The 121,896-nt window shown below is 40.7% G+C and overlaps 1 protein-coding gene across 1 annotated transcript; it reads left to right on the top strand.

Annotated features, from left to right (window-relative positions):
* Nucleotides 1-24,139: 24,139 nt before the first annotated feature.
* On the top strand, nucleotides 24,140-50,122 carry LGSN (lengsin, lens protein with glutamine synthetase domain). The gene is made up of 4 exons (XM_074946841.1): nucleotides 24,140-24,360; nucleotides 32,331-33,336; nucleotides 45,855-46,033; nucleotides 48,923-50,122. The coding sequence occupies exons 1-4, from the start codon at nucleotides 24,157-24,159 to the stop codon at nucleotides 50,120-50,122; spliced, it is 2,589 nt and encodes an 862-aa protein (XP_074802942.1). The 5' UTR covers nucleotides 24,140-24,156.
* Nucleotides 50,123-121,896: the final 71,774 nt, after the last annotated feature.

Genomic DNA, 121,896 nt, shown 5'->3' with positions numbered 1-121,896 from the left:
TTGGCCTTTAGTTTCAGGGAACAGAAAGATGTTCAGGTACCGGGGTATAATGCAGGTTTAACTAGTCTGTAGGCCTCTGTTAGTTATTCCCAGCAGTATTCCTATATTAATGTAGATTTCTGTTAAACTGAAAGCAAATCCTTTTGTTTGTCTACAAAGTTTCTACTTGTGACTATTCATTACAAATAAGTAGGTTTGGGAGTGCTTATATTTCACACTGCATTTCAGGATGATCCCCTATATACTTCTTCTTGATCTGAAGCATTAGTCTGTGCGGATGATGCCATCTACTGTAAGTAAGGAACATGACAGCATCTTCCATACAGTTGCTGTCATTTTGTTGCCAACTATCAAGTTTTGAAGTGGAAACTGTCTGTGTTTGGGAGTCCTTTCAGACCTCCCATCTGCCTGATTATCTGAAAGGCCATCTTCCACAAGGGAATGCAGCAGGCTGATTGAAAGGGCCTCTTCCTTTCCGAATGCACCTATTCTATACAAGTCTCTTTTCATATTCAAATTCTGTGCTACTCTAGTAGAAAAAGGGATTTAAAATATAATGAACACTTTGAGCCAAAATTTCTGCTGGATTAATTATATGCAATCCCAGTGATGTCAATGGGATTCACCTGTGAACTTCAGTTAATACAGCTGTAGGAGAGGCAGAAGAATTTTGTAGGCACAGTGTCAACTCAGGCTTACAATGAACAAACTTGGGGAAAAACAACTCAGACAAAGACCTAAACAAGAGATGCTCTCTGACATGCTACTCACCTATTGTCTCAGGCTTTATCTACTTTGGGGATTTACCCCTATCTCAGACATCATCCATGACTTCTGTGACCTCTGTGACATACTTGTAGCCTTAGTGATAAGTAAGAGTCAGCATGGAATTGTCAAGAACAAATTGTTTCAAACCAATGGAATAGCTTTCTTTGACAGGGTAACAAACCTTGTGGATAGGAGGGAAGCAGTAGATGTGGTCTATCTTGACTTTAATAAGGCTTTTGACACTGTCGTGCATGAACTTCTCATTAACAAACTAGGGAAATAGAACCTAGATGGAGCTACTACAAGGTGGGTGAATAACTGGTTGGAAAACCATTCTCAGAGAGTAGTTATCAGTGGTTCATGGTCAAGCTGGAAGGGCATATCGAGTGGGGTCCCACAGGTATCAGTCCTAGGTCTGGTTCTTTTCAATATCTTCATCAGTGATTTAGATAATGGAATAGAGAGTACACTTATAACATTTGTGGACAATACCAAGCTGGGAGTGGTTGCAAGTGCTTGGGAGGATAGGATTAAAATTCAAAATGATCTAGACAAACTGGAGAAATGATCTGAAGTAAATAAGATGAAATTCGTTCAGGACAAATGCAAAGTACTCCACTTAGGAAGGAACAATCAGTTGCACACATACAAAATGGGAAATGACTGCCTAGGAAGGAGTACTCTGGAAAGGGATCTGGGGGTCATATTTGATCACAAGCTAAATATGAGTCAACAGCATAACACTATTACAACCCCCCCCCCCCGCGCAAAACAATCCCATCATTCTGGGATGTATTAGCAGGAGTACTGTAAGCAAGGTACAAGAAATATTTCTTCCGTTCTACTCTGAGCTGAGCAGGGCTCAAGTGGAGTATTGTGTTCAGTTCTGGGCGCCACATTTCAGGAAAGATGTGGACACATTGGAGAAAGTCCAGAGAAGAGCAACAAAAATGATTAAAGGTCTAGAAAACATGACCTATGAAGAAAGACTGAAAAAAATGGAGTACTTGTGGCACCTTAGAGACTAACCAATTTATTTGGTTAGTCTCTAAGGTGCCACAAGTACTCCTTTTCTTTTTGCAAATACAGACTAACACGGCTGTTACTCTGAAACCTGAAAAAAATGGGTTTGTTTAGTCTGGAGAGGAGAAGACTGATGGGGAACATGATAACAGTTTTCAAGTTCATAAAAGGTTGTTACAAGGAGGAAGGAGAAAAACTGTTCTCATTAACTTCTGATCCCAGATCCCATTTCAGAACCCAGATGGGTGGAGGGGGGAAATATGAAGGACAAAGGGATACAACTAATGACCACAGTTTAATATTTAAAGTGGCCAGTGAACTGCATCATCCTTTCACAGACTCTATCTCACTCTTGCTTCCCCAAGACTCAGGAATGATGTTTCATAGAGTTGCTTGTGATTTTAGTCACACAACTTCCAATAAAGCCACTGGAAAGACTGAAGCTAATTTCTTGAACTCAGCCTTGAAAACTTAAAGGCTACTGTTTATCCCCATATCTAAGAACAAGAGCAGTCATAAATATAAAGGGAAGGGTAGACCCCTTTAAAATCTCTCCTGGCCAGAGGAAAAATCCTCTCACCTGTAAAGGGTTAAGAAGCTAAAGGTAACCTCGCTGGCACCTGCCCAAAATGACCAATGAGGAGACAAGATACTCTCAAAAGCTGGGAGGAGGGAGAAAAACAAGTGTCTCTGTCTGTCTGTGTGATGCTTTTGCCGGGGACAGAACAGGAATGGAGTCTTAGAACTTAGTAAGTAATCTAGCTAGGTATGTGTTAGATTATGATTTCTTTAAATGGCTGAGAAAATAGCTGTGCTGAATAGAATGAATATTCCCGTTTGTGTGTCTTTTTTGTAGCTTAAGGTTTTGCCTAGAGGGATTCTCTATGTTTTGAATCTAATTAACCTGTAAGGTATTTACCATCCTGATTTTACAGAGGTGATTCTTTTTTACTTCTATTAAAAGTCTTCTTGTAAGGAAACTGAATGCTTTTTCATTGTTCTAAGATCCAAGGGTTTGGGTCTGTGGTCACCTATGCAAATTGGTGAGGATTTTTACCAAACCTTCCCCAGGAAGTGGGGTGCAAGGGTTGGGACGATTTTGGGGGGAAAGACGTTTCCAAACTACGTTTTTTCAGGAACCCAGATAAAGTTTGGTGGTGGCAGTGGAAGTCCAAGGGCAAAGTGTAAAATAATTTGTACCTTGGGGAAGTTTTAACCTAAGCTGGTAAAAGTAAGCTTAGGAGGTTTTCATGCAGGTCCCCACATCTGTACCCTAGAGTTCAGAGTGGGGAAGGAACCTTGACAAGAGCACTTTTAACAGTCCCAGGAACAAATACTGTCTCATATGATCAAAATGTACATTATATGAATGAAATTATATTAATTAATGTGCTGCATTAGTATAAGCCTAAAAGATTTATATTCCTTGGGTCAAGAACCCCTTTATAGACATGTGAAGAGGGATATATAGGAATATTATTCAGACCACTTATTACAGAAGCCAAAAAATCCAGTCATTGTGCAGCTGGCAGATAAAAGGGGTGCAGTAGCAGCTATAGCTATAAGACATTAGATAAAAGAGGTTTTGAGACAGCCATGACCCTTATATTTTATTATTCACTGAACCTGCTAATATTCATGGCAAGTAGACAGAAGCTATACTTTTAGATCACATAAAGGTATTAGCATTTTTATTGAAAGAAAAACAGCCAGCTTGACTAGAGGTTTATATATTGCTTAAAATACACAAATCACTCCCTAATTCAGCAGTCTTTGGTGGAAAAGAGACAGTTATGGGATCAGCCTATAGAATTGTGAAGAAGAATTTTACCACACACTTTGTTATGAGATATGCCCTATTACTGTTGACCTTCTAACCGATTCCTCAATTAGGGGGAGGTTGGGACAGAACACTGTACTGGCTGAGACCTTCCTGTTCATACAGCCTAACACCCAAGAGGTCCCCAATCCAGCAAGGTGCTGAGTGCCCTCATCTCTGTCTTATTAAAGCCAACGATTTGATGTCATAGAGAGTGAAAGTGCTGAAAATACTCTTAAGAATGGCTACTCCACCTTCCATTTTAACCCACCACAAAGCCAATCCTGCTTTTATCAGAGTCAAGAACATAACATCATTAATAACAATAGGAGCAAAGCTCACTCTAAACAGTAAAAATAAATGGCAAAATAATTTCACATACAGTTTATCTTTGTTGTAGTTGTATACAATTTTTACTCACTAATGAACAGTGTGGAATACTGGCATCTCTCACGACAGCTTTAAGAAACTACTTTAGATAGAAGAATCTGCAGTGTAAGCAGATTCTTTGTTGCACACTTAAGTAGTGCCAAACAAATGCATTTAAAAATCATGTGTCAGGTCCCAAAACACCATGAGGCTGAATTAAAAATCACATTTAAAAAATATAATCAATTTTGGGTTCTTTATATTTAACTTTTGGGTTATGAAGCCTTTAGGGTGTACTTGCTTCATGTTTTCTAATTTTTCTCACAACTATGTGGGCTAAAAACACAGTTTATTATTATTTTTACAATGGAAGTGGAGATTCTTGCTAGGGCTGTCAGAGGATTAAAAATATTAATTGTGATTAATCGTGAGATTAAAAAAATTTCTGTTAAAACAATGCATGGCTAAACAATATTATATCATTTATTTAAATATTTTTGGAGGTTTTCTATATTTTCAAATATAAGGTCAGAGCTGGGGGCTTTGTGCGCCAGCTGCTCTCGGGGCTTCAGCCACCTTGGGGATCAGGGAATGGGGCTCCAGCACCCCCCACCACCCGGGAAGCTGCAGGCTGAGGCTTCTCCAGCCCCTCCACCACATGAGAAGCTGTGGGCTGGGGCTGCTTCAGCCCCTCCACTGTGGGCTGGGGCTTCAGCCTTCCCCCCCCCCCAATGATGTCTCAAGCCCCACTCACAGGTATGCAATTAATGCATTAAAAATTAATGTGTTAATTTTGCTTTCAGCTAAGCATAGGCGTTAACTGTGATTAATTGACAGCCCCAATTCTCACATAATCACTTGCCTCGAGGAGACAGGCTTTTAAGAAAAAAATAGCTACCTGGAGACTCATAAGAATTTTGTGAGAATTGTCTACAATGTGTTACACTATATTGTTCCTCACAGGCAACTATGGCAAACCGCTCATGTACTTATTACTGAGTTTTTTGTAATATTCAAGATTTGGAGCATTTTACATTTTCAGATATGGAAAATACATTTCCACTATGTTAAGTGCCATATTCTGGTCTCAGTTACCTCAGTGAAAAGCTGAGAACAGACTTTGGCCCCAAGTCTTTAAGGTCATGTTGCCTCTCTTGCCTCAAATTAGGAAAGCATTCCCAGTTCAAATGGCCAAGTTAAACAAAACACAGTTAGGATGACATTCTTCCTCCCCGTACTCTTTTCAGATGTAGGTTTATAGACACTAGAAGAGACATCAGCTAGACCCTATTATTGTCATTTTACTTGACTATTAAAACGTCCAGCCTGTTGGATTTGGGATATGGTTATGTACATGCTCCCAGTTACACAGGTGCAAGCCTACTGGTTTCATTGAGTTCCATGAGCATGACTGAGATCAGCATATGTTCCACAGGCACTTAAATAATAGTGTTAGTTATTAAATAGTTAAATAATAGTTAGCTCTTCACCTACTTATGTTAGTGGAAATCAAAACCTACTTGTGACTATTTGCAAAGTAGTTCAATTCAATAATAAGTTGAAATACCAACTCCTCCTCCCTTCCAAACCACATTAAAATTACGCATGAACGATAGATAGTGTTAGACTATAGATATGCAGGCCTGCCTGTAAAGGCCTATATTTTAAGAACTTAGGTGTATTTTTATCACTTAGCTAGTTACAGAGGTATAAAACAAAGAATTAAAATCACAGTCCTCCTGTGTATGGGCCTTTTCTCACTAGGATAGTCTGAGGCCTTGGTCTTAGGCTAAGGCCTTTGGCTAAGCAGCAGGGGCAGCCATAAGCTGGGAAGTGAACTGTCACATCCTCACATTCCAAACCAGTCACATTGAAAGAAGGTGCTATTGGGCTGTTAGGAAGACAATCCTGTCCTGATAGTGCCTATCACCACCAGAGAAAGATGGTTAAAGAAAACTTTGTTTGATAGCAGCCTGTCTGGCAAGAAATCACTTATCATTGGTTGTGGCTGTGAAACCCTCATTTCTGAGTGTTTTATCTTTATGGCCCCCACTTTTCTATTGTTAATCTGTCTGGTTCTCTAATTGTTTCTGTCTGCTGTATAATTAATTTTGCTAGGTGTAAGTTAATTAGGGTAGTGGGATATGTTACAATATGTTAGGATTGGTTAGTTAAATTTCAGTAAAATGATTGGTTAAGGTATAGCTGAGAATATTACTATATAAACTGGGGTCAAACAGGAAGTTGGGGGAATGGGAAACTGGAATCATGCTTGCTAAGTGGGGGCAGGGGAGGTGGGAATGGGAACAGGGAATAGGGAACAGGGACACCAGCAAGGCTCTGCGGCGTCAGAGCTGGGAAGGGGGACACGGGGTAAATGCTGTGCGGCGTCAGAGCTGGGAATGGAACACTAGGGAACAGGCTCTATTGGAATATAGAGATAAGCCCGACTGGTGTTAAGGGCTTCCGAATATGCTTGCTTGGAAACTAACCCCAATAAACATTGCATTGTCTGCACTTTGGACTTCTGGTCTTCTGCTGCTTGCTGTCTGCGTGACAAGAACTAGGGAAGTGGAAGGGTTGAGGGAAAGCCCTCTAATAGATAGCTCATACACACATACAAACCACCCCCTTGGAGAAAAAAATTGGACCCAACAATAATATCCTGCAACAGTTCTAGAATCATTTCAGTTGGAACTTGGGACTTCTGCTGCTCTAATCATTTGGTCATTACAAACACCATCTTAATCTAGCATCCTAGGGTTTTATATACACAGAGATCACCTGATGGTGTTGTGACATTCCCCTCTGGTGTTATCTGGGCCAGTGATCTGCTAGGTCACCCCAGTCCTTGACTCTGGGAGCCAGCCTTACCCTCCTCTGCTGTGAGAACCCACACTCCTGGGCTGTTCACGCATGGTCTCTGGCAGTAAGCTGCTCCAGATACTTGCAACTGAATGACACTAGCCAATATCTCCAGTCCCAGACAAAACCTCAGGAACCTCCGTCTTGCAGTGTCCAGTTATACCCACTGGACGCTGCAAGTTTATATGAGTTCGTCAATTTAACAAAGAAATTGATATGTACCAGGCTTGTTATCCCAACGGGAGCCTCTGACAAACTGCAAACCAAATGCACTGCTTCTGGTAGAATAAACAAACAAATTTATTAACTATAAAGATAGATTTTAAGTGATTATAAGTCAAAGCATAACAAGTCAGAGTGGTTACCAAAAGAAAATAAAACATAAGCACGCAGCCTAAACTCTCAAACCTATTAGACTGGGCAGCAACTAGATTAAGCAGTTTTTCTCACCCCACTGGATACTGTAGTCCTTAATATACAGGATTTATTCCTTAAACCTGGGCCAATTGCCTGTGCTGGAGTCTTGTCTTCTTCTCAGTGTCTTGGTTGCTTGCAGCAGAGATGGGGGCAGGAGAAGGGCATGTGTCCACTCTATCTATTTTATACTCTCAGTCCACATGCTTGAGGAGCAAAAGTCCAGCCATGTCTGTGGGGCATTGCTGAGTCTCTACAAGCAAGGTTGAGCAATTCCCCTGGTGTGGCCTCATGCAGGTGAGTCATTGCATTGTAGCTCCCTTGCTGGACAATGGCTGTTGATGGACTGTTTCACACCCTGCCCGGGCATTGGTTACTTTCCTTGCTGTTGCCTCTGAGGAGCTAATATCTGGCTGATTCCCCAACTTACAGCATGCTTTAGTGATCACCATACAACACAATTCTCATAACTTCATATGCATTAATGATACACATATATGGATAGAGAAATGACTTTCAGCAGATCATAACCATTCCCCTGATAACTTACAAGGCGCGCTTTATATGTAAGATCACAATTATATGAAAATGAAGAATATGGGGATTACAATACGCTCCCCCAAAGTATGGAATGTCACAGGTGTGACAAAGAACCAAATCAATGATATGCTGGAGATTCTTTGTCCACTGGATGTTCACTTTCCAAAGCACAGGCTTTGGATCAGACCTGCTAGCCTCTAACATAAAATTAAAACTTAAATAGATAAGACATTCGACAGGTCCACTGCATCTGGACTTGTCCATAATCAATGAGAATTACATAACTTCTGTCTAGAATAGGTTTGTGGCACTGTCAGAGGTGAAAGAAGAGAACAACCTGAACTAACTTTGGAATAAGATGAAAACTATCATACTTGAAGTCACCAAAGCACACACTGTGAAAAGTCAGTAACAGACCACACCATGGTTAATGGAAAAGGTGCTTGAGCTGGCCAAAAATAAAATAAAATAAAATAAAAAGGCAGAGTGAAAGAATGTGGCTTGGAGACTGAAGAACATAGGAGAAAATACAGGGAATTGAGCAGACATTTTCAAAGAAAGAATATATAAGACAAGAATGAATAAATCAGGGCACTATGCAAGGAATCTGAGAATTGTAAAGAGTAATATTGCAAAAGGTATATTCACAGTGGTCAGACTTCTTACTAAAAAATTTTCCCTGTGACCACACATCATAAAAAATCATGATGGCAGAATTCTCACTAGAGGCGATATCAAACTCGGGTGGTAAAACTATTGTGCCAGTCTGCAGTCTTCATCTGAGCCACTTACAATATAGGAAGCCCGAAAGAAAAGTACAGAGCAGAGTCATCAATTCTGTAAGAAGATGTGGTGTGTGCTATTATGAAAATGAAGCCTGGGAAAGCATCAGGAGTAGATAACATACCAGCAGATTTGCTAAAAGCAAGTGGTGGCCATGGTATTGATCTCATGTGGAAAATTTGCAATGATATATGGATGACTAGAAATTAGCTGGAATCTTTTGCCCTTAGCAAAGAAAGGGGATATCACAGAGTGCAGTAATTATTGTACCACCTCTATGGTATCACATGAAAGTAAAGTGCTGCATTATAATTCAGAATTACATGAAGTGAATGCTGGAAGCAGAACTACTGCCACAACAAGCCTTCAGAGAGGAATGAGGCACACATGATCAAATAGAGAATATCTGTCCGACCATTGAAAAATGCAAGGACTGTAATCACCCATTGATTATGTGTTTCATTGACTGCTCCAAAGCATTTGATACCATCCAACACTACCATCTTTTGAGGATACTGGCAGACATGAGGATTCCAGAGCCTTTCATTGAACTCACCACAATTCTTTACTGTCAACAACAGACTACGGTGTAAAGAGCAGTGGGTGAGGGAGAGGTAGGGTGTGAGACAAGAATGCATTCTCTCCCCAAGTCTTGTCAACATGTTTGCAGAATTTATGATGGGACAAGTGCTAGAAGGTTTTGAAAAAAGTGAAAAGAGCTGGGATTTTCATTTTCACCTTATAACTGACCTCAGATATGCTGATGATTTGATGCTCTTTGCTGCAACCATCAAATGCAATACAATGAATGTTGGAGTCCGTAAAAGTGGTTAAGAATATGGAATATTTTTGAATGTGGCAAAAACAAAATGCATGTACATGGACACGATCAATAACAACAGGATGCAAGTGGACATCCCAATCAATGGTTAAACTGTAGAGGCAGTAGATGAATTTAATTATCTGGGATCATACATACCCAGCCAAGGAGGCTGCTCAAAAGAAACTGGAAGACTAGGGATGGCTTGCCCAGACATGGACTTCCTTATGAAAGTGTGGAAGAAACATGGTTCGACTGGTGAAAAACTTAATTTTTTCCATAGCGACTTCTGTATGTGAATCCTGAAAAACTAATGCTGTTGACAAGAGAAAAATTGAAGCCTTTGAGATGTGGTGCTGGTAAAGACTCTTCTGTATCTCTGGGATGGAAAAGAAGACAAGTGTTTATGTTAGAAATATTATTGGAAAGAAGCAGACTCTGTCAGAAATCAACAAGAGCAAATTTATGTACTTGAGTCACATTAGCAGTAGAGATGGAAATAACCTCAAGAAAGTTATAATGGAAGGAATGGTGGTGGGTCATTGAAGTAGGGGATGATTAGCAAGGAGATGGAGAGATGGTATGCAGCAGATCACTTGGAGGTCAACTACTGAGTGTGCAAAGTTAGTGATGGACTTAGAAGGTTTCTGAAAATTTTGCTATGATGTTACCAGTATTGACACATGAATAATTGGACTTTACATTACATCGTGAATCTTTTGACTCAATCTAGATCCAACTGTAGGGGAAGAAAAACTTTGTACTCTTTATCAATAATTTTTAACTAGATGTGAATGAATAATTCTCAGCAATTAATTTATCTGATGAATCTAGCCTCTTTCTCCATCTATCAGTAGTTGGGGAGGAATGGAGGCTGGGGATGGCACAACCATATGATAGATTTTTCCGTCTTCATTTTTTCTGCTTACAGATCATAATATACTCAAATTTACTGGACAACTATGAGAGTTTTTTAATGGTATTTATTTATTTATTCATTCATTCATTGTAAAGTAGGGTATGTTTTACAGGCTGTAGCTAGCACATCTACACAATATTAAAGCACCGGCAGCTACTGGTGCCTGATCTACTCAAGGACCGCTCTCAGAAGAGCTGCTGCACTGGTGTTAGTGGAACACCAACAGCCCCAGTCGTTGGGACTTCTGGAGCTAAATGCATGAGCTAAAAGCCACACGGCCATTAGCTAAGGCTATAGAGCAAACTCATTAATATCTCTCTTTCTAAGCGGTCTCAGTGCCACTAGATGGGACAGAACACCAGACCCAGGAGGTGTCTGGGTTACCTCAGCAATACAGCCCTGAATCTCAAATGTTAATGTAATATGAATGAAGTGGTATAAAATGGCCTCCTTATTTAATTTAGGAAATCGTGGTTTTCATGTTGAGTGAACTGGATCAGATGGGAAGCTGGCTCAACCAGGACTCTCAGATGGATAGGGGGTCTGCAAATAGGGTTCAGAGAAGAGTCATGAGAATGATTAAAGGATTAGAAAACATGCCTAAAGAGCTCAATCTATTTAATTTTAAAAAAGAAGTTAAGGGTGGTCTTGATTATAGTGTGTAAGTACCTACACAGGGAACAAATATTTAATAATGAGCTCTTCAGTCTAGCAGAGAAAGGTATAACAAGATCTAGTGGCTGGAAATTGAAGCTAGATGAATTCAGACTAGGAATAAGGTGTAAATTTTTAACTGTGAGAATAATTAACCTTTTGGAACAATTTTCCAAGGGTCATGGTAGATTTTCCATCACTGAGAATTTTAAAATAAAAAAGATCTGCTCTAGGAATTATTTCAGGGAGGTACTATGGCCTGTGTTGTAAAGGAGGTCAGACTAGAATCTATGAGATGTACAGAAAATGGTGAAATTTTCAGGAAAATGCCATATTATCCACTATTCCTTCTGCACACCTGTGTGAGGATTTTTGTTTGTTTGTTTGTTTGTTTGTTTTCCTTTATTTACTGTCTAGTCTCTTGGTCTTTTGTTTGTTTAAATTGTTTTGCTTTACAGAATAGACAAGAGGTATTATATGGTATATCACTTGCTACTTTAACTTGGCTCCCTGAGTAATTCTGTGCTGTGTAATCTCAATGGTTGTCTTTCTGTAATTTATGTAGACTCTGATAATATATAAAATGTAATAACAATGGTGTGAGTAATAAGCAATTTTCTTCCTTGAAGAACTAAAAAAAAAGTAAAATTAAGGTTCCAAATATGTATTTACAAGCAAATCCTGTCCCCACACGCCAAGGCTGAGTACATGACTTAAGCATGGGTACTCTGCAGAGACTGGATGGAAAGAATCCTCACCCCAGGACATGGAGTGACAGTGGGGTTATTCATTTGCCTTCTCCATTGGTAGAAGGTGGTGGCTTTGCATAGTCAAATCCATTGCATTGCATTGCCATTGCCCTTCTTAGAGCCTCTGTAGAGCACAAGCATGTGTAAGCAGAGTCAGGATGAGCTCTACCCTGACATCGGGTAGCGAGTCGTGGTGGGTTGTGGAAAAGAACTTCAGGGGCTGATCTCATTTGCATAGGTACACCCACCCCGCCTAGATGGTCACTTTGGCTGCTGTAGGAGCCCCAGTTTCTCTGTTATTGGGGCAGGAATAAACTGTTATTATCCTGATTATGTGAATCAAGGACAGTGGAACTGTACTTGGCCTTTTGTTCTGATGGAGGGACTCATCATCAACTAAGCAGCACTCGCTAGGCAAGGGTCATGGGTTCCAAAACCCAGGGAGAGGAGAGAAGCTGGGGACAGGTATTAATATCTGGTGGTATGGGACCCTTGGTAAGGGCCTTATATGCTAATTTCACTTCCTCCTCTTTCCACTGTTGAATATCAGAACTAATTTTGATTCTATTAGCAGTCTAGTTACAGGCTGCTGGGCTGAATTCACTTTGGGCCAATGGTGCACCAGCACTGAGGCTCCCCTACTACAAGCTAAAATCATAAAAGAGCTGAAATCACTGAGTGTTGTGTTAAGTAGTGGGGGAGCCTGAAGATATACTGTGGAGCACTAGGAGTGGCTCATGGGATGGTGAGCAGAGCAGCTCTTGGAGCAGAGCAGTTTGCGGGGATGGCTGGCAGAGCAGAGCGACTGGTGGAGCAGACCAGTTTGTGGGACGGCTGGAGCAGCTCATGGAGGCGGCTGGCAGAGCAGAGCGGAGCCCCATGGAGAGGTGGGGCAATTGGCTTTGGACCACATAAGGTGCCCCTTAACCCCCCCCCATCTCCACCCAGGTTGGGAGGTAAAACTCTGCAGATAAACTTTCGAACTCTGGTGCTGCACTGACCAGGGACAGAGACTTTTGGGTTGTTGGACTTTTGGGACTTGTGACTTTGCGGGACTCAAGAACCAAAGGGAAAGGACATGCCCCAATTTGCTTGGGGTGGATTTTTTGATCATGGGTTCTGTTATGAATCCTGTTGGTGGTGTTTCCCCAACATAATGCCACATTGTTTCTCTCTGTTATTAAAAGGCTTTTGCTATACTCAGACTCTGTGCTTGCGAGAGGGGAAGTATTGCCTCTTGGAGGCATCCAGCGGGGGTGGTATATATTTGTCCCAGCTCACTGGGTGAGGGCTCGAGCCAGTTTTGTATTGTGTTATTGGAATGGAACCCCTAGATACTAAACCCGGCCCTTGTTGCTGCCAACTCAACTTACACATGCAAGGGATGTGAATCCTCTTTGTGGCCTAAAAGCATCCTAATTTTCTTCCCAACTTCACACTTGTGCAATGGAACCATGCTGAGGGCCCTTTCTCTCCAGAAAGGGAATAGGTTTTGCTCCTTAAATCCAAATTAACAACAGGTATCATATGTGCCAGGCTAATAAAAATACAGTATGAACCTAGTTTTTCAAAGATCTTGGAGGACACGTGAAACCTTTGACTAAACCTATTTCAGATTAACTTGAGAACTCAGCCTTTTCAAAGTCTATTGACTGGCCCCACCACCTTTCAACAGTCAGCTTCAAGAACATTGTCCCAGAGTGCAAAGAAGATTCCTGATATTCACTCTACACACTCAGACTTGTCCTCTTTGGGGTGTACAACATGGTTGGCAGGGCTAATGGCTCTCCTACCACTTGGATTCATGGAGCACAAGAAGCTGCATTATGACTGCATGCAAATTAAGCAAGGTCAAGACTAGTCAGTATTTGGATGAGAGACCTATGAAGAACATGCAAGGTGCTACAGGAAATGATGTTGGTGTTTCAGTAGTGTGGCTTGTAAATAAAAGCTAGAGCACAAGGAACTACATCATATATGCTTAATACCTATGCTAACATCAAAACTTTGTAAAAAAACCCCAAACCCTTCAATGTTTGGCAAAGGGGAAAAAAAGCAAAAGATTACAAACAAACAAACAAACAAACAAAAAACCCAACAATTTACCTAATAGAATATTGGAAATAATGGAAAGTATAAAACAAAACAACAACAACAACAACCCCCCCCCAAATTAAAATTACTTGATTTTCTCCTATAAAGAATGATAAAAACCCCACAAAGTTTTGAATATTTGCTTATGATATAACTTTAACACAGGAGTGGCAGATATTCCCTATCTCCTAATCAGTAGTTCTTTATCATTTAAAAAGTATTTAATAGGTTGAAGAACAGAAAATAAATCACAAATGATTCAATAAGTAACATTAATAAGGGTTTATAAATTGTTTGCACACTGTGCAGATGAATGACTAAGAGGTGTGAAATGTATCACAGTATCTGGCATTTTGTTTTAATGTTTAAATTATAGGGAACTCACATTAAGCAATTATTTCAAAGATAAATGATGTTAGAGATTTTAATAACATGCACGTGACAGCTTTGGTTCTTATGAACATAAAATAATTGCTTATAGTTTTTGTTGATGAGTATTGGAATATAAGGCATCAATTTCAAAACAATAGCTTTACATCATTAACTTTCTTTGAGGTCAGTTTTTCAGTGGCTCAGCCCTCTTATTCGTGGGTGCCATTTGTGCCTGCAGTTCGTTCACTTGCAAAAAATAGAGTGCACTTACATATCTAACTACCTGATTGTGGTGCAAATCAAGGTATAGACACTAAGCAGAGGAAGCATGGAGACTGGATACCACCACCAGCAGCAGTGAATGGAGTCTTGTCTAAACAGCAACAGCAAGAGTGGGGGAAGTATGTGGAGGAAGCACAGCAACTGCTGTTGAAAAGCTTTAGTAGGGGTAGAGTGGCAACAGCACTAGAGGGAAGATTAGCAGAAGGATGGCTGCAGTAGCTGGATGTAGAAACCTGCAACTACCACACCCTGCTCATGTTTCTGATTTTATAGTTTTTTAGGCAGCAACATACCCATGGAAGTCTTGAGACTTGCCTGGTTGGAGTCCTTTGAAATCTCTGGTGGAGAATAAATGTCTGTTATAAAATATATGGAGAAGAAAAAGACACTTCCTGCAAGAAAAAAAGAGGAATGGTATATAAAACAGTAAGGCAGGGAGTTGTGAAAAAAGATGAAAATATATGCACTTAATGATGAATCTTTTGAGTGGGATTTTCCTATGGGAATTGGATGACCAAGTCTCTTAGGTGGTTTTGAAATCTCAGCCTTTAAGGATTAGCATGAATTTTTGTAGATTCAAGACTTAGGTTTCCTGAAGTAAGTCTTCATCTGACATGAACCTAAAAATAATGAAAAAAAAAAAAAAGGAATAAACATTTTCACTTAGACTCCCAAGCAGAATGCAGGATCTAGATCTTGTTCATCCCCTAAATTGGGAAACCAAGGCATCACAGGAAGCCATTCTCAAATATGATGTCAGCACTCTCATTTTTCTTCTTAGCAGAGCTTAGGAGTCTCTGGCGATCCATTTAAGTTAAGAAAAAACTGGCAGTAACCTGCCCAGTGGTGTCCTTCTCTGAAAAAAACTTCCCAAATGGAGATGTTGACCTGATTTTCCTCTCATTTACACTGGTCTAAATTAAGAGTAACTCCACTGATGTTTATGCAGCATCCCCCATGTAAAACCAGTTCAAGTAATAATAAAAAATAATAATAAAACTTCTATCTTATATAGTATTTTGCGTCCATAGATCTCAAAGCACTTAAGAGGAGATGGAGCGTTTTCACTGCTTTTGTAGCAACTAGATGTGTAGGACCAAAAAATACTATCTCTGAGACTGAAATCAGCAGTCAGGGCCTGACTACTAATACTGTTTGTAGGTCAACTTGATGGTGCAATTTATAGAAAAAGGATACAGGCACCCACTAGGGAAATTTCCTAACCGGGACATTTTTTTGTGTAGCAGCTGCCACTGGAGAGGCTGTACCATTGCTGGAGTTGCTGAAGAGCCACTAATGGGATAATGAACAGTCACAACACTAGCAACACCACATTCTTCACCTATTTTTGATATAAATATTATAATAAAAGTAATATTTGATCATTTGCATGCCATCTGGTCATTTCTTTATCTATTCTGTGAAGTGTCTAGGGATTTAGATTAGTGCTTGATGAACTGGAATACATTGAGAAAAATTAAATATACTCAAAGAATTATATAAAATTCACAATATAAGCAGTACCTCCCAAAGAGAAAGCGGTTATTTTATATCAGTTGTCTTTTGCTATCACAGAGAATCCCCTTTATGGCACATTGCATAGGTTTGTTGTGGCTATCCTTCTAGAGACATCACAAAGGGCATGTCTTCACTCAAATATTAGGTCATGTTAGAACACATGTTAGAACACATGTTAACCAATGCAATGCCAAATGTGACTTTGTAGTCAGTGCAGACCAGGGCAAGTCAATTTTAAAATCATGTCAGCTGGTCATGGTCCAGATCCAGATCCTGTGATTCTTAGTGACTAGTTAGTGTAGGGGCTAGTGGGGATACTGCAGTAACTTTTGGCTTCCAAATCGAGCTCTGCAAATGCTGAGATGAAGAAAACGTTGGAATGGCTCCACAGCAAATTCCATGGGAAGGATCATTTTTCTTACACAGAAATCATGCAACTAGCGACTGAACAGTTAAACGAGCACAGTGTACGACAGAATAAAGGATTATGGCTTTACTGGTGAACTATAAAGTTTCTATGAATATCAATTCCACCTTATAAATTGCTAATGAATAAAGGCTAGATCATGAATCTTAGCATTTTAAAATTTTAATGAATTTTGTAGAGCAGAAAGTTGTAGAGGTAAAGTTTTTTTTTATTTTAATATGTAGTTTTTGCAATACAGGCAATACAAATATTTAAATGCAATTTTAAACTTTAATAATAAAGCACATTCATTTTCCCCAAACTTAACAGGGATACTATTAAAAACGCAGTAACATTTCATGCTTCCTTCTGCATGAAGAGAAATCTCTGCAGGTCAGTAGGAGTCCAGAGGGCTCACACCCTCAGGTCCCAGACCGTGGCAACTGTTCTTCCACCTCCGGCAGACTGGATAAGATTTCATTCAGAACTTGCCCAAGCTGCTCCTTGGCCATCTGGAGGACTCTGTATGAAACGTTTACCTCCCCCTTATGAAAAAGAGTGTGAAATTTACCCCTGTGCAGACAGTCCTGTATTAGGCCTACATTCACCACTTAGATCCTATGTAAGCCCCCAAGCCATGGACTCTGTCAAAAAGGCTCAAATGGTGCACAGGCCTTGTGAAGGGTCTCAAATTCAAGTCAACTGCACCTGCATTCTCCCTCTGTGGCCCCTTAAAGGCATCACCTCTCTTGGGCAGAGACCCTTATCTCTCTGCTTCTTGACCAAGATTTTTCTAGGTTGCACAGTTCCCTGACTACGCTGTGATATGGCCCAGGAATACTCCTGGGAGAATTCTGCACCAAATTATTAAAAATTCTGCACACAATATTTTTAAATTCTGCAGATTTTATTTGACAAAATAACACAACATAATCACACCAGTTTTAATTATTTTGGCAATTTATTTCAAAATACCTGTCAGCAAGTAACAATACAGACACACACAAAATTTTCCCCAGGAGTAAAGAGTTAAAGAGAGTTATGAAAACCCAGTTCCTGAGTTATGACAACTCTGTCCCCTCCCCCCACCAGAGTGCAGCCGGGGTGGGGGGATGGGGCACACACTGGGGCAACCCCTCCCACCCAGAGCCCAGCCATGTCCCCCTCTCCAGCCCAGATACCTGCACCTTCCACAGAACCCAGCCGCAGGGCCCCCCTAGCCCAGACACTCTCCTTTTACCCCCCCCCCCCCACCGCCCCAGAGCCCAGCCATGCCACGCTCAGACTAGACATCTGCCCCCCTACCTCTCAGAGCCCAGGGATCCAGAGGGAGAAACAACCTGATGCTCGGTCCCAGGCTTGTGTGGGTGTGTTGGTAACTACAGCTGCCGGGAACCGTCTAGCTCCCTTCCCCACCTCCCAGCAGTGTCTTCTATGTGCAAGCTGGGCTCTGCTGGGTCCAGCAGTCCCTAGTGCTGGCCAGCAGCACTGCAGCCCATTTCTGTGGGGGAAAGGAAATTCTGCATGCACAACATTAATATCTGCAAAATTCTGCATTGTGCAACGATGCAGAATTCCCCCAGGAGTACTGCAAGTCAGACTGCATCTACACTTTCCTTTCTCCTGAAAGGCTGTAAACAATGTAACTGCCAACAGTTATCAGTTACCATACAGTTCTTTCTAAGCATGAAGCATTACAGAGAAAACATAAAAAGAATAATAAAAATTCCTATAAGCATGCTAAAAGATTACCACAGGTCATCCGTCAGTTTTATGGGGACTCACTAAGCTAAAGTCCTTCCAACCCTTCCCAGGAAGCATTATGGCCCCCCTTGGACAGAAGGTCCTGTCCCTTTGCTGGATCAGAAAGAAGGCCCTTAGTCAATTTAAGTTCAGGCTATTTACCCAAGTCTTTTCTTTGTTGGTTCGAACTGGATCCTTCAGAAACCCGTATATGCAGGCCTCTCCAGGTGGTGGTTTCTCTCTGGAGGTGTCATAACCTGAGTGAATTTGCCTAATCATCCCCCACTGTTCTTAATTCCTGGAGGAACTGTGGTTCCCTCCCACACAGAATTACATATAATTCCTGGCCCACAATGATACATAAACTTAATACAGTAAGATTTCTCAAATACATTGTAGAAAAATGCCATATCTGACACAAGAGGTTCTCTTTTATATAATTGCACAGGCCTGAATTTCACCAGCAATTTCACTGCCTGATAACCCAAGGAATAAAATCAGTCCCTGCCAACAAACAAAGAAAGAAAGTGGGATGTACATAAGGGCATTGTTAAAAAAGTGAATACATGTGGAAATCCAGACCTCACCTTTGCAGCTGCAGAAGTTCCCCTGGCAGCAGAGCAGGGGTTGTAAACCTGCTCAAAAGGAGAGGGATTTGGGGGCATGGGCAGGACAGGGCCAGTGCAGAACCTTGTTCCATGGGGCTCCCTGCAGGACAGTGCACTCAGGGGAGAGCTGAGCATAGGGCTAAACAGCCTGCCTCTGAACAGATCCTCTTGTCCTCCCACCCATGGTGAAACTACACTGGGATGCTTCATTTGCTTCAGTGAAGCTGCTTCATGACAAAAGGGAGTGAATTCCTTTTCCTTGGCACTTGTGCATATTTGCCTTGGGCAGGATTTGGCTGTCACTGCAGTACAATGTAACTATCTTGCTGATCTATACATTCTTAATATAGGAAACACTGGGAAAACAAGAATGGCCAAACTGGGTCCATCTAGCCCAGTATCCTCCTGTCTTCCAACAGTGGGCAATGCCAGAGAGAAGGGTCAGAACTGGCAATCACTGATTGATCCATCCCCTGTCATCCATGCCCAGCTTCTCGCAAACAGAGGCTAGGGACATTTAGAGCATGGTGTTGCATCTCTGTCCATTCTGGCTAATAGCCCTTGATGTACCTATCCTCCAGGAACTGATCTAGTTCTTTTTTGAATCAGTCATTTATTTTTAATAGTGCCCAATGTAATATGTGAGAACAGAAAGATCAGGTGAGCTTGATACTTCCCTATCTTTTCATTTCACTAATTTATACGGATGCCCTCGTAAAAGTGCTTTCTGGCAAGGCACATGTATGACTTTAAAGATGGGAAAGTTAAATAGCAAAAGCAGCATCTCTTCAGAGTGCCTATTCCCCTAAAATGATTATTCTTGAATAATAGCTATTTCACTGTATTTTATTTAAAGCTATTATTTTCTTGACAGTTGTCAGCTGGAGCACACAAACTAAAGCATTATATGATATTACAAAATGAAATTTAAGAACTGTATTCAACGGAAAGTGTTATTTTAAAGGATTGGATAGTCTACTAGAAGGAAAGTCAGAACACTATAAGTCAAAGTCCATTTCTTCATTAATTCTCTCAGTTCACCCTTTCTGTGGGAACAACTTGTTTCGAAATGGAGTCCAGTTAAGATCTTTTCCCCAGTACTGTTAGATATCAGCTTCAATTTTGTAATGATTACTTGGATTTAGTATGTCCATTGCTCTAATACCCAAATTCCACAATTAATGCAGCTGACAGCTTTTCAGTATGCATCATTTGAGCTGTTCAACTTCCATTTTGTTTAAATGAATTCTCTACAGGTCTCAAATGAACAGCTGAATCTGATCTTTTTACCAGTGATTCTCTATATAAGACTAATTCCTTCAGTGCATTCAATATCGTAATTTTGTTTCAAGAAAAGCAATCCAAGGATTTGATTCCCAGAACCAGAAATGAAATGGAAAAGACCATTAGGAGAGCTAATTTGTTCATTTCATAGAAGAACCACTGGCATTTCTGTTGAAACAGTAACAAATTTTAATAATTCCAACAAATGTTTAAAAAAAGTTGTAAAGGGGCACTAACCCTAAATTCATGTGAAAGCAGGTTTTGACAAAACCTAAGATCAACAGAAGTATTTCCATGAGTCAGTATATAAATTCCAGTGTTTATTTATAAGGAAACTTTCCAAATACTGTATTCCCCTGATTAGAAATGGTCAGACCTAGAAATGGACTACTTTCCTTTTTTTTTGTCAGAGCTGGGGGAGAGGGAATTTGAGGGGGGAGAGAAGAGAAGAACAAATGGTGAACAAACATAAAGAGGGAAAATATATTAGGAATTCTTTCAGTTTTTATTATCCATAATGTTGTGAGTAACATAGGCAAGGAAATTAATGAATACCGTATGCTATATTTGTCATGGTCCACGTCAGAGGCTTTTTCTTCAGTCTCTGAGCCAGATTCTCAGCTAATGTGATCAGCGTAGTTCCACTGAAATTAATTTACATCAGCTAAGAATCTTACCCTTCTCTTCTTTTCCCCTCCCCAGATACCTGAACAGGAGAACAAATAGTATTTGTGGGAGAGGCTGGAGGACGCTGACGTACATACGAGAATGGTTGACCCCTCACACCCCACTGAAATCGTGGCACTACTTGCAATAGAAAGCAGTGATCATGTTTCCAGGAATGGGCCTTTAGTAAACTCTATGGGGCAGACACAATCCCATCTGTTCCTTTATGGTTTTGAGCACAGTGTAAACACCTAAATAAACAACCAACCAACCACCAATAATTTCCTTTTCCTGTTAGGCAAGTATAAATGCCATGTCATCCATGTATATCAAAAATATGGTAAAAATGCTCACTACCTCCAAAAGTGCTGTCATGAACTAAAATGCGTGGATCTGGAATGGAAGGAATTCCTATGCTATTCTATGGCAAGGCTGCTTCTCTCCTGCTGCAGTCAGAAGACTGTTGGAATGCTGTCATGCAGTAAAATGTTACTTTACCAGTCAAGGGAAAGAATTCTGCAATTCTATAAACTAGAGAGGTATATCAGCTGGTAATAAAATAGATGCACTGCAGGAGACAACCTCTGAGAATCAGAATGTCTTCTGCATTTCTTCCACTCCACTCTGGGCACTTTCCATAAATCCAATCTGGAAAATAATACTTACACAGTAACAACAATTCTATGAGAAAATGAATGCTTCTCCTAAGGGAAGCATGGAAAAGAAGACTTGATGAATAATTATTTGGCTATAGAATTCATGTAGCAATAGGGATATGCAGAAAGAACAGATAAAGACTGTGGCTAAGTCTTCTGCCAAACCATTGTGGGGCAAATTTTGCTTTATGTTATACCAGAGCAGCTCTATCATTTGACTGCATATGGATTTCACCAGTTTACCTGAGAAAAGAATTAGGCCCTGTCATAAATAGAAAGGGAAGGGTAAACCCCTTTAAAATCCCTCCTGGCCAGAGGAAATCTCCTCTCACCTGTAAAGGGTTAAGAAGCTAAAGGTAACCTCGCTGGCACCTGACCAAAATGACCAATGAGGAGACAAGATACTTTCAAAAGCTGGTAGGAGGGAGAGAAATAAAGGGTTTGTGTGTCTGTCTACATTTTGTCTTTGCCGGGGATAGACCAGGAATGAAGCCTTAGAACTTTTAGTAAGTAATCTAGCTAGGTATGTGTTAGATTATGATTTCTTTAAATGGCTGAGAAAAGAATTGTGCTGAATAGAATAACTATTTCTGTCTGTGTATCTTTTTTGTAACTTAAGGTTTTTGCCTAGAGGGGTTCTCTATGTTTTGAATCTAATTACCCTGTAAGGTATTTACCATCCTGATTTTATAGGGGGGATTTCTTATTTCTAATTCTATTTTTATTAAAAGTCTTCTTGTAAGAAAACTGAATGCTTTTTCATTGTTCTTAAGATCCAAGGGTCTGGGTCTGTAGTCACCTAGGCAAATTGGTGAGGCTTTTTACCAAACCTTGTCCAGGAAGTAGGGTGCAAGGTTTTTGGGAAGTATTTTGGGGGGAAAGACGTGTCCAAACAGCTCTTCCCCAGTAACCAGTATTTGTTTGGTGGTGGTAGCGGCCAATCCAAGGACAAAAGGGTGGAATATTTTGTACCTTGGGGAAGTTTTGACCTAAGCTGGTAAAGATAAGCTTAGGAGGTTTTTCATGCAGGTCCCCACATCTGTACCCTAGAGTTCAGAGTGGGGGAGGAACCTTGACAGGCCCTGAGCTGTGGATCCCACCACATCTCACAAGCTAAGCAGGGCCAGGTAAGCACTTTACTGTAGCACTTGAAATTAAGGTGTAAATGGATGCACACAGGGTGGACCTCACGAGCCCCACAGACATGGGCTGTGGCACATTCAGAGGCTCACAGAGCCATTTCCTGTACCCCAGCAGTCATCTTCCCCTGACCCCAGTACACAGTGGGATGCACACTGCACTGGGGACACATATAAGAAATGGTGGTGGTGGGGGGGTGGAATCTTACTGTGCAGTGCTATTTAAATAAGTTGTTTAAATTACATTGGACAGACACAGATGTATCAAAACATGTGCTAACTTTAAGCAAATAAATAATCCCATTGGAGTCAATGTGCTCAAAGTTAGGTAGGTGCTTAAATTCTTTGCTTGATCAGGACCTTAGTTACTATTTTTATGGGTTCAGTCAGAGATGATGCATTCAGGGGGGCATGCACCCTCCACCCCCTCCCTTCCCCAAAGTTGCTGCTTGGCTTGTACTGAGCATGCTCCCATGGACTGAGCATGCTCAGTAAAATCTGCTGAAGCTGCTGCCCTTACTCTCGCCACCCCCCATTTTCCACAGGTATGGGTTGTCTCTGTGTTCAGTTTTACAAATACACTTTTAGTTCCACTTATAAAAACAGTTAAATTGAATTGTAACTCTGAATTAAGCATGATGGTTACACACTATGAAACCAGGTTACTGAGTGGCTGTCAGCAGGCATGTAGTCAGCAAAGTTTTGTATTGTACTGTCCACTTACAATATTCTCCTCTTCTGATGTTGAGTCAGCTAGAGGACCTTGCATAAATTCCAATTAAACATTAGCCTTTGAATTCCTTTTCACCCTAATAAACAATACAGAAAAATCTATGTACAAGTGTGACACGGGTGGGCGAGGCAATATCTGACATTGGACCAACTTTTGTTGGTGAGAGAGACAAGCTCAGAGCACTAGTAGCACCTTGGTCACGTAGGGAATTTAATACCAGAGAAGATTACAAGCTTCATTGGAATCAATTAACCTGTCATGGTGGGGATTGTTGACACTTGGGAGCAATGGCTGGACCTGATGAGTTAATTCACTCAGTCAGAGAAAGATATATGATTGGTTGGAACAGGAAGTAAGGGGGACACTTGGAGCATGAGCTGGGGGTAGTGGAGATAGTTAAGTGGAAGGTGCCTCCTGACAATGCCTGTGCTATGTTCTGCCATGCTGGAATCCAACGATTAAAGGTACACATGGGGAAAGAAAGAACTGTGTGTATGTTGTGAATAAGAGACCATGCAAACGGGTATCTGAGCGAGCACTGAATTCTGACAGATCTCTGAAGTCTTTTTATGGGGGGAAAGCAGAAATAATCAAATGCTTCAACATTAATGAGTGACACAAGCACTCAGAATTACAATCTGGTGCTACACTTTGTTCTTGCAATGTGCTTTTCCTTTCAAATTTCTGTCTATGTGCCTCAACAACATATTGTTGTTATAATGCCCAATAAAGGTTTTACCTCTAAGGAGTCTAACAATAGATTCTATTCCAGAATAAAAATGGTTCATTGCATAACAAAAACCTTTTGTGGGGAAAAAAAGTTGAGCAAAACAGTTTTATGCTCAGTTCTCTTTTGTTTTCAGGCAGTCAGCTAGAAATGTGCATTTGTCAGTTTACTACTTTAACACTATTCCAGAAAATTGCCATGACACATGAAGGTTTGCTTTTTATCTTTCATCATCTGCCCTGGATTTCTGGGAAAAGAACCTTATAGAAATTCTGTTCAAACTAACCTTTATTGTAGCTGCACCTATAAATACTGGGTGCAATTTTATTACAAGGCAATTACCGTTTCTCATGGTGACTTGAACCAGAATGTGCTGGAGATGGACAAGGAGGAAGAGCTCACTCATCAGGTAAGACATTGATTGTGAATGGTTTCCACGCAGACCTGTCGATACAAAATATTTTCTTTTTTCTGGTTTTCAAGAGCTGTGAGTGGAACAACATCTCATCCTACTTTTAGTGCAAAGCTTTTGATCTATACACAAGGGACATGTTGTGTTCTGAATTAACAATGGGTCAGAGAGACACAGGGAGAGGGAACAGAGTCTCTAGTACCAGGCAATAACCCCCCCCAAACTTGCTTTTTGAAATTCGGTCTGTTTATTCTAGCATCTGTGATCTTCCATTCTTTATCAGAAGCCCCTGAATCAGAGGGCCAAATTCTTATCCCATTTACACGTGTAAATCCAGAGTGACACCACTGATGTCATGGAGTTACTACATGTCCTGGGCCAAGAACTGACCTGAGTTACATCCATGATAATCTGGAGAACTTCTGTTGACATCAGTGGAGTCGCTCAGGATTTATACGGGTGTATTTGAAAGCAGAATCTGACCCAGGAACTGCAGTATGTGCTTTCAGGGGAGCAATATATATATATTACATGTTATTTTGAATAGATTATAGGAAATCTTATTATGAAAATGTGAAAAAAGTTGCGTTTCAGTAAGATATTGAGAAACAGTTAAAGTGGCTTGGATGTCATGGTGGATCCAGCCTTCCCATGGCTGCTGGACTCTTATCAGATACTCAATATTGTCAGAGATGCACCTTGTCTGAGTCACTGACCTTCTCTGTGCCCATATATTAAATGAGTCATAGAAGTTAGATAGAAAGAACTATTAGATCATTAAGTCCATCCCCCTGTCTTCCACACGGAGGATGAACCAGATATTGATGCTAGACTTGGAGACTGGTTTGGCTCTCACTTACACCAGAGTAAGTTGGAAGTAACTGTAGCACAACAACATTATACTGGTGTAAAAACCACTGGTAAGGCAGGATTGGGTCCTTCATTTGGAACTCATATCACCACAGAGCACTTTCCTCATGGTGTAGGTGGCAATATGCAAATGGAAGTGCTTGCAAGAAATCGTGCACTGCTACCAGCTTTACAAGGACAAGCCTGCTGCATGGGAGCAGTTTCAGAATTAAAAGCCTTCAAAAGCTAATCTGATAATTGCATGTTTAATGCGAAGCCTTAGTATGGGAGTAAGACTATGGCAATGAGGTATGTGAAAATAAACAGACTGAAGATGTGAATTACATTAATTGCCAGGCCTTTCCACATGAAGTAAAGTAACAGTCCTGGTGTACAAGGTGATACCGCTAGTGCATCCCCTTGGTATGAGGGTGGCCTCCCTCTCATCCCCAATGACCCTCTCTGGCTCTAGGTGTCACTGTGGCACTGAGTTGGAGTGCAGTCTTTCAGCTGCAAGTCTTAGGGATGTGTTTCCCCCCTCATGGGTGTGACTGCAGTCTGAAATAAAAGAAAAGGCAAACAAAATAATCCTGCAGCCCACAGTCTGGGTTCATCCCACTGTACCTTGGAGAGCAAAAAGGTAAATCGTCTCTGTGAAGGGGGCTGGTTTCTAACCCCCCGAGTGTCTGAGAGGCTCAGGCTGGGCGTCTTGGGCGCTAATGAAAAACAAAGCAAAGCAAAAGTGGTCTCTCCACCTCTCAAGAGGGTCCAGGTGGCAGCAGCTCTTCAGCAACTATATGGGTAATTAGCCCCTGCTCTGTGAGGCCAAGGAGTTCTAGCTCTGCTTCCCTCTGAATGCCACCCTCCACTGGGGTTGGATCCTCCCTTTTAAGGAGATGTTCCTCTCCACATTTGACAGGCCTTACAGCTGCACCAGGCTGGGGCTGATTATGCCCAGCAGAGCTATTTAACTCTTTCCTGACTGGGGTGGTCACGACAGAACTCTGGATCCCCCATCAGATCCCAATTTCATTATATGGAAAAAAAGAGGGACCAAGAGTGACTGAGACAAACTGGAGTTGGTCAAAAGTGCACTTGACCAAGTATATGCTAGTGGTGGGTTTGCAACTTTGTTGTTGTTGTGGATAGTCCAGTAGAAGGTGAATTAGATTACCCCTGTTAATTAGACATACGATGATGCCTGCTAGAGCTACACCATTGCCACTGTCCCCTTTCACCATGATACAGGACTGTCAGGGTTTCTTCCCCACTCTGAACTCTAGGGTACAGATGTGGGGACATGCATGAAAGACCCCCTAAGCTTATTTCTACCAGCTTAGGTTAAAACTTCCCCAAGGCACAAAGTCCTTGCCCTTGGATTATGTAAAACGCTGCCACCACCAAGTGTTTTAGGCAAAGAACAGGGAAAGGACCATTTGGAGTTCCTGTTTCCCCAAAATATCCCCCAAGCCCTTACACCCCTTTTCCTGGGGAGGCTTGAGATAAACAAGATGAGCACAAACCCATTGGATTTTTAAGACCCAAAAAACCCAATCAGATTTTTAAATATCAGAACTTTATTAGAACAACAACAACAAAAAAGATAAGAGAACAACTCTGTAAGATCAGAATGGAAGATAATCTTACAGGCAGTCAGATTCAAAACACAGAGAATCCCTCTGGGCAAAACCTTAAGTTACAAAAAGACATAAAAACAGGAATACACATTCCCTCCAGCACAGTGAATTGACAAGCCAAAACAAAGAAAAACGTAACGCATTTTCTAGCTAGATTTCTTACTAACTTTACAGGAGCTGAAGGGCTTGCATCCTTGATCTGTTCCCGGCAAAGGTATCACACAGACAGACAGACAAAAGCCTTCTCCCCTGCCCTCCAAATTTGAAAGTATCTTGTCCCCTACTTGGTCATTTTGGGTCAGGTGCCAGACAGGTTACCTGAGCTTCTTAACCCTTTACAGGTAAAAGGATTTTGCCTCTGGTCAGGAAGAATTTTATAGCACTGTATACAGAAAGGTGGTTACCCTTCCCTTTATATTTATGACAAGGACCCTTTTACAATTGTTCATCCATAACTGCTGGGGAATCTTCTTAAACTACTTTATTTTCCCTCCCCACCTTCTTCCTCTCAAATGCCACAGTATAAGCTTATATATATATATATATATATATATATATATATATATATATATATATATATATATATATATATATATATATATATAATTGCCAATGCATTTTGATGGAATTTTATATAAATCCTATGGTTGACTAAGAGACTTACATCAGGTCACAAAGTAAACGGAAAGCAGGAGAAAAATACAAGCTTCCTTCGTCCCAGCCATTAAATCCGTCTTGTATAAAATTGCAGACATATTATTAAACTGCTGTAGATGTTTCTTAGGGCAAAAGTTCAAGAATTTACTTGAATTTTCACCTGCCTAACACAATACAATTCTCAGCAGTTGGTGTCTCCCCCTCATTCCCACCCCAAAAGGCAATACTCTTCACTTTCAAATGTTTTCAGACTGATGGATGCAGTTTGTGGATTGCCTTTTTTGCAGTGCTGTATATTATAGTACAGTTAATCCCTATTTCAGAGCTTTTATAATGTTTAAAGAATAACTTACGTTGATTAAGAAAATTTTCTTCCGATTTAAGTGCCTTACCTTACTGCATAGCATAAAGTGTGTGTCAGTTGTTGGAGCTTGATGGTATGCTAGAACTGGCATGCAATTGGACTGCCCAGAGTAGAGGTGGCAATTTCACATGCTCTAATGTCAAAAATTGTATTTGATGACACTTTCTGCACTCATCACCACTTCCTATATGTTCCTGCAACAGGAGCAATGAAAGGCAGCACAGGAGAATGCTAGATATTCAGATGCTACCCTACAAGTATGCCGCAATGTACCTATTTGAGGGTAGCAATTGGGGATTTGCACTGAAGATTTAGCCTTGATTGCAGCCATTGATATCCAGACAATAGAATAACTGCACTGGAGGAAACCTATAGCGTAGATGGGCAAAGGTCCTGTTTACACTGATGAAGGTTATCCCTGCTTGAAACTGGAGTAAGTGCTACCAGTGTCAGTATCAACTATTCACTAGGGGTTGCAGAGGTGCAGCTATACCAAAAGCTGTAATTGGGGCCAATCTTTAGGGTAGACATGACCTGGTCTGGAATTTGGTCTCATGTAGATGGAGTATAGCTTTTCCCTGGGCAGCTAAACTCTCTCATAGCCCTAGAGTCATAAATACAAATGAACATTTCAATTTTTAATATGAGAGAATGCTGCATTAGGACATGGAAAGAAAAATAGGTCCATTTATTTCATTGCAGAAATCTAAAGTTTAAAAATCTTTCCAAATGAACTTCCATATTTTATGTATAGATAGATGGATATACATATATCTTTGAGTTTATTCATAGGGGGTGACATTCATCCCAGTGCAAAGGGACAAGAGAAGGTACCCCTGGAGCCTCATGTTAGAGACCTGAATAGTGCTAGGTCTTGTGTTCTCAGCATCATAGAAAATTTCACCCTGTGAGTGGGGTGTTTTTTTTTTAAAAAGGTGTGCCGCTTTGAGGGAACTGGGTACAGTTTCCCTTCAAAGACTGGTAAATATCTGTCCCAAGGTCCCAGTTTCTTTTATGGAATAAAAATCCTTGACACAGTCCCCAGATCTGTAAGATCTTAGATCTTGCATTGGGACCTTTCTGTTAGTAGAAATATATGTAGCCAGCAATTTCCCTCATATCTATTAATTGGAGGGGGTTATTCCTTGCAGTACGGATTATAACTTGTGTTTATGAAAATGTTTAGAATGCATTACTGTGGATGGATGGTTTTCTCATATTGTATATTTGATCTGAAGTGATCCTATTATGTCTAGCAAACACAAATGTGGTTGTCATACAGAACTGAAAGTACATGGTCAGATCTCCTGATTGCTGTCAGCATCACTACCATAGTTACATTCAATTTATATACTTTTCAGAGATCAGTACTGTGGACATCATGCTAGAATTGAATTCTGCTTCAGCTGACATATCCAAGAGTAGATTAAAGTTTTTTGAAATGGACAGCCTTGAACAGTATAGGACTGCATTAGGAAGCACAGAAGAGAAATACAGATGTTGTTATGAATAAGTTAACAGTTTCAAATTATTCAGAAAACAAAGGAATTTTAAAGGCTGATTTAAAAAAAGAAATCACTTAGAAAAGATTATATTTTTATGATGTCAGGCTCTGCCAGGGAAAGAGGGTCTAACGTTTCAGTAAATTCTTTAAAAATACAGTCATGTCAAGAACATTTCTTAGCTTGATCTCTTTTCTCTTTTTTGTTTCAAAGAAAATTTTTCTATTCGTAGAATCCCCTTAGAAAGTTGGAAAACATCTTTTTATTTCCTATTGATTTTGTGCCTTTTCCCATTTGGCAAACATTGCCCCTCATATTCCCCAGTCAATTTCCTCTATCGCTAATGGGGAAGTTTAAATGTATGTGGCTTTTTAGTTTGCTTCCTTATTCCAGCAGCTGCAATGTTGGCACAGCTCTAAGAACTGGGCCTGTTTATTATTGGGGGTCAAACGAGCAAAAAATATAGTAACTTTTTGACAGACAGATGCATTAAAGGAGAACAGTATATTTTAAATGAAAATTCAGGTAAGCAAAACTTCTGTGCTGAATGCTCCCACTAAAGACTTTTAATTGCACCTGGACATCATAAGGAAGCCAGTGTAGAGATCTGAGCACAGGTGTTATGTGCTTCTAGTGGCTTGTCCTACTTAGAAGGTTGACAGCCAGCTGTATACTATAGTAGCAGAAGCTTCAGGGTGGCATTTATAGGTCGTACTAAATAGAGCACACTATGGTAGTCTAAAGTGAGGAGGAGAGAGGTTTGAAAGACTATTAGGAGGTCTGTTTTAGGAGAGGACAAGTCACACCTCTTGGCCAGACAGTGCTGGACAAAGGTACAATGGGCCATCACTGCTAATCAAAGAGTAGTGAGGGATCCTAGATAAAAGCAAGCCATTAATCATGTTGGCAGAAGATGGGCAAATGTTACTGACAATATGAGCTACAGACACCACTGTCTATTGTTCTAAATGTTTCCATCTGCCAATAAACAACTTGTTTGTCTTATCTAGACTAGTATCCAATTTGCTTTCGTCCAGCCCCCTATTTCTTTCAGACACCACAGAAAACAATGAAAGTGCAGAATATAAATTTGGAGAGTTTGATGGCATAGATCTGAATGTCTTCAGTATATTGATAAAACTCAAACTCAGAACATTTAATGATTTCCCAGTAGCTTTTTATCTATACATTCAAGGCTGATTCAAGCAAACCAAGGGGACCTTGGCTAAGTCATTTAGTCCCATATATACATTTAAAGTAAAAGTTGCTATTGTGTCATATTTGTTGTTGTTTGTTATAATAGTGTAGTTTTATTTTGGGATGTTCCTAATTTCCAGCCGGCTTCCCCCCCACTGAATGCTATGTATTTCTGCAGACTTGAATGTCATGTGTGGTGCTGCATGTGTAAAATCCTCTATATATTGTTAATGCTATTTAAAAAAAGCAAGCTAGCTGTTTGAACTGTTGGCTTTAACTTTGTTATTACTGCTCGTTACGGCTTTACCCTCATTTTCTGCTAGGACATCCCTAAGTTTCTTGCTCCCCAGATGGCATCTTTAGAGAAGGGAAAATTATATGCCTGGTAATTCTGTTTCTTTGAAGTTATCATCTTGCAGGATTCTCACTCCTCCCGTTGATAAGGTTACTTTTCATGAGGCTTTTCTCTCACACCTTTTTTTGTCTTTCCCTGAGGCACATTTTTGATCATTTCAAATTTGTGTTTCATTCTGGGTGATTTGCCCGTGCTAAGTAGGAGAAACTGAACAGAACATAGATTTCATAGAATTTAAGGCCAGAAGGGACTATTATTTCATCTAGTCTGACCTCCTATATGTCATAGGTTATTAAATTGCACCTAATTACCTCTGTATTGAGCCCAGTATCATAACTTGTATTTGGCTAAGGCATATTCTCCAGAAGGGCACCCACTCCTGATTTGAAGACATCAAGAGATGGATCACTTCCCTTGGTAGTTTGTTCCAGTGGTTGGTCACCCTTAAAAATGTATGCCTTATTTCCAATTTGAATTTGTCTGGCTTTAGCTTCAAGCCACTGGTAATTGTTATGCTTTTCTCAGCCAGATTAAAGAGCCCTTTAAACGTGGTATTTTCTCCCTTTGCAGTTACTCACACACTAATCTAGTCACCTTTCAATCTTCTTTTCAATAAACTAAACAGGTTGAGTTTTTTAAGTCTGTCACTGCAAGTTATTTTCTCCAGCCCTCAAATAATTTGGGGGGCTCTTTTCTGAACCCACTCCAGTTTTTCCACATCTTTTTTAAAATGAGGACACCAGAATTGTACAGTATTCCCAAATTGATCTCACCAATGCCATATACAGAGGTAAAATCACCTCTCTACTCCCCTGAATATACATATCCAGGGATCACATTTGCCCATTTGCCACAGCATCACACCGGGAGCTCATGTTCAGTTACTTGTCCGGTTTGACTCCTAAATCCTTTTCAAAGTCAATTCTTTCCCAGATACAGTTCCCCATTCTGTAGTTATGGTCTGCATTCATTGTTCCTAGATGTATTAATTTAGCATTTGGCTGTATTAAAAACACATTTTGTTCACATTTAAAGGACATTTATGCTTGGCAAGGGGTGGCACATACTAGGCAGCAGGGAATCCAGCTTGCACTGTACCCTGTTAAACCTGCCCTCAATGGTCAAAATACCTGAAGAATAGGGATCTGAACCAGTCTTGCTCTAAAGGAGCTAAAACCCCCAAATGAGAATCCTTCTAGAGGATATCTTCAGAGAAGCTGAATTATATGAAAATTATACGGAAATTATAAGTAATTTCCCCCATAGAACTCCTTTTCAGCAAGAAATAACAGAAGTCCCATGTGATAATAAAATGCAGCTGTTGGTGTTACTTCCTGTCTTGTGTTACTCTACCCTTGTTTCATTCATGCATATTATTTGGCTGTATATTTTGTTGATGATTACAGAACACAGTTGGAAATGACTATGATGAAGCGGATGGCGGCAGTATATGTGGTTTAAAAAGGACAAGAGGAGTCAAAGTCACTGCAAAATACATTCTCCCATTAGAATGTGAGAAAATGGAGATCTCCCGCCCTACAAACACCCCAGATCATTCTTATCTGCAAAGAGCAACTGGTCATGTAGAACTACCTGCAAGTCCATCCCTTCAAAAACCATCTAATTTCCCTAACACACAAGATGAAAAGGGGGGCGGAAATGGGAGCTTCCCTATAGACGTCACTGTGAAAGACAACATATTGAGGAAAACAGAAGTCCACAAAGATGATGAAGGTGGGAGAAGAGTGGTACAAAGAGAGGTGGAGACACCTGAGGGAATACAGACATCAAGCAAAGGGAATCAGCCTTTGGGAACGGAGCCTGAAAGCAAAGAAGAAAAATGTGGGGGTTCAGATATAGCAAGCACAGAAGATAAATCTGGGGTGACAGAGACAGCAAGTAATGAGGACAAATGTGGGGGAACAGAAGATGAAGAGGAGGATGCAACAGAGAAAGAGAATAAAGGTAATAATTTAGCAACCCAGGAAAAAAGCACTGAAGCATCTTTCATGCTGGGGTCTCGAGTTTCCAAACAAACATTGCAAGAGCTGAAAAACCTACTCAGAAGCAATCCTCTGCTTGGTAACAGGGCCAAATACACTGGCAAGCAGAGCAGAACTTCTTCCCATATACGTCTGCAAAAACCCAATGAAAAAGCAGTTGACAAACAGGGTAGATCCTTTGAGTCTCTTTCTCTTAATTTTGGAGGGGAGAATCGAAAGCTCCACTGTATAGACAATTATGTAGCAGGGCTGCCAAACAAGCCCCTCTTGGTTCACAGCTCTGCTGGGTCTGATCAGCAACAATCAGAAGGCACCAACATGGAGCATCCCAGTAGGAGGCAACCACCAGCTTATAAAAACACAGGCAGCACGCCAGGAATTAAATTCGACCCTTCTCCTGACCAGACTGGTAAGACGTTAAACTATCACCTACTGTACCACTCAAGAACACAGTTAAATTGTTTAGAAAAACCCTAAATCTCTTGTCAGCATTCATGTTAGACAATTGGCAATAGCAGTTACTGTACATGTGACTGGACTTGATCAAAAGTTTTACAGTACTTCCAGCCTGCTTCTTCTATAGCAAGGTGCTTACAAAGCCTAACTGCCTGCCAGAAACTGCTATGCACAAGTGGTCATGTCTTGTTCACTAAAAATTGAAATATTTTCTCATTTACACTGGACATAGGCAACATTTTCCATAGGTCTGCTAGTCACTGGAAAGCCTTGAAATCTTCTGAGTTTCTTGAAATTTCCTTTTTGTTAATATTTCCAGCAGTGAAAATTGCTTCCATGTAGGGATGATGTTTTCAATTATTAGTCCTAAGAGGACTGGAATGCCAAAACATCTAATAGGAAGAATAGTGTAAGAAAAGCAAATTAAACAGAGAGCGTACACATATCTTCATGCTGTTCAATAAGACAATTTGGAAAGTGTGTTTGTAAAGCCAATTAATTGCTACTAACAGACTGTGGTTTCTTCGAAGTAATAAAAATTAAACTACTGGGCTAGCAGGATCAGTAAACGGAAAGTTATTATTAGCTATAATGAGTTTGAGCAGGTTAGTTGTTATGCTGGGAAGTGGTCAACAGCACAAACAATATTGTTAGTGGGCACTGTTAGGTCACAGGCTAATAAGAATGTAGGAGGATGATACTCAGATCGCTTTACTAGCTTATAAGACAGGGCAAATAATTTCCATCTATGATATACTTTTAACCATGTTAGAAAACATTATTACCCTTGCCAATAGTTGATATAACTAGATCCATGATTTAGTATCATGTGACTCATTGTAAACCTACCTAACATCTTAAAAAATCTGCTTTTTGAGGTGTAGAGGATTTGCTAAAGATGCTCTGACAAACAGGCAAGTTTGCAGATGCCAAACAATTCAAGCCACAGGAAGAATTTTTGTAATCACCCAACTTAAGTTTTGAGCAGGACATGTGGATGCATAAATACTTGTGTGCTGCTATTCTTAATTGAGTGAATTAAATCCTAAAAGGTAATCTTTTAAAGAGAGGATGCTTCAGAAGTATAGAACAATGAAAATACATACTGCGGCCAGCTTTCACTGTGATCATGTTTAATGTATGAGATCAGTAGACAGCCAAGCGGATTTTTTCTGCGTAGACTATTTCCTCTTTCCCTTCTAGATTATTTTACATATTTGCATTAATGAAAGGCCAGTGGAATTCATTACCAAATCCTTCAGATTGCCACTATTTTCCCCTTAGTTCATAAAGCCAATTCCTAAATTGCAAAATGAGAATAGGAATAATTTCTTCAGCATTCCATAGTCCTTTTTGCTTCATAAATATGTGCTGTTTTAAACTCCAACTGCATCATTGTATGCAATGTTGTTGTAGGTGCATTGGTCCCAGGATATTAGATAAACAAGGTGTGGGAGGTAATATCTTATCTTGGACCAACTTCTGTTGGTCAGAGAGAGACAAGCTTTTGAGCTTACGCAGATCAGGTCTGAAGAACAACTCTATGTAAGATTGCAAGCTTGTCCAATAAAACATATTACCTCACCCACCTTGTCTCAGCTGCATCATTGACCATTATGCGAATTATAGTTCAAAACCTAGGTAAGGAAGCTATAAGGAAAGGGAGAGCTTGTTTTGCCAAATGTAGAACTCACCTGGATTTAAAAACACAATTCAGAACTCTTGTGAACCCAGGTTTCATTTGCCTTTGGTGAAGCAGAAGTTCAAAGTTCCTGCATATTTTTTGTACATTTGCACTGATACTGCTGTCCCAGAGATAGGGTAAGACTTACTTAAAACATAAGCATAACAATGGTTTTCATTTAGTTAGAAATATGTAGTTTGAAATTTGATTTTCACTGAAAAACTGCAGCTTAAATTAAGGGAGAAAAGTTTTACAATACCAGAAAGAGTTAAACGAAATCCAAAATATTGCAAAAAGAAAAGGAGTATTTGTGGCACCTTAGAGACTAACCAATTTATTTGAGCATGAGCTTTCGTGAGCTACAGCTCACTTCATCGGATGCATACTGTGGAAACTGCAGAAGACGTTATATACACAGACATTATATATATAATGTCTTCTGCAGTTTCCACAGTATGCATCCGATGAAGTGAGCTGTAGCTCACGAAAGCTCATGCTCAAATAAATTGGTTAGTCTCTAAGGTGCCACAAGTACTCCTTTTCTTTTTGCGAATACAGACTAACACGGCTGTTACTCTGAAACCTGTCAAAATATTGCAGTTGACCTACTCTCACAACGTATTCATAACAGACTAAATCCTGCAGTCTTTACTCAGTTCCTAACCAATATTCTACTGGCACCAGCAGGAGCATTGTTAGTTTAAAGAGTATTAGATTTATCCCAAAATGTTTTATTTTATAATTAAATTATTCATTTTGATTTTATTTAGCTAACAGCCTGAGCCAAAACCTCAGAAATGAACACAAATTAGAGGGGGAGGAGGGTTGTCTTGAAATGCAAACCCTTATTCAAATCCATATTTTGCAAATGCTTCATATGCTTAAAGTGGGTCAAATCAAAAGCTTTCTTCCAAAACCTTCCCAAAGTTTGGGGTGCCAAAATCTAGATATGGAACCAAATTGTGTCTTCTATCCACCTCTAACTTTTTAATGTGGAGTCAAATATGTTAGATAATTTAAATACTATAACATATCCCTTGCCTTCTAGGAACTGATTTGTTACTATGCTGGACACAACACACTTCAGAACTTCATGAAAAGAGCAAGGATAGAACTCAGATCTTACTGTTCTAAAAGCAGAGGGTTCTATCACTTGAATAAAGGAGAACCTCCTTCGGCAATCAAAATTCTTATTCCATTCAGTAGAGAGGAATGAGATACATCCACACTAGTCACTTCACTAAGGGCTTGGCTACACTTGCACTTGTAGAGCGCTGGGAGTTAAACAAGCCTTCGGAGACCGCAGCAGGGAAAACGCTGCCATGTGTTTACACTGGCAGCTGCACGCGCACTGGCGTGGCCACATTAGCAGCTCTTGCAACACCACAAGGAGCAGTGCATTGTGGTAGCTACCCCAGTGTGCAAGTGGCTGCAACATGCTTTTCAAATGGCGGGGGGTGGAGTGTGACAGGGAGTGTGTTGTGTGTATGTGGGAGGAGAGACAGTGTGATTTGGGGGGCAGAGAGTGTGTCAGCATGCTGTCTTGTAAGTTCAGACAACAGCAGATCCCCTCTGCCCACACACACACTCACAACAGCAGCTTTCTACACTAATGGTTTGCTTTGTCCTGGAGCAGGTAAGCATGCCATCTGTCAGAAAAGGAGCTTTGAAAGGGGATATCCGCATGCCTGCAGACGATTTCAAAACAATGAGAAGAGTGGCCACTTGACTTCAGGGGATTATGGGATGTTTCTGGAGGCCAATCACAGTGCAGTAATGCAACACCTCGTCCACACTGACGCCAGGGCGTTTCAGCCGGGGTGTAGCAAGCTTTATGCTTCTCGTGGAGGTGGATTACCAGGAGTGCTCCAGCTACAGAGTCCAGGCGCTCTACGTGCCTTGCCAGTGTGGACACCTCAGGAGTTAGGGCGCCCGGGGCTGCTTTAATGCGCTCTAACTTGCAAGTGGTAGCCAAGCCCTAACAACCCTCTAAAAATAACTAGTCTACTCATCCTTCCCTTTAAGATTTTTGCAAATTGCATAATACAGCCAGCCACTGTATTTCTCCCCCTCACAGTTATTGTCCTGCACACATTCATCATCGACCCCCCTTCCCCCCACCGCACAGAAAAAAAATCAGAACTGAGACAACAGAAGAGTACTCAAATTCACAGTCAATTATATGGAAAAAATACTTTGACCTAGAAAATGAAGCAAGATGTTTCAGCCAGCTAGAGAAATTATTCCTTGGGTATTGTCAGTTAGACCAGATCTGAAACTACAGCTTCTTGAAAACAGTGCATCACCGTAGAAACATGGAAGGTGTCAAGTGCTTGTAATTATGCAAACATTTTCATTTACATAAGTTTATACATTTGCATAATCACTTATATATGATAATAGCATGCACTTATGCAAATAGAGTTCACTCCAAGCTAGACATTAGTAATCAAAAGCCTCCTAGGCTTTTCAGAGACGCTAGGGAGATAGGTAGAAAGAGAGGCCTCTGACACTGAAGAGATGAAATTTATTTAGTGTATACATTATAATATAAAACCAGTCAATAGGCAATAGCAGTCTGGAATGTAATATGACCACTTCCTTTCACTTGTCTCACTTTAAAATGTTTATTAATAAGGACAACTTATGGAAGTCCTTACTCACTTTTTCAATCCTTATCTGAGCAACACTCCCATTGATCTCAGATACACACATATCAACATTTCAAGTGGCTAAAGCAGGACACAACTGGCCACTGACCTGCTGCAGCCGATGGCCTCAGCACCTCACCCATCAAATCTGTGCCACACTAAGGCCCCACTTTGCAGCCTGGCCTTCCCAGATGCTGTGTCACTCACTATCCCTGAGCTCCCCTGTAGTCAGTAAGCATACCCAGGAGCTGCTGAAGCCTATGCCCTCCCTAGCTCTGCCCCTGCCAACAGTGTGCACAGTTTGTAATGTGTGTACAGCTGTTAGTGTCACTAAATGTTGGAAAAGTTCAACTTCAACCAGGACAGGTGGACCAAAGCAGGCCAGTCCCCTGAAAATGGCGCTGTTGAGAGGTATGACAGCTTGAGAGAGAATCCCATCCTTCTGGTCACCATGGACCTCTCCACCATGCAGCCTGTTTTAGGTGGATAGTGTGCTAGGAGCAGGCTTTAGCCCTATATACCAAACTTCCCACATAGTCCTCAGTCAGGCCAAAATCTCATTCAAGTCAGTGATATTTTGCATGATTGCAGACTGTGGGACTGGATCTGTAGAACTGGGCAGTTAGTGCACAGGTCCCAATTAACAGGACCAGGTTTCTTGACCATACTGTGCCTTTACAGACACGCCAATGAGAATGTGGTACTGTGTGTGTGACCAATACCCAATTGTTAGCAATTTGGGACATTCTTAAAGGAACAGAGTGCTATTCTTCAGATCAATTCCATGCATTCTTAAAAACCCACTTACTTCAGTGGGAATTTGGGGTGTACAAGGAAAGGAGGATTGAGCCCTTCAGACAATTATGTAAAATGCCTAAAAATAGTAGCCTAAGAAATTTAAAAATGCTTAAATTTACTAAAAGTTCCTCTGCTAAGTTCTCATTTCAATGAAAATTATGTAAAATGGATGACTGAATACATGAATTATTAAAGTATGGAGTCTGTCAGTTCTGCAAGTGTTTTTTCTCCCTTAGTAAATGACCTTATATTAAGTCATTTATTACTATGTATGAAACTCAGTAACAAATCACTCACAAACCCTATCTAGTATTTAAATTAAGGATTGAAGTATGAAAAGTATTCAGCATCTAGGACTTACTCCCGTTGATGTTAAGGAGTTATGCCATTGACTTCAATTAAAGCTGGAGCTTGCTGTTGGTTACAAAATTCCTGCCCAGCCCTGCGTTCATATACAGCTTGAAAAGCACTGATGATAATGGTTCTGCCATGCATGCTTGGGCAGCCACAGAGAGGTTGTTCCGGAGACTTTATATGACCTAGCTCTCTTGCCATTGCTTTAGCGTATCTCCTTCTTACTGTGGGGGTTCCTCAGGACTATGTTCTTGGCCAACTCTTCTTCTCTCTCCATCCTGTGTCATCTGATCTGTTCACATGGCTTCCCTGTGTTGATGATTTAGAAATCCTACTGTTGGATCGCTAACATGTCTCCCTTCAACCAATCTATATCTTAGCCCGTTTCTCTGACATCTCTTCCTCAATATCTTGTTGTCATCTTTAACTTACATGGTCAAAACTCAGCTCCTCTTTGTTGAGAAAACCATTATACTCCTTGTTACTTAGGCTCTTCTCCTTGTCCCTCCTGTTCAGGCCGCATACAAATTCTGACATTTCTTCCTTCACACTATCTGTAAGGTTTGAGCCTGTTTTTCAGTTTAGACAGCAAAAACTCTGATCAGGACCTTATCTTCCTTCTTGTTCGCTATATAGTACTATGCTATACTCTCTTGGTTCTCCATGATACTATCACCTTCCATGGGGTGGGGGGCTAGAGAGGGGCAGGGAATTTTTTGCTGATACATTCTAATAATGACTTAATATTTTCAATATGTTCGTTCTTTGTCGCCTAATATTTTGTTTTCATTTTTGACTGCTGCTGCACATGGAACAGAGATTTTCACTGCATTGTTCACAATGAGGTTCAGACTTTTTCCTGAATTTTGTTGTTAATTTAGAACCCATCAAGGTGTCAGAGCAGTGCAATTTATTTGTTTAAAAACTGAAAACCTCAAACCATTTTTGTTTTGCTTTCAACAATCAAAACCCTGAAAATTTTTGTACAAACTCCCATTTAATCAAAAAGCCATTCTCATAAAAAAAAAAACAGAAATTTAAACTGGGTGCAGTCATTATACAAATCAATAACACTACTTCAGTTACAATCTGGGTCCTGTTTGGTAACCCTATTTTAAAGGGCTATAGTAGAAAAGAGGGAGTTCGGAGAATGGAAATAAGAATAACTAATGGCAGGAAAAAAGTCTCATTTGAAGAGAGATTCAAAAGCCAGGGAAACTGTTTACTTCAGAGAGGGAACAAGGGGATAAAGGTGTACAAAATAATGACTGGTATAGAGACGTTTGAATAGAAGCACCCAATCTACCCTACCTACAATGAGAAAGGACATTTAATGAAAGTGAGGCAACAAATTTAAAACTAAAAAGAAAATACTTTTTTTCATAGAATGCACACTTACTTTTTTTGCCCCCGCACAAAGCACAATTCGTTTGTGGAATCCATTGTCACTGGATATAATTGTGGCCAAGAGTTTAGCAGGATTTAACTTTCATATGGATAATAAGAACATCCAGATTTAGATTACTAAGGTTTAAAAAGTAAAAGTAAAACAAAACCCCCAAAAGTTTGGAAGGGATATTAACCATCATGCTTCAGACCATAAGATAACCTCTAAACAACAGGTATTAGGAAGAAAATTTCCCTCCATGCAGATTTTTCACACCTTCCTTTGAAGGTACTGGCCACTGTCAGAGACAGGATACTGGACTAGACGAATCACTAATCTGAAGTGGTATGACAATTCCTGTGTGGTCTATGGTTTATTTTTATTTCCCCTAAAGCTATATTTCTACTTAAGGTCATGTAAAGAAAAAAGGTCCTTAATTTTATATCAGATTTTCATGATACCATATGACCCAACAGAGTTTTCAGTATCAGTACATTTGTTAGGTCAGCTTTTCTTTATCCTTGCTATATTCCTATGCAACAGGTAGTAAAGTGGTCCTTCTGTTCTGTTCATTTGTCCAGTACTTAACTACTTAAGAGCTAATAAATTGTTCACTTAGATGTTATGTGGTTTAATTAGCAATCATGGGATAGAAATTCCTTTGAACAACCAGAGAATGACTCACTGACACTGGATGTGGGAATTGTCTTCTGGTAAGGTGCTTCCTGATCACTGAAAAAACCAAATCCAACACCAACTCTAGGCACATGAGCAACTGATATGTTCAAATCCTTTCATCCTACTTGATGTCCAATACTAATGATTTGGATAAGATAGGCAAGTCTTTCTTGATGTTAACAGATTAGGCAGTAGATTTTTCTTAGAAATATTTTGTAGTGATTCAAAGCCAATAGCAGGGGGGCTGGGGTTGCATATTTAATAGGCCAAATTACAAAGTCCCTACTCTGTTTTCTCTTCAGTAGGAGATGGAGTTTTGCCTGAGCAAGGACTAGGGAAAAACTAAGTAGTGAATGCTTTTCTATATGCTACTGTTTTATTATAAACGTGAAAAAATGTGGTTTTGCTTCATAAAAATTGCCCAATATGACTCATTTGCTTTTTTAAGGAATCAAATCTACAAGGGAAATCCAAAGTTCCTTTAATTTAATTATTATATTTCTTGATAATTTGCCAAGAACATGGTAGGCATGAATAATTTGCATATATATTTACATAAATAGATTTTACAAAATGGATTTGAATTGGAAACTGAATTGGGAACTGAAAAACTCAGTTCGACTCCAGATTTTATCACTCAGGTTCCTTTATTTGGCATACAGCAAAGCTATACTGAGTTGATCAGGCTCAAGCATCGTGGGTGAGTATAGGACATACCACACATCCAAACTTACACAGAAAACCTCTTCCTTTATATATGTTTACACATTATATTGCATTTAATATACATTGCATCACATGTTTCAGGATTGGCTCTTTACATTCCAGGTTTATCTTGTCCATTATCCCTAGCATCAGTGTGTTCTCCTAGCATCCGGGTATTCCTGTTTATCTTAACTAGTACAGACATCCTGACTCCAGCATACTGCTTAGTAAGCCCCTATTTACAACTTAACCTTCCATTCACCTTCCCAGTCATGCCCACTAAGAAATGAGGCAAGTTACTGATGTCAAACTAGGCCTACTGAAATGATGCCTATTATTTCTTACATATAGCGAATAGTGAAAATTGTACATGTTCCTTTACAAAATACACAGAAAGATAATATGCTTTGGGAGAAGGAGGATTATTGTTATTCATTATTTATTAATTATTCAAAAACAAAAAAGTCCTTCAATTTAAAATCCAATTAAGATGGCTAAACAATAACAATGTTCTTACGTATCATATAATTTACAATATCCAAGCAATTCAAAAAAAGAAAATGAATAGTTAAAGGACATAATAAAAGTTAAACTGATCATATGAGGTTTGATCCAAACCCACTTAAGTCAATGGGAAACTTCAGTTACATATAATTATCAGTAAACAATATATATTGGTGGTGAAGAACTTTTAGGTCTTGTTTTTGAGCTCCATTATGTTATATTCAATTGGAAAAGTGTCTAAGTGTTGATTTATGGTAAAATTACATATGTATGAGGCTTTGCATTTAAAGCTGTTTTATATGTCAGTGTACGTACAGTATATCTGTTTCTTTTTCAGACTGGTTTTGTGTTGTGTTTATATTTTGGGATTACAGAAGGAAGAATAATATTTATTTTGGATCAAAGTTAAGTGTATTGCATTGTGATGAACTAAACACATAGTTATACTTGACAAGTGTTTATTATGTGTGACATACAAGATTTCAGACAGAAGCTATTTTAAAATCTGAATCTCAAAAAGTGTTTACAGAGTTTAAACCAAAAATTCAGAAAACATTCTAATTGTCAGTTAAAGTTTACCTGAAAAATATGAGAGAAAGAGGATTTTTTTTAGTTCATGAAAATGGGAAAAACAGCCTTTTAAGAGAACTATGATTTGAACCCTAACTAGTGAGAACCTACCATGTCTGAGGAATAAAAGCACAGCTATAGAGCCAGAGCTAGAGCCCTGTTCCTACAGCCACAAAAACAAAACAAAAAAAAACAACAAACTCCCACACACCAAAAAACAAACGGGTTTCTACCACTTGAGATAAAGGAGAATGTTTTAGCTGTCATATATAGAAGGACTCTTATGTTCTTTTTAAGTTACAACCACCCAATATGAAGTAACGATAATAAACACATGGTGTGTGCTGATGCTCACACAGAAGTCAAACCTAGTAATTTTCAGTAAAAATCTAGGTTCCAAGGCAAAATTATAGGATGATAAAATAGGGTTTATAATGGAAACTGGTTATGACCTTAACTATGGAGAGAGTACTGCCTCTCCATAATTATTTTATTATTTATCAAGAATCCAAAAATGTTCTAGGTACCTGTTTGTGGCTTTTGCTCTTTACACAACAAACATTGTACAAAGGAACCAGAAATGTGGTGTCAGGGTTCCCTCCCCACTCTGAACTCTAAGGTACAGATGTGGGGACCCGCATGAAAGACCCCCTAAGCTTATTCTTACCAGCTTAGGTTAAAAACTTTCCCAAGGCACAAATTTTGCCTTGTCCTTGAACAGTATGCTGCCACTACCAAGTGATTTAGACAAAGAACAGGAAAAGGACCACTTGGAGTTCCTATTTCCCCAAAATATCCCCCCAAGCCCTTACACCCCTTTTCCTGGGGAGGCTTGAGAATAAACAAGATGAGCACAAACCCCTTGGATTTTTAAGACCCAAAAAACCCAATCAGATTCTTAAAAATCAGAACTTTATTAGAAGAACAACAACAACAAAAAAGATAAGAGAACAACTCTGTAAGATCAGAATGGAAGATAATCTTACAGGCAGTCAGATTCAAACATAGAGAATCCCTCTAGGTAAAACCTTAAGTTAGAAAAAGACACAAAAACAGGAATACACATTTTCTCCAGCACAGCGAATTTCACAAGCCAAAACAAAGAAAACGCAATGCATTTTCTAGCTAGATTACTTACTAACTTTACAGGAGTTGGAGGGCTTGCATCCTTGATCTGTTCCCGGCAAAGGTATCACACAAGACAGACAAAAGCCTTTCCTCCCCCTCCAGATCTGAAAGTATCTTGTCCCCTCCTTGGTCATTTTGGGTCAGGTGCCAGACAGGTTACCTGAGCTTCTTAACCCTTTACAGGTGAAAGGACTTTGCCTCTGGCCAGGAGGGATTTTATAGCACTGTATACAAAAAGGTGGTTACCCTTCCCTTTATGTTTATGACATGTGGGGTCCGATTAACTCTTTATTGAAGATACACAACATGCAAGCCTTCCTACATATACACACTTCTGTTCAAGTGAGGTTCTGGCAGCTCCTAAATAGTCGAACATGCTGACTGACGTTAGAGAAGTCACAAATTAATTAAAGAGATACTACAATATTCTTATTCCCTACAATTCCTAAAAGTCAGAGTAAAGATAAGTCACCTCCTTGAAGAGCTTACAGTTGAAATACACAAAAAACACAAAGACAGCATGAGGGGAAAAAGATGGAACATATTTATTACTATTTTTCCTTCCCTTCATTCTTATTATTTTATTTTTTTCTACCATTTTTATTTTGGTTTAACCACCTGCCTATGTTTTTGGTTGCCTTTCTCCCACAATACCCCAATAAAACATATCACTTCGCTCTTAATTTTACTCACCACATGCCCCCAGTACTTATGTCTGGTAATATAGCACCTAGCACAGTGGGGTCCTAGTTCCTCGTGAGGGCTCCTGGCCCTGTGGTAATACAAATAATAATGATACTTGCTGCTTTCCAATCAGAAACTGACTGAAGGTTGATCCACTGATATCTGAGGGCTCGGAGCAGCCTGTGGTCATGATGGCTGCTGCCATCTCTATCTCCCTGTGGTGATGTTGGACTTTCAAAAAATCTCTCCTATGGACAAGGAACACTATTTTCTAACACTACTGAAGTCTTAGCATCAAATTCTGTTCTCAGTTACACTTTAATTCCAAATGAAGTTCACAGTTTATAGAGTCTAATTAAATACAGAACAATAATAATAGTAATAAATAAAACTTAGAGAGTGGAATTGGAAGCCAGTTGGCAGGGATCAGGACATCTGTCAGAGTAAGCTGCTAGCCTTGATTCTCTGCTCCACCAGTTATTCATGAGTATAACACCATGAATTTCGATAGGGTTACAAAGGCACAGAGCAAGTGTAACAGAGGAGAATGAGGCCCAGTACTATCTCCAGGGAGAGGTGGCAAATCTAGAGAGCATGCCTTCACAGTCCTTCTCTCTGTGGAGGGGGAGATTACAGGCCACCTCAGAATCCTGCTGTATTTGGAAGGGGTTAGAAGACAACTGGGGTCTTCTCTCTACAATTCCAGACCTATGCATGATTGTTGGGGTGGGGAGGGCAACAGGTAGGTGATTTTCAAGGTCACAAGTGGAAGTAAAGCACCTAACTTCCATTGACTTTCATTGGGAGTTAGGTATCTGGCTGTCCTTTGTGCCATTGAAAATCTCCCCCATTAGATTAATAGGCTCCTCACTCAGAAGTTCTCTACTGCAGCACATGCTCCCCCCATGACTATCGGACTATGCACAGAGACCGTGTAAGTGGATTAATAAAACACTTGCAGAAAATAACAGTCATTGTACTGGTTCTCCAGGACAAAAGTATACATCATTATCTAGACTGTCCTCTTCCAAAATGTTCGCAAGTGGCAAACCTTCTTCCCATTTGTTTTCCCACTAGGTAATTCATAGTTGAAAGAAAAAAAGTCAAGTTTCTATCAAGCGTTGTCAGTTTTGGTTGGACATATTTCTGGATATTTAATCACATGACATAATCTTTAATTAATTCCTGGAGACTCCAGGCCAATCCTGGAGGGTTGACCACCCTATTATTATATCACATTTTGTCCTTCTAATGCTTTTTAGTGAAACAGCTTGTAATGACAGCATTATTAAGTTTGTCTGACATGAACACTGCTTTTTATTTTAAAGATCACAGCAGAGAGCCTGACGTAAACAACCCTGGAAGTCAATCTTCCCTTCGCCTGGTCTCGCTTATTGAACACATTAAACAACAGATGGACAGAGACAATATTCAGTTTGTTAGATTTGAAGCAACTGACCTGCATGGAGTGTCAAGATCCAAGAGCATTCCTTCTCGTTTTTTTCATGTAAGTTTTTCTGCCTCTCATACTCTTATCAGGTCTCATGGCCCTGCCCTTATTGCTGTGATACATTTCCTCGTAATTTGTGCACCAATTTAAACTGGCAACAAATCAAACATTCCTCCCCTCCCCCCATCCTGATTAGTACTTCCCAAGGATTTGGGCTTTTCTCATTACCCTGAAGCATCATTTCTCTGCCCTGCAGAAATACAAATCTAATTAAGATGGTAATTTCAGTACTTTCCACATCCAATAATCTCCCTCCACGGAATTATCTTTTCACATTTACCACAGTTATAAAGATTCTGTTTTACTTGACACGAATAGATTGCAAGACAAGACCCAAGAGAAAATATCAAAACAAACAAAAATGATTAGATGAAAATCATTTCAGTTATGAAGTATTCTCTTTTCAACAATCACATCATATAAGAAAATATTATAGGGTTGCATGATTGCTTAGTAATATTTCCTATACTGATAGAGGAAATAAGAGTCAAATAAGAGTCAAATTATGAAGCTCTTGATAGCATGCATATATATCCTGATCTTTAAGCTTTTTTTCCTCTGATCCTTAATGTGGGTGATTAAGGCTGTATTTCCACTCTCATATTACTATGAATATTTCACATTCTACTGCACAATCACAAAAAAGATATCAACGTGACAGAAAATTTAATGCTTTTATTTCAAGCATCTTTTGATGCTAACACCATTTTCTCATTATTTTGCTTTTAGGTTTTGCTGCAACCTTTTAACTCTAGCACTTAGATGCAATTTGCTCTTGATGTCATTTGATGTTATTAGAAATAAACTTTTTTCAGTTAGTTTAATGCTTTTGAGAGGTGGTGGGTAGTAGCACCATCTTTTTCATCATTAACTCACAATACAGGTGCCCATCTCAGCTTATTCAAAGTTATCTGTTGCACTCACATTATTCACTGACCTCCATGTATATCCTCAAGCATTTTAAAAACAGAAAAAACTTTTAAATTTCAAGAGAAATCATGTAGCTTTTTATGAATGGGGCTGTAAAGTGGTCACCCTCAACAATTTTTTGATGTGTTGCCTTTGATAACTAGATAACCTTACCATGGTGATCACCATATTGCTTCGTACAGGTGATGGGATAACATAGGATCATAGAATATCAGGGTTGGAAGGGACCTCAGAGGTCATCTAGTCCAACCCCCTGCTCAAAGCAGGACCAATCCCCAATTTTTGCCCCGATCCCTAAATGGCCCCCTCAAGGATTGAGCTCACAACCCTGGGTTTAGCAGGCCAATGCTCAAGCCACTGAGCTATCCCTCCCCCCACATAGTATAGGGACTATATAGGGAATTTTGTGACTACTGTGGTAACATTATCTAGTTATCAAAAAGAAAGGAAAAATATGGTTCTCAATGTATATAGTTTGAAATAGAAGAGCTCTATGTAGTTTGAAGACTTGTACCTTCCAGTAACAGAGTCCCCAGGTCCAATAAAAGATATTACCTTACCTACCTTGAATCAGTAATTTTAGTAAGAATTATTTGCTTACAATCAAAGCTAATTTTAATATTTGGTAAAGGGAAAAGTTAAGAAACTTCTGTCCACTTCAGGGGAGAAAGTGTTGTATCATTCACTTTAGTCTTGAAATCTCAGCAGTTCCATTCCAGTCAGTCAATCCACCTAGATAGTGATCCTTTCTCAGGGCAGTGGGAGACGATTCACTAAAAATTTAGGGTTAGTTTCAGTCCAGAGTATCTGTGGCCTTCCCACAGGCAAACTGTATAAAAACTTTCTCTGGCTTCCACACTGCTAAAAAGGCTCACTTGTTCTTGTGCTTTCTCTCTCTCTATAGACATATACATATATAAATAAAAGAACAGGTTCACAAAAAGATATTTGTATTGGCCTTGCATGGGTTTCCACAACATAGAACTGTAGCACAGTATTAAGCTAGATTTTCAGATGATGTAACTTGGTATAATTCCAGTGGAACTATACCAATTTGCACCAGCTGAAGATCTGGCTCTAAGATACCTTCAGGGGGTTCTTCATCAAAGATACAGTTATTATAATTCCCATATCAGTCTTGTCTGCACTTGATTTATGCATTGTCCCCATGCATGTCAGTAGGAGCCACCTATGCAAATGAAGGAGCAATTCGTTGATCCAGCTGTCTGCATGATGTTTAAAGAAGGCACTGAGGTGTTAGAATTATTTAACATCTTGAGGCTGTTTCCTATTTTTTACCGAAACAAAGTCAGCCAAGTATAAATCTAAGCTTCAGGTGTGAAAAGTCCATATTCCCTGTAACAAGTTCACATCATGGCAGAGCTGGTGCAGTTGTTTGTCACTGAAGGCAGACAAAGTGAGTGTAATGGGGTTTCAAGGGAACCCAGCCCCAGATTCTCCACTGCCTTGTGTGGTCATTTACATCTGTGCAAAGTGGATGTAAAATGCCCGTATTATGTTCGGAAAATTCTCTTGAGCCAGCCTTTGACATCCAGTTTTGCACTTGCTTTGCCCAGGTGTAAATGACTAGATAAAGGGTAAAACAGTGGAGAATGGGGCCTGAAGTCCTGTCAGTTCTGCACAGACATTATTTATTATTATTATTATTATTTTTTAAACATAGCAGATATTTGCCTACAACCTTGCTCAACACTTTCCCTCCTTACACTTATGCACCAGCTGGTTGCCACCCTCCAGAGGTAGCTACATGATAATGGTGCTCAACACACAATCTATAGTTTCTGGAGCACTTTTTGATTCTTTGAGGAGAAAGGTCCTATGGGCCAAATGCTGAAATCTTTACTTAAGATTTGGGCATATTATATTATATATGTAAAATATTATTAAAGTTCAGCTGTCAAAGACTCAGTAATCCATTACTCTCCCCTTGTTTAGGAAAAGGCAATCTATGGTGTGTCCATGCCCAGAGGATACCTCGAACTGACCCTGAATCCTAAGGACAGTGAAGTGGACCACATAAGTGCAACCAATTTTAATTGTGACATACTCCTGAGCCCTGATTTATCAACATTTAGAGTTCTACCATGGACTGAACAAACTGCTAGAGTGATATGCGATTCCTTCACTATACTGGGAACCCCTCTATTGACCTCACCCAGGCACATTGCCAAACAACAGCTGAGACAACTTCAGGACAATGGCTTGTCATTGCGCTCTGCCTTCACCTATGAATTTTGCATTTATGGCATTGCTGAGATTGTAAATTCAAAGACAATATCTTTTCCTACAGCAAGCATACTCAATAGTTATGACCAGTCTTTCATTCAGGAACTCATTGAAGGAATGTATCACGCTGGTGCCAACATTGAGAGCTTCTCTTCTTCCACTTGGCCTGGACAGATGGAGATCTCTTTTCATCCAGAGTTTGGCATAGGTGCCGCTGACACTGCCTTCACCTTCAGAACAGGCACTAAAGAAGTGGCAAAAAAGTACAACTACATTGCAAGTTTTTTCACAGAGAACGGGTTCTACAATTCGGGGATTCTGTCACATAGTCTGTGGGATTTCAGTGGCCAAAAGAATTTGTTTTCTGTTGACTGGGGGGTTCAGGCACTTACCGATGTTGGAAAGAATTGGCTGGCAGGGCTCTTGGTACATTCCAAAGCTCTCAGCTGCCTGATGGCTCCTACGGTCAGCTGCCGTAAACGCTATTCCAAATACGGTAAGGAATCAAAAGAATTTGTGACTGCAAAATGGGCATTTAATGATAATAGCTGTGCCTTTAACATTAAATGTCATAGTGCAAAAGGCACTCAGATAGACAACAAGCTAGGTTCAGCTACAGCAAACCCCTACCTGGTGCTTGCTGCTACTATTGCGGCAGGCCTGGACGGAGTAAAGAGAAAACTTAACTTCCAGGATGTGTCAGAAGAGAACCAGAACACTGCTCAGTTGAAATTTGCAGCAATCCCTCTGAAACTAGAAGATGCTCTTGCTGCACTTGAGGAAGATTTGTGCCTTAGGGAAGCACTGGGTGATACCTTTATTCGATACTTTGTTGCCATGAAACATTATGAGTTGGAAACTGAACAAACGGATGCAGAACGGAATAAATTTTTAGAATATTTTATTTAGAATCAATTAAAAAAAACCCATCTTAATTGTTAGAAAAAATTAAATCTGAAATAATGCTGTGTAAATGCTTCAAGATTAATAGAAAAACATAATTGGAAATTAGAACTATTTATAAATGTTTACTAATGTTTTCTCTCCCACCATCTCATTTTTTTAATATAGTAGGTGGTGACTGCATGTTACTGTGTGGGTGGACTCAACAGACTGGAGAACTGGTGTTCATGAACTAGAGCTAAGAGGCTTTTAATTTTTATTCTAATTTCTAAGAACACCTTAACCAAGAATGATCCTGCTGGAGAAAAGATGAGAAGAGGAGGTGAAAGGACAATGGTCAAAATAAGGAAAAGTAATAGGAAGATGGAAGAAAACAGGAATAGCAGGGAGGGAAGATCTTGTTCTATTTTTCTATTTCCCTCCCCTTCTGCAGAGTTATGGGATTTTCCTCAGAAGTATGCAGTGTAGCCTGAAAGCTGGAGGTAAGGAATCAGATGCTGGGTGAATGCCAAAGTGGAGGACTAGAATCATAAACATTTTGGTGGAAAAGCAAAGCAAAGGCATTATGGGTGGAGGACAGTGTAGGGTAGAAGGAACCAACATCTGAATCAGAGAGGTGGAAAAGTTGAGAGCAAGGAGAAGGGGGCTGAGAGTCATGTATAAATTAGGGGTATTGATTGGTTGGAGATTACAGAAGGGGCAGGTGTATTGATGGGGAGTGGGCAGGGGTAAGCAGACTGAGTTAAAGGAGATGAAATGGTAGGTAGAAAGAACAAGAGCAGCAGGATCAAGAACAAGGCAGCAGGTTTAAAACAGTACTCAATAAGGATGAGATTGGAGGAATGCATGGGTGGTGGGTATCGCAGGCCAAGGGAGCCTGAGCTTCCCCAAACAGCACAGGGTGGTCTCACCCATACTTCACCCCCAGGCCACCTCCTGCCTGCTTCCCCACTGTTCTGCTGAGGCTCTGGCTGGGGCGGGCTGGCCTGCAGCTGGGACAAGGGGCGGGCCCAGTGCTGGGGGTGGCTGGGGCCACATGACCCACCTGGCGCTCCGGTGCTGGGGGTGTCTGTGCCTGGGGGCCGTGGGGCAGCCTGGGACTGGTGGGGGGCACGATGGCTCCAGTGAGGGTACTCTAGGCTCCAGCAGGGTGGGGAGGAGTGAGGCCCTGGGTAGAAGGGGAGGGGCTGGGGGGCTAGCCTCCCCCAACAGGCAATTCACACGCCACCCATGAAGGAATGGCAATTTTCCTGAGAGAGGGAGCTAATCCAGGACTGAAGATCAAATGAGGAAATGATGGTAATGAGGCAAGAGGATAAAGAGTGGGACTGGACATCAAGGTGAAAGTTGAAGTCACCAAGGATGAAGAAAAGGAAATTGTGAGAAGAGAGAGGGAGAGGCATTGTCAAAACCAGAGAGGATAGTCGAAGGAGAGGAGACAGTGGGTAGTAGATAGTGATAACATAGAGGAATAGAGTCTGATTGAGGACAAGGAGTGGGAGATGATGTGAGGGAGAAGCAAAGTGCTGGAAATGGCAGTGGTTGGAGTTACTTTTGTTCTTTGTATTATCTCTCCTGTGCATACCTCTCATGTGTCTCTCGATATCATGGCTGTCCTCTATTTTAAACCCCAAATTGAACTTAGCAAGCTCTTATACGGCACTAATCACCACTTTCTGATGTGCTCTAGTTCAACCACATTTTTCTGCCACAATTGTGGCAGAAATTCCCGAGTGAAATTTTATGGGGAAGAGCCAAGATTCTGTCAGTGTCTCTCCTGACAGTTTGATTTGAAGGTCGACACATGCATGCCTTTATTTACTACTGGTGGGTTACCCACTCTCCCTTTCCTTCAATAATATTGTACTAGAAGGTTGCAACTGTGTAGTGCTAATGACTTTATCAACAAATGTATTAATTATATTGGTTCAAATTTTAAATTACATGTATAATGTGATACAACATTTATATTAAAGTAAATGCATTAGGCCAATGGTGATCACTAGGAATGATTTTGCTTCATTTATTTAAGCTCTAAAATGAGAAGTGATCCTAAAAAGTTTAAATGGGAGATAGCTGTGAAGTGAAAACCACAAATTTTGGAAGTCTTCAAAATCTGAAGTCAGATCTGGATCTACATCTTGCAAATGATCCTTATCTTTGTAACAGGCTAAACTATTCAGATTAAAAGGCCCATAGATGAACACAACTTTCTGTTAGCCCATCTAATGAAACCCTTATAAAATTTGGACCTAGTTGCTCTCTCCATTCCTCTGGTACATAGGTAGCTGTCTGGCCACAACACTGGCCACATTTTTCACTTCAAAGCTGTGCAGAGACTCTTTTGGTTTCATTCTCTTTCTTGTCCCTAGCACAACAGTGCTACTCATCACTGGGCCAGCCTCCTAATGTGAGAACTTGGGAAAGTTCAGAACAGAAGTATGGATTTTTCATTCTGGTGGTTCCACATTCGGTATGATATCACGCCACTACACCACATTACCTTATTATTACCCTGTAATAACTACAAAAAGAAAATTAGTTATGATGCACTTGGTGGGTTAAAATGGATTTTGCAATAACATAACATTGCATTGAGTATGCGGGCCAAAAACAGAATTCCCAAGAGACAGGCTATAATGAATTTAACTTTATTTTGCTTCCTTGCCACAATGTTAAAGAGAGAACAGATTCCTGTGACCACAGACACATTGCTTTTATACTTAATTCTCACCATGTAGTAGAATTCAGTTAATAGAAAATATTATTTACATACCCAAAGGAGTTATTACAGTGTATCTTATCTAAAATCTGCATACTAAGGAGTTTCCAAGTTGTTCTCAATGGCATAGTCTATAAAAGAAAAGTCCCTACATATGAATTTACGTCAAGCTTTTTAGCTGATGATCCTTTTTTCCCTTTTGAAACAGAAAGTCCAGAAATGCAGGCTGAAGCAAAAGGGTAACAGCAATATAAACCACTGAATACTTCATAAATTTTGTACATTATGTACAATGTATGAAAAATAATGTGATGGTTGCTTGTTCTAAACTATTTTAAAAATCTGATACGTTTCTCCCAAATGGAGTCTTATTTTGCATTTTAAATTCTTCACCTCTCATGACCAAGTTTTCATGCACATACTTCAGAAAGACAACAAAAATGGCCACACCTGCTTTACCTGAAACGAGTTCTTTATGCAGTGTAGTTGTAGCCAAGTTGGTCCCAGGTTATGAGAGAGACAAGGTGAGTGAGGTAATATCTTTTATTGGACCAACTTCTGTTGATGAGAGAGAGAAGCTTTCGAGACACACAGAACTCTTCTTCAGGTCTGGGAAAGGTACTCAGAGTGTCACAGCTAAAAATACAAGGTGGAACAGATTGTTTAACATAAGTAGTTAGCACATATTGTAAGGGACCATTACTCTACCTTGAACCCAGAAAGAGATAGGAAAACCTGATGATGGCAGTTCCTCTAGGCAGATCTAACTTTCTTTAAACGAACCATACTTGAAAGTCTACCTTTTTTAAAGGACCTTTTAAAATACTTCTGACTGGAAGCATGAGTGCCCAAAGACATGTTGAAATGTTTAAAAGCATCTAAAATAAATACAAAGAATACAGACATTGACCTACTAGAATACATCAGTGAACTGAGGCTTGATTCTGCATCAATAGCAGCTTTACCATTCACTTTAATGGGGACAGATTCCTTTCTTTGACAGTGACAAATGCTGGATGAAACAAGCTTTTGTAATCTGTCCCTGATTGTACAATACTGCAACAAAAGAGCAATAGTCCTGCCTCACCCTGTCATAGGATCATCTTATGCTCTTGCTGCAGCAAGGGCGATGGAGTAATTTGTATTTTTGGTTACATATCTATACATGCTAGGTCCCTAATATTTCTCCTGTTGTGATCAGCAGCAAAGCTCCCACTGCCTTCAATGGCAGTAGAATTTATATCTATATAAACATCAAAACCATTTTGAACCTTTTTTAGCTGTTTGTCTCACCATCCCATGGCAGTAGGTCTTTTTTAAAGTGTATTTGAACCCAGGAAGGCAGTGTATATTACTGGTTTTTATTACAGTCGGGGAAGGCAAACTTCGACCTGAAGCTGTATGTACAAGCCATCGACTTAGTGGGAGATCTGATTTAGTAGAGAGAGATTTCAGAGTAACAGCCGTGTGAGTCTGTATTCGCAAAAAGAAAAGGAGTACTTGTGGCACCTTAGAGACTAACCAATTTATTTGAGCATAAGCTTTCGTGAGCTACAGCTCACTTCATCGGATGCATACTGACAGCTCACTTCATCGGATGCATACAGTATGCATCCGATGAAGTGAGCTGTAGCTCACGAAAGCTTATGCTCAAATAAATTGGTTAGTCTCTAAGGTGCCACAAGTAGAGAGAGTGACCCACTGGCAGATCTTTGGCAGTTAATGGGAACAGATCTCTCTGTTTGTTGGAGAACACAAAATACTATTTCACTGGCCAGGAATCATATCCATGCACTTTCCCTATGTCAGTTTTAAACTGGAGGCTACTTTTTCAAGCCAAAGGGAATGTTTTTCCTATTAGTCAACTCTCCCTCAAGCTGTATTTTACTGCTATTGCCCTCATAGCTAGTTCATATGTATATCCTATACACTTGCTGTGCATTATACAATGCAAAATATTATAACATTTGAGGGGGCAAATTCTACCTTCAGTTATACCGGAATCTGAGGAAACTCCAAATTTGTGTCAATGACTGGTTTTCACCAGCGTAATATAAAGCATATTTTGGCCCCTAGCTGTCCAACGATGGACAAAGATTTTGCACAGTAATTTTGATTGGTAACTCACATTGGTGCTAATGAGAATTCTGTGCAGTATATATCACAAATTGCGAGCAACTGCTGTGAAACACATACTCCATACTGAAATATATATACAGTATATATTGAAACTCATGTGCACCATAATTATCTGCAGTGTATGAAAAATGTGCACAAGTTATAATCTGAAATAATATACTGAAGTGCAAATACATAGTATATAGACGTTCAGACATTTTGTAGTGCTCTTTGATGAGGCCATTTTAAAGCTAAAATTAGAAATAGGCCCAAACCACACAGTTTGGATACACGTTCAAACTTCTCTTATATTTGAGCGTGTTCAAGTCTTGGATTTCAGTTTTTCCCACTATACAGAGGGCTCAGTTCTTAGTTGCTGCTCTAATTTACAGTCATTTGTGACAAACCCCTCAGGGTCACCACACTGGCAGGAATAGCTGCAGCACAAGATACCTTGGCCAATCTCCTTCCACCCCAGCAAGCAGTCTACACCAGCTTCACGGCAATTGAGCATTGCCCCGTCTCTGGAAAAAACTCAACTGCTGCTCACTTAGAGCAGCTTTAAGTCTTTGTGCTAACAGGTTGCTCTTGAAAGATGGCAAGCTGACAGCTGCAGAGACTTCAGGTTTCTCTTTATAAAAAAAGCTCAACACCCACCAACAGCACAAGTAGTGTGCAATCTTCCTCGCACTGCCATGCCAACACAGTTCATCCTAATCAGAAAACCAGCAATAGGAATGATAGGTTAGAATCTTTGGCCTTTCTTCTGGATCTGACAATAATAGTATCTATTGTGACCTAGATGTCTCTGATAGTGGAATGAGACCACAAGCCCATTTCACAGAGGCCTTTGATGAGCCACTAGATGGTAACAACTTTTATGCAGTACCAGCCTTGACTGGATTTGAACTGGTAACCGACAGTAAAGGTGATAATGTACTAACAAAGTTTTTAATTGCTTAGGAAGATGCAGAGCTCTGACTCTGATTTCTTAGATTTTATAATTACCAAAGTAATAGTCCTTCATCTATCTCTTTGAAGAGAAGAAAACTGGCATTCAGCCGGGGACAACAAGCAATCTGGGCTTCCCTCAGTACATCCCAGAGAATGGGGTTTGGTTTTGTTTACAAAATATTCCAGTAGGAAGCCAAAGTTTAATAGACAATTTATAGGCTGATGTTCACCACATATAAGCCTTCTGAAGTCAGTAGGATGAGAAGGGCTGAAGGTCAGGGCAGACTTTGGCATTGTGTAGATTTTTTCATCATCAGATTTTTTATTTGATATCTGGAATATTGTCTTAAAAGATAAAAAAATTGCAGAATTTTTTAAATTTTTAAATGGTAAAAATATTAAAGAGAAGGGGAAGAAGACATGCTAATGGGAAAAAAATGCCAGCAAAACTGAACAACTGGCACACAGTTATGAATAGAGACATCCAGTAATGAAATACAAGGCTGCATTGAAATCATATTGTGTGACTGTGTTATGACTGCACAAGTAAGTTTGCTGATGTGCAGTGAACAATAATGGTATCTTATACGTGCTTATTACATCTATTTTGTGATATAAAATGGCAGGAAAAAAAGAAAATTTACAATGATCTGCACACAGTAACTCATTTTGAATTTGACAATACTATACATCTAACCACAGTTTTTGATTTATGAGTAATGAAAATTGGATTTGATTTATAAATAATATTTCTCAAATATGTCAGTTACTGATACCATGTGCTATAGTAAACATAAAGTCTTGTTTTATACTCAAGCCAGGGGGCAGCAGTGTACTGTAAAACTGATCATTCCTGTGGTAACTCAACATTCATTGAAGGCTTTGATGATGTACTGGAAAATGACACTTTTTATAAAATAAAATCATTTTTGAAAATGAGTAACCTGAAATCCCAAAGCTAATATATATCTGTGTTTTATGACATTTGATTAGTTTGGCTTAGTTTACTGCTGAGATTGCATAACCTTTTCACTGTATGATACAAAGTAGTACTTGAAGGCTTCTCAAAGTATTACTGTAATTATTATATTAAAATTCATACACCCCTGTATATTGAGGTAAGATGATAACCCTACATCCTGTAAATGAAATATGTATACATGTTTGTGTATGTGTGTATATATATATACACACACACACACACACACACACATACATATCAATTGATATACATATATATATATATATATATATATATATATATATATATATATAAAATTTATATCAACTGTGCCTTCATTTATTCTGTAATGGCTTGCAACAACACATGTCCTTATGACTAAAAAGCTCAGTTTTTGTAATTTCCATATTATAGCACCCTCAGTAGATCTGCTCTGTTGCTTGTAGCCTGTTAAAGATGCAGTGGTAGGCATTCTCACTTGTTTGAATTAGATCATATAAGGCAGGGGTTTTCAAACTGGGTCCGTGGATCCTTGGGGATCCGCAAGAGTACTCCAGGGGGTCTGCAAGTCATTTCTGGGGCTGCCGGCCCTGCTGATCAACTCTTCCCACTTCCTCCCAGTGCCTTCTGCACGCTGTGGAACCGTTGTTCAGCGGCATGCAGGAGGCACTGGGAGGAAGGGGAAGAAGCAGGGATGGGTTGTGCTTTGGTGAGGGGGTTGAAAGAGGCAGGGGAAGAGGAGGAGTAAGGGTGGAGCAGAGGCGGGAAGAGGTGGGGCAGGAGTGGTGTCTTGGGGGTCCGTGAAAAATTGTAAATCAAAATAGGGGTCCTTGGGTTTCTAAAGTTTGAGAACCACTGATATAAGGCCTGCCCTGCATGCTGTACATTGGCTACCTCAAAGATGGCACACTAACTTCAGATTAGCACTAGTGTTTTTTAAAGCACTCAGTTGTGTTGGTCCTGGCTATGTTCCAAACCTGTTCCCTAACTTCTGTATACACACAGCCCTCTTGATCTTTAGGATTATTTCCATTATGTACTTGCTGATGTCATAATCACACTTTTGCTGTGAAGGATCCTAAGGTTTGGAACTTCTCTTCCCTGAAATCCCTCCACATGTTTTATATACACCTTAAACTCTTTCCCCCCTCATAATAGTGTTTTGTTTTTGTTTTAAACATGACCTACTGTTGAGCCTATATTTATTACATTCTGTTCTGACCCATACCCATTCAGGCTAATGAAAAAGTCATGAACAACTGATGCCTCTCATGACCTGTGATTGAAGGTCCATCCCCACTACTGGTCAATTCAGTCCATAGTTTACTAAATTCTCGCCATAGCGGCATCCACTACTAAAGCTTTCTGAAATATCTGGTTGGCTAGGGAGACTTCATCCTATCCTGGTACATGATGACTGACCTCAGCTATTCATGTCTTTGTCACCTCTTGGCCAGACTACATCAATGCAGTATGCTTGGGCACAAAGCCTTCACCACTTAGGAAACTCCATCTACTATAAAACACTACATCTTGTCTCCTCAACAACTCTGGCCACGTCAAGCACATCAGACAGGTCCTCCGCTCTCTTCACACACTTCCCATAGAATAATGAGTCAAGCTCAAAGTCTTGGTCCTTATCTTCAAGGTACTCAATAGTCTGGGGCCCAGCAAATCTAAGAAATTGTATAAAGCTCTGGGATGAAGACCGGGGTCAACAAATCCACTCCTTGGGCACTATAGAACTTTCCACCATAAGGGTAAAACTTGTTTGTGCAGGAGACAAAGATTCCTTGGGAGTTGAACCAAGACTGTGGAACAAACTCTTACAGGACCATCAGAAACCTCACCACCTTCCATTTTAAGGGCAAGGTGCATTTCTTTGACCTTGCTTCTCTAACACATAGCACCCTAAACATTTAAAACTACAAGCATCCCAAAACCCTGCCAAAACAAAACACTTCACAGAACACACAATTCTACCCCTGGGGAGACAGAGAGAGAATGAGCAACACAGGGCAGATGTTATTCACATTGCTTAATGCACTACTGGAAGGTGCACTACGGTGATAAGGGCAGTATAAGAACCTGTATAGAATATAATTCCAATCCATCTCTTTCCTTTTATTAAAAAAATGACCTCTCCGTGAGCTTTAAAGTGTATTTTAAAAGGACAGAATGTTATATTTTTTATTATATTGTATTTTTAAAATTGTGTTGTACAGCACCACAAGCACTTCGTTGGGCAGGTTTTGTACGCAAGAGGGGAGGTTACATAAATAGATAATTCCATCTACACTGGGTGCTATTAATTACCCATTCTAAGTGTTGGAAATATTGCGGCAAAGGTAAATGTCAAGATTTTAATGGCACCTTCTAATAGTTTCACATCTGCATAAGCTATAAATAAGTGTATATCCCCCCTGTTGCCACATGCTTATAATTATCTTGCAGAATAATATTTTTTGCAGTGAAACTTTTCCCATGTGGTTTCAGTACAGAGGTACATTTTTTTCCTCTGGAAACATTGAGGAAAATCTACTCAGCCAGTTTATAAACTTTTCCAGCATGTTAAGACTGCAGCTGAATATCCTCTAGTGGAATTTAGAGGCTCAATGAAGCCTCCTTATGACTTCACAATGCACCTTGACCCAACCTCACCTCACTGGTGCAAGGCCTGCTACTGGGGCTATCTGCAAGAGGGATATAAAACTTGCATTGAAACATACAGAGACCACAATCCTTCAAACTCACCTGCAGGGTTAGAATTACCTCCTGCAGAAGTGAGGAGCTGAAGGAAAAAGAGGAGAATTGTTTGCCATATAGCTATGTCTCCCAGTGTGACAGCTACTTTTTTACCTCTTTGCTTCCTGAACTTTTGATTTGATGTAGGATGGGCGCCAAACTGATGCTTACTAACTTATTTATAAATCAGAATTTTGGATATAATTTAGATATAATTTTTGGATATAATTTTGGATATGCACATCTTTCCTCAGCATGTCAGCCATGCCCTGAGGTAACAAGACATCCCCAAAACAAGAGTCCATTCAGTTGAAATGATGTGGTATCTGTTTACGAGTCAGTTCAAACTATAACATGCTTTTAAAATATTGGATGTGTCTAAGGCTTTAGAAAGCTTAGGGATTTTACAGGTCATGAACAATTGTGGGGCTATGATTTAGTAATATGGATCCTTTGAAGAAAGTGATCCTTTCCCGATGGTATCTAATTATTGAGAGAATTAGCGACTAATGTGGTTTAAGCTACATTAGTGGTCAAATTTTTTTTCCCATCACCCCCCCTTACCTGTAATGGAACCTGTCCATGCCCCTTGCCCCAGGAACTGCAGTCAGGAGTTGTGGCAGGAGTGGGGCTGGAGCCGCAGCTGGGATCCAGGCCGGGGCTGGGGTCAGGAGCCAGGCCAGGGCTCGGACAGGGCTGGGCTGCAACCAGAGCTGCAGCTGGGACTGGGGGCAAGGTTGGAGCAGAGCTGAGGGCAGAGTGGGGCTGAGTGGTGCTGTCTCCCCATCCCCTGTGGGGGCTGGCCAGGCCCACTGACCCCCCCAAACTTTTCTACACACCCCTGTAGGGGGGGACACACCACACAGTTTGGGGACCACTGAACTAGAAGATATGCTCCGGAGGCTTCTTTTTGTATTTAGATATTTCATTGGCTGCAGACAGTTCTTACCACTTGGCAGCCCTGATAGTTTGTTAAAGTCCAACCTTAATCTACAGCAGGGCCTGTTAGGGGGCTTATTCCTTCACCCGCTTCCTTTCCTGGTCCTTCTCGCATGAACAGAGAGCAACAATACCCGAAGTCCAAAGGTGCAAACAATTCGATGTTTATTGGGGTGAACTTCCAGCAAGCATGATTCCAGTTTCCTTCCTTAGTGTCCTCCTTCCCAGCTCTGACACCACAGAGCCTTACACCTGTGTCCTTGTTCCCATTCCTGCCCTTAGCAAAACATGATTCCAATTTCCTCACCTCCATTCCCTGTTCCCATCTCCCCCTTTAGCAAAACATTATTCCAATTTCCTTACCCACGTTCCCTGTTCCCATCTCCCCCTTTAGCAAAACATGATTCCAATTTCCTCACCCCCATTCCCTGTTCCCACCTCCCCCACCCACACCCACCCACTCACTTCCTGATTGACTGCAGGCTATATAGTAAAACTTGAGTTCTGCTTTGCTATACCTTAACCAATCATTTTCCTGAAATTTAACTAACCAATCCTAACATATTGTAACATGATTATGTAACCAATTATATCCCACCACCTTAATTAGTTTACACCCAGCAAAATTAATTATACAGCAGACAGGAACAATCACAGAACCAGACAGAGATTATACAGACAAACAATAGCAAAGTGGGAACTATAATGACAAAACAATACAGAAGTGAGGATTTCACATCCCAGTATTCATAAGTGAGTTCTTGCCAGACAGGATGCTATCAAACTAAGTTTCCTTTTACATCTTCTAGGCACTTCCCTTTCTCCGGAGGAGATAGGCACTATCAGCACAGGATTGTATTCCTAACAGCTCAATAGCACCTGGTTTCAATGTGACTAGTTTGGAATGTGAGGATGACTGTTCGCTTCCTAGCTTTTGGCTGCCTCTGCTGCTTAGCCAAAGGCCTTAGCCTAAGAACAGGGCCTCAGACTGTCACAGTAAGAGAAGGCCCTTACACCGGCAGACAGTGATTTTGATTCTTTCTTTTATACCTCTAGAACTAGCCAAGTGATAAGAATACACCTAAATTCTTCAAGTACAGGCCTTTGCAGACAGGCCTGAATATCTATATCCTAACAGGGCCCACTGAGCGCACCGCAGTAAATTAGAGTTTCACAACAGAGCCGCACAATGAAATCCACTATGCTCCCTAGTAAATCAGTGTTCCACTGCAAACTTACACAGTCAGCTTCATGGTATTGCAAGTGAATGAGAGTCTCACAATAAGGCTACACCGCAAGCTTCTGTATATTGTACAGTAAATCAATATAATTTTACAACAGATAAATATGCTAAGCTTCTCTGTACTATATGTTAAATCAATGGATATTCACACTAAGATTCACCTTTAAGCTTTCATGTATTACATGATAAATCACTGAGTTTCAGCAAGCTCCATCAAACGCATGATAGAAACAATAATAATAGTTCTAAATAGTACAGTACAGTAGAAGTACAGTAGAACCTCAGAGTTATGAACACATGGGGAATGGAGGTTGTTCAGAACTCTGAAATGTTCGTAACCTCTCACAAAACATTATGGTTGTTCTTTCAGAAGTTTACAACTGTACGTGGACTTCATACAGCTTTGAAACTTTACTGTGCAGAAGAAGAATGCTTCTTTCCCTTTATTTTTTTATTAGGTTAAGTTTAACACAGTACTGTACTGTATTTTGCCCCCCTCGCCCCCCCCATTTTTTTTTGTCTCTGCTGCTGCCTGATTGTGTACTTCCAGTTTCAAATTAGATCTATGGCGACTGGTCAGTTCGTAACTGTGGTGTTTGTAACTCTGAGGTTCTACTGTAAGGATATGAGGGAATCCTTTAGCAGCAGCAGATAAAGTTAAGGAAAATGGCACATTATGGGCAAGTACAAGAATATGTCCACCCAGTGTCTGTCTAGACCAGTGGTGGGCAACCTGCGGACAGTCAGGGTAATCTGCTGGCAGACCACCACACAATTTGTTTACATTTGCTAGTCGCCGCTTCCCTCAGCTCCCATTGGCTGGAAACGGTGAACCCTGGGCACTGGGGAGCTGCAGGTGGCTGTGCAAATGTAAACACACTGTCTGGTGGCCCACCAGCGGAGTACCCTTATGGGCTATGTGTGGTCCACGGGCCGCAGGTTGCCCTCCACTGGTCTAGACAAAATTGAACTTAAGTTTCATTATCTAAAATGCTGCTAACAATTAATTTTCCAGCTCACAATAAACTTTTAATTAAGAAAACTTTTGAAAGCCATGATATATGTGAAGCTAAAGAGGGTTATGTGGCCTATCTGAAATGTATATCTTGCCCTGCTCGTGTAACCTTTGGGTGGGCTAGGGTTTACTGCCTTGCCCTTCTCTAGTGGCTAAAAATAACCCAACTCACATCGAAAAGCACCTGGAGACCCAGAGTTCAGTCATTGAGTATTTTCAGCAAGGAGTGCATGTGGTCAACCTCCCTGCAATCAAGTCCAAAAGAACAAAGAAATGAACTTAATTCTTAAGTATCAACTTTATAAAAGCTTATGATAAAGAAACATAATAAATAATAACTTAATTTTTACAACATAACATGGCTACTTTATAATCCACCTGCCATTCTAAAAAGCCTCTGGGACTAAGCTCTGAAATGGAGACTGCATAAAACAGGGCCTGTGACACATCCCTGCCAATACAATAGAGGGCCTTTAAAGGCAGACACAGCAATGGTATGCTGCAGATACCAGTCATCATCTGCTCAGCCCTAGATTCAGCAGAATCCTCTTGAAGTTTGGGGCAATGCTAACAACTTCACAGTCCTCTACACTGTCTCACAGGCATCTGAATGCTCTGAAATGCTGCTTTCATCCTCTTGCCTCTGTGCATCGCTCCAAGAGTTACAATGCTACCTGATATTTGGATCAGGGCCCGGCCAAATGTACTCAGTCACAATAACAATTAGTCTTTGCTTCCAGTAGTTTATTTCTCTCTCTCATTCACAGGAGTAAAGATTTCATGGTATTTTGAAATCGAGAGTTACACAGATAACCACAATATAATGCTTTTGTCGGCCCTTTCCCCTGAGGTGATGGTTACAAGCGGCATGCCCAGCAATTCTTGTGCCAATGGCAGATCTCTCTTGTCATTTTTTCTTGTATCACTCAACCATAATACTCACTGTTCTTCTAATAGGCCGCTCAATGAATTCATCAAATACGAGGCCAGAAAGAACCACTTTGATAATCTAGTCTGACCTCCTGTATAACACAGGCCAGAGGGCAAATGCCAGTGAGATCTTCACTGATGAGACTTGTAGCATCACTAAAGAGCCTTGGGATGTGAAAATGAGTCAGTTAGTGCTGGGCCAGAGTAGAACCATGCAGGGGACCATTTGTAGAGCTAGTCTAATGTACGGAATGTGCAATTCTGCATCACCACCACCTACTTCATACAGTGTCAAGGAAGTTGATCCTTCACCTGAATCTCTCAGAAAATACGGTGTGCGGCATAAGACCATAAGTGATCGCAGAACTTTCAGGCTGTGTTAGAAACACAGTCCACTTATATATCACCTTAAGGTGCTGTGAAAAGCAAATTGTAGGGGGGAAAGGACCATCACACACTATCTGCCTCACACTTTGCCTGTTGTTGGAATCCACATATCCTGGAAGAAGAGACGAAGTCTAACATTACTCTTTTATGACACAGAGTGTATCCTATACATCACTGGAAGCTTCATGGTTCTCAAACTTGACATGCTAACATATAATCTTATTATGTCTATTGCTACAGCTGACAAAGTATGCACTCATAGACCTGTAATCAGTGGTTAGATAACCAGCCCATGATGGCTGCTCCCAAATATACCTTCCTGCCGTCACATCACTCAAAGAGATACTGTGCTGCTGGTTTCACTGATCAGCAAGGCTCTGGCATATTTGTTTTGGAAAAAAAATTGACCCACACTTTCAAACGGTGTAAGTCAATATACCTCTCTTGACTCCAGTGATCCATGTTGATTTATCCCAGTTGAGAATATGGCACTGAATATCTTGGCACTTAGCACATGGCTCTCAGCATCTGCCAGAAAGGAGAAAGGGGGAAGGTCAAACACCAGCATTCAGTAATAGGCTCTTGGGTTACATACAAAATATTTTTTTCTTCCTTCAATAGTCGCAGGAAGGGTCTGCTGGATCATGACAACACTGGGCTCCTGCAGTTAATTGTGGGCATGTTTATATCATTGCTGACTAGGGCTGGTTGAAAAATTTCAAATGAAACATCTTCTGCTTGGAAAAGAGGAATTCATTGAAATGTTCTGCATGTTAGCAATGTCACTGGAATTTTGTGTGTCTCCCCAGTTGCAAAACCATTAAACAGAACCCGGTGTCTCTGCAGCCTCACAGATATGCTTTTCACATGGGCAGCTGGGACACTTCTGCCAAGATTGTCCCTATATAGAATGTAATTATGGCCAAATATGGACAGCCAAGGTTCTAGCTCAGAAGAAGGGACCTGTCAAGCAAATGGGGCCCATATGAGTCAATGGGAAAAGGGTCAATGGCCTAATAGACTCCAGCTATGGGCAGATCCTGGTACAGGAACAATCAGTCAGACAATAAGGTGAAGCTGGGGAGATAGTCATGTTCCAGTGTATGCATGGAGATGTGAAATATACCCTACCCAAACATGAAATATACAACTAATGGTGGAGACCTTACAGCAAGTTTTCTCATCAGATTAGACCCTGTCTTGACATAACAGGTTATAATACGAAGAGACTGACAATATTTTCGAGAAACTCTAACCGAGACTGCCCATGAGAATGTCAGTCCCTCTTGTTAGTTGGAGACAAAGACCAGCCATGGTGAACTGGTTGGGTTCAGTGAGAAATCTGACCCAGGAGAAGGTCCCTCAGGCATGGGACCCCACTACCCACCTCCCCAGGTCTTGATGACCTTATAGGGACCGACAACCTGGGTGCTGACATTCTCACCTGGAACACTGACTTTGTATGGGAACAGCAGGCTGACCCCCCATTTATCTGTGCCTTTGATCAGCTCTCTGTGGATAATGGTGAAACTCTGGAACACCAGCTACTGAATCAGTGGCCTCATTTCAAACTCCAGGGTGAGCAGATCTACCACATCAAGAGAGACAAACAGATGTGCAAAGTCAGGTCCCAACTGCTCGTCCCTGCCATATACAGGCAGGAGATGATGAGACTAGCCCATGAAATACCATGCTCTGGACCCCTGGGAAGAGAGGAAACACTTGACTGAATTGAGGGCCATTTTTTTTTTTGGCCTGGCATCCATGAAGATATGAGCAACTACTGTGGATCCTGCTCAGTCTGTCAGTTGACAGGCCTCAGGGGCATCCCCAAGGCACCCTCAACCCTCTTCCTCTTTGAAAGGACAGGAATAGATTTGGTGGGCCTCTTGAAAAGAGTGTTCTTGGCTTTCAGCACATCTTGGTCATCCTAGGTTATGCCACTCAGTACCATGAGGCTATTTTGCTATGATGGACAAATGCAGCCACATAGCAACTGAGCTCATGAAACTGTTTCTAGCACAGGACTCCCTAAAGAAATTCTGATGGATCAAGGCTCTATCATGTCCCAGTAGATGAAAGAACTTTGCAACCTATTGAAAGTCAAGACATTGCAAACATCGGTCTACCATCTGCAAACAGACAACCTGGTAGAACATTCTAATACAACTTTAAAAGAAATGTTAAGAAAATTTGCAATCACGGATCCTGAACATTGGGACCAACTACTCCTGGTCCTATTATTTGCCATTTGTGAAGTCACTCAGTCTTCCATGGGCTTTTCACCTTTTGAGCTCTAATATGGGAGGCAACACCATAGCATCCTAAATCTGTTGCGAGAGTCCTTTAAAGAACAGGCCCCTCTAGGGTCCAATGTGATCCAATATGTCCTCCAGTTACAGAGACAACTCAAGGAGCAGGAGGTATTTGCCTGAGGAAACCTTCTGCAGGCCCAACACAAACAAACATTCCAGAATCATGGAGTTCACACACGTGACTTTAAGGCTGGTGACCAGACACTATTACTGCTACCAAACTGTTAGCCCACTGGCAAGGGCCCTTCGAAGTGGTTAGAAAGGCAAATCTTGTCAACTATGAAGTCTGGCTTCTAGAAAAAGGAAAAACCCAAATTTATCAGCTACAGCTTCTATAGGTCTGGAAGGCCAGGGAGGGTTTTTCCATCAATCCCTGCCCCGCCTCTGATCCCTCCCCTGAACCTGAATTAGGACTGGCAGCCAAGAAGGGAAAAACCCTCAAAGCCTGTAAATGGGGGGGGGGGGGAATCTTATGATTCAATCACAGAGTACAAAAACAACAACATTCCCATCAGTGGTCTTGTCTGCTCCAGGGAAGACCCACTTGATCTCTCATAATATTAAAATGGCTCCAGGACAGAGAGTAAGGGAGAAACCTCGTCCCCTTCCCCAGAAAATGTGGGACATTGTTCATCAAAACTTCAAGCAATATTAGACCTGGGGGCTAACTACCAAATTATGTGCACAAATAACTACAATCATAGTGACTGTACACACAAAAGAGTTGTGCAATTGCATGTGCACAACCATGCAGTCACCCCAGGCTTCAACTTTCTGTCCATCTTATGGCCTTATGAGTTACTAATCCATCAAAGAATTGATAGAAAAGCAAAAAGCCTATTTTGTAAAGGTTGCTGAGCTATGGAAAAATTAGTCCAAAGTTTAATGTGAAAAGCATCTTTTGCTGACTTGCAAAAGTATCTCTAATAACCATAGGCATATGAGTAGAAATGCAAAATTATTCATGTTAGTATGTTTAGGAGAGAACCATAAAATATATATATATATTTTTAACTACAGCAACGATAAGAGTGGAGATGAGAACATGAAGAAATGTATGATTAAGCAATGGAGTGCCAAGCCTAAAACAATCATAAAACCTAATCGCCACCTACTAAGGAAGAAAATAATGTTGAGTTTGTTTTTATAGTCACTCATTTCCCTTCAGTTGGATGGTTCCTTTTCTTGGAAAGAATAACAACATTTTTCTACTGTAGTCTTGACTATAATTCATTGTAATTAAGAATAACCATGAGGCCAAAGTGCCACTGAAAGTGAGATTTTGTGGTCTAGTTTTCACATGACCACAATACATGGTACCTTGGAGTTACCCTCAATTGTACCCTGAACTATTGTCAGCACCTTGACAACACCAAAAAGAATATAAAGACAAGGGTTAGCATCATGCAGAAGTTTTCTGGCCCATCCTGGAGATGTGATGCATTTACACTTCGAACATCAGTACAAGTCCTGATCTTCCCAACAGAAAATTATCACATGCCAATTTAGTGCAACAGCTCCCAGACCAATCTGTTGACAATGAAATTAATGCCATGCTCAGGATTGCTAGCAGCTCTCTCAGATATCTGGGGTTCATAGTGGACCACAAGCTAAATATGAGTTAACTGTATAACACTGTTGCAAAAAAAGCGAACATCATTCTGGAATGTATTAGAAGGAGTGTTGTAAGCAAAACACTAGAAGTAATTCTTCTGCTCTACTCGTCACTGAATAGGCCTCAACTGGAGTACTGTGTCCAGTTCTGGGTGCCACATTTCAGGAAAGATGTGGACAAATTGGAGAAAGTCCAGAGAAGAGCAACAAAAATGGTTAAATAGCTAGAAAACATGACCTATGAGGGAAGTCTGTTTAGTCTGGAAAAGAAAAGACTGAAAGGGGACATGACAACAGTTTTCAAGTACATAAAAGGTTGTTACAAAGAGGAGGGAGAAAAAATGTTCTTCTTAACCTTTGAGGATAGAACAAGAAGCAATGGGCTTAAATTGCAGCAAGGGAGGTTTAGGTTGGACATTAAGAAAAAATTCCTAACTGTCAGGGTGGTTAAGCATTGGAATAAATTGCTTAGGGAGGTTGTGGAATCTCCATCATTGGAGATTTTTAAGAGCAGGTTAGACAAACACCTGTCAGGGATGGTCTAGATAATACTTAGTCCTGCCATAAGAGCAGGGGACTGGACTAGATGACCTCTTGAGGTCTCTTCCCGTCCTATGAGTCTATGATTCTATAAAATCAACACCAATAATGTGGCTTCCAGTTTTGGTGGGCACTGTGTCAGCCACGTCAGGCGAGATGCTGCTGTGGTCTAGGAGTACCTGGTCACTCTGGATCCTGCCAATACACCAAGATCCTGGTCACTCTGGACCTGACAATACACGAAGACCTCAATTCACTGCCACTCTCCCAGGTCAGATCTAGGATATACACATCAGTGCTACATGCCAACGGAAAGGATGGCAGTGCTTGCTGGCTCGAATTGTGGGCAGCTGGAGATGTCCCCAATAAAAACCCGATTGAAGATCTAATGAAAGAAGTCCCAGGATTCTGCCTACCCCATAGGCAGTGGATTGCATTAACTGTGTTCAGACAACACATGGAAAATTAAAGACTCACCAAATTGTGACTGTGGTGAAATATAAACCATACAACACATCATGGACAACTGCCCCATTCACACTTACAGTGGTACAAGGGGGATTCATCTAGCTACCCCATCTAGAATGGCTTTCTAATCTCAAAATTCAATTATAGTCCCAACCTGTTGCTTTTTAAATGCCATATGAAAGAAGAAGACCTTAAGAATGCAATCTTTTTTTCAGGAATGTGACTTTTTTGGTATTTTTAGTGTCTGCTATGATACTAATCAAAAACTGTAGCTCTTAATTAATATCATCATGATCATCAATTATGCCTGTTACAATTTATTAATGTAAAAATAACTTTAAAATCCTCTTTAGATATCATGCTTTCTTGTCCTTCCTTTTTTTGAGTGTTGCTCTGCTAACTCTGCACATAACGAGTAAGTACACTTTTATCATGATTCAGGATTTTAGAAAAATTAATTTCTTGTCATTCTCACTCTAGTATACAGCAGTATATGTATTATGGATGGTGACTGAGACGGATACTGCTTTATTTTTTTAAAATCCTTGCATTCACTTGTTATTGTACAGATTCAGATCTTATGAATCTTATGCATCTCAGATCTTCTCTATATTCAGTGTAAGAAATCCCCTTGTGAATTGACATTATGGTTGAGAATTTATTCATAGATTCCAAGGCAAGAAGGGACCATTGTGCTCATACAGTCTGAAATCTTGTATAAAGCAGGCCAAAGAACTTCCCCATAATAACTCCTAGAATGTAGCTTTTAGAAGAACATCCAATCTTGATTAAAAAAATTGTCATTGATGGAAAAACCATTAAGAGTTCCTTGGTAAATTGTTCCAAAGGTTAATTACTCTCACCATTTAAAGTACTCCTTTTTTCCAGTCTGAATTTGTTTAGCTTCAACTTCCAGCCATTGATCCTGTTATACCTTTCTCTGTTAGGCTGAAGAGCCCATTATTAAATATTTGTTCCCTATGTAGATACTTGTAGACTGTAATCAAGTCACCCCTTAACCCTCTCTTTTGAAACGCTAATGTTACTTGCATAATTTAGGGCATCTACCTTTATTTGGCTGTGGGGTCGAGGTGTAACCCTCTACAAGTTCACATGACCTTTTCTCAGGGAAAGAGCCTTTACACAGTAATATCCTTAATCTATATTTATTAGCAATTGATCAGCAGAATACACATGCCAAGCATCCAATGCTCACCATTCCCAGTAAAGCAGACGGACTTCCCCCAATGGCCAATCAGGATCGTATCGTATTGGGCTCTGGCTGCTGCACGGTATGGTTGTGCAGGGCATAGGAGTTCTGGCAGCATTTATCTTGAGCTGTGTCCTGGAGAAAAGTTCCAACTAGCTTCTCTTCTGACCTTCATGATATAGTTAAAATGAGAATTTCCCTTATCTATGCCTTAACCAATTATTTCACGTAAAGCATAGCTATGCAAAAATAGTAAGCAATCATTCTACTTAATATATCACTATACAGGGGTTCACAAGCCTAGGATCTGCCTACTCACATCTTTTGTTTTTCAAAGTTTGTTAAAAACAACTCAAGGTCTGCTTATCTTTGTGACTTGTTGGTGGAATACACTCTCAGGGTAGGAATGCTTAATCAGTAGTAGATCGTGACTCCCTGCTCCTCCAAAATACACTCTCTAACTAATTTCTTAAAATAACCCTAAAGGGGTTAAACAATTTCTCTAGCAACAGCAAAATCTTATATTTTGTACTCAATGTTAGTTCTCCATACTTCCTTCCATTTCCATGAATCTAATTTTACTGTATCTACCCCTGTTAAAAATACTGCAGATGCAGCTGGATTTTCAAGCCAAGGCCAAATTTTCCTGACTCTATAGTTTTTGTTTCCAACTTAGGTTGGCCGAGCATACAAGATGGTTGTGGGTTATGCTAAGTCCATACACAAGATGGCCGTGGATCATGTTTGGTCCAAGCCTTTTGTTACACTAGAATTCAAGTTAGCTGGACCTGTTGATTTTAAAAATGTCTACCTGTAATAGCTGCTGTTTAACATCCTCCACAGACACTAGTGGAATGCAAAGAGTAGTTAACTGTATATGATGAGATATCTTCTTTTCCCCCAAATACAGAACAGAAATATTTTAATGATCACGTCTGCCTTTTTTGTATTATTATTGTTATTTCTACCCTTTCCATTTAGTGGAAATACCAATACCAATACCACTGTCAGGCTTCTTTTTATTCCTACTATAGTTTAAAAACTCCTTATTGTCCTTAACTCTGTTGGTCATAGAGTTCTTCTTGTGTCCCGTTGCTTCCCTTATCAATTTCTACAATACTTAACTTCTAAAGTATATTCAATATTACTATCAATATCAATTACTACTATTACTATATACAATATTACTATCAATTTCCACTTTCTACCAATTGTTATATATATATTTTTATAGCTGTCTTTACCTCCCCTCTAAATTAGGTTGGTTTTTAGCCAGTATGGCCTTCTTTCTCAATTGCAGCTTTTTGACCATCCAGTAAGGTGTTCTTAAATGAAACTCAATTATCATTCACATTTTTTCTGATTAAATTCTTCCTCCCAGATGATATAAATGTACATATAAGACTTAGAAAATGCAAAAGTAAGGTTCTCACAGCAACCATAACTCAGCCCCTTTGTGTATACATTGTAATATGTGTGTGCAATGAGGCTGAGTTACCACAACTTTAATTTCGTTGATTTTGTGCATTAAAATTCTGAGCCACAGCATTGCACTGTCAGGTTTTTAATGATGTTTTTTAAAGATGTAAGTGCAAGAAAAAACAATGAATCCTGTTCCATTAGACTAAACACACTGCTTTTAATTTGCTATGTGAATAATACAGTTATAGGAATTAGAGTTGGAAAGGCTTTAGATCATTTAATGGACTGATGACTAAAGAATAATTTCTAGTGCAGTGCACTCTTCTCTCAGCTTTCTGCCCTCTTTCATGCCACCTATTATGCCTGGAAAAACCTCTTTCATCTGTGCAAGGAGCACCGCCCATTTCAAACTCCCCCTACAATATCATAAGCGTTTGCAACACTTCCCCTCCATTGATTTCCTCAATAGCAGTACTTGACTATGGTCTCACCTGTGTCCAGTGCAAATCCACTTCAATTTAGTGGAGCTACACCACTGTGAATTGTGTTGGGCCCAACATCACAGCACTTAACTGCATCTGTCGTGTTATTTAGTGCATTAGATTTATCTAAGTTACGTGATTAGCATTTAGTGTCAGGTACTGTGGATCAAATGCTGTTATTAATTACTCTCATGTAATCCCATTGCAGTGCATGAGTATAATTAGAGGGCAGATTTTGGTACCTTTGTGTTTTATGGTATGGATTTTGGCTTTTAAGCCACTGCTGTGATGAGGGCCAGTGCAGAGCCACATCACCTCAGGATTAGCATTACATTTTTTTTTTTAAAAGTGCATTAGGCCAGGTCTTACACTACCTTTTCTGTCATAGATATGTCAGGGGTAAGGCATGATTTGTGACTGACATAGCTGTGCTAGCAAAAGCCTCTAGCGTAGACACAGTTATACCAGCCAAACTGCACTTTTGTCGCTATAGCTTATTTCATTCAGGGGGAGAAGAGGGGTTTAGAATAAGGTATGCTGGCAAAAATGAAGCGTTGGCAGGATAAGCTGCATCTGTAAGGAGACGGGGGTGAGAGTGGGGGTGGAGTTAGGGGTGGGGAAGGGCAGGGGATTCCCAAGCACTATTTTGTGTAACTATTACACTCCCCTTGCTGGTTGCACTTCAGCTTACCTCTTTGCTGAAGCACACACCAGACTTTTGTCTTTCCAGGACTTTTCGGAAGGCATTACACAGAATTAAAACCTTAGGCCTATTGTATGTTATACCCTGATAAATGGATGTTAATAGTTCTCAGTCAACTTCAAAAGAGAGAGTACCATATGTTTCTTATTAAAACAAACATTTAATGCATATATTTAACTAGTATAAAACATTGTAAATACTATGTAGCATTCTATGAATGACTTTTAAACAAGAACTATTTGACAGTAAGTCTACGGGTGTTCCTTATACAGATTCCCTCCCCTTTGTTTCTGTTATAAACATTCAAATGAAAGGTTTCAACATAACCTTTTCTATACTTTTGCACACACATCAAAACACTTTCTCCTCTGATCTTTTCTCAGAGATGATTTCTCAGACATTACAGTGCAAGCGTAATATGCAGTGTGTGTCACCTGGACTGTTCAGAGACAGAGAAATAGCAGCATCTCGGTCCTTTCAAACACTTTGGAACCCTATCAGCAAACAAACAGTCTGGGGATTTCCACAGCTAGCAGCTTTCCAGACCTTGAGTTACTAGCTAACTGGTCCTCTTAGCTGCTGGTGAAAGAGAAATCTGCAGCCTGTATCCAAAGTAATACAGGGATTGGGATCAGCATATAAAATATCCGTTTCCTGGATCTCCACAAGGCTCTCATTCAGTAGGGTGCCATCTTCTCCGCATGAGTCCAGCTAGGTGAGGAGAGAATTTACAAACCGTCCCCTCACTAAGTCCTCTCCCACTCTCTCTTTAACAGAGGCAGAATCCCAGTTTAGAGCAGTTAGCTGACCTCTAAATGTAAATTCCACAGGCTCTGCAGCCTCTAGGGGGTCACCAGTGTTTTCCTCCAGCTCTCCCTCTAGGTTGATAAACTACACCAAGGTGGACTAAACATGATCTTAATGGAGGGCCTCCCTAGTAAATAAAGATGGAAGAACACTGACCTGTATTCAACATCATACAGGGATTGGGACCCAGCCGTCATAGCAGACATCTCCTGGTTCTCATAAATTTACCACTGAGTCCAAACTTTGGACTCCAAAAGGCTGTTTTAACTCCCCTATCCATCCGCCTTGCTCTCTGATTCACTCAGCTGTCAGAATGTGACTAGGGATGACCTGCCAGATGGACTGCCCACAATGAAAATTTCCTGTATAGCTTCAAAAACAGCTACTGACGATGCCATGGAACTACCACATCCTGTTCTGGAAGTGTCTGAGTCTTACTGAGTTACCCAGCCCTGGTCTCTGCATGTGTGCAGAGAATCCAGTTAAGATCCAGGTCTCCCCTCCTGAAGAAAAATGTCAAATGCTACAGTATAAAGCTTGTGGGTTACACATCCACACTAGGAGCTATTTGCTGGTATAGCATACCAGTATAGCTACCCAGACAAAGAACTTATCATGTAGATCAGGGATTGGCAACCTTTGGCATGCGGCTTGCCAAGGTAAACCCCCTGGCGGGCCGGGACAGTTTGTTTACCTGCACCGTCCACAGGTTTGTCCGATCGCAGCTCCCACTGGTCGCAGTTCGCTGCTCCAGGCCAATGGGGGCTGCGGGAAGTGGCGTGGGCCGAAGGATGTGCTGGCCGCTGCTTCCCGTAGCCCCCATTGGCCTGGAATGGTGAACCACAACCAGTGGGAGCTGCGTTCGGCTGAACCTACGGATGCTGCAGGTAAACAAACAATCCTGGCCCTCCAGCGGATTTCCCTGATGGGCCGTGTGCCAAAGGTTGCTGATCGCTGATGTAGATTTTGCCTTAGAGATAGATATTCCAGTCCTTTTCCATGTTAATGGCAAAGCGTATTCTACTTCACCCGTTAGGATTGATTCCCACCGTGCATTGACCCTGCTGCATTAGCCAGTTTAGATAGATGAGGGGCCATAGTCCTGCCTCCTCTTTGCCCCCCTTTTTGACATTTTACTTCCCAGTGACTTGCAGGAGTGAACAGTCGCTTTGTTCCCCAAATTGCAAGCGCTGCTAATGGTGAGCTGCACATTCCTTAGCTAAGGCCTGCTTAGTGTTTCCCTCCAATTTCCTTTGGGATGGCCCTCAGCATGGAGCGCATCTCCTGCACATTGCAAGAGGGCTACAGGAAAAAGCAATACTCTTGCAAATTTTAGGAGCACATACCTGTCAAAGGTGCTTTGCAGCTTCCTCAGCTATTGAGCTCTTAAGATACATCAGATGTGGATCTCCCTTGGGCACATTATAAATACAGAGGAACCCTTAACTCCTTTGTACTTTTCAAGGTCAGCAGAAGCCCAGCCCTCTCCTTGCACCCACCTTAGCAAAGTACACAAGGACCCCCATTTGGCACTTGATATTGCTTTTCATTATTATGCATTATTTGTATTACAGTGGGCCCTCATTATGGTTCACAGCCCCATTGTGCTTGGCCATTTACAAACACTTAACCGTAAGATGCTCCCTGACCTGAAGCACTTATGATCTAGAAGTGCCGCTGCAGTGTGTCTGGTGAAGACGCTCTATGCTGATGGGAGAGAGCTCTGCTGTTGATATAATTGTCATAAATATAAAGGGAAGGGTAAACACCTTTAAAATCCCTCCTGGCCAGAGGAAAAACCCTTTCAGCTGTAAAGGGTTAAGAAGCTAGGATAACCTCACTGGCACCTGACCAAAATGACCAATGAAGAGACAAGATACTTTCAAAGCTGGAGGGGGGGAGAAACAAAGGCTCGCTCTGTCTGTGTGATGCTTTTTCCAGGAACAGAAAAAGGAATGGAGTCTTAGAACTCAGTGAGTAATCTAGCTAGATATGCATTAGATTCTGTTTTGTTTAAATGGCTGATAAAATAGCTGTGCTGAATGGAATGGATATTCCTGTTTTTGTGTCTTTTTGTAACTTAAGGTTTTGCCTAGAGGAATTCTCTATGTTTTGAATCTGATTACCCTGTAAGGTATTTACCATCCTGATTTTACAGAGGTGATTCTTTTACTTTTTCTTCTATTAAAATTCTTCTTTTAAGAACCCGATTGCTTTTTCATTGTTCTTAAGATCCAAGGGTTTGGGTCTGTGTTCACCTATGCAAATTGGTGAGGATTTTTATCAAGCTTTCCCCAGGAAAGAGGGTGTAGGGCTTGGGGGAATATTTTGGGGGGAAGACGTCTCCAAGCGGGCTCTTTCCTGGTTATGTATCTGTTTGACGCTTGGTGGTGGCAATAAATAAAGTACAAAGGCAAAAGGTAAAATAGTTTGTACCTTGGGGAAGTTTTAACCTAAGCTGGTAAAAATAAGCTTAGGGGGTTTTCATGCAGGTCCCTACATCTGTACCCCAGAGTTCAGAGTGGGGAAGGAACCTTGACAATAATAAAACCAACTCTGTGAGAGAAGATAGTTTTGTTGGTGGGAGAAGCTTTTCCACTGACATAGTGCTGTCCATGCTGGCACCTAGGTTGCTGTAACTTATGTCGCTCAGTGGAGAAGGTGGCTTATTCACATCCCTCAGTGACCTTAGTTATACTGACAAAACGTATAGTGCAGAAACGGCCTAAGTAAAATCTTTTTGTAAAGAAAAGTGGTGAAATTCAATCCCTTAGCCAAACTCATGAATATTCATAAATCTTCTCAAGGAATAACTTGCCACTTTCCTGGATAAATCTGTTTTGACTGCAACGTGTCTCCTCAGCAACACAGGTTAATGTGAACGCATCCTCTCCTCTGTTCGCTACACTGGCTCCCCATAGAATATCAAAGCAAGTTCATGGTTTTGGTTGTTGTCTCAGAGGAACCCTTCTTCCAGGTGTAATTGGCAGCAAGAAGGGCCAGGTTCAATAGGGGTTCCTCTTAACAGTACAACACAGATGCGGTTCGAGGGCCCCAGTAATCTGGGAAAACTTAACACCATCCCTGGGCTCTACTAAGAAGCAATAAGCAAGCACTGATTCTGTGTATAACAAAAGAGAACTTTTATTAAAAGGGAAAAGGAACCTAGCATTCATTTGGGAAAACATCACAATCACATTCAAAATCATGTGACCATAAGCAACCTCGATCTCTCAGCGCATTCAGCTGTGTCCTTTGCGTCAGTTTCCCAGCTGGCCGTGGGAAAGTCTGACAAACAAACGGCACTTTAACATACTTTTCAGAGTCACGTCCCCCCTTTAGCCCTGTCCACCCACCCCCAGAAGCAGGGGCTGGAGCAGAGCTGGGGAGGGAATGGGGCTGGTAGCAATCCCTCCCTGCCCCCTGTGTGGGCTGGCCCAAGCCCTGCCATGCCCCCCAAATGTTCCTGTGTGCTCCCCTAGTGGACAGTGCACTGTTTGGGGACCACTGCTTTAACATATCAGTCCCTTTTCCCTCTGTTGCGTCCTGCTCATAGTTGGCTGTCCTTAGTTAGCGAAAACCCAGAGTTCAGAGGTGTGTTCATGGGGTTTACCTCCCACACTGGTCAGGGGTGGTGGTGGGGAGAAGAGCTTTGAGCAATGCTCCTGCAGCCACCCCTGCAACTGGCTCACAGCTGCCACTTCCTCTGACCCCACTGCTGCAACATCACATTCTGAGGCTCCACCACTTAACCTAGCTCTCCGTGATTTCAGACAGTGCAGTTTCTATGTTGTCTTTCGGTGTTCCCACACATGGTCTATGGCTTAGCCCCTAGACTTGCTCAGCAGTGAGGACAGTTCTAGGACTCCCCGACTGGAAACAAGGACTCCGGAGAGGGGCAGGTCAAATAGTGTCTAGCACTCTTTAGGCACAGTCCACGCCACCAGGAAGGAACACCTGTCCCCACCCACTCTCATCTTCACTGGGATTTGGCATCCTTACCCCCTGCTTAGCAAGAGAGGTTCAGTTTAGGGTGACTCCCTCAATGAGCTTCTGCTAAGCACACTTCTGCATCACCTACTCCATCATGCTGCACACCTAGGCAGACCAGGCATCTCCAGGCAAACAATCTGCTCCTGAAGTCTTTTTCCCACTAGATGTCAGGGGAGAGCTAATTCAGACCCTGTTCACATAAGCACTCCATGGTATGGGCCTAGGATATATAAAAGACCATCTAAAGCTCCTGGAGCAAGACTGTGATTGCTCCACTCCTCTGGCACAATGGAATTCTCAACAATTAGTGCAAACCTGGCCTGTGTGGGAGATGGAACTTTCCCTGGGGGAGGTACAAGCTGTAGAATGAACTCCCATAGGAACTAAGAGGTATCCCAAACCTCACCACTTTCTGTGCTAAGTGCAAGGCACTGTTCTTTGACCTTGCCTGCTCTAACAAACAAATATATAGCAATATAGCGTATATATATTAAAAAACAACCCCTGTCAAACCCTACCAAAACAAGACTCTCCACTGCATGTCCTTCTCCCCTTTGGGAGAGGATGAGAGAACAAATGTGACAGATGTGTAGTCACACTGCTTAATGCACTATTGGAAGGGGTTCAGACAGTAATGAGCGTGGTAGAAGAATCTACATAGAACAGAACAGTGAAATTTATATTTCTTCTTCCTATGATTTATTTTGCAGTTTCATAAAAATATCTCAACTACAGACTGAAAGCATTTAACTTCTTTGTAAATTTGCAAACGTAATTTTTCATAATGAGGAAAATTTTTGTTTTCCATTAGACGTACATTGTAGCCCCTGCACGCCATTCAGGTAGCTGACACATTGCAAGGTGTTTAACTGCCATGTTTCAGCATATCTAATAAACTTCTAATCAGTGCCTATCCATTACACACAGATACTTGGTGCAGTCAGCAAAAGGATTCAGCATTTGAGAATTTGTAAAGAGCTCTCACCTTTTTCTTTCTAATCAAGAAGAAACAATCTGAAGCATTCTTTTCTCATTTCCAAAGGGTCCTGAGGGTGTAGTCGCAACAACTATGCTAGTTACAATTCAATTAAATGACAATCTATGCAGAATAAATTACTAACATGCACATGCATTTAAAGTTTTCAAATTATCCATAAAATCTCACCAAAGGACAAAAAGCCCTTATGAATTTTGCGAGTGTTCATCAAAGAAAGTTTCAAATGGTTCTGGCTTGATAACCTTTCCCCATGTTGTACATTTCTTGCAAGAACTGTAAAATCATTGAATTGCAAATCTCCGATATAACCTTGTTTTTTCATTCCAATGTTAAATATTAATTAACTTTCTTATATAATCTCCTCAAGTCTGCATGCACATATATTTATTTTTTATTTTAGGGTTTTCCTACACAAACATTTAGTTTACAACAAGCTGGAGTGTAAATCTACCCCACACTTACCTGCTGTGCACTAACTGCCCATGGGACCCTGCTGGCATGCACTCTCAGTTCCTTAGTGTGCTTTAATCTAGTCCTATGTCAAAAAGGGTAGATCAAAGCTTACTAAGGAACTGTTAGCATGGATCAGCAGGGTTCACACAGACAGTTAGTGTGCAGCAGGCTAGTGTGGGGTAGATTTACATTCCAACTTGCTGCAGACTAAATGTTCGTGTGGACAAACCCTTAGAAAATGAGTTGAGTCAATAATCTCTAAGTGCATTTGCAAAATTTAAATCACGCAACTCTCTAACATTAACTAAATAGCCTCTCTCTCCAATATGGAGTCAGTATGGGGAACAGGTAGAGCTAATACTCACTTCCTTTGCCCCCAGACAGAAGCATGAATGAATAGATGAGATTTATATGGTATGCAGCTAGGGCACTGGACTGCGGAGTTTATTTCCCACTCTGCCACTGAGCTGCTGTGTGACCTTCAACAAGTTCTGGGTTTGATGTAGGAACCACTGGGTGAAATTCTATGTCTGCATTAAATAGGTCAGACTAGATGAAGATCTTTTCTAGCCTTAAAACTGATGAACGTGTGGCCAATTTTATACTGGAGCTTCTGCTTGCATGGTAATGTTGGTTAGGGGTGCAATTTCCCACGACATTTCTACACCAGAAAAAGGCCTAGTGTAGATACAGTTACACCAGCAAAAAAGTGATTCTGTCAGTACAGCTTATTTTGTTTGGGGAACTGTATAAGCTACAGAGGCAAAAGCACTCTTTTGCTGGTATAAGCTGCGTCACAGATCTTAGCAAGTACTGCTTTCTAGCCAGTCACTAGGACTGGTATGAGGGGGACCCAAGTTTAGGCTGCTCTGAATTCCTGGGGTGTTTTAAGGGTTACAGCCACTGCTCCAACAGACCTGCTGTCTAGCACCCATCCTGAGAGCTGGCACCAACTGTCCAGCTGCCTAGTCCCTCTGCGTGACCGTTCAGACTCCTGTGTACTTAAACACAGCCTCTCCATGAACTCCACCCTAAAGGTGTGAAGCTTCTGGTTACAGTTTAACTCTCTCAGGTGCACACAGTAGTTGTGAAGCAGTTAACACATAGTTTGCACAAAATCTAAGGTGTGGTCTACACCATAAAAATTAGGTCAGCATAACTAAATCACGCAGGGGTGTGAAAAATCCACTCTGCAGGCAGTGTAGTTAAGATGACCTATGTCCCCATATAGACAGCTCTAGGAAGAAGAATTCTTCCACTGACCTAGCTACCATCTCTCGGGGAGGTGGACTACTTATGCCGATGGGAGAAGGCCTCCCATCAATATAGGTAATGTCTACCCTGAAGCGCTACAGCTGCGCCACCGTAGTATGTTAAGTGTAGAGAAGCCCTAACACATTAATGCTCTTTTATACTTAGACACATAAAGCACCACAACACTAAACACTAAATGTGTATCCCTGTCTCATTATCCTTACCACGCCAGAGTGTTCTTGGGGCTGGGATCAAAGTCCCTTGTGTTACCCCAAGTTCTTCTGCTTCATTGAATGACTCATGGGTTGCAACATGCTTTTCCCTCATGGACTGGAGGAAAATGGCCCCTGAGCAGATCAGCTTCTGTCCTTTTAAAACCTTCAGCCCCTGTGTCAGGTGACACTCCTGGCCAGTTTCCTCACATGAGCACAAACCCCTGCCAGGTGTTTCTGTTGCCAGTCTGATTAGAGACTAACCAATTTATTTGAGCATAAGCTTTCATGAGCTACAGCTCACTTCATCGGATGCAACTTATTGCTTATGCTCAAATAAATTGGTTAGTCTCTAAGGTGCCACAAGTACTCCTTTTCTCTTTGTGTTTATACAGTGCCTAAGACACAAAGGCACCCAAATCTCTAAGAGCAACCAACCATTACCAACCACAATAACAACAGGGAATTTGATGCACTGGCAGGGGAGTGACTTCCAGATTTGCAGGCTCACCTTTTGAATGTTAACTACTACAAGTCAGCTGATCAGGCAGTGCACAAGAAGAGAGGTATGTCTCAAACCACATAGTGATTTTCACAGGGCACTCCCTCAGCTACCTGGTGTGCTGCATTGCCTGGCCCATTTGGGTGGTCTCTTACTTACAGTATATACAGTTCATTTCTTTTTCCCATGTGTATCTTTAATCTTTAGATTCCCAGTATTGCAGAATATAGTACAGGCATGTGTTAGGAGACAGCTCCACCCAACTTTCTCTATACTACCCCCAGCTTATTCTCTAAGCTCTCTGCTTATTTCCTGGTCTTGGCAGCTATATATCTTGCCTTACTGAGTTAGTTACCTCATTAGTCCAATCATTGCCCTCCAGTGTCAACAATCTCCACCATAACAGGTTAATTGCCCTTAGTTAAATCTGTAATCCTCTCTGTTACACAGTTACTTCAGTGACCAGGGTGCTACAGCTAGCACTCTGTCACATGAATTTATAGATCAGAACGAACACCCAAAATATGCAGGAGAGAACAGGAGCCCTATGGAGAATGGGTTTTAAATTCCCTATGACTGACCTCACTAAGCAAATTGCCTGCTACATCTAGCACTAGCTGAAGCTTCTGCATAGTCCTCAAATGTAGCCCATGTGGCAAGCATTGCATTAATTCATTTTGAGAAGCCCCAAACCTGCAGATAACTGTAGCAAGATTAAATTAGGCAAAAGAACCGATGCAGTAAATCCAAAAATATTGAGAGCCTCCCATCCCCTATCCCCTTTTTTCAGTGTTGGGTTAGGTAAAAGGAAATGTATTTGGCTATGTCTGTGTAAAGTGATCTCAAATGTACTCTTTCAACAGTTTTTTAAAATGTGACCCAGCTGTTATGTCTTCTTGCTAATTTTCTTGCCAGACAGCTCAGAGATAGATGATACATATGTTTCTTCTGCAGGTTTGATTATATTTCCTGACAAAATTTTGCACACCCCCAGCTGATTGCTCAGCACATTAATGGTCATTGGCTACTTTTCTTCAAGAAACAACAAGAAGCTAAACACTCAGTGTGATTAAATAATGAGTCTATTCTGTTCACTCTCTGCTCTCTTCTGGCAATGTCATCCAATGCACACAAAAAATCTCAGTGCCTTGCTGGCTTACCAGAGAAATGAGCTCATCATATTTAACATGACTATGCTTAGGTAAGTCTGGTAAAAATATATTCCTATGGCAATTGAAGGCAGGGAATATGAATGCTAAAGTCACATGCAGAGAAAGCTGTTGGGAGAGCTTTTACCTGCTTTCCTGAGAGATAGTCCTGAGCTGCAAAGGGTTCAGATACAGATGTCAACACCCAATGTTCAGGGTGTTTGGGTTACTGTTCAGCTTTATGCCCATCTCTAGTGATTACCCCCCCAAAACCCAAGAATTCTGTGTTAGTCGTGCATGAGAAAGGAATATATTCCTCTATACTAACAGTATATACAAAAGGGGGGATGGAAGAGGAAAGACAGAAAACATGTTTTCACTATATATTGTTATAACCAATAGCTGTGCCTCAGCATATACATTATGTTATGTATTTTATATATATGAATACATTTGCTTCTTTATAATGTCACATTAAAAAGAATCTCAAGGGGGTTTTTTTGTGTGTGTGCAAGCTTGCTTCTCAAAAGGGGAATCAGGTTTGGTTATATTATCACAAATTTGCATTGGAGCGGTATGCGGAAAGAATGATGACCTAGACTTCACTGAGATATAATCTCTGCCAGAAAGACAGAGAGAAATATTTAGGCATCAACCCAACAAGCCCATCAGCTGAAAAGGACAAATACAAGCTCAGATAGGCAGTGATGTCAATGCTCATTCTTATATCAGGAGTCTCATGATCCTGAGTGTTTTTCCTTAAAGCCTGAGCTCTTGAAGTCATGTGATTATGGGACAATTTCAGCTTTCATTTAAAAAAATGGTTTTGGTCCTCATGGTTACAGAGAAAAAGGTTGAGAACATGAACCCTAAAGGCAAAAAAATCAAAAGGAAACAATAAGAAATATAAATGTATTATTTTTATAATATAATTATTTTTTTAAAGCTGGTCTCATTATTCTGGGGATCCTGACTCATGACTTTTGAATGTTTGGGGTTGGGCAATACTGTATTAATAACAGCATATAAGAATCGCAGTCTGTGACCTTTGCAACTTAAGTTATCCTGACCCATGAATGTGCAGTGCTGACCAACAGGTTGGTTTGTTTGTTTGACCTCTGTTTCTCAAACTATTGTTAAAACAGAACTGTCACTGGAATTTGTCTGATTTGGGCAGTGTAGCTGCTGCCTGGGTGTGAAGGCTCTTCTACCGTCCCAGCAGGAAGAGGAACCAATGGAGTGAACTGACATATAAGGTCAGTGGAAAAGGAAATTGGAGGGTCTGCTGTACCTACCCATAAAGGTGCCACAACCAGTGGATGGTGGTCTGGGCTGACATTTACAGACTCATTTTCAGTGACCAGTAATTTTGAGTGCCTCAAGTTTGGTTGTCCAGGTTAAGACACCTTGAGCCTGATTTTCACAGGCACTATGTACCTGCAGTTCTCATTGGCTTTAGCCAGAATTGTGGGTGCTCAGCACTTCTGGAAATCTCATCTACTGTGTGTTTCAGCCTGCACATCCAAAACGGGAGGTACCCCAAAATCAGTGGCCACCTGTGAAAATGTTGGTTTTGGGGCACAGTATGTAAGGGACAGTATATCAAAATCTAAAACCCTTCACCGACAAGTACTATTTGCTGAGACAGTTAATTGACTGATTATACTTTTAAAGTATGCAGCATTACTATCAGCATTTGTATATTTTAAAACATTTTTCCTCTACTGAATTATTTTATTTTTATATATGCTAACTCTGTGTACCAGTTAGGATTGCCAGCCTTCAACCAGCACACCCAGTCAAAAAGAGAACCTGGCAACTCCGGTCAGCATTGCTGACCGGGCTGTTAAAAGTCCGGTTAGCAGGGCTGGCAGGCTCCCTGCTCACATGCCTCCCGGGAAGCGGACAGCATGTCCCTCTGGCTTGGCGGTGGCCATGTGGGCTCCATGCGCTGTCCCCTCCCTGAGCACCAGCTCCACAGCTCCTATTGGTTGGTACCACCTAGGAGCTGGAGGGACATGACACTGCTTCCTGGAAGCTGCCTGAGGTCAGCACTGCCCCAAGACCCAAACCCCCTCCTGCATCCCAACCTCCTGCCTCAGCCCTGAGTCCCCTCCCACATCCAAACTCCCTCTCAGAGTCTGCACCCCCTCCCTCACCTGAACTCCCTGCTCCAGCCTGGAGCCACCTCCTGCACCCCAAATCCCTCATCCCCAGCCTCATCCTAGATCCTGCACCTGCCACCCACCACTGCCCCAGCCCAGAGCCCCCTCCCAGACCATGAACTCCTCATTTCTGGCCCCACCCCAGATCCTGTACCCCCAGCCTAGAGCCCATACCCTCTCCCACCCCAACGTCCTATCCCAGCCCGGAGTCCCCTCCTGCATCCCAAATCCCTCATCCCCAGCCCCACCCCAGAGCCTGAAACTGCAGCCGGAGCCCTCACCCACTCCCGCACCCTAAGCCCTTTGCCCCAGCCCAATGAAAATGAACAAGTGAGCGAGGGTGGGGGAGAGTGAGCGTCGGAGAGAGGGGGCATGGAGTGAGTGGGGGCGGGGCCTTGGAGAAGGGGTAGGGCAGGGGCAAGGCAAGGGTGTTTGGTTTTCTGCAATTAGAAAGTTGGCAACCCTAATACCAATATCTAATACAGAGGAATACATAATATGATGCAGTGCCTGAGAAGACTGCTACATTTTTTTAGCACAAATCCATGCTTATGATCATATGGTATAAATATTAATTATGTATTGAGCAACTATAATTGCTGGCATTGTGCAACAGAATCAAAACCCAAGCATTACACTAAATGAAACAGTCAGTGTGGGTTCATTTGATTCCTTTACACATAGTCATAACTACATACACAATAGGAAGAGAGAAGAATTTAGCTCTGAATCATAATTATATCATAAACCAGCTATTCACTGGAAAACAATATATTCCTTTTCAGCCACTAGATAGAGCTAGGGGACTTTATGCATCATGGTGCAGCTTCTAGCATGACCTGTTTGCTTCTTTTATCACAGTTATAGCAAGAGACCTGATGCTCTTTTTGTGCTAACACGGGAATTTGAACATACAGGCTTTTATGGGGTCACATAGGTCCCCTGTGTTTAGAAATAACAGGTTGAAAATGTATGTACCTTATGTGTTTTATCTTATGTTAAAATGAAATAAAAGATATTACTTTGCCTTAAGTAATATGTTTTTTTTCCTGCCCCTGCCTTTTTCCTCCCCACTAGTTAGAATATAGTCATAGACCTTTTCATTACAAATATTTTCCTAAGCAACTTTCTTCAGTGTTAATATTTGCATTCAAAATGTTCTGTAGTCATAACATGTTTTTTATGCTTTATGTTGCAGAATGACTAGATAGAGAGACAAGAACCTAACATTATAAAAAAAAAGTATCATTTTTGTAAATTTTGTCATTTGAAAGTTAGGCTCAATTACTTCTGCAGTCATCTATTATTTTACAAAAAATGTGAAATTGACTCATTTCCCACTAAAATTAAGATTTTCATAGTAAAACATGAAATTCAAACATGAAGTTGTATTGTTTGTTTTTGTTTTAAGGCCGGTGATGCAGTTTTGTTTGCGTTTGGATTCCTTTATAGAAAATACCTATACAAGTAAATTGAGATTAAACTAATAGCATCCCATAGAAATTACTCAGAAAATTATAGCCTTTCCAACTGCTAGACAGGGCTAGGGAAACTGATTTTTTTAAGCCATGTCATTAAGTCTTGTGAAGGGCTATAATTATTGATTAAATTCTGTAGAATGGTTCAAAAATCCACATATTAAAAAGTTATCTGTTACATTCTATAGGCCTGTCCCATAAAGTTATGCACATGCACTGAAAAAAGCCTGAGAGATGTAGATGTGATTAAGCAATTCATCTCTCTGAGGCAGGAGGCAGATGGACCTGGGACTTTGTCTGGAGCCAGCTGGCTTCTTCTTTGACTCGCTCAGACTGAGCCTATAGAGCAAGTAGGGGGTAGATGGCACAAAAAAAAGAGCAGGCGGATGAAAAAAGAGACACCTTTTCCAAATAAAGAATGCTTGAGCAAGTGGGAGGGCTCCATTTCTCCTACATTTCCATGTGTGCTTCTCTTTTTTCTGATGCGTTCAGTGGTCTAGTCTGCAAAGTCAGCTATTTATTTCACATGCCTGTAGGGCTAAACCATTCAGAGACGTGTGTGTGGGGGGGAAGAGCCCCTACAGTCCCATCTCTCCGGTCCCCACTCCCCCCAAAGTACTGTTAATAAGTACAAGTACTGTTCACTCTGTGTATCCCCATCTAACATTTGAGATTTTTCCTTGCCCCGACTTCTGCATTGGTTAGCTCTAGCTACCCTGCTTTCCCTAGGGGAGATGGTTCTGTAAACAAGACTGACTGACTATAAAGCAAGAGTTACAGCTAATGGAATGTAAAGTGTTGAAGATGACAAAAGCAGATTCTAAATATTTCTACCTTGTTGCAATTTCTCTCCATGGAAGGGGAACATTCTGTGTTTCTGATGGTATGTTCTGCACTGTGTTTAATATTTTAGGTAATCATAAAAGAAAAGCTCTATGTGGTTGCCATCCAGAAGTCTAGTCACAGATTGACAAGAAGAGAAAGCAGGTGACTAACACTAGGTTCTGGCATATACTGTATGATAATCTGCACTCCTTGAATCTGACCAGCTAAGAGGCTGTAGTATAAAGATAGGACAAAATGTCTGTCTAACCATAAGTCATGATTAGTCAGGTCAATGTCACTTTGACTTAAATAACTGCAAGAATCAAGCTAATGATTTCTGCAGTAAAGTTATGTACCGGAATCCAATGCTCCCATTGAAATCAATGCCAATCTTGTCATTGACATCAAAGGACCAAGATCAAGACACATGTTTACATAATAAATAATAAATTGAATATATAACTATTGTTATTTTAAAACTATGAATTGTTTACTGTGTGCAACCTATATATCAATTTTAGGGCCCAGTCCTGCAGACCTTTAATCACATGAGTAATCATTATTCACAGGAGACATACCAACAGTGACTTCAGTGGACTACTTACCTGTAAAAATTCTAGGATCTGGTCCTTAGCAGTTTTAAAACTGAAATTGGCATTCAGATATCCCCACACTCCTTAAAGGTGTACCTTCTATCAATTAAACCTTCGTTAATTGATGAGATCATCGTGGGCTCTGAAAATGAATTGTAGAATGCTGTTATGTAGCTCCAGGCACACAACTTGTACCTGAAAAACTGTCTTGGAACATGACATGCTGTGTGAGCAAAAATGCCCAGTGATTTGTATCTCAATTGCTAACCTTTGTAGTGTGCATATAGAACGGTGAGTCAGTATTGCTTCCTAAAAGAGAGACACTCTGAAATAACTATCAGGGTAATTCATTTATCTCAAATGGGAAAAGTACTGATTTTTTAAAAACTTGATTTATAGATGGACCATAACATCCTTCATGTTGCTAAGAGCCAATTTATATTTATCCAGATCAGTTGGCCTCCAATAATATTTCATGAATGTCCTCACTCCAGACCAAGCTGTTGCTGCCAAGACTGTTGACAGATTCACTCTTCTGTTCATTGCTTGAGACAAAGATGCTCCGCTGAGTAAATGAGTCCCCTATTTATTCAAATCACATCCAGCCAGCCTCATCATGGACTTAATCCAGGACCTGATGTTACCAATCCTGGCAAGCTGAAGTGGTCCTACTGACCATACAAATCTGTGCTGATCCTTTTGTCTCTTTAGCTAGCCAGATATCTTTCCAGACATTTGGCAACACACAAAGAAATACTCAGATCAATCGTTGTTATTAAATATAATAAGAGTGGAGATGACTTTGGTCCAGTGAAGTTGTACAGACTTAGACCATCTGTAAATCTGGCCCTCATTTCTTCAGTGCAGTAAAAGCTCAAATTTTGTAGGATTGTCCTTCATACAAGGTTCAGATAGCAGATTAATATGAGCTTCGAGCCTGATTAGACATACTGTTTAGAAGCTAAATGATGCAGGGTGTATTCTCGTTATCGATCCAATTTTTTAAAAAATAGTAAAATATTAATTCAAAACTCAGCTTCAAAACTTGGCTTCAAAGGATTCACAAGGCTATTTGCAGAATTCAGGGCTGTTACTTTTAAGGGTATGTCTACACTATGAAATTAGGTCGATTTTATAGAAGTCGATTTTTAGAAATCGATTTTATACAGTCGATTGTGTATGTCCCCACTAAGGGCATTAAGTCAGCGGAGTGTGTCCTCAATACCATGGCTAGCATCGACTTAGGAGCGGTGCACTTCTGGGCCTGGAAAACAAGCACAGACTGGTGGGACTGCATAGTGTTGCAGGTATGGAATGATTCACAGTGGCTGCGAAACTTTCGCATCTGTAAGGCCACTTTCCTTGAACTTTGTGAGTTGCTTTCCCCCACCATGAAGTGCCGGAATACCAAGATGAGAGCTGCCCTGACAGTTGAGAAGCGAGTGGCGATAGCCCTATGGAAGCTTGCAACGCCTGACTGCTACCAGTCAGTCGGGAATCAATTTGGAGTAGGCAAGTCTACTGTGGGGATTGCTGTGATCCAAGTAGCCAATGCAATCTCTGAAGTTCTGCTATTAAGGGTAGTGACTCTGGGAAATGTGCAGGTCATACTGGATGGCTTTGCTGCAATGGGGTTCCCTAACTGTGATGGGGCAATAGACGGAACACATATCCCTATCTTGGCACCGGATCACCTTGCCAACCAGTACATAAACCACAATGGATACTTCTCAGTGGTCCTGCAAACATTGGTGGATCACAAGGGATGTTTCACCAACATCAACGTGGGATGGCTGGGAAAGGTGCATGACGCTCACATCTTTAGGAACTCAGGGCTGTTCGAGCAGTTGCAAGAAGGGACTTACTTCCCAGACCAGAAAATTACCGTTGGGGATGTTGAAATGCCCATAGTTATTCTTGGAGAGCCAGCCTACCCCTTTCTCCCATGGCTCATGAAGCCATACACATGCAGCCTGGACAGTAGTAAGGAGCAGTTCAACTATAGGCTGAGCAAGTGCAGAATGTGGTAGAATGTGCCTTTGGATGTTTAAAAGCTCACTTGCGCTGTTTGCTGACAAGGTTAGACCTCAGCACAACCAACATTCCCATTGTTATTGCTGCTTGCTGTGTGCTCCATAATATTTGTGAGAGTAAGGGGGAGATGTTTATGGTGGGGTGGGAGGTTGAGGCAAATCGCCTGGAAGCCGATTTTGAGCAGCCAGACACCAGGGCTATTAGAAGAGCACACCTAGGTGCACTGTACATCAGAGAGGCTTTGAAAACCAGTTTCATGACTGGCCATGATATGGTGTGACAGCTGTGTGTGTTTCTCCTTGCTGTAAACCTGCCCCCTTTGTTGATTTTAATTCCCCATAAGCCAACCACCCTTCCCCCCCTTCGATCACAGCTGGCAAAGGAAATAAAGTAACTATTGTTTTGAAACCATACATTCTTTCTTTCTTTCTTTCTTAATTAAAAAAAAAGTGAGATAACTGACAAGGTAGCCTGGGTGGGGTGGGGTGCAGGAGGAGGGAAGGAGAAGGCCACATTGCTTATTGTAGCCACACTACAAATCAAAACTGTTTGAATGACAGCCTTCTGTTGCTTGGGCCATCCTCTGGAGCGGAATGGCTGGGTGCCTGGAGCCTCACCCCCACCGTGTTCTTGGGCCTCTGGGTGAGGAGGATATGGAACTTGGGGAGGAGGGCAGGTGGTTATACAATGGATGCAGCAGGGGTCTGTGCTCTTGTTGGCTTTTCTGCAGCTCTAACAGATGCTTCATCATGTCCATTTGCTCCCCCATTAGCCTCAGCATCACCTCCTACGCCTGCTCTTCACGCTCACTTAATGCTTTCCTGGCCTCTGCCACTGAATGCCTCCATGCATTAAGCTGTGCCCTATCAGTGCGGGAGGACTGCATGAGCTCGGAAAACATGTCATCACAAGTGCATTTTTTTTGCCTTCTAATCTGCGATAACCTCAGGGACGGAGATCATGGGGGAGCATAGAAACATTTGCACCTGGGGGTAGATAAAAAGGGGGAGTAAAATTTAAGATGATACATTTCTGAGAACAAAAGGGAGACTCTTTCACAGTGAATCAAGCAATTCACAGCAGACAGCACATGTGCTTTAGGTACAAGGTTGCATTTTGCCTTTTATATTGAGTGCCTGCCGGTATGGTGACACATCACACACGGCTGGGCAACAGAATTCGGTTTCCAGGTAGCCATGGTAAGTCTTTCAGTATGTGGAGTTGGCTTCTTCCACCTTCATAACATGTGGAAATGATTTCAAACTGTAGCGCCATACTTTCCCATAGCAAGCAATACTGGTTGGGTTTCACATTTAAAAGGAGGGGCTGCGGTTTTCTGGTGAATGTGCAGCACACCCCCCCACCACTCCTCCGCATGGGTATTCTCTGGGATTATCCCTTCACCCCTTCCCCTGCCTCATGGCTATTCTCTGGGATGATCCCTTTTAGCCAAGTGCAAACAACCCATTATGAATGGGGTCCTTTTACTGTTCCCTTACAAAAATTCCCCTATTTCAATCAGGTGACCATGAATGATATCACTCTCCTGAGGCAAACACAGAAAGATAAAAACTGTATGTTGCTTGAATGCGACCAAAACCCAGGATCATTCGCTGCCATGCTTTGTGTTGCAGTGATTCCAGACTACTTGCTACTGGCTTGGCGTGGTAAAGTGCCCTACTGTGGAGGATGAAATAAGGCAACCCTCCCCAGAAACTTTCTGCAAAGGCTTTCAGCTTCATGGAGATGTCCCTGGAGGATTCCCGCTCCATCCCCAGACATATTAACAGACTTTTCCAGTAGCTGTATTGGCCGCGAATGCATCCAAATTCTTCAGGGCAAATCAAACATTAAACACTAGTGCTTTTAAACCCTGTACTGTAGTTACAAATGTGCACTCACCAGAGCTGCCTTCTCTGGCTTCAGGGTCGGGGATCCCGCCTTGGGAGGGTATTGGTTTCAGGGTGATGAAAAGGTCCTGGCTGCCGGGGAGAACGGATTCACTGCTTGCCTGTTGGGCAGTCTCCTCCTCCTCTTCCTCTTCCTCATCCACAAAATCCTCCTCCCTGTTGCGTGAGAGTCCCCCCTTGCAGGTGTCCACGGACAGTGGTGGGGTAGTGGTAGAATCCCCCCCTAGAATGGCATGCAGCTGATCATAGAAGTGGCATGTATGGGGCTGTGATCTGGAGCAACCATTAGCCTCCTTTGTCTTTTGGTAGAGCTCCTTAACTTTCACGCGGCACTGCTGTGTGTCCCTGTTGTAGCCTCTTTCCACCATGCCCCATGCAATTTTGGCATATATATTAGCATTTTTTCTTTTTGATTGGAGTTCAGACTGCACAGATTCTTCTCCCCATACAGCAATCAGATCCAGTGTCTCCCTTTTGGTCAATGCTGGGGCTCGTTTGCAATTCTGGGGGGACTGCATGGTCACCTGTGCTGCGGAGCTCACCACGCTGACCAAACAGGAAATGAAATTCAAAATTTCCCAGGGCTTTTACTGTGTCTCTGGCTAGTGCATCGGAGTTCAAAGTGCTGTCCAGAGCGGTCACATTGGAGTACTCTGGGATAGCTCCCGGAGGCCAATACAATCGAATTGCGTCTGCACTACCCCAAATTCAACCCCACAAGGTTGATTTTAGCACTCCTCCCCTCTCCGGGGAGGAGTACAGAAGTCGATTTTAAGAGTCCTTTAGGTCGACGGAATGGGGTTGGTTGTATAGATGCATTCATTTAAAAATCTACCTAACACGGCTAAATTCGACCTAACCCCGTAGTGTAGACCAGGGCTATGTCACCTGTTCCACCGCCTACTTGCTTCTTTTCCCCTAGTTTGCAACTTTCCATAGCGGTTCTTTTAGTTTTGGATGTTGGCATCCTTTTGTCTATGAGAGATGGTGGGAATTGCAGCCTATGATGTAGGTTTGCAATGTCTCATGTGACTGAATAGTCCAATCTGAGATTTTCATGTTCATGGGCAGTTATTGCAAATGTATGTATCTTGGTTGGGAACTGCTTGCTTCCTATGGACTCTTTCCTCTTCATGCTGTAGGAGCCAGCTCCTGTCATGGACTTTGATACCCTGATGGAGAGGATGGCGCCCCTTGTTACAATCACTTGCCAAGATTTCCCATTGGTCAGGATCAATTCCAAATTCCTTCATATCTCGGGTTATCCTTGGATACTGACTGAGACACAGGAGATTCCCCATTCTAGTCCTAACCAATTTAGCTGATAGCCTTGGGCAAATCACCTCACCTCTCTGTGGGATTGAACTTGAAACATATTGAGTGCTTCTTGCAAAGTGCTGAGGGCCATCAGCTTCACTGAAGCTAGTGGAAACTGAGGACACCTGGCAGGATTGGGCTGTGTCTCTAACCGTCTCCCCTCATATATAAAGAGGAGCTAAATAATATTTTCTTACCTACTTTACAGGTGCGTTGTGAGGATAATGCTTGTACAGTGAACTGATGATGTAAAGCACTATGTAAAAATTCCACCATTATTATTTCAATTCTAGCCAGCTCTCTCAAACACCTGTCCCCTCTGTTTCCAGGTCTGGAATCATAGAATCGTATGACTGGAAGGGACCTCAAGAAATCATCTAGTCCAGGCCTTTGCACTCATGGCAGGACTAAGTAGTATCTAGATCATCCCTTACAGGTGTTTTTCTAACCTGCTCTTAAAAATCTCCACAATCCCTCTGGGCAATTTTTCCTAATGTCCATACTTAGCTTATGATCCACCAATCTCTTTCTGCAATACTCCTTCCTTGGGAGTCATTTCCCATTTTGTGTGTGTACAATTGTTTGTTCCTTCCTAAGTGGAGTACTTTGGATTTGTCCTTATTGAATTTCATCCTATTTTCTTCAGACAGTTTTTCCAGTTTGTCCAGATTATTTTGAATTTTAATCTTAACCTCCAAAGCACTTGCAACCTCTCCCATCTTGGTATCATCTGCACACTTTATAAGTGAACTCTATGCCTCTTGAATTATCAAGGACATACATATTATGCTATAACTTTACTTAAAAATCCCAAAATATATTCAGACTGGACACCTGATATTTGGACCCAGAATAGTAATTCAAAGAAAATACTTGTTTTTAAACTGTACTTGTCTCATTGTATTACTTTATTTAACCCAATGTCAAACTATCAAAGAAGGCATTAACCAGACATGATAGCTAGAGGAAAATCTACTTATTTTCAAACTGAATGCCCAAGTTTTAATCTGGGTAAAGAATATCCAATGCACTCTTTTTTTCATAATAGTCAGAAAGGTCTTGACTAAGAAATTATCCTCACAGCATAGCTCACAACATCACACAATTAATTGATCACCAATATCCAGTAGTTTGGTTTGCTTGGCAATCTGCATGTACATCTTTCTGACTCTACTTCATAAGAGTTAAATGAGTTTGGGATGTTATGAAAAGTCATACTAACAATGCTAACAAGTACTAGGAACTGTGCTAGGAAAAGAAGTGTTTTTAACCTCTGTTATCTCTTCTTTCAATGTTTGAATACCCCACACACTAGGGAACCCCCATATCTGTAGTTGGGTTCACTAGAACATGAAATAAATTGATAAAACCTAATGAAAATCTAAATTCTTTTCTTTAAAGCAAAAGCTGACAAAGAGATCTAAAACTCATGTAACGTGCACGTTGTTGTTCCCTGATTAAAGTCAGGGTGCTCAGAACATCACTGGAATGTAGTTATTGAATTCTCTTTTAAAATTATCACATAATTCATGCTTGGCATGTTTCATCTCTGTTTTCTCATGCACTTGGGAAAAAAATCCCGTTACCTCTGCCATTCCAGAATGCTTGAGTATAGCCTGTGTCATTATAAATGTATGATATTTCACCCATGAAGGGTGACTATAATGTTTTTTTCACAAGTACGAAAGATACATTTCAAGTTTTGAAGGTCTTTTTCTAAGGTGACTATAATGTATGCTTCGCACAGGTGATCTGTTCTATTTGTTCTGTCAGGATGCATTACAACTTGTTAATTCAAACAAGTAAACTTTCAGAGCTTGGCATTAGGTTATGCTAAGGGAAATGGAAAGGAGCTAGGTGGATTATGCAAAGAGTGTTCTGAGGACAGTCTTTATTATGATGTATGTTTTCCAAGTGTTTAACCGTCATTATCATTAGGTGGACAGTGAAATTATTATTCAAATTTAGTAAGAGAAAATGGTGGTAGAGCTGTTCTAATAATAAATTTAAAGTTACTTTCTTGACATAGGAAAAACATACATCTCCACTTATTTCAGGGAATCCGAGACAAGGATTGATCTAAAGACTTTTCAAAATGAAATCTTACTGTACATATATAATATTTTGCTTTCAAATATTCCCATAAAGTATACCATGACGTGGTAAAATGTTACATGGCAATGTTACTGCACTTCATTCTCCTTATATCTTTTCCCTCTCTGCAGTTGCAGAATGAGACATAAACCATATTGCTTTATGGGCAAACCATCTATGCTGGACATCCTTCTCCTGACCCCAGGACTCTCCCCTGATTCCCATTCAACATTTACACCTTTCACAATTGTCTAATTTTAGTACACCTTAACCAGCTATCTCAGGGACTAACTCTCTGGGATCAGGCTAACTCAGTGACCAACTCCATATTTGCTATGCTCTATACATCAGGGACATGGGAACCAGAATGGTGCAGGGTGTAGATACTATGATGTATAAACAATGGAATAGAAAATAAAACAGACAATTTTTTACATTATAATAAATCAATGGTAGGCGCTCACCTTGAATAATAGCTTCAGTTTTGGCCACCTCATCTCAAATGTTATGGAATAGCAAAACTGAAAAGGGTCCAGAAAAAGGTTATGAGAGATTTCCGTATGAGGAGAGATTTGAACATTTTAGTTAAGGCAGAAGATATATAAGAGGGGACAAGATAGAAATGCATACAATAATGAATAGTATAGAGAATGCCCATTTACACTCTTATATAATACAAGAACAAGGGGACAACCAATTAAAGTGAAAGGCAATATATTAAAAACAGATAAGACTTTTCCCCCTAAACTCACACCCACATAGCATGTGGAACTCACCACCAAAAAATATTGAATCCAGAAATCTAGCAGGATTCAAAATAAGTGTTAGACATTTATGAGGATAATGAGAATATCTATAGTTACATTAAATACATATAAAAATAAGGGGTGCAACCCCCTCATAAGTCAAATACTCTTGGTTTTAGGAAGAAACCTTCCCTATGGTCCTTAGAAGGGTGCCTTGCTCCTTTCTCCAAAGAACTGGATACTGAAGAAGCACACTAGACTAGATGTGGTCTGGCAAGTCTCAAATCCCTGTAATCACAATTGCAATTTATATACTACGCTGTAATTAAGTGAAACAGTTTGGGAATTTCATTTGACTTTGCTATCAGAGGAGTTTCACTATACATAACTTCCATTTGTTGGAAATTTGCACTTTTTATTTATGGTGCAGGATACAATTTGGTATTTAGTATTCCACTCTCCTCTCTGCAGATCTGTTTCATGGGAACAAACTCTAAGCTACACAAAGCTATATGGGAAAATCCTTTTTTCTATATCTATGGGTTCTCAAAACAAAGACCAACCATTGAGGAATTCATTCTTTTTGCAGATTTGTTTCTCTCATCCCAGTCTAGAATTTTATTTGCACCTTCCTCTTGTTGTCTAGGTTCTAATAAGTTCCCTGTCACTTTAGTATCCAAACACACCAAAGTATCAATCTCTACACTCCTTTTATGCTCCCCAGGGGATGGAGACCAACATGCTAATGAAGACATTAGTTATGCAGAGCTTATTTAAAGGTATCTGTATACACACTTAAACATTTTTTTCACAGGCTACACTAAAAACATTACAATGCAGCCTGGTAAAGAAAAGGTTGATTTCCTTGTTTTACTTATTTTTCCTCCTAAAATTGAAGCAAATACCCAAATGAGACTGGAGATGGAAACCTTATTACTATCTTATGCTGACAAACCAACAGCCCAATTCAGCAACTCTTATTTTTGTTGCCTAGCACTTATTCTTGCAAGTAGTCCCATCAAAATAAGGTGCCAAAATACCACTAAGAAAGCTGTTCTCACGGTATTTCTAGCTTAACTAGAAGCTGGAAGTATTGGAAGTCTCATGAAGTGCCTGTTTACAGAAGATTTCCAATCCAACTGTGCAGATCCCAGACATCTGGATATTTAACTTAAAGTTCAACAACTAAACTCCAAACCTTTTATGTGCTATCTGAACCTCACTGTTCTTTCAAACTATTTGATCTTCCTCCATCACTAATTAATTATAATATCCCTAGATTGTAAGGATGGATGGAATAAATAACTGTGATGGTCAGGCTAAGTTTTTGGAATACATTAAGCAATGAATAGATCCTTTATCTATGGATGAACAGTGGTGTGCCTAAAATGACAGAAAAGAAAAATTTGGATTACAGAATATATTTTTTCTCTGCGATTGACTGTAGGAAATTGTGTACTAAATAAAAGCAAGCATTTTTGTTAATTACTTGGTACAAAGGGTTGACATTAATGTTTTTAAAAACCCTCACTTTTGAGCATTCTGTTGTATTTATTGAAGTCAAATTTTATGAAAGACACAAAGTGATTTCTAATATGCATTCTTTATGTCCCTGTCACAGGTCTCATAATATACTTCGTCACATGATTGGCAGCAGATAGCTTCACTCTTTATGACTATAAATCACATCTGATTCTGCTGCAGTTAGATTAAAAATGTTATTTTGGATGCAGAGACAGTCTCGCTTCAAGTTACAGCAACATGTGTGTGATAAGGTAATCACACAACACATTTCTGTCTCATTATATGAACCTCTGAACATTTCCCACTTCCTCAAAGCATCCTCCTGATGAATGGTGGTTATATTATGGAAGAAAGTGTTTTGTTAAGGACCAATTTTACAATCTTTACTCATATTGAGTATCTCCTTAATCACATGAATAGTCCTATGCTTCTCAATATAAGGGTTGCAGGATATGGGATATCATTGGCCCTGTGAAGTGGTGTTGGATCAATTGGAGATGTCACCTGTTTCCCTGAAATTTTGTTCTGTTTTCATTTGGAATGGCCATGGACAGAACTTTTTCCCATAACATCTAAGGTCTTCCATTTCTTCTCTGCCTTCTCCTCCTTGACTTTCAGCCTCACTCATCTTATAAAAACCAGTGAGCTTTACTCAGATTCTTGGTCCTTCTGCCTGACAATTCAGTAGTCCAGCCATTTATCTTGTAAATTCTTTTTCAGATTGAGAAGAGTCTGGGTTTAACTTCACATTAATATTTGTGCTGGGCTAGCTCCGTGGACTGCCATAGGAGTGGCTCTGCCTCAGAGCTAGCAGTAGATCTTCCTGCTGTAATAACTTATTTTCAAGTTAAACTGCTTGTTCCACTTGGCAGCTATCTTGGACTGGGTAATGAGGGCTCACAGTTACATGCTTGAAATCATACTCTGCAGCAAAACACTGAAATTCAAAACTAATACACCTAAGTCCATTATCTCTTCAGGGAAGCCACAATGGCTCAAATACCTTTCAGCTTCTCAGTAACCTGGTAACATATAAAAGATGGTATATGTATTTTCTCAGGAAAGCTAATAAGTAGGTAGATGGGTCCTTACTGTTTGCAAAGCTCCACTGCAATTTTCTGTGATTGGCCTGCCTAGCAATGGACTACAAGGAGTGGTGACATCTGCTGGAACCTTCGTAAGCCTCTGTCTTTAGTTTTTACCCATGCCTGACCACTGCTGAATTGCTGATGGTGCTTTGCCGTTCCTTCTTTATTGTTTGTGTTCAAACACAAATGCTCCTATATGCCTCTCCTGGGAGTCTAGGCCTGTGAATCTGTGCAATAGTGAATCCATTGGACGCTCCTCTGCTATTCTCCTCACTTTGTCCAACCCACTCCGTCCCCCTCTGCACATAGAGAGGAGGAAATCCCAGCAAGTTTTTCACATGGAGATTTATCCCAATCATTCCATCAGAGGCAAGGGGTTTCTCTATGCATGTGAACAGGCCATGGGACTCACCCACAACCCCCTGGAGCCTTCAGTGACCCTAGTTTTATTGGTGATTCAGGAAGCAAATGCTGCCTGGGACTGGATTAACTTTCCTGTGTTATCCTTGCAAGTCAAACCCCTGGCTTGTTCACTCCTCCCCACCATTCTCTTCTATGGATCACTGCCCCACAACACACCCTTTCCAGAGTCCAGGGCAAGCAAAGGGAGGCTACTCTGAAGGTGGCCAATTCCCTGTTTCTCCTCTGAAAGGGAGAGGGGCCATCCACATGCCAAGAGTCTCTTTGGTATTGGTGTGGGGACAAGGGGGAATCAAGGGGATGCCACTGGATCCTGAGTAAATAAAGGCACTTGTTTAAAATTCAGTAGCAGCACTAGATGCATTTTACCCTCTCACTCTGTGCATCTCTTTTTGTAATACAAATTCTATTTAAATTTAAAAAAAACGCAAGTGATTTTCAATCCCTGGCTTCTGTCTTTATCGCTGCAGCCTTCCTTTGAGCTCACAGAGCACAACCATCTGTGTGTGAGGTGGAATTTTGTTTCCCTCACCATGCTGTGGCATCTTTTCCCAACTTCTGGTAAAAGGCATATGGTATTCTCCCCTTCATATCAGGAAAGGCAAAAGCAATCCTAAAATCCTATCAATGAATATGTCATTGCTTTAGAAGTGGGATACCAACCACTATAAGCTCTTTTCTAGCCATTGGAAAATAATGTTCCACAACTAAAACGGTCAGGGATATTTTGGCTCTGAGGGTGCAGGAGCAGGCAGGGATGATAAAACTGACTGTTTAATTACACCATCTGTATTGCTAGGACGGGCTAAAAGCAAACGTAAGACAAAATATTGTACAGCTCTACTGGTTAGTAAACAGACATGTCGTTTACTTGATTGGGTTGCCACTTAGCATTTTGCAGTGACAGTGGTGGGCCTGATTCTGCAGTCTTAATCCCGGGTTAACTCACACTGAAATCCTCTGACTTTGTATAATCCGGACTGTGGGATCAGGTCAGCACTGAAGCTTTTAGAATCAGAAGAGTTGAGAAGTGAACAGGCATGGTGCTCTGGCACCATGTCTATGGTCACTATCTACTCCTAACACTCGCTTTGGGGCAAACTGAACAAGCTCCTGGCGTGCATTGTAACGGTGGTTTTACAGCATTAAGAGCTGGTTTCATACACGTGCAATAATTTCAGGTACCCCTTTTTTGCCCAGTTGTGTCTGTTTCCTTAGCCACAAGTCCACAGGAGAGGCGTTTCTCTCCTATGTGCGGGGCCTGTGTGAGGGCCAGCAAGACTAATGCAAGGACTACTTCCTTCCTACTGTACTCGGGTGTCTGGTGCCTGACATTGCACTGGACTGGCCCATGAGGTGATGCAGTAGTAAATACTTTGCCTCTTTGTGAAGAAATGGTTCCTGGTGCTCCTTCTGAGGTAGCACTGTTGGCTTTGGCGCTGCCTAATAGGGATGATCTAACCCCCAGGGCTGAGAACCTGTTTTTTAGTTATGAGTCCAAACTAAAACTCTGGCCCTGAATACCCCCGAGATTCTGGGAGATGTTCTAAATTTGAACATGGGTCCAGTTATGATAATCCCAAATGACCTCTCTCTTTATAGTGGCCAAAGCCAAAAAGTCAAGGTCTGATCATCTCCAAACTGGATCTGGACATCATGGGCCCAGTTCTAGTATTTATCAAAATCACATAGAGAACCCAAACAGTTGTATCAACAAGAGGATCATAAAACATCATCTGTTTGATCCACGAGACTATCCAGAAAGTTTAGCAGGGAAGGGAATAAAAAATATTCACTGAAGGAGCTTATAAAGTCCCATGACTATAACCAACATGAAGATAGTAGTACTATAAGTTAAAAAAACAAAGTATATTCCACACAGTATTTCCATATACGGACCAGGTTGTATATACCTGAAAAATTCATGAAAATCAAACAACAGGTCCAATCCTGCAGGCCTCCAATATTCAACCCCCCCCCCCCCAATAAAGTTAATGGGAATTTGGCCTGTGTAATGATTGCCAGATCAGACTGAGAATTTACCTCTCTATTTCTCTACTTCAACTAAAATAGTAAAATTATGAGATTTTCCCCCTTGACTATGTAGTTCTCCATAACTATAATGTAATTAAAGCATAACAATTAAAACATAAAACATAAAAAGGATATATGTTAAGATTCTGACTCATCCCTGGTGTAACTCCACTGGTTTCAATGGAGGTGAATTTAGCCCTGGGTTTTCAGAATTGTCATCACACAGGGTTTTAATATATTGAAGAGAGAGAGAGAGAGAGAGAAGCCCATGGGTCTGCTGGGATACACAAGTTCAATTTACTATTGGAGCTGAACAGAATTTTGATGAAAGTGGCTGCGAAATGGAGTGCTCAGATGAAAAGAGGGACCGGCTTTTTTTTTTTTTTTTAAATGATAGCGTTGGGGTTTTGAAATTGAGCAAAGCAGGTAGGAAGTTCTTGCACAGATTTAGAAAGAGGCATGCTTCTAAATCTTGTGTCATTAGCAAATCCCCTGCACTGAACAATACGTTTGACAGTACTAATAAATATTAATACCTAGCAGTTGTATAACACTTAAGATGCTCACAGGAATATACAAACATCAGTAATGATATTTCTGACTAAGAAAGTATCAGTACTAAGGGCTCTATCCTATTGGCATTGTAGTCAGTGGCAATATTCCAGATGACTTCAATAAGAGCAGGATCGGGTCCCAAGACTTTTAATGTAACAAGCTCTTATCACTGACTTGAATTTAACAGAAAATGGAAAATAATCAATAACAAACATTTGAATTAACCTAATATTACGTTTCTAAGTTCAAAGTATGAAAATTCAGACTTTCCAGAATTCATCTAACAGGGCCTTAGCATTACAGCACATCTGGTGTCATATTTATCACGCTGTTCTGAGCCCATTGCCACAGCTAGTAAAATAGGGTGATTGAAAGATGTCCATAACTTTGAATTTCCATATTACAGCCTTTTAAAATTGGCACAGAACTCATCTTTCTGCATTCCTAAATCCTTTCTTTTAATAATATGATCAATTGAATTCAATTTAGTTTTATATAGCACCTTTCGTACAAGCCACCACAAAGCACTTTACAGGAGGTAATAAAATAATGAGATAAAGCTTTTCTGAACTGAAGACAATGGCTCTCATACTGACAAGTAAGACAGAACAGTTAACTGAGATGGACAGGAATAAAAGAAAAGAAATTTGCTATAAATCACTCATATAAATCATCATTATTAGGAACCAAGAAGGATAGCTGGTGACCCTTGTAGAAAATCTACAGTTTCATAATAGGCTTTAGAAACACTATTTGAGGCTATGTTAGACCACTGTTTGATCCTTGCAGACACTTACTGTTTTATAGTAAAGGAATGTTTATGAAATTTTAAAAGTATGTGTATTAAATAGAATTACAGCTTAAACATTTATTTAATGAGTATTTTGGTTTTAACTATTTGTCATATGGCCAGAGGATGCAGCAACATGAGCTGACCTTCCGGTTTAATTTGAATAGTAATGAAGACAGCATGAGGATTCCAAGTGAAACCTGAATGGTGTTGTTTATAGTGCTTTTTGTAGAGTGAGAAAAACTAATATGGGGAGGAGAGAAATGATACCAGGAGTAGAGAAAGTGAGAAGAAAAACAGAAACATGAGCAGCAGAAATAAATGGAAGCGTGATATTATAATTAACCGAAGCCACAAAGCTCTTTACACCATGACTGACAGTACGGCGTCATAATTAGCTTCTTGTTCTATACACACAGTCTCAGGTCAATTTATGAGATTTCCCAGTAACCCTTTGAGGCTACCCATCCTGGTCTCCTCCATTGAAGGCTACCTCTCTCCAAAGATCCATCATACTGCAAAGGGAAAAGTTGAGGGAGGGGTCTTGTCATTTTTCTTTAAATAAACCAGACACTCCCTCTACCACCAAAATAAACATGCAATTACATTTTTACTCACCGCTGATTCAAACAGGAAACCCAAGTTTTGCTGTTAAAGGTGTTTCCAGAATCGGAGAGAGGCACATCTAGTCTCATTCTCTAGTCTTCCATAGAAACTGCAGTCTCACCACTTCAGCCTCACATAAGGGCTTCTGGGGAATGGTGAGCTTGAGTAGGCTGTTCAGCTCCTGTGTGTCATGAAACTGGTCACCACATCAGCTTGTGTTGATGTGAAAGGTCAGTTAGATTAGGGGCGAGCTATGGGAGGGGCTGCAGATGCAAAACTTGTTTTTGTCTACAAACCAATTGACAGAGGTTAGCAGCTGGTGTGCTGAGACTACGGCCTATCATGCTGACCAGTATTGTCCACTGTTTCCTTGTGCTCCTCTCTCTGCCTGTGTCTCTCCACCTGTTGCCTCTTATCTTATATTTTGACTTTAAGCTTCTTGAGGCAGGGACCATCTAAATTCGCATGGCACCTAACACAATGGCGGCCTGGTTCATGACTGGGGCTCCTCGTGCTTCAGCTTTACAAATAGTAACAAATTATAGTGCAACTTTGGTGCACTAACCCCAGCATGTTGTGCAGCTAGCATGGAGGGATCACAGATGCTGCTACAGTCCTGTTCTACTGGATCAGATGCTGCGGGGTGGGAGGTGGAGTAGCTCTGCACCCTGACCCTGAGTTGTGGGGGGTTCAATTTCAATTTTCCATCCTCCTTGTACTCCCCATGAATAAATCTGAAATACTCAGACTGACAAAGTTATTTTCAACCAAAGACAGTGTGGATCAACACGGTAAAAGAAATGAAAAATAAAGACCATTACAGAAATATAAATACTAATCTCCTGCTCCAAGTAATGGTTAAATAATAGAAGACAATTCACCAGTAAATCCTGGAGCATAACATAATATGCCTGACTTCACTGGTCAACCGCCTGTTATTGTTCATTCCCTTCCCCATATCTCATCCACATGTCAGCTCTTTAGAAAGTCAGATCTTTGGTGCAGAGGGCTGTGTCTTCTTTCTTATTTATAAAAAGCACCAAACACACATTTGATGCTATAAAAAAAGTAATGGCTAATCTCATCACACACAGCAAGGCCTTGAATTTGGAGGTGGGAAAGATTTGAACTCTGTTTAAGTACAATACTTGACAATAACTTACATTAGCCAACTGTAGCGAAATTAGTTTTATTATTGTTATTCATTAGTTGATTTTTGTAACAAAAGATTTGTGTGGAAAAATGTGTTTCCATTGAAAGTGAAATTTTTTGCAAAAACATTCATGTTGGCAAAGTTTTTCCTTTTTCAAAAGATATTAGAAATGGAATATTTTCTAATTTTTTTTAAAAAAAATTGTTTTGAAATAGTGGGAAAATTCCACCTCTTCTGATTTGTTCTAGGCCTAACACAATGGGGCCCAATCTCAGCTGGCGCCTTAGGTGCCACTGTAACACAAATAACAAAGCTTTTACAATTTGTTTCGTGAACCCTGCTCCCACCACATGCGCACATTGACAAGTTTGTTATTTATCATTTGTGTTACAGTAGCACCTGAACATGCCAACTGAGATGGGGGCCCCATTGTGTTAGGCCCAGTACAATCACTTAGGCTACATCTATAATGGTGACGATACATCCCTTCATGTATGTAGTTGTGCCATAACCCCCCTGTTTTCCACATGTGAACCCCTGAAGCACCTGAATGGAGGAGAGCACACAGTGAGAAAGCTAGCACACATGAGTGGGTGTGGGCATGTACATGACTTTGATGTGGCATGGTCTTGTACCCATGCGACAGCTTTGTGTGGATGGGGGCCAGGAGCGTGTAACGAGTCCTGAGTTTCAATAGTCCTCCAGGCCCATTCTCACACTGCTTTGAACCATTTTCTGCCTGACCCTAACCCAACATATAAATGTCTCTGCCGCCAACCCCCATTGTCAGTGGCAGAAACGAGCTGTGCTGAACATTTCAGAACAGTTTTCTTCTACACCCTTGATCTGTATAGCAGGTTAATGTGGAACATGTTCTGAGAATAGCCATGTGGTCTGTGGAGTAATCATCTGGGTGTGGTTGGACTACACTGTCCAACATGAATTTGCCTGGAGCCAGAAGTAAAAGTAAGCTGGCCCTGTTCGGTACGGCTGGACTGGACCGGCTTCCCCAGGCTGGTGCTTTAAAGGGCCCCAGGGTCCCCGCAGGGGCCGGAGCCCCAGGCCCTTTAAAGTGCCCCCCAAGCCCCGCTGCTGGAGTCCTGGGGTAGCAGCCGGCAGGGCTCCGGCGCTGATTTAAAGGGCCGGGGCTCCGGCCACTGCAGGGACCCCGCGCCCTTTAAAGCATTCCACCACCACCCCCCCCCCGAAACCCCGGGGCTCCCTGCAGTGGCCAGAGCCCCCGGGCCCTTTAAAGCGCCACCCGAGCCCTGCTGCTGCAGCCAGGGCTAGTGGTGGCAGGGCTCCAGCGGTGATTTGAAGGGCCCAGAGCTCCGCTGCGGTAGTGGCAGCCAGAGTCCGGGGCCCTTTAAATCATCCCTGAGCCCTGGGGCTCCCAGCTGCAGAGGCAGCTGGGAGCTCTGGGAGTGATTTAAAGGCCCCAGGGCTCCCAGATGCAGCCAGAGCCCTGGAGCCTTTAAATCTTGATTTAAAGGGCCTGGGAATTTAAAGGCCCCACCTCTTACAGTTGAGGCCATGCCTCTTCTGGTCGAGGCCACACCCCCTGCTCAGGACTCCGCAGTACCGGTAAATCCTTTAAGTTACTTTCACCCCTGCCCGGAGCAGCAGGAACATTCACCAGGTACTAGAGAATTTCGCAAGAAATAGCAGAATCATATCATCCTGGACTTGTTCCATGTCTTCCATCAAGTTGGGCAGAATGGAGAGCTGACCAGTAGCTGCCATCACCAAATGTATGAAGGTGGTGGGCAGCGCTGGAAACCTGCAGCAAGCCAGTTCCTAGAGTGTCTCCTGTAATGCACAGAACTCTGGGATACCACCCCTGAAATGATAGTGATAATATCACATATCAACAAGAGGCAGTGTGGATGTAATTATATGCATGTACATAGCATATACCTGTACCCAGCACAGCATATGTGGACAATTGGTGCAGTACAGGGTTCATGCACTACCAATGCATAGGCAACTACCTGAGAACTCATGCAAGTGTAGATGTTACCATAGAAAGAAACAGTCCCTAACCCAAAGAATTTACAGCCTAAACAGAGAAGGACAAATGGAAGGAAGGGAAACAGAGCAGAGAGGTTGTCAGTTGTTAGGGCACTAACCTAGGAGTTGAGAAACCTAGGCTGAAGTCCCTGTGCCTTCACAGACTTTCATTGTGATCATGGGCAAGTGACTTAGCCTCTCTGTGCCTGGGTTTCTCATCTGTAAAATGGGGCTAAGAAACACTTCCATACCTCACAATGGTGTTGTGAGGATAAATATGTTACAGATTGTGAGGTACTCAAATACCATGCTAATGGCAGTCATATAAATAGCTAAGATGGAGAGTTTGATAGGTCAGGAATAACTAGATATGTTGACTTCCTATCTGCTGCCTTACCTTTTTTCTTTATTTATGGCTCGAATATCTTTATCAGAGTCACCTGCTCATCAGAGGTTCGGTTTAAAGGAGACCACATACTCTGTTTGGGGAAGATAGTGAACCATTTACTCTTATTTTGTTCAGTTTGAGAGTGCTCTAAAAATACATGTAAAAATAAAAGAGACCCTTCCATTTTAAGGTTAATTTCTATTGCCTTTTTATTCTTACAAAGGGATGAGAGTAACAAGTGTACCAACCATGTTCTGCAGTGTATTCTGCACATCACCGTCCAGTTTTTCAAACAGTATTCAAATTAGTTTCAACCCTTGCAATTACATTTTCTTCTGAAGTAAGGTAATGGAATTTTTATCTTAATTTTATTTTCTCGTCTATAAATGTAATATTACTTTATGATATATCCTTCACATTAGACCTTGGGATGTGAGATCATTGTAAGTCCAGCTTTACCATTGAGGAAATATACTTTGCCGCATCACACAGTTCAATTTAGATCAGGAGAGTGAAAACACAGACAAAAAGGCAAACATGGCAAAAAGGCAGACTCTCATATTGAAAGTTACTAATCTAAATGAAAATACTGTGTAGATACAGATGGACAGTTTTAAAATATGTTCAGGTAGACCACAAACACAGGTTCCCATATGTTCTGCCTACCTGAGTACTGCTCCAATTTCAGTTCTGATTAGCAAAACTGGGTACCTACAGTTAGGGTTGAAAGACCAGATTTAGATTTCTAAATAAGTGGCATGATTTTCAAAAAAGTGCTAAGCACCCAGACACTCCTATTGATTTCAGTGGGAACTGATAAGTGTGTCATCATCACTTTTTGAAAAAACAGGCCTTTGTTTCCCCAGTCCTCCATCATGATCCACATGGGAAGACTATGGGAAATCTGCTTAGGCACCCATGTAGACCACAAAACAAGACTTGGCCTTTATTTAGGTTTCTATACATTTAGGAGCTGAACTTCAGTTACCCATTTTTAAAAATCTCAGCTTTTGATGAAATGAGGCAGATAAACTGCATTATACAATTCATATTGAGTTACATTCCATCATCTGATGTGACATCTGGGGATGCAATTTTATGACATCAGTATTTCCCTGGCTCCTCACTTGAGCTGGCCCGAGACCAAATAATGCCCCAAGCGAGGAGTGTCTTCGGTGTCCCAACTTCCATTTGTTAAACTTTTGAATACCTGCCCTAGCACCCCTAGCCCAGCGTCCCTCAAACTTGGTACCCAGGCAGTCACCTGGATCTCCTGCCCCTAAATCCAGCCCTGCTCCTCACCCCCAAGATTTCTCATGGAAGTTATTTTTCAGTGCTATTTGTCTTCTGCAGTGAGCTGTTTTTCCTTTGTATTCCAGGATGGCGTGTACAGTCTTCTTTCTGGAAAAAAAAAATCAGTATTTTGACCTTTTAAAAATGTATCAGCCAGGAAAAGCTTCTCTTCTCAGAATAAAATCTGAGCATCATGTGCAAAATGTCAGCTATTATCCTATTTCTTTAAAACAACAACAACAACAGCAGCGCTAAAAGTACTGATATCGGGATACCTGCAGTATATCATTTGAATTTCTATTTTCACAATGACACAAAAGCACTACTATAGCTAAGGTTTTGCCAGTATTTCTATGCTACGTTCTTATTTTCAACTTTTAGGCCTGACCCTATAAGTCCACATTCACATAAACACTCTCATCACCTGAGTCAGGACTAATTGCTAAAATAAAAATTTGCAAGAGTAAAGCTAAGGGAAGGATTGGGCATTTATTTTGGGTAACCGCTTTCAGACAAACTGCCTTTGGAATCAATGGACACAACACTAAATAGTGCACGTCCAAATTTAAATTAAAAGACAATAGCAAAGGTAGAAGAAATTAATTGTAATAAATAAAGGAGAAGTGACAGGGCAGGTCTAGGATGTAAAAAGACTGGGAAACGTTATAATTGGGAAGCTGAGGATTCCCCCAGCCAGGGGAAGTCCCTGGATGGTGTAGGATGGGCATAGCTTAGAACAGGCCATTAAAGGGTGGTGCAGCTGCACCCCCGTGCATTCTTGCAGAACCATTCAGGATGCTTGGCCACAATATAGTCCATTGTATATTACAGAATCCACAGTTGAGGAAGCTACCAGCATCCTATTTCAATTTAGAAAACAAGTCAGTGCTGCCTTCTGACCTCACAGAACCACCACCTGAAAACATAGGTCTCAATGACCAAGTGCAGCCAGAGCACTAAATGAGCAGGAAGGCACCCATCAGAGCCAGTGGCTGGATTGCAGATTCTCCAGAGGGGATCCTGAATTTGGATTCTTCTGATGATCTGGAAGCAGACAAGCTTAGCCACAAGTGAGGAGAGTGAATAGCAGCAATAGCGCACTGATGAGGAAAAGAGGTCCGTGGAAGTACTGGTTGAAGAGCCCATTCCATCTTGATATATTGGACATGGAGGTTAACTTCATTAATGACTATTAGCCAGGATGGGTAAGGAATGGTGTCCCTTGCCTCTGTTTGTCAGAGGGTGGAGATGGAGGGCAGGAGATAGATCACTTGATCATTACCTGTTCGGTTCACTTCCTTTGGGGCACCTGGCATTGGCCACGGTTGGTACACAGGATACTGGGCTGGATGGACCTTTGGTCTGACCCAGTATGGCCATTCTTATGTTCTTATGTTCCGGGGAGGAAAGTTGGAAGTGGAGCACAGGGGCTGTACTACCAGAATGCAGCATGACACTGTGATGAATTGGGGTGATATCTGTACTGCTTATGATTTCTGATTGACATCACAGAGTTTTGAAAAAATGTGTATTATGAATGCCTATATGTATGTGGCTCCACCATGGCTGACAGACCCTGTAGCATGTACACCCCAGACAGATACAGAGGAAAATACTTAAGGTTAATGATGATACTTAGACCTCACAAAGATTATGCTAAATAACCCAGCTGCATCCTTAGAAAACCAATTTAGCTGATTCCTCTGGAGGGAGTGGAGAAGGTCGGAGCAGTGGAAAGTTACCAGGATGATAACAAAAGAGGCCAGGTGATCAGGATGGGTTGAAAACAAACACACAGGAATAGGGGCCAGACAGGAAGAAGAAAAATGGGGCAGGAGAGAGCAAGGCCACAGAAGATGGTTAAGGGGCTCCACGAGGGAGAGGTCACCCAGCATGTAGCAGCCTCATGGGGCAGGGTGTCCTACCTGTTTTTCTGAGCCCAGAGGGCCCCAAAGAAATTAAAATGTACAAAGGAGCATAAAGGCACAACACGTATGTGTGTTGATGGCTTCACAACTACGGCATACCCCTAAAAGTTAAACTGCAAACCAGAAGTTTTGCACCTTTGGGGTGGAGTTCTGGGAAATGGGTGTGTTTAAGCAACTGGGGTATCCTGAATGTCAGTGCTGGTTCTTAGGCCTAGGGCAGGTGGCTGGGGAGCTCCATAACTGAGAAGGGGTTACAGGCTGAGAGTCACTGCCCAGGAAACGTGCTGGAAAGGCCCAGGGAGGAACCCGTGGTGCAGCCTGCTGAGTTCTGGTTACTTATATTCCCCTCAGAGCAGTTGTATTGGGAGGCCAAGAGGGGGTGCTCCCTAGGATCTGTGACACTACAAATTTCACTTCCATAAACACACACTACATGAAGTCATAGTTGCACAAGATGAAGGGAGTGGTAGATGAGTGGGTGACCAGTTCCCCTCTACTCCCGGGATCATGGCCTCAGCCAATGGGGCATATCCTGCATGGCACCCAGTTTTACACAGAGATGACAAATTAGGAGGAATTTCATAAAAAGAAAGAAAAAGAAAATGTATCGCTTTCACTTCAGCTTAAGATTCCACAGCAGCATGTCATTTTGGGTGAAACTGAATTTTCACTTCCTTCAATGGCAAAAATAATCAATTTTCCCCAAATTCACAGTACAATAAAATTTCAGACAGGCAAAAAAGTCACCAAAAATGGGTTCACAAATTGTTCATGTAAAGCTGGGGTGTTTTTTATTTTTATTTTTATTTTGCTACAGCTCTGGCTATTATTGATATATAAATACACATATATATATTTGGGTATTATATATTATTATCTCTTTAAGTATAATAAAATTATCATTATTTATTTTGTGCATAAACTAAAGTGAAATGAGACCTTGCAGTTATACCGTCTCTGTTTTATGCAGGTCATTAAAATAGTTTACACAAAAAATTTGTTATATTAAAGAGTACTGAAATAACATATCAAGAAACTATTTAAACGCCTACATTCAACATTTGTGCTATTACTTTAGGGGAGTATAAATAAAAAGATAACATAAAAAGTCCAATACTTGAAGCATTCTCCTTAATGTCTTGTTGGCTAGAACATCTGTCTCCTTTCACAAATGGAGTTTGTTTGCACAGCACATCATTTAATTGTGAATCAGAACAAGAACACCACTCGAAAACTTAAAACATAATTTTGTCACACGCTGTCCGAATATAGCAACTTCTTTGTTGTTCTCAGCTCAGTGAACAAGAGTTTATTGGCAAACCACCAGATCACTAGCATTTTTGTTTGTTTAGTGATTTTTATAATTTTAATTACTTACATGCACTATACTTCAACTGCCAGAGGTATTTAGACTTCTAAATGGGGCCCAGAAGGATCGTTTTGATAACAGTCAGACAATTAGCTGAACAAAGGTCTTTTTTCTCTTAATAGGTTGCAGGCACAGAGTGTGATAAAGTCCCTTTACAAGCTTGTCACTCAATTAGATACAATGATGTAATAATATTATCCAAATTAGCTGAAAAAATACTGTACAAGAGTTTTCTTTTTCTTTTCTTTTTGTTCTTATTACAGAGTGATAAATAGTGTATGATTAACATACTTTACCTAGGAATAAAATCAAAGGCAATGAAAAAATTACAACTGTTCTAGAAGCCACAGTTTATCTACTAAATGGACCCGGTTGGATGGAGCACATAATTCCAGTGCTTCAAATCCTGGGCTGTTTCCTTGTTTTGTTCCACTTCTTTTTAAAGATACAATCCCCCATCTTCTAAAATCCTCAGTGAGATTGACTACGTGCCTCAGAGACGACCTCTCCTGCAGCACTTCACTGTGGCAAACAGAACACTACAGCTGACATATCCTATGGTGACACTTATGGATGTCCAAGACTTTCTTGACAGAAGGCTGTAGGGGGAGTAACTGTCACCAGAGATCAGCCTGAGTCTTAGTGTTGCCACATTCAAAACATTCTGCAAGACCCATCTCTTTATGCAGGGTTTCTTCTGTAAAGGACTGGGAATAAGGTCCCAACAACATCCTCTTGGATTGAAAAAAACAAGAAGACTAAAAACAAAGTAAGACCTGAACTCATGCTTTCCTCCCTTTTATAGATTTTGTGTGATTTCAGTTTTGCAATAGGATTTCTAGGTTTTACAGTTGGTGTAATCACAATTATAGTAATGTGCCACTGCTAATTACCTACATCATAATTGTCTCATTGTTACTTGTGCTCATCCATCTGTTTATTGTATCCATTTGTTCTCTCATTTTATACTTATACAGATTGTAAGCAATTTCTGGGTGGGGACCATATTTTTGTTGTATGTTTGCACAATGGAGCTCTGATCCCCAGAGGGGGCTTTATGGCATTGCTCCAGTGCAAATAAATAATAATAATAAAATAATTACAGTGATGGGCACATTATATATGCTGCGTAGACAGACTAATTAGATAGATCCCTTTTGAGTTAGTAGGGAAGAACAGCCAACAGCCATTGTTTCTCTTTGGGAATACTTAAAGACTCAGATGAAAAGAAACATAAGGAGATGCATAGAAAAATCAACATAGTTTTCCCTTTATTCCAGAGTTCTCAGGATGGTGGTTAAGAGTATGTATCTGAGTATGTATTCATTCATGGGGGGAAATAATTATGCTTTACTTAAAATTGGTTGGGTGCATCACTGGTCAGCAGAGATTGGCAGAGAGGAAGTAAATAATTTAATGCAAGTATGAGCCCAGATTCTTTTGTGCTAAATTAATGGTAGTTATTAATGGCTTATTCACACCCCTGACCAACATAACTCACACCAACGTAAGCTGTAGCATGTACATAGCCTCAACACAAGATCTTCCAGCTGTAAGAGGGTCAAGGTACTATGGTAAAATCAGTGAGATGTTGCTGATAGATGCAAAGCCAGAGCTCTTGGGGAATTAAAGGGATTATTTAATTCTCTGTCACCACAGGACACAGTGATACTTATCTGATATGATCCATTTGATATGAACTATGAAAGGAGCATCAAATAATGTCTGGAGGTTTATACAGATACTTGGATCATCCCAGTATTCCTAACATTCTCATGCAATGAAAGGCGATTTGGTGCTATTTTTTCAGAATGTATCATCCAAATAACATTATTTTTCAGTTTTTTATGCTGTCCTCTTTTCAACACTGATTGACTGTAGTCTTTTCAAATTCAATATCAAAATCCTCTGTTGGATTTCTTTCCCACTTGTTCTTGTACATTAAAAATTTGGTTGATCTTGTGAAAGAATGAAAGAAAAAAAAACCACTTTCAGCCACAGACTCATGAATAATGCTCTGGGTTTGAACAACAGTAATTATTCTTCTCTTTGAAAAACTGAGTCTAATACTCCTGAGACCCTGGAGCATTTCCTGTATGTTAGTGGGCACTTTAACATAGCATAATAGTGTAGTATCAGTGAGCAGTAAGAAATCACAGCAGAGTTTAGGACAATAAGGAGGAGTTTTTAAAGTATATAAGGAACTAAAAGACTCCTAACAATGGTATTGGTCCATTAGTAGATGGAAGTAGTAGAATTGTCATTAATAATGCCAAAAAGGCATAAGTGTTCAATACAAATTTCTCTTCTTTATTTGGGAAATAGCAGATGATGAAGTCATATCATATGAAGATGATGAAACACTTTTCATTCCAGTAGTAACTTAGGAGGTTGGTAAACAGCAGCTACTAAAGTTAGACTTTTTAAAATCAACAGATCTGGATACGTGGCAACCAAGAGTTTTATAAGACTTGGCTAAGGAGTTTGCTGGAAAACTAATGTAAATTTTCAGTATCTCTTGGAACACTGGGGAAGTTCCAAAGAACTGAAAGAAAGCTAATATTGTGCCAACATTCCAAAAGGGTAAAGGGGATGACCTGGGTAATTATAGGTCTGTCAGCCTGACATCGATCCTTGGCAAAATAACTGAATGACTAATATGGGACTCAATAAATAAAAAAAATAAAGTAAGGTAATATAATTAATGCCAATCAACATTAATCCTGTTAATCCTGTCAAACTAACTTGATTTTTTAAAAGAAATCACAAGTTTGGTTGATTAAGGTAATAGCATTGATGTAATGTAATTAGACTTCTGTAAGGCAGTTGAATTGGTACCACATGACATTTTCATTACAAAACTAGAATGATGCAAACTTAAAACAGCACAGATTAAATGGAATAAAAGCTGGGTGGTGGGTTTCAAAATATAAATGTGGAATAGTCATTGAATGGATCTGTTTCTAGGGGGGTCTTGTAGGGAGTGGTTCTCGACCCAAAGTCAACATTAACATTAAAGTCAAATTAACATTTGACCTAGAAGAAAACATAACATAATCACTAACAAAGTTCACAGATGGCACAAAGATTGGAGGAGTGTTAAATAATGACAAGGACAGATCACTGATACAGAAATATCTGGATCACTTTGTAAGCAAGCAAACAATATGTGTTTCAATACAAACAAATGTAAAGCCATACATCTAGGAACAATGAATATGGGCCATACTTACAAGATGGGTGTATTCCATCTGAGGAAGCAGGGATTGTAAAAAAGGTAATGAGGGTAATGAGCTGAGCAGGAGCTTCCATTGCAAAGATATGGCCGAAAGGGCTAATAAAATCCTGGGATGTGTAAACAAGGGACTATCAAGTAGAAATAGAAAGGTTATATTAACCTGTGTGACCACTACTGGAATACTGTGTCCAGTTTTGGTACCCACAGTTGATAAATTGACATTGATAAATTGGAGAGGGTTCAGTGACAAGCCACAAGAACAATTAAGGGAATGGAAAACATGCCTTATGGTAATAGACTCAAATTGCTTAATTTATTCAGTTTAAGATTATGGGGGGTCTTGATCACAGTTTATAAATACATATGTGGGAAACAAAAAATTGATAAGCTCTTCAATCTACCAGATAAAGCTATAAAAAGATCCAATGGCTGGAAGTTGAAGCTACACAAATTCAGACTGGAAATAAAGTGCAAATTTTTAATAGTAAGGGCAATAAACCACTGAAAGAACCTACCAAGGTTTGTGGTGGATTCTCCCATCAGTGACAATTTTTTAAATCAAGATTAGATTTTTTTCTCTCTAAAATATATAGTCTAGTTTATTAACTACCTGGGAAAGAGGAGGATCTGAAATCCTAGACCAGTTTAATCACTTTCCAACATGTTTCTTCTCACAAAAAAAAAAGACTTTCACATTGCCAGCTTCACTTTCAAGAGATGCACTGGTTGGGTGAGATGAAACATTGTCTAACAGGAGCAAAACTTTCCCTTCATTGTCTGTCTCAGTTTGGTGTTTCTTCACAGGTGGGATGAACACAGAAGAGAATTGCTGTTTGAAAACATCAGAAACTAATAATGTATTTCTTTGGTTTATGTAGGTAAAAGAAAAAGCATTCATGTTATGTATTAAAGCAATGTGGCTTTTCACATGTCCCTAGGAGAAGATATGCTCCTTGCTAACTGTAGTGTGAGGATATAAACACAAAGAGCCATGGCTTAAAAAGCAACTAGAAAACTCCCAGACCAGGACATTCTGACATTTATTAAGCTCTCCATTACAACACATCCTATTCCTCTCTGGTAACTGTGGAGGACCAGAAACTCTATAACCACTTCTCATCTCCCTGTCTTTATATTAAACGTTTAAAACTTAAATTATGAAGCAACATATCTACGCACAACAATTCAAAATAAACTGCTTATGCTATTGTGTCGCCTTATCAATTCCATTTAAGTAGTCGTGAGCGGTATTTTAAAGATCAAGTCTTTGAGTAGGTCTGATCAGTCTTCCAGACCGTGTTCTCTCTTCTGTTGAGTTTGCATGTGGTGATCCTGTGAAAGCAGCTCACTGCGTGACAGAGCACCCATGGGTCCCAGAGAGTCTCTTTGTTGTGTTGGGAAATACTGAATATGAACCCGAATCCTCCAGAGAAGTCCTTCTGGATTTACCACTAGGTGGGATCTGGGAGGGTCTGCTGAGTTCCAGATAAACACAGCCTTAGTCTTCTTCCCTTCAGAAGTTCTGCTGTAGATATCCATCCTGGGATTGAATATATATATATATTTGGAATTGCAGTGACTGCTGCCCCAGTATCAATTTTAAATTTAAGGTTTTGACTGTTAATATTCATGGTTGTATACCAAAGTGTTTGTTATTTGAAAATATAATCCCTAGAAGTATGGACTCTGTCAAAGGATGATAACACTCCCTCTTGGATTGTTTCCACTGCTCCTGGTGACCTGCATGGTATTGCAGGATGTCCCATTATGTGGCAACTCCTACATTCTGCATCTTTTGCTGGACGTTGTTGCCAGCTGTGCATTGGTGACTTGCCACAGCTTTTGCAATGTTCCTTCTTATTAGGGTTCTTTGGTCTCCCACTTTCGAGCTGTACATTGTTCTTATGCTGTAAGTTTGTTTAGAGTGCTTCTTTCACATTTGTGCCTTTTCTCTTTAGTGTGTCAGTATTGCCTGATGCAGTCTCCCCTATGCTGCTAACATGTAAGTCACATTGCTATTTCTTTATGATTTCTTGCATTCCCAGTTTTGCTATCACTTTTGCTAGTGTGAGCTCTGGATCAAACTGAAGCTGCGCTGAGAAATTTGTGTGTCTTATACCAACAACTGTCTGGTCTCTTATTAGTTCTTTTTAACATTCCATATTTGCAATGTTCAGCAAGACTGTGAACTGCAGTGATAAAAGCCTCAGCTGTTTCCCTATGTTCCTGGCACTGCCTATTGTATTTGCCTCTTTCATATATAATATTCTGACTGCCTACGTTATGGGCATCAAAAGCCTCTTTTGCTTTGGTGTAGTCTTTATTTTCCTTATCAGTCGGGGCAGGACAAATAGGATATCATCATCAGCATCACCAATAGCAAATATCAGAGCATTTACCTGGTATTCTTGTTCTCTCTCTTTTAAACTAGAAGCCACCCAGGATCACTCAAATCTCCAGATCCAGCAGGCCAGCTGCCTCAGCTGCCAAAATAAAATTCCTCTAACTGAGCCATTTGCTTGCTGGGCTCCATTTGTGCCCTGAGACAGAGCTGTGCCTCACTCCTGCTGCTGCTTTCTCAGGTCCCCTCCCTGGTTTTTCACTTTCCCCACTAACTCACCACTCTGGCAATGTGGAGTTCTCTTTTCATCCCCTTACTCCTTTAGAGAGAGGGATTCCCTCACTTCCCTCACACCACCTAGTGTGAGGATATAAGCACAAGATCCATGCCTTTAGCAGCTAATAGAGAACTCCCTGACCAGGAAGTTCCTATTTTTATTAAGTTCCGTATTACAACACATCTTGATCTTCTCTGGTAACTGTGGAGGATGAGGAACTCCATAACTACTTCACACTAAATTTCTTTGATGAGAAACAAGTGTTTTGCTTGGCAGGACTTTCCAGTTCAGACCAGTTTCATCTGTGTTGAAAATATTATCAGCATTGTAGCCTTCCTTTTGTATACAATCTGCAAATTTCTTCTTGATGGAGTAAGCTGCTGGTTGACTGGCAAACAGTCTCTTGAGTGTTAAGCTGGCATATTCTGTTTCAAAACTGGAATTGTCTAAGTCATTATGATCTACTCTTAAAATCACCATTCAATTTCTTGATCGTGTCCAAAGACTTTTCACACAGGAGCAGCCCCGAAATTGGTTTGTCAAGACTTCTCTTCTGAGAAAACCAACTAAAGACTGTGTTTTCTAGTGTGGCATTCTCCATTTTTTTCATTGTTTTATGTTTCTTGCTTCTACTTTCATGATCCATTTACGAAACAAAATTTAAGAGTTCGTCTTCATTTTTCTTTAGTTCTGAAATCATGGATTACACTACACCAAACTCTTGCACTAATATAGTTGCTGTTTCACCTCTATCCAGTCTTTCAGCAATTTCTCCTTTTTTTTTTAACACTGATCACAGTTCATTTACGTTTTTGGCCAGAATCTGAAGTGCCTTCCAAAATCTGAGAGGGATGAGGTGTGGAGCATGCTTTCAGAAGTCTTAAAAGAGCAACACTCTGATGAGGAAACTACAGAACCTGGACCACCAAAAAAGAAAATCAGCCATCTGCTGGTGGCATCTGACTGACTCAAATGATGAAAATGAACATGCATAGGTCTGCACTGCTTTGGATCATTATCGAGCGGAATCCATTATCAGAATGGGCACATGTCCTCTTGAATGGTGGTTGAAGCATGAAGGGGCATATGAATCTTTAGTGCATCTGATACATAAATATCTTGCAATGCTGGCTATTACAGTGCCACGTGAATGCCTGTTCTCACTTTCAGGTGATATTGTAAACAAGAAGCAGGCAGTATTATCTCCTGTAAATGTAAACAAACTTGTTTGTCTGAGGTCTGGTCTACACTGGGGGAGGAGCGGGGGATCGATCTAAGTTATGCAACTTCAGCTACATGAATAACCTAGCTGAAGTCGACACACTTAGATCTGCTTACTGTGGTATCTTCACTGCAATAAGTCGACTGCTGATGCTTCCCCATCAACTCCGCCTGTGCCTCTCGCTCCGGTGGAGTACCAGAGTAGACAGGAGAGTGCTCAGCGGTCTATTTATCTCGTTTTCACTAGATGTGATAAATCAACCCCTGCTGGATCGATTGTTCCCTAGGTAAGTGCAGACATGCCCTAAGTGATTGGCTGAACAAAGAAATAGGACTGAGTGGACTTGTAGGCTCCAAAGTTTTACATTGTTTTGTGTTTGAATGCAAGTTTTTTTGTACATAATTCTACATTTGTAAGTTCAGTTTTCATGATAAAGAAATTGCACTACTGTACTTGTATTAGGTGAATTGAAAAAATACTATTTATTTTGTTTTTTGAAGTGCAAATATTTGTAATAAAAATAAATATAAAGTGAGCACTGTACACTTTGTATTCTGTGTTGTAATTGAAATAAATATATTTGAACATGTAGAAAACATCTGAAACTATTTAAATAAATGGTAATCTATTATTGTTTAACAGTGTGATTAATTGTGTGATTAATCACAATTAATTTTTTAATCGCTTGGCAGCCTTAATATATATATTAATTCTACTTAGAGGATGGACACCCAGCTTCTGTTCCCTGTTGCTCAGAGTTGGGATAAAGGCTAAGTAGGCTGCAGATCCAATCCAACCAAAGGCCTACTCCTGAAAAACAAACCAAGGCGCTCCTGGCTCTTTGCCCTACTAATGTTACCTTTTTGTTCCCAGCCCCCTGTGATAAACTCCAGCTCTCTCTGGAGGTGGACTCCTCCTTAGATCCAAACTCTGGGTTAACAGGCCTCTTTCCAGCTAAGGAACTGGATTTGCAGATCCATAAATCGTGCCTTAATCCACAACTATTTACTCCACTTGCGGTGTAATTTGTTCTGTTTCCTTTTTCATCTTTCAGACATTGGCTTTACAAACAAGTACCTTTCACCCTTTACTTTTCATCTTAGTGCCCAGGTAGTACAGAAATGAGCATTATAGATCAATATTCAATTTCTCTTCTTTACTGCAACACATACTGAAAGATGGCAGTGGGGAGAGGGGGACGACAGGGGGGAATCTGTTCGGTTTAGAAAAAGCTCACCTGATCTTCTGCATGTTTGTTTCAGAAAAGCTGTCCTACTAATTTTAGCCAAATGGCATAGAAAAAAAATCTATACTGCTCTAAAATTGTACAGTATTTTCCCCCAGGATTATTAGTCATCCTTGAACACTTAATTACCTATCTTTGGACAATAAAAGTAATCTATGGTCTCAGCTCAACAGCTCTCAATATTTTAACAAGAAGGAGCAATGCACGGTTCTGTTCACAGATGAGTGCTATATCTGTAAATTGTTTAAGTCTGAATTGCTACTAGCATTATGGAAACAAAATACAAAATCCTATTTGGATATTGCAGCAATTTAGATTAGAATTCTTCTGATAATATTTCACACTTCCCACAGCCATCTATATGCTAATGTTTCCAACAAATTAAAGATGTTACTTTTACACAACCTTTTTTCTGTAAATGACCTGTCATATTCGTAATGGACTCTGTGTTTGGTGGCAGTTTTTTATTTTATCTAGCAAAAATTGCAGGTCCATAAAGAAACTAATTGTATAGTTTCACAGTTGATAGTATGGTTTCTAGTTTTATAACTAGTAATAAGTAAACTGTTTCAGTAGAAATACTATCCCTAAACTCGGGGGACTTTTAAGTTTCTGGACCATTTTTAGAGACACGCTTTCACACTTTTGAGTTTAAGGCATCAGTTGCTTGTTTATCTTCTCTGGGCTATCTCTAGGATAAATTTTGATCTTGCATTACAGAATTTCATCCAAGTCAAATTTCTATTTCACACTACATTTGCTTGTTAAGCCTGCACTGCTGCAACAATAAAATATCAGGTCACAGGTCCCCAAATGCCACCAAGAATTACACTGAAAAATTCACAAGGGCTCTCCTACCATGCAAAGAGGCAATTGGAGGGAGATGAAAAAAAATTACAAACAACTCCAGGATCACCAGAAATCAGGTTTCTGTGGCAGCCTTGATCATCAGCCCAAATCCTTGATCAAGGATTGAGTTTGCACAGCTATGGATTGTTTGCCCAGCCATGGATCCTCTGGCATCCTCCTAGACAGCTTGTCTCCCATAGACCCCATCCTGACTTTTGTGGTCTTTTAGAAGGAGGGGTGGTGGCCTCCCATCTCTCTTGTGCCCTTCTGTGGTACCAGGAATCAGACCATCTTTATTTACGTGCCTAAATATGAATTTAGGAACTTAACTTTAAGATCCCACATTTTAAAATATTGATATATATGTACATATCATCGCATGACATACTTGATCCCTTCAAATTAAAAACTCAGATTGTATATCGCTTAGGGCAGGGACTATCATCATATGTGTATCCAGCATCTAACACAATAGGACCTGATCCCTAATTAGGGCTTCTAGGCATTGCTACAGTACAAATGCACAATTTAAGGCTTGGTTTCAGAGTAGCAGCCATGTTAGTCTCTGTGATACAACCACATTTGCTCCAACCCCTCAGACAGAGACAAACACCTACAAGATCTCTATCAAGCATTCTCACAACTACAATACCCAACTGCTGAAGTGAAGAAACAGATTGACAGAGACAGAAGAGTACCCAGAAGTTACCTACTAAAGGACAGGCCCAACAAAGAAAATAACAGAACACCACTAGCCATCACCTTCAGCCCCAACTGAAACCTCTCCAGCGCTTCATCAAGGATCTACAACCTATCCTGAAGGATGACCCATCACTCTCACAGATCTTGGGAGACAGGCCAGTCCTTGCTTACAGACAGCCCCCCCACCTGAAGCAAATACTCACCAGCAGCCACACACCACACAACAAAAACACTAACCCAGGAACCTACCCTTACAACAAAGGCTGTTGCCAACTGTGTCCACATATCTATTCAGGGACACCATCATAGGGCCTAATCACATCAGCCACACTATCAGAGGCTCGTTCACCTGTACATCTACCAATGTGATATATGTTATCATGTGCCAGCAATGCCCCTCTGCCATGTACATTGGTCAAACCGGCCAGTCTCTACATAAAAGAATAAAGAGACACAAATTAGACGTCAGGAATTATAACATTCAAAAACCTGTTGGAGAACACTTGAATCTCTCTGGTCACTCGCTTACAGACCTAGAAGTGGCAATTATTCAACAAAAAAACTTCAAAAACAGACTCCAACGAGAGACTGCTGAATTGGAATTAATTTGCAAACTGGACACCATTACATTAGGCTTGAATAAAGACTGGGACTGGATGTGTCACTACACAAAGTAAAACTATTTGCCCATGTTTATTCCCCCCGCTACTGTTCCTCAGATGTTCTTGTCAACTGCTGGAAATGGCCCACCTTGATTACCACTACAAAAGGTTTTTGTTTTTTTCCCCTCCCCTGCTGGTAATAGCTCACCTTACCTGATCACTCTTGTTACAGTATGTATGGTAACACCCATTGTTTCGTGTTCTCTGTGTATATAAAATCTCCCCACTGTATTTTCCACTGCATGCATCCGATGAAGTGAGCTGTAGCTCATGAAAGCTTATGCTCAAATAAATTTGTTAGTCTCTAAGGTGCTACAAGTACTCCTTTACTTTTTAATTTAAAGCTTGTCTATCCTATCAGTGTAGATACTCACCTTGTAAACATAATCAGGGGATCATTCTGTTCCCTGGTTGAGAAACACATTTTAACCAGGTTAGCTATTCCAAAGCACATTTTCATGGGAACTTGGTAGCATTTTCCAGTCTGTGAACTCATCCCCTATTCTGGATTCTGTTCTGAGTAGAATTCTGATTTTCAGACATATGCAGAAAGACTGTCACTACCTCCTTGGATAGTGAAATGTAGCCCACAGGTTGGCAAGTCAATTTCTTTATTGCTACCAGCTGGTTCTGTTCTAGGAGAAACTGGAACTTCCATATATTTAAGGCATAGAAACAATTCATTGTCCATTCTCACTTTTTAGTCCTGGTGCATTGTTGTCCTGAGAACGCAATTCATTGTCAATATGTGCATTGCATATTCAAAAGCCACTCTGAACCAAGAACAGT

This window comes from Natator depressus, chromosome 3 (genome assembly GCF_965152275.1).
Source record: "Natator depressus isolate rNatDep1 chromosome 3, rNatDep2.hap1, whole genome shotgun sequence".
Classification (NCBI taxonomy): Eukaryota; Metazoa; Chordata; order Testudines; family Cheloniidae; genus Natator; species Natator depressus.
Note: the sequence above shows the minus strand (reverse complement) of the source record. Positions and strands in the feature narration are given on the sequence as shown.

Excerpts from the sequence above, each read along its gene's own strand:
- LGSN (XM_074946841.1), top strand. The coding sequence starts at position 24,157 with ATGAAGGTTTGCTTTTTATCTTTCATCATCTGCCCTGGATTTCTGGGA. Across the intron at positions 24,361-32,330 it reads AGGAAGAGCTCACTCATCAG|AACACAGTTGGAAATGACTA; the intron begins GTAAGACATTGA and ends TGATGATTACAG. Across the intron at positions 46,034-48,922 it reads TTCCTTCTCGTTTTTTTCAT|GAAAAGGCAATCTATGGTGT; the intron begins GTAAGTTTTTCT and ends CCCCTTGTTTAG.